At 28.9% G+C, this 127,848-nt stretch overlaps 2 protein-coding genes and 2 long non-coding RNA genes across 7 annotated transcripts; 3 read left to right on the top strand and 1 right to left on the bottom strand.

Moving 5' to 3' along the window:
* The first annotated feature begins 9,793 nt into the window (after positions 1 to 9,793).
* On the top strand, positions 9,794 to 11,424 carry LOC136080928 (uncharacterized). 3 transcript variants are annotated; one of them, XR_010638732.1, is made up of 4 exons: positions 9,794 to 10,103; positions 10,201 to 10,645; positions 10,797 to 11,017; positions 11,158 to 11,424. It is a non-coding gene; the product is annotated as an uncharacterized LOC136080928 (long non-coding RNA). The 3 variants fall into 3 exon arrangements; XR_010638734.1 differs by having other exon boundaries at positions 10,818 to 11,017; XR_010638733.1 differs by having other exon boundaries at positions 10,536 to 10,645.
* A 606-nt stretch (positions 11,425 to 12,030) lies between these two features.
* On the top strand, positions 12,031 to 71,998 carry LOC100200754 (mevalonate kinase). 2 transcript variants are annotated; one of them, XM_065799065.1, is made up of 10 exons: positions 12,059 to 12,142; positions 13,556 to 13,668; positions 13,978 to 14,131; positions 29,835 to 29,973; positions 38,938 to 39,170; positions 42,673 to 42,718; positions 42,875 to 42,965; positions 54,387 to 54,471; positions 65,403 to 65,431; positions 71,629 to 71,998. In XM_065799065.1, exons 2-10 carry the CDS (start codon positions 13,630 to 13,632, stop codon positions 71,884 to 71,886), a joined length of 1,074 nt encoding a protein of 357 aa, XP_065655137.1. In that variant the 5' UTR covers positions 12,059 to 12,142; positions 13,556 to 13,629; the 3' UTR covers positions 71,887 to 71,998. The 2 variants fall into 2 exon arrangements, with proteins under 2 accessions (XP_065655136.1, XP_065655137.1); XM_065799064.1 differs by lacking the exon at positions 13,556 to 13,668 and having other exon boundaries at positions 12,031 to 12,142.
* On the bottom strand, positions 71,949 to 74,123 carry LOC101237726 (uncharacterized). The gene is made up of 2 exons (XR_010638944.1): positions 73,767 to 74,123; positions 71,949 to 72,113 (listed from the first exon to the last, which is right to left on the bottom strand). It is a non-coding gene; the product is annotated as an uncharacterized LOC101237726 (long non-coding RNA).
* A 28,513-nt stretch (positions 74,124 to 102,636) lies between these two features.
* LOC101237619 (very-long-chain (3R)-3-hydroxyacyl-CoA dehydratase 2) lies at positions 102,637 to 105,433 on the top strand. Its single transcript, XM_065799066.1, has 2 exons — positions 102,637 to 102,728; positions 104,578 to 105,433. The coding sequence occupies exon 2, from the start codon at positions 104,580 to 104,582 to the stop codon at positions 105,288 to 105,290; it is 711 nt and encodes a 236-aa protein (XP_065655138.1). The 5' UTR covers positions 102,637 to 102,728; positions 104,578 to 104,579; the 3' UTR covers positions 105,291 to 105,433.
* The last annotated feature ends 22,415 nt before the right edge of the window (positions 105,434 to 127,848 follow it).

Genomic DNA, 127,848 nt, shown 5'->3' on the forward strand with positions numbered 1-127,848 from the left:
ATTTCTCACTTTTTCAGTCGCCCCGCCAGGTCACATATAAACCAATTTATGCTTCGCACTTACGACAGTTTGCGCTTATGCCAATAATACCAAACTCATTCGGCGCACTTATGCCGATTTACACTTAGGCAAGTTTTTACAACTGTTTTGCACTTATATCAGTTAGCACTAACACCAATTTGCACTCATGGTAATATTTGAAAAATCTTTTGGCGCACATATGCCAGTTTTTGCAACTGCTTTGCACTTGTGTAAGTTTGCGCTTATGCAAGTTCGCACTTAAGCTAATGTTTGCTAATTCTATCACTTATTAATTTCGCACTTATGCTAATGTTTGCAAAAATTTGTATCCCACCCTCACCCACATAAAAAAAAAATTGTGGTTTTAAATACAATAATATGTGTGATACGTTTTTGTTGTTTTAAATGCGATAATATTTTTAATTTTTTAAGCTGTTTTTAGTTAGCTAATGAATACATTTTAATGCGTTTAAATTTTAATGATTATTATTTTATATTATTTTAAAAGCCATTACTTGAATGCACATACAAAAAGTAAGAAATACAAAAAACTTTTATTTTTAGGCAAAAAAAAATTTTTTAATTTGGAATTTTTGCTTTAACAATGTATTGGCGTGATGTATTGGCGTGATGTATGGCGTGATGTTTTGGGGTGATGTATTGGCGTGATGTATTGCGTGATGTTTTGGCGTGATGTATTGGCGAGGAGCTGTGGATAATGAAAAATAGAGCAATTTTCTTAAGTTATAAGTCATAAGTTTTAGTCTTTGTAATTTTATTTTAAGTTTTACAGAATAATAATCAATGGCTACAAAACTATCTGATATGGCCGTAGTCGCAGTCTAGTTACATACAACGACTGACTTGAATAGAGATAGGGGAATGGGAGTGTACTTTTTGGCACTCCTATAGTTCGATATAAATTTGTATAGATTAACAGTGACTAAAGGCAGGGGCGGGTTTTGTCACTCGCCTGGGAGGGGGCTAAAAAGGCGTGAAAAAAAAAAAAGTCCGCATATTTTCATGTATAGGTAACTTTCTTTTTTCATTTTTTGTGCTTTAGTGTAATAATCAAGTTCATATACGTATAATTACGTATAATAGTCAATAGGGTGGCCCTAAAAATAACTTTTTTGAAAAAAATCTGCTCCCACCCCTTAAATGTGTTCTATATATTACGAAAACACTAGGTTTAAATTTTTTTTGAAAAAAACATATTTATAGAGGTCCCCCAAGACCCTTTAATATTTAACGGGTCCCTAATATTTTCAAAAAAAAAGTTTCTCAAAAATAGGTCAACCTGGTACTCAAATGAAGCGCAATTATATAAAAATTTCAAAAATAATATTCATTTTGAAAAATAAATTTTAAATTTAAACTTATTTATCACAATTATCAAGAAAAATTCACTTATTTCATTTTTTGCTAAAAAACAAGATTTTTACGTAGTAAAACCTAAAATAACTATATTATTTCAAAATGAATGTTATTTTTGAAATTTTTATATAATTTCACTTCATTTGAGTACCAGGTTGACCTATTTTCGAGAAACTTTTTTTTTTTAAATATTAGGGACCCGTTAAATATTAAAGGGTTTTGGGGGACCTCTAAAAATATTTTTTATTCAAAAAAAATTTAAACCTAGTGTTTTCGTATTATATAGAACACATTTAAGGGGTGGGAGCAGATTTTTTTCAAAAAAGTTGTTTTTAGGGCCACCCTAATAGTCAATTTCATTCGTCAGTATAATAGTCCAATTCTGTATTATAGTCAATTTACAAAAGAATATTTCTGAAAAAAGTCCCAAAGAAGGGACTTTTTTCAGAAAATTTCCCCTCCCCTAAAACCCGACACTGACTAAAGGGACGAATAATCTCAAAAGATATTTAGTTTATTGATAAATATATTATTTAAGTAACTTCTTTAGCAATAAGTTAGTGTTGCGGTGTAGGTTGTATTGGCATTATAATATTTTTTGCTATATAGCATAACAAGCATTATGACGCGTATTAACTATTATTGTTGTTTAAATAATTATTACATTATTATTTTTATTTGATAATTATATGATTTATTTTTTCATCGGTGATATATGGGCGATATCTTTGACTGAGAAAGCCATAGGCATATTTTGAAACCCTACACAGACTCAGAATAGGCAGAAATACGCGCAATCTGATTCGCTGATTTTAAAAGAGAGGCTTTTGCGCATATGTTTGACTCAAAACAAATGTCAAAAAACGTAATGAATAATAAAAGTGAATTTGAGTAATTTCATAAAAAACCAAATAGTAATAGCAAAAAAAATTATGATTTTTCTATCCAATTTTGTGCAATATAGTACAAATACTTATACAAACCCTCACAACTCAAACATCCGTGATTTTCAGAATTTTTCCTTAAAAATAAAGATTTAAAAAAATTAGTTTGTTTTTATAATTCTAAGATATAAAAAAGACAACCATTGTAACAAACTATAAACCAGATGGTAAAACTTGACTATGCTGTGATTCTCATACGATAGATTTTTTATAACAGTTTTAAAATTTACCTACTAATATCAATATACTATTATTAACTTGGTATAATTTTTTTTCAAATTAAGTTCCCATTTATCTAATCATTTAGGAAGAAAAGTATTTTGAAAAAATAGCCTAATTTCTTTTTAGAACTTTACGTTTATTACTCCCATATATAAATTATATACAACACTAAAAAAGTTTAAGAATATTGCTTATTGGTTGTTATAGCTAGCTCAGATGATTTGTAACACTCTTAAATTAAAAGCAATTGTAAGCAAGAGCAAATTTAGATATCCTTTGGTAATGTATAGTAATAAAAGATCGCAAAGCATTGTAGCATAATAAGCTATTAGAAAAAATCTATAACCTGATGTCCACAAGTATGTTTTGATATAGTAAACTGATTACCAATAGCAATAAATCTCAACTTAACACACCTTTATGAAAAACTAAGTGTAAAAAGGTAGAAACAAGAAAGATTGCAAACACGCAAGTTCATGTTGTTGTTTATTTCAATTTCAAAAGTCAATACATGTTTGTTGATATATAGCTTTTAACCTTAACAAAATACTCGTTATTGTATTCTATAATTAATATAAAATGTGTTTCCTTCAATAGCAACTGATGGTAAATAATATTAAATAAAGCAGCAAACTTTGATAAATTTTATATATTTATAATGCTAATAATTTATTTTACATTATATACTCCAGAAGAAAAAGAAAATATGTCTGCTCTAAAAAAATTAGAAAAAAAATCTTATATAAAATGTACTTCATATTTACAAATTTTATTCATAGTTTTATTATGTAATTTTTAATATAACCAATAAAGACAAGTGTTCCTTTTTTTAAATTTCTGTGAATATCTCTTGTTTATTAATATAAAAACAGAGATGCGTTATGTCTAATATTGATGAAATATTAATAACTTTTTTGAAAACTTGCTTCTTCAAATGTAAAATCTAATTTTGATGAAGTTATTATTATTACAAAAATTGCCATAATTCATCTTTATTTGGTTAAATTTTTTGACTTTAATACTCAGTAAAATTTTAATGTTCAGTGAAAAAACAAATATCACTTTTTTTGTTAAATTTTCCAATAGATTATTATCCAATTTATTATTCAAATTATTTCCATTAGATTAATATCCAATTTTCATCCTATATAATATATATAAAGAAAAATATTGATGTACGCTTTATCAGCTTTCTCAAAATTTAGGTTGAACAGTAACTTCTTCAGGGTTCGTAGATTTATATGAAACATGTAAGCTAGTTTGGCAAAACATCTGTAAAAATTTTCTTTTTCCAAAATTTTAAATGTTAAACTGTTTATAATTAACAAGTTGGTATAAACATGCAGTAACGAGCTTAGAACAACCTCTACCTGAGCTTAAAATTTATACTTTTCATATTTTAAGTACTTTACCAGTAGTCTGGTGCAATTGCATATAAACTTTGTATCGAGCATGCTTTATAGAACACGGGCATTATATTTCATGAGAAACACATTTAGAAATCTTGCAAAATTGCACACATGCAAATTCAAGTGAAATATTTCAAGAGTTTATACATACAAAACACATTTTATAATAGCAAAAATATTCATAGCATGACAACTTATTTTGTTCTTTTTTTTGATAATTTTCTTTTCTTTTTTTTTTACTCTTTTTTCATTAAAACGATTGATTTTAACCACTTAGTTTAGTTTTTTAAATCTTTTTTTTTTTTCAATTACTGCAATACAAAAAATGCCACAACCATTTGCCATAATCCACTTTTATTTATGCCATAGTCCACTTTTATTTGGTTAACTTATTTGACTTCAATACTTTTTCTTGCTTTTAATGTCAGTGTTTATATGAAACTGTACCAAAAATTACTGTTCTGTAGACAAACATAAATATCACTTCTTTTGTTAAATTTTCAAATATTTTATAACTTAATGCAGCCTGCCAAAATTTTTACAAATTTAAAAAAAGTTTTTAATGGTTTAACACGATGTTTTATTAAAGCTACGTAATGAAAAAATATATCAGCCTCCTCCAAACTATGGTTAAACAAAGCATGAAAACAAAATCTCCTCAGAGCTCATATATTGACATTGAACATTTAAGCTAGTTTTCAATTAGTACAAATTTTCTTTTTTAAAAAACTCTAATTTTCAACTCTTTATAATAAACATGTAAATCAGTTTATAAATAAAGTTCTTTACCAGTAGTCACGTAAATTTGCATAAAAACTTTGTATGCTAAAGTGCTTCACTATTAGTCTCGTACAACATACTTATATAAACTATGTATTTGAGAATGCTTTAAGGCCAAGGGCATATTTTAAGAGAAACGCATTTGTAGATTTTTCAAATTTACTTCAACACATTTTTTTTTTTTCGTTTCTTAAAATTAACAATAGATAAAATCTTCATCACCAAGATAAACTTTATTGAAATTTTTACGAGTGAAAATTCTCTTGTACAAATAGATTTTGATACATTTTAAATACTCTGAAGAGTACTAAAATAAAATGAATTTCCTGTGTTAATAGTAACACATGACTTGTATTGATAAACTTAGTATATCATTACTTTGAAATTTATTTCAAAAATCTGTTTGTTTTGATTTTAATTATATTTTTCAACAAAATCGAAAATGCCTCTCTTTCAAAATCAGCGAATCAGATTGCTCATTTTCCTGCCTATTCTGAGTCTGTATAGGGTTTCAAAATATGCAAGCCGTGGAAGCAGCAAAGTTTACATTAATCAACTCAAATTTTTGTCAATTTAAAAAGTCATCTAAGACTAAGGGTTAACATCTAACATCAACTAATGGTTTATGATTTAGGCTTAGCCCTCTTATAATTATTAGTTTTTGAAAAAAATTTTTTTTAAAAAAAGTCACAAAATCACCAACCTCTCCCTTCAAGATATAAACGATATAAATTCGCATTCGGTTATTTTGGTTTGTTTTGCCGTTTTTGTGCGCTAAATTTTAAACCAACAATTTTTATAAAAAATAATTATTACTTTCGAAATATTTATATATTTTTACTTTGTTTGATAATATCAGGGACCTATTTAATGTTTAAGGGTCTTATAATTTCATGGACCCACTTAATGCTCAAGAGTCTTAAGACTCTTAATATCTAGTTGTAAAAAAAGATGTGTACAGTTAATATATTGTTTATACTAAAATAACAACTATTCATTTAATTGCATAGTTGTACAAATTACAAAGTACAAATAACTATGCATTTGAATGCATAGTTTCACTAACAGACACTGTTACAAATATTTGTAACAGTGTCTATTTGTACATTTTTGTACATTTGTGAACCATCCTACTTGGATGATTCCAAGTAGGAATCCTAGTGGCACTTTAAAGTATAATCTTTTCAAACTGTAACAGCTTTTCACAGTTTTGTTTATAATTGTTGTGGAGGTGTTGAAAATGTTTTGGTTTTTTGCATTCACAACTTCTTGTGGTAAATGCTTCTATTTGCCTACTGTTCTGTTTATAAAAAATTATGTCAACCATTTGTTTATTTGCTTTGTTGCCTACATATTTTTTTAATCTTTCCTTTAAAACCCCTCTTACAATAAAGATTTCTATAAATATAGGAGGTTTGTACCAATTGATTAACTAATTACATCTAAGTTATTTATGAACCTGTATAGTTGCACTATATCACCCCTAGATCTAGATCTTCTATTTTTCAATGTTAAAAGATTGATTTTATTTCATTTATTTTATTTTATTTTAATTTCTTTTATTCAATATGGTTACCAATTTTATGCTATTTAAAATTATTAAATATATTATATTACTTTATTACTTTTTTTAAATATCACTTATACTAAAAATATATATATAAATATCTATATGTATATATATAAATGTATATATATATATATATATATATATAAATGTATATATATATATATATATATATATATATATATATATATATATATATATATATATATATATATATATATATATATATATATATATATATATATATATATATATATATATATATATATATATATATATATTATATATATATATATATATTAAGTTGGTTCTAAAAACAACTTTTTTTGAAAATGACTGCTGGCACCCCCTGAATATGTTGTATATAATTAAAAAAAATGCTAGATTTAAGAAATTTTTGAATAAAAAATATTTTAAGGGGTTGCTACCGACCCTCGAACATTATATAGGTCCCTAATATTATTAAAAAAAAAGTTTTTCAAAATTATGTCATGTTGGGTCTCAAATGAAGGGAAATCATATACAAATTTCAAAAATAATATTCATTTTATAAAAAACATATATAAAAAAAAATTATAATCTAAAAATCTTGTTAAATTCCCTATTTTTCACTTTTTAAATAACGTTAAAAAACGTAGCTTTTTGTTTACTAAAATCTAAAATAAAAATTTAATTATAAAATGATTAATGTTATGGAAGATCACTAATGTTATGGAAGTGGACAGCCCACTTTGAAACATCTGAGTGATTTCTATTCTTTTGAATTAGTGTAGCCTTAGCTAGTCTTTTTAGTTCAGGTATTTTACCACTATTAAACCATAATTTAAATAAGAACAGAATTGAGTTAGACAATGACTTGGACCAGTTTGGCTTGATTTGTTTGTTTAGCTCTCTTAATTTTTTAACCACTTCACAATTTGAAAATATTTTTAGTGTTGTCATCACATTTGATATTGGTTTGTAAGGGAAATTCTGGAAACTCGTTTAGATTTTCTTTGCAAAAAGACTCCTGAAACTTTTGATTAGACGTTTTTGCATCTTTTTTTATTTTCAATTAAATTGCCCTCATCCAAGAGTGTTTTGATACTAATTTTCGTATTTCATTTTTTGTTGATGTAAGAATAAATCATCATTGGGTTCGATTTTTCATTTTCTACCAATTTTTTTTTCATGCTCAAATACAGCTCATTTCACCTACATCTTTCTTTTTTGTTTTCAGGTATTGTTAGTTTTTTGATAAATATGTTTTTTAAGTAACTTTTATAGTTACTTAAATAATATATTTATAAAAAATTAACAATCAGGTCATTAACAAAGTCTTATACTCCACCTCTCATACATGGATCTTATCTGACCTCTCCCAAGTATAATTTAGAACTATTTACTAAAAAAATTTTCTCTAATTCATCTCTTGAATCTATAGATCATGTTTGAAACCGCTTACTTTTAATTTGAACCAAAGTTTTTTGTTATTTTTGATTAGCTCTATTAGTTGTTTGTTGAACCAGTATGACTGTGCTTGCATGAAATTTGAATTTTGTTTTTTTATAAACTTTTCACATCCAATGTTGCATGTTTCGATGAAGTTTTCATAGTTTGTTTCAATATTAAGATCATTGTTGAGTTTATTTTTCCACTCAATATTTTTTTCTAGTCAATAATTCAAATCATCGTAGTTCTGTAGACAAATTTTTTGGTTGAGTATTTTTTTGTCATATTGTTGTTTAACAAATTTAAGTTAAATACTAACAAAAGATTTGCTTTATTGATATGAAATAAAGGAGCTCCTATTTTTAGCTCATTGACTCCTCATATACTTCCGTGAAAACAAGGTTAAGTATATTTGTCATTTCACAATCGCTTGTTTGAAAGGTTGGTATATACACATGTTGAAAAAGAAATTCATTTTGGATAGTACTTACAAAACTTTCTAATTGTTTATCTTCTTGTAGCAAAGTATCCGCTTATGTTTGGAACTTTATGTTCTTGTATCCGCTTATGTGTGATACATTAAACCAAGTTTCAGAGTTTGCGATTATTTCATAATTGGAAATTAAGCTAACTAGTTCTTGTTTTTTAAAGATGTTGCATTACTGTAGGAAAATTTTAAATGCATTTTTTGTGTATTGTTGCTCTTGGGGTCTTTTTTTTTAGTACAAAATTTTGGTATTTTTTTAAGCTTGTAATTGACTTTTTGTGAGTATTAATTTTATTAATTTTTTGAATTGTGTTGCTCCTAGTACCATATTGAAAGAGTGATTCTTTTCTCAGATTAGCATTTAGTTTGTTTCTTGCTTTATGCAATCTTAGTCTAACTTGGCTTGTGCTGGTGTCATATCCAGGTTAATGAATACAATAATAAAAATTCTTGTTTCCTTTTAAGTTTTTTGCTGCAGATAGAACTGGAATTTTTGTTCCTGTGATGATAACTCAACAAGTATTGTCCCTTTAACATTTTGGATGTTTGCTTTTGGTTTAAATCTTTTTATGTATATAATTTTATTGGTATCAATATTTATGCCAGGAAAGATATGTTTAACTTTCTCTAAATCAGCTTCCTTTTCTTTATCAATTTTGATGGATTCTGAAACACCAGAAATAATAATATTTTTCTCCTTTTTTTTCATGAGTTCTTCTTCAACAGAAATCACATTAAGTATACTTACTTGCTGAGGTATTAACTAACTTTTTATGACAGCAGTTACAACATGACTCCATTCTATATAATATTGATTAGAATTTTGATATTGAATTAAAAATTTTTATTATTAAAAAATTGGCATTAAACTAGTTCAATATACATATTTTACAACTTTCATTCCAAGTTTCTTCTCAAAATTGTTCTATTAAAGGTGGCAAACTGTTATACAATTTAATTATTTTGCAGAATACTGAATTCCATCCAATGTTATTATTGTGTTAAGGAATATGATAGTCCTTAGATACTCTGGTGTAATGACTATGCATATCCTCATTTTTAACTCACATTTTTTTTAGTGGAGACGTTTTCTAATTAGATAACATTATGTACAAACGTAATAACTTTTACTGTAATAATTTGTTTAGTTGATACCCAATTTAGGTCATTAAGCATATCAACACTATGTGTAAACCAATTACATTTGAGGATAGATCTCATTGCTCTGTTTTGCAGCATCTGAAGGATTTGAAGATTCCCTTTATTTGTTCCTAATAAGAGAGAGGTACAATACTGATAGTGTGGTGTAATTATTGTGTTGAAAACTAGTATTTTAGTCCATTTATTAGTATATCTAGATATTCTACACAGAGAACCTGTTTTTTAAGATATTTTTTGCTATATAATAAATATGTTCCTTAAAATTCAATAGATCATATAATACCACACCTAATTATTAGGCACGCACCTAATTATTTAATTATTTTCACAGAATTCCAGTACAGATTTAATTGATTTATTAACATTTAATTTAACTTTAAGCTTATACAACTTTAGTTATAACTTAATTATTAATGAATTGATTTATAGATTTTTATAGCAAAGCAAGGTTGAACTTTGCAGAAGGCTAAACTTCTGCTCTGGAGACAAAAAAGGAAGACAGCAAAAATGATCAGCCAAAATAAAGATTTAAGAGACAAAAAATTATGTATATCTTGGTGTAGAAGATTCTTCAGATTTTAGTTATGATTTATCCTCAATTTCATACATAATACAAAAAATATTAATAAACTTTGGGATCTACCTGTAACTCCAAACTCTTTGCAGAAGTTCAATGAAGTTGAATGAACAAAATTTATTAAATGGTAAGTTTTAATTCAAGTCTGTTTGTCTGATGATTGGAAACCTTTATTCATAGCTTTAACTTTTACAATTTTTAAAGATTTTTTTCATATATTACAGTCAAAAAGTCAGAGTGTTAATGAACATTTTATTGTGCAATAATCAACATATCAAAGTTTACACCAACTTTGAAATCCATTTGAAATCAACTCTTAAGAAAGAAAACATAGTATATATATGAGTTTAAAGTTTTAACAGTTGCTGATGGTTCATTATTATTTATTATATAAAGGTTTATTTAGATTTATCTAATACACCAAGGTAATACAATATTTTTATAGATGATATTATTTTTGAAAATTTTATTATTAATATTCAGAATAAAAATTATTAAAAAAAATTATTTACAAACATTGGAAAAACATTGTTTTAGTATGAATTTTTTTGTTTTACAGTGCAGTCTGTATCTCAAACGTTAACGAAAATTGTTTTGTGTCAGTGCCAGAAATTGAATGCACACCAGCAAATTCCATAATTCATAAAAATATTATGAATCCATTAGCAAGTATTTATTTTTATTGTTAAAAATTTGCCCCTCTGTCTTTAATTTTATTTGCTTTATTAGTAATTGTTGAATTTACTTTCATAAATTCTAAATGTTGTATGTAATTTGTTGTATAGTTTCTTAAGAATATTATTAATTTTATTGTTTCGAGATAAAATTGTATCCCCTAAAGATATGCAGGTATTATTGGCACGCTTGGCAAGCATTGAAGTACAAAACACATCAAATTTCATTTTAAGCTTAATTAGAAAGAGTAACAAAGATATGCCAATTAATGATTTTCCTGACAGAGTGTCATTGCCACTAAAAGCATTAGAGAATTTGTATACTCTAGAAGAAAAGTTAAAAGACAAGAAAATACTTAAGCAAATGGTAAATATTTTTTTATGATGCTATTGGGAAGTGGTTTAAAAAAGATATTTCTTTAGTTTCAATTTTGCATTACACAATTACTTTTAATTTGATATGTTTCTTTGGTGCATAATTAAACCAACAACTAATTTTTTTTGCAGAAGCTGTGAAGTCAAATAAGCATGACTTATGCAGGCATGTGATAGAGATGGTGGAAGAAAAGATGATAGTCATAGGCACCAAATATTATTAGCTAAACACGATTCAATAACAAGTAGCTTAGCCATTATCAAAACTCCATAAATTTTATAGGAAATTTTTATATTTAAAACTCAATGTGTTAGTTTTTGGTTTATGTTTGGTGTTTGCATTATGTATATTTAATGGAGAAATTATGTAAATTAAACAAATAAATTTTTATACTTGTATCATACATTTTTGTTTTTATTTCTCTATGAATTTCAATGTAGCGATACAAATCATTAATTTGTAACAATGATCTAATGTTGCATAAAACATTAGGTTGACATACAACATTTATTGTTGAAATTTAGCATATAGCTAATTTATAGAAATATTTGCCTAATGTTTTATGCAATATTGCCCCGATGTTACATATATTGGGCCAATGTTGTATACAATCTTAGGCCAATTTTGTATACAATCTTAAGCCAACATTGGGTAAATGTTGTATACAACGTTGGGCCAATATCGGGTAAGTGTTGTATACAACATTTGGCCGATGTTGTACACAATGTTGGGCCAATGTTGTACACAATGTTGGGCCAATGCCTAACCAGTGATCAAACCTGCATTCGGCCAACATCGAATTTCAACATTGGGCCAACATCGAATTTCCAACATCGAATTTCAACATATTATTAATAATTAAGTATGTTAACAATGTTAACATACTTAATCATTAATAATAATTTAAAAAGTTATTTAAAAGGGAATATTATTTTTGAATTTAATATACTTCAAAATATTTTTGTGAATAAAAAAATAAAGAAAAATAACCACGGTAGACGTTTATCATGATTTTTACCTAAATTTATTATTTAAGTTGATATGTATAATAAAGTTATTTCAAGTGCTCCTGGAAAACTTATTTTGACTGGAGAGCATTCTGTAGTTTATGGAAAGGTAAGTCACCATTAAAGTAAATAATAACTTAAAGCTGTAAATTATTATTAAAATTAAAGTGTTCATTATGGTCTACTTCTGGATGTTATTGTTGCTGCATGGATGTACCAAATATAATATTTCTATTTGGTACATGGATGTAACAAATAGAATTTAGTAGTAGAATTTTTTTAAAAAGTCAAAATAAGGATAAAAATAATATATTCTTTTTTAAAAAAAGTAAATTTAATTGATACTGAAGATGTGACAATTGTTTCATATTAAAGACTTAAAAACTCTTTGCCATAATATTTTTTCAAAAAGCTCATAATATGCCATAGTATTTATTCAAAAAGTCATAATTGCCATAATATTTTTTCAAATATATTCAAATAATCAAAATTGTCATAATACTTTCTCAAAAAGCTTTAGTAAAAACTTGTATTAGAAAACTTGTTCTTTAAAGACTAGATATGAAATAAGTATAACTTGTTCATTTTATGTTGTCATACGTTTTTGTTATGTTATTAACAGAGTTTTTCTTTAAATGTAAAAAATATAGGTTTGCATTTTTGAATAGCTAAAATCAGTATATTTTAATTTAGAGTAAGTTAATTTCTTATATAAAGTTCAAACTAGAAACCAAGCAAACTTTTACTGGAAAGCAAGCAAACTCCTACTAGAGACCAAGCAGATTTCTACTATAGACCAAGCAAGTTTTTACTAGAGACTATGCAATTAAAAAAATTTATTTATAAGATGTAGTGATCTTTAGGGATGGAAAATCTTAAATAGGACTTCCCATCTCAGTTTTGAATAACTATTTATTCCTTTTGTTCATTAGCTTTAAAAATGCTAAGAGACTTATGAAATCAGTTGTCTTTGATTATTTTTTTAATTTAAAGTTTCAAAGTCTCTTGCTACCGTTTTACATAAGGACACCAGATCCTGACTTTTTACCTAAAATTCTCCATAAGCCTCTTAACAATTTTGGAGTTCATGGACACTAAAAAGTATTAACGGTAATTTTATGACTTTTAAAACCATAACTCTTTTTAGGACTTACAATCCCTATTTATTTTATTACATTCCAAAAACAAATTTTTTCCTGTGTATCAAGGGCCATTTTAAATGAAAAATATCTACATTTAGACAATATTGCCCATTTAGTTTTTTTTTAAATTTGTTAAGTTTTTAGTTAAATGGCACTTAACAAGAACATTAAAATATATAATTTTTTTTTGGAAGAACGTTCAAAACTTTTTTTAAATAGTCATTCAATAGTTGATTAACACACAACCTCTTTCAACACTTTTTCCTCTTGCAAAACTTTTTAATTCTATTTTTATAGAAAAAAGTTGTATGCCTAGCTTGTTTGCTTCTTTTCTATAAGTTTTATAAAGTTGTTAGTTTTCTCCCAAAATATTTTTTTAGGACTTCATTACAAAAAGTCAAAGCTACACCAAAATTTTTGAAACGCTAATATTTTTGATGAAATAATATGGACAATGAGAGATGTGAATTCAATACCAAATAACAAAATTCAAGTAAATAAAAATAAAAGCCGAGTAATAAAAAATAATATAATAAAATATGAATGATAATATAAATAATAATAAAAAAAATAATATAATAAAAATTATTATATTCTAATAGAAAACCCTCGTTGTATAATAATTGTGATACATACACACACACACATATATATATATATATATATATATAAATATATATATATATATATATATTTATATATATATATAATAACATTTATAGTATAAAGTTCTTTTGTTTATGTATTTTTTATTTTGTTTATTATATTTATTTATTTTTTAATTTGCCATTTTTATTTTAAGGAAGCATTAGCCTGCAGTTTAAATCTAAGAACTGAATGTACTATACAGACTCTTAAAGAAAATTTTGAATTATGTTTGGAAATTCCATTATTGGACTTGGCTACTAGTTTTAGCATTGAAGATATTTTGCAGCAGATCCATCAAACTGATATTGGTATAAATATAACGAGTCTTTTATTTAAATTTTAGTATTAAAAATGTAATTTTCCTTAATAATAAAAATTAATTTAACACTGAACATTTAAACTTTGCATTAAAGTTGGGAGCTTTTCTATTTATCTTGCGACCTTAATATATTTATTTTACAATCTTTTCAATTTATCTTAGATTCAAATCTTAGATTGTCTTATCTTAAAGACAATTTAGATTCTCTAGAATCTTGCACGTTTCTTAGAATACTTTAACAGTGAATAAAAATTAATTTCTTGTTAAGCATTATTTTTACTTACTGATATTTTGTTTCAATACTGAAACACAATTTTAAATGATAAAATGATGAATAAAATAAAAATTGTAGAACAATGTTAGTTATTTATTAATAAAATATAAAATGTAAATTTTTTTTTTTAAACATCTTCGCATCCAACAAGGCTGCAAGCAACCAATAATAAGAGTTGAAAGTTACTGGAAGAGAAAAGATGAAGATTGTAGAGCAAGATAACAATTGACAGACGACTTAAAGGATTGCAAATTACTTGAATTATGAAAGCAAGATGAAGAAGGCCAATTCCAAAGATCTGGCGTTCAAGGAAAAAAACTAGGCTTTTTGGAGCACTTAGGAACAGTCACAGAAAAAGAATAGGACTTGATTGAATGACAAGTAACACAAGAATGAATTTTAGTAGATGGCACAAGAGACGCTAGCTCTTAAGAGCAGTGCCCATTATAGTATTTGTAGAAAAGAGAAAGAGAAGCAACATTATGACAATGTGATAATGGTCGGAGGTTGCTTGCAAGAGCAGGTCCAACTATGTTTACAATGCGCTTTTGCACCTTGTCTAAAAGAGAAAGGGTATCATTGGAAGATCCGCCCCAGATATGGCAACAGTATTCCATTCAAGGATAGATTTGAGATTTATAGAGATGAAGAATAGAATCCGAAGTAAGAAAGTGACGAGCTCGATAAAGAGATGCAACCTAAGCAGATGCTAATTTTGCAATTAATTTGATGTATGGTTTCCAAGAAAGATCATAAGTAAGAGTTAATCCTAGAAGATAAAGGCTAGATGACTTGTCGAGTACATCACCGTTCATAAATATAGAAAGATCTAAATTATTGCGATAATGATTGGCTGAAAAAAATTGGGTTTTATCTGAATTAAAGTTCACCAGCCACTGTGAGCCCCATGCTGTAGCAGAAGTGAGATCCTTTTAAAGCTCAAATGCCCCCTCCAAGCAATCAGAGTGTGTTGGCTTCTTATCACAATAAGAATAAATGGTAGTATCATCAGCAAATAATGCCACCTTAGATGTGAGAATATCTGGAAGATTGTTAATGTAAATTAAAAAGAGTATAGGGCCAAAGATAGAACCTTGAGGAACCCCTAAAGTTACAGAATAAGAAGAAGAGTGCTGTCCACCGAGGACAACTTTTAAACTACGATGGGAAAGGAAGGATTCAATAATCTTAAAGTTGTTAACAGATATACCGTAAGAAGAAAGCTTATGGAGAAGACCAGCATGCCAAACTTTATCAAAAGCTTTAGAAATGTCAAGAGCAATAGTCTTAACCTCTCCAGTTTTATCTAATGCACACTAAAACCTATTGGTTTTTACTGTTACCAAATCAGCTGTAGAAGATCGAAATCCATATTGATGATCAGAAAATAGGTTATTAGATTCAAGATGAGAGATTAAATGTTTTTTAATTAAAGATTCAAAAACCTTGCTAATGATAGGAAGAAGACTAATTGGATGGTAGTTAAACGAATCAGATTGCTCTCCAGAATTTTTGAAAATAGGGATAACAGATACCGCTTTCCAGCAGGCTGGAAAACAAGACTCTGATAAGCACTTATTGAATAGTTTTGTAAGTATCGACAACAGCTCTGGAGAACACTTTTGCAAGACTATAACAGATATGTTGTCCTGGCTGTAGAAGCTGTAGAAGAGTCTAAGCAGGAAATCACTTTAGATACAGAAACTGGAGTGATACAAACATCAAGCAATGGATCAACTTGTTTTACGGCTATATCAGGTAGAAATCAACTAGTGGAATCAAGAGATGATATTGATAAAAAGTTCTGGTGAGGTGACAAAGTCTGAACCATACAAGAGAGGTGGAATAACATATTTTCCCTTATTATTGATACTATTAAAGATTCTCCAGAAGTCATGAGAGCCTAATTTTTGTGATGAAATACAAGATTTCATGACCTGAGAATATCAGGCTTAGGCGTTATTACTGCTGCAAACCTTTTTACAATGGTTTCTAGCAGTAATAAGCAGACATCTGTTTTCTGGAGAATTGTTTTGCTGTTAGATATGGAAGTAACGGTTTTGATTGGCAATCGCAACAGCACAATGTGAGAAAAACCATGGAGGAGAGTGAGACTTGACCTGGAATTGTTGAGAGGGAATAAAAGATTCCATGCCAGCCTGAATCCACGAAGTTATGTAAGAAGCACATCTGTCAACAGGAAGATGAAAGATTTCTACCCAAGGGCCATCACAAAGAAAATCATGGAAAGAGTCCCAGTCAACTTTAAGGTAGTTGTAAGAGGTACAATAATAGGGGGATTCAGGTGATGAAGAAGAATGAGATATTAGTTTTAGAGAGATCAAACTGTGATCAGAAGCACCTAAGGGTGAATTTGGAGAAACTGAGCACTGACTAGGATCACATCTTTTGCCTTGAGAAAGACAAAAGTTGTGGGCTTTAATGCCTGCAGAATTACTGACACTAGAGCCAATCCATTCAGTGTGAATAGCATTAAAGTCACTGACAACAACGATATAGGCTGATGGATAAAGAGAGAGGGCTTGGTCAGTATGATCAGAACTAACATTAAAAAGAGTGCAGTCTTGAGATGAAAGAGTGGGATATAGAACAAAGAGAAAGGTGATAGAGTGAAGTGGTGCTAAACGAAAGCACATGAAAGAATAGTCTGTGGATTCAAACCTAGTTTCACGACAAATGGGTGAATTCTTACGAATGTAAATGTCCAGGCCAAGCATCTGACTATTGGAGTCTTTACAAATTAAAGTTAAATAACCATCAACACTAAGATCACAAGATGAGACAGCTGAACTCAAATTAGTCTCACAAAGAGCAAATAGATCTGGTGAACTTAGCAAGAGATGAGAGTCAACAGAATAAAAGTTACGTCGAAGACCACGAATATTAGTGAATGGTATGTTTAGAAAACTGGGTAATGACAATGGTTTTTTGTGTTTTATAGTTTTTGGTACTTTATTCATTTTTAAATTTGTTAAAGAACTTGACTCAAAGCATAGATAGTACTCTGTTCACTGTTTAATACCCCTAGCAATTGCCACATTACTATTAATAAACCCTAAGCCATAACAAAGGGCTCTAAATGTGGCCTTGGCAATGCACACCAAAAGTACAAACAGGGACATCATCCATGCGCAACATGGCACTGTTAATACTTTGATATTTTACAGCTGTTGATGGAATCAGCCTCTCTGAGAGCTACCACAGAGTTCGGGAAACCTGACTACTAGCCGGCCTCATAACCATAAAACTGAGTTTTAGAGCTGTACTCTCATTAGGAGATAATAGAATGAGTTGCCTAGTCAGACAAACAGAGACACAAGCAAAACCCATGCATTAAGTCAAGAAGATCCAGCATTCAACATCTTAAACTGGAAACAATGTATTAAAAATACATCTACGCTAGCCTAATAGATGAAGAAGGGGGTGCGAGGCTGGTCAATGGATCGAATCTGTTTACCCCTCAAGTCTTTGCCTAGGAGGCCTTCTATAAGGCAGTAGCTGGATGCATTCAACATCTGCCCAAGATGAGTATTTTTATCGAGACACCATCTGTAGCCTTTAATCAACCAAGAGCCCCGAGGCAGGGGGTGTTTTAAGCTGAAGTTGTCATCTTCTAGCCTTTGCCTAAAAAAGCGTATCCTACATGGCAGCAGGACATGAAGCAGATTGTACTGGATTACTTCTTACCAGTAGAATAACCTGACCTGACATGAAGCATTAAGTTATTAGTATAGATCATAATGCCTTCCATATTAAAATTTTTATTATCATTAATCAAACTAATTTCTTTTGTGAAAATATGTTTGTAAAATGTTGTGAAATAGTTTTTTATTATTATATGTTATATATATTACAGTAAGTGATTTTCAAATTGGTTCTTGATCAAAACATTCTACTTGCCATGCGTTAAAAGTATTACAGATTAAATCAGGAAAACTCTTTATACTGGTCATTTCGTTTGTGGTGTTTTTATCGATTTATAAAAAGCTTTTGATACTGTTGACCATAGTATTTTGATTTCTAAATTAAAACTTACAATTTGTGGTATTGTAAATGGTGTTGAACTTATCGTTCAGATCAAAAACAATTTGTAAGTATGGTGGTTTTAATTGGAGTAATAAATCAGTTTTGTGTGGTGTTCCTCAAGGTTTTGTTCTAGGTCTCTTTTATTTTTAATCTATGTCAACAACCTAATCAACTATGTTCCCTTCTTGTCAGTTCATCTGTTTGCTGATTATACAAATCTCTTGCACATCAACAAATTATATCATTCTTTATGTAAAAATTTTAATTAGGATCTAAAAAGTATAGTTCACTGGTTAAATGCTAACCTAATATGTCTTAACACCAAAAAAACTCTGAGAAAAAACAATTTCTTTAAAAATTTTAAAATCAAAATTAATAATAAATGGCTATATCCTTCTAGAGTTATTAAATATCTTGGTGTGTTAATTTTTTACACCTTTACTCTATCTTGAACAAAATCAATTTGAAAAAGTTCTGAAAAACTTTTTATTCTAACTTTTAGACATTATTATCCTTACTATTAAAATACTCTTTTAATTTTCTTTTCGTCATTACTACGATTGTCATCAGTACTTTTTGTTTGTTTATTTTTTTTATTTTTTTATTATTAAAACATGCAAATTATAATTTCTACATGTTTGTTTTAATGTATGTTCTATGTGTTTTAATTTATATGTTTACAGTCCATAATTTTATGCTCATAACTACCATTATAAAATTTATTATTAATATAAATTGTGAAGAGAACTTCACAATTTATATTAGGCAGAATATTTATACTTATGATAAAATAGTATAAGTTCAAAAGAATTTTTAGTCTATAAAAGAAAGTACTTATTTTATAACCATTATTTTGTTTTTTATTTGTTACTTAGTTATTTAAAAATTTATTTTAATATATCTTATTTTTGTATGTAGGAAAATGTAAATTAAAATTTTTTTAAATTGCTCACTCAATTTCCATCATTATTCATAATTCTAGGCACTGTAATATTTTCTATATAATTTATCATTTTGTCACATCCAATTGCACTTTTTTTAACTTGCCAAACACTTTAATTATGGTTTGGTGTGCAATTACTACATTACTATAACAGTTGTGCTAATTTACACATTTTATAACATGGTGAGAGTTATTCGGAAATTGTGAAGAATAATTTATTCAATTGACTTTTTTATTCTTTTATATTCATTTATGTAGTTTTTTTGTATTTATTACTATAAAAGCGTTAAAGCCTTTATAGTAATAAATGCAATAATGCAATAAATATAAATAGATAAATAAATAATAAATATACAGTAAAATAAAGTTTTTTTGATATAAATATTGTACAGTTGTATCTTTTTCACCATATCAGTCCTGATCTTGTTGATACATATACTACTGTGATCAAATTTGACAATGGTGCCCAATAGACATTCTCCAAAAATAAGTTTAGAGGTGAACTATGAGAATAAATAATCAAAAAGGAGGCACATAAATAATTTGGTCATTTTTAGTAATTTGTTATATTTTAAAGTGATGATTATATATGACTTGGTTTCAGATTTTAAAGTGATTATTATTTTCAGAGATTCATGGTTTATAAGATCTCTGTAGCCATATCAATCCACCGAAATGTATTGTGCTTACATGTAACTAATTCATTTAGGTTGGAACAGCTTCATCATATGGAACTGCTGTCAGTATAAATATTTTTGCAAATTGATTCTCTTTTTTTCTAAATTTCAAAAATTGCTATGTAATGTTAATAAAAAATGTTTTGATTTGTCAGTTTTGTGTCAATAAGTGATAGGTAAAGACCTTAAGACTTTAACCCCAAAGGACCCAAAATTAATAAGATTTTTGTGAATATACATATATATATATATATATATATATATATATATATATATATATATATATATATATATATATATACTTTATATTTTGATTCACTCCTAACAAGGCTGCAAGCAACCACTATTTTACACTCGAGTTATAGAGCAAGAAAACGGTTGATAGAAAACTTGAAAAGTTGAAGGTTGAATGAGTCTGGAAAAAAAATCTATAAATCTAAAAATATAATATTATAATATACACTAGGATGGTTCAAAACTTAGTTTCTCCGCGCAGCGGCCTTGCTCGGTAAGGTTCGTGTTTCGGAGTTAAAGAGTTGAGAGAGGGTTGCACCACGAATAACAACTAAAAAATAAAAAAACACAAAAAAAAAAAGAAAAAAAAAAAGAGTAGCCTCCTCGACTGTAGTGGCCCCCCTCGGGCCTCAGGGAGGTGAATAATCTTAAAAAAGAAAAAAAAAGAAAAACAATATTTTTGAAAAATATCTGCAACTAGCACCTTAATGTGTTCTTTATAATAAAATAACACTGGATTTCAAAGTTTTTTGAATAAAAAGTATTTTTAAGGATACCTCAAGACTCTTGAACATTTAATGGATCCCTAGTATTATTAAATTTTTTTTTCCTAAAGTATGTCTTGTTGGGTCTCAAATGAAGTCAAAATTATATAAAAATTTCAAAAATAATCATCATTTTATAAAAAAAAATATTATTTTAGATTTTACTGCCTAGAAAATGACATTTTTTAAATAAAAATATAAAATATGTGTTTTTACAAAGTTTTTTAGTTATTATTTTTTTTATCAATGTTTTTTTATAATATAATAATTATTTTTTAAGTTTTTATATATATTTTTTTAATATTATAGACCCATTAAATGCTCAAGGCACCACTAAAAATATTTTTTATTCAAAAAACTTTGAAATCCAGTGTTATTTTATTATAAAGAACACATTAAGGTGCTAGTTGCAGATATTTTTCAAAAATATTGTTTTTTTTTTTTGTTTTTTTTTTCTAAATCCAGTGTTATTTTATCATATAAAATACATTAAGTTAAGAGCTGCAGATATTTTTCAAAAAAAATTTTTTTGAACCACCCTAATACACATAATAGTTTTAAATTTATAATAAACAAATATTTTCAGGCTAACTTTCTGCTCTGACTGATTCATAAACTACTGTCTGTGATTTGTTTCATTAAGATCAGAACTGGGTATTTTTTATATGATACTACCACTAGAAAGAATGCCATCCAAGGTTAAGGAGCACCTACCTTGATCAGGTCACCCTACTACAATTTATATATATATATATATATATATATATATATATATAACGGGTGATGCGGAAGTTATCGGACAAAATAAAAACGTCAATAACTTATTTATAAATAAAAAAACAAACTACTATTATATTTTTTTAAAATAAAGCGTTTATCTTTTAATAAAAATATATTATTTTTTATATGAAAAAACACCACCATCTGCAATTGATCTCAATTTTGCTCTGACGCCTTTCATATTTTTTTTTTTTTTTTTTTTTTTATAATTCACCTCCCCAAGGCCGAGAAGGCCACTACAGATGAAGAGGCTACTTGTGGTTATAACCCTCTCTCAACTCTTTAACTCCGAAACACGAACCTTGACGAACAAGGCCGCTGCGCGGAGAAACAAGTTGAGCGCGGTACTACCAGGGACGTGGCGGGAGTCGCGACTGTAAAAAGTTTAAATCAATTTCTTGTAGTTTTAGCGGGAATATGCGACTGTAAAAAGTTTAAATCAATTTCTTGTAGTTTTAGTTTAATGCGATCAATCAAAACTTGCTCTGTTGAAGCTTGCCAATCTCCCTCGTAAACCTTCTGTGCCAAATGTCCCCAAAAATTTTCAATTGGTCGTGCTTGAGGCACATTTGGGGGATTAGATTCTTTATCAACGTAATAGACATATTGGTCCACCCAATTTAGAGAATCTTTAGAATAAGAAGAACTTGCTAAATCTGGCCAAAATAAATAGTTAAATTCTCCATGATACTTGTGAATAAATGGAAGAAGTCGTTTTTCTAAACATTCATTAATATAGATTGATGAACTGATCGCTACAGCCTTGGAAATGCGAAACAATGGCTCGGACATACCACGGTCAGATATGGCTATCCACATTAATAATTTTTTTGGAAATTTCTCTTTTCCTATAAAACGAACACTTTCTGGCAATGTCTTTTTGTTGTTTGTGTAATATCCAGAATTTCCAGGCATGTTGTCCCCTGCAAAACAAAAGTATTTTTCGTCATCGATGACTAGAAGCGATTTTGTGTTATAGAGTTGGTTAACTAGTTTCCTGCTACTTTGCCTTTATTTGTTGTTCTGTAGTGTATTTTGGAGTTTTTTCATGTTTTCTATATTTAATATTCATTTTTTTTAACTGACGACCAATTGTCGATTGATTTACACCGAATTTAATACCTATTTTTCTCTGACTGACCCCTTTTCGATTGTTGACAAGTCTCGTTAATTCGGCTTTCTTTTCTCTAGTCCAGGATGTCGGACGACCAGGGTGCTTTCTATCAGAAAAGGATTGAACAGTTTCAAGTCTTTTTAGGTTATCATATATTGTACTTCGAGCAAATCCTTCCTTTTCAAAATGATTTAGGATTTTTTTTTTTATATATTAGGTTTATTTACAAAAAACATTTTTAGTCGCTTTCGAAAAGATTCTCGTTCAGCTGCATTTAACCTCATTTTAAATAATTGTGTTTCAAATAATAAATTTTATATTTTATAGAACGTTTATGCCTACGCATAAAACCACAAAAACTAATTATTATGCTCAAATAATGAAATTAGGATTTGTCCAATAACTTCCGCATCACCCGTTTTATATATATATATATATATATATATATATATATATATATATATATATATATATATATATATATATATATATATATATATATATATATATATATATATATATATATATATATATATATATAAATATATATATATATATATATATATATATATATATATATATATATATATATATATCTGTAAAAACACTTATCTAATTAGATTAAAATTTACAAGCCACTCTGAACCCCAATCTGTTACAGAAGTGAGATCAGATTGAAGATCAGCTGCCTGTTCTAAGCGATCAAAAGAGGAGACTTTTTGTCAAGACAGAAGTACAAAGTTGAGTCACCAGTAAAAAGAGCTACTTTAAGGTTATTGGGAAGATCATTAATGTAGATAAGAAACAAAACAGGACCAAGAATAGAGCCTTGAGGTACCCATAATATCAAAAACTTTCCAATATACACCATATGAAGCAAGCTTATGGAGAAGGCCAGCAGGCCAAACTTTGTCGAAAGCTTTAGATATATCAAGAGCTATAGCCCTTGATATATCTAAAGCTCATATATATCTATAGCCTCATCAACTCCATCTAATGCACAATAAAATCTTTCAGTCACAGTAGTTAGCAAGTCATTAACTTACTGTCAGACAGTCTACCATATTGATTGTCTGACAGTAAATTATTTGAATCAAGATGGGTGTGAGAAATTTGTTGATCGAAAACTCAAAGACCTAGCTAATAACAGAAAGAAGACTAATAGGACAATAATTAGAGGGTTTAGAATGTTCTCCAGAGTTTTTTAAATTTGAAACAACAGATGCCATTTTTCATGAAAACAAGGCAGAGTCTAGCACTTATTAAATAGTTTAGAGAGAATCGAAAAGAGTTCTGGAGAACAATTTTGTAAGAGTATGACAGGAATGTTGTCTGGACCACAAGCCATAGAAGAGTTTAGTTGAGATATGACTTGAGCAATAGAAGCTGGAGTGATTTGAATATCAATCAATAGGTTAACCTTTTTAATTGGAATAGAAGGAAGAGAATAGCCATAAGATTCAAGAGTCAAATTTAAAGAAAAGTTCTTTGCAATTAGTTATGTCTTATCCTTGGAGGAGGTAATAAGATCAGTCCCATGAATGAGAGATGGAATGTTAGAGCTACCCTTGTTAATGGTGCTGTTGAGGATTTTCCAAAAGTTTTTGGTGCCTAACTTCTGAGATCAGATGCGAGAATTAGTGAACTGAGTATAATGGAGCTAAGCATCAGACTGCATCTTTTTACACTGATTTCTTGCTATAATAAATAACCGTTTGTTCTTAAGAGAGATGTTCTTTTGAAAAAGATGAAAAAATGATTACAATTAGATTTAGCAGCATCAAAAGAAGATAAAAACCATAAAGTAGAATGAGGCTTGATTTGGAACCGCCAAGAAGGAATAAAAGCTTCCTTTCCTGCCTCGACCCAAGTTATGTAGGAGGCGCATTTTCTTTGTGATCAGCCCAAGGACTGTCACAAAGAAAATCATGAAAAGAAACCCAGTCAGCTTTAGGGTAGTAGTAAGTAGTACAATGATAGTCTGAGGAAGAGGTAGGAGATGAAAGATTTATAGAGATCATTGCATGGTCAGAGCCACTTAAGGGAGAAAAAGAAAAAGGTGAAAAAGATTGAAATAATGGTCTTTTCATAATTCAACTTTGAAGAGCATTTAACAAGGACTTTTACATCGCATCAATAAAAAAATTTTAAAAAAAGAAAAAGGAGAAACTGAACACAAGCTAGGGTCAGAGATACAAATCAAGAAGTGAAGGTAAATGAGGGTTTTCATGAAAATGAGTCACAAAGTTGACTATCTGAGTAAGAGATTGAGAAATGCAGAAGTTATGGGCTTAGTGCCAGCAGTGTCAGTGGAGTGAGAACTAAGCCATTCAGTGTGATGAACATTAAAGTCACCAATAACAAAAATATTAGCAGAGGGGTAAAAAGAAAGGACATGGTCAATTTTATCAGAAATTACATCTAAAAGAGTGCAGTTTTGGGGAAAAGGAGAATGTTAAAGAACGATGAGAAAGGTAATAGAATGAAGAGGTGCTAACCAGCATTTAATTTAGCAGGGATACAAGCATTGGCAATATTTTTTTTTAAACTTATGGTTTCATTTTTTTCTATGCTTTTACATTGAGCACAACATTAACTCATAACATTAAACAACAACATAACATTAACTCAATCAGCATAATACATGACTGAAATTGAAAATGTCTGATTTAAAGGAAACTCATTCCTAGATGAAAATAAATCAAACTTTTTTCAAAATACAATGTGTAATATAAAGATTTGATTTTAATGCAAATACGTCAGTTACTTCAGAATAAAGGTTAAAAGAAGTAACAACAGAAATAAGATTTGAAGCTGAAATATGACACATTAATCTTCTGTATTTTGTATATATTGAATGATTATCTGGAATGAGCCAAGAATATAGCAAGAAAGTGCCAAGAATGGCAAAAGCAACACTGTTATCAACATATATTTTATATCAAGTCCATAAGTGGATTGTATAATAAATTTTAAATTCTGCCACAACAGGACTCCCACTCACTGTGCAGTCACAAATCTTCAACTTGGTAATACTATTTAGGAACTCTTTGTATGATTTATACATAAGTTTAAAGGTAATAATACTATTTGAAATCATTGAAGCATCTCTTTTAGCAAAGATAGAAGATCCAGATTCCCTTCGTGTAGGAATTGATGACATGAAACTTTTTGGTATATATACAAAGTCAGTGATGTTCCAGGTTTTAGTGACTTTCTGTTATCGTTATGAAGAATCATTTTTGGAAGAAAATGCTTTTCACAAGTAAACAGACACTTATTTTCTATTTGAGTCTTCAAATTTATATCTTTAATATGATCTTTAAGAGTAATTTTACCTCCAAGAAGTATTAAAACTATCATTAGATGCAGGAACTTTAAATATTGAAACTCCCTTATCCTAGAAGTACTGCATCCATAAATAGAACAAGCATTTAAAGTATTAGATGAAGAAGTTGCAATTAAAACAAGTAGTTCATAGACAAATGAAATAAATTTTGTACAGACGGCAGACTGGACACTAAAAAAATGTAAGCAAAGAATTGATCAATGGAATACCGCAAGTTGGCCACAAATTATACTAGTTATTTCTTATTGTAGACTATAGTATTTTTTTTCTTTACTTATTGTAGACTATAGTATTTCTTTTCTTTACTTATTGTAGACTATAGTATTTCTTTTCTTTACTTATTGTAGACTATAGTATTTCTTTTCTTTTTTTATTGTAGACTATAGTATTTCTTTTCTTTACTTATTGTAGACTATAGTATTTCTTTTCTTTACTTATTGTAGACTATAGTATTTCTTTTCTTTACTTATTGTAGACTATAGTATTTCTTTTCTTTACTTATTGTAGACTATAGTATTTCTTTTCTTTACTTATTGTAGACTATAGTATTTCTTTTCTTTACTTATTGTAGACTATAGTATTTCTTTTCTTTACTTATTGTAGACTATAGTATTTCTTTTCTTTACTTATTGTAGACTATAGTATTTCTTTTCTTTACTTATTGTAGACTATAGTATTTCTTTTCTTTACTTATTGTAGACTATAGTATTTCTTTTCTTTACTTATTGTAGACTATAGTATTTCTTTTCTTTACTTATTGTAGACTATAGTATTTCTTTTCTTTACTTATTGTAGACTATAGTATTTCTTTTCTTTACTTATTGTAGACTATAGTATTTCTTTTCTTTACTTATTGTAGACTATAGTATTTCTTTTCTTTACTTATTGTAGACTATAGTATTTCTTTTCTTTACTTATTGTAGACTATAGTATTTCTTAGTTACTTTAATATTTTTTTTGAAATTTGAACACAAAGAACATCATGGTCTTGTAATCTTTTAAAAAGGTCATGGTCATCTTTAAAAAACAGAACATTTTATGGTTAATATTTTGTTTAGAAATTTCTCTGAAATATATAACAACTGAATTTTATGTTTATTGTTGTTAAATTCTTTGTATTTCATTATATATTAAAAACTGATAGTTCTTTGCAAAATCTGCCAGTATAATACATTTATTGTAACCTAAGCTGTTTTTAAACTTTTTCAAATTAAGTTTGGGATTTAGCAATTTATGAATGTGAAATAATTTGGTTAATGCTTTATTTTTAAAAATATCTCTATTCTATTTATCTCATTAATACACTATACATTAATTGATGATTCATTGATTTTAAATTGTCTATTTTTATGAGTAGACTCTTAAAAAGAGACAATTTTTTTCTTATATTAAATAATTTGTTTTTTAGTTAAAATGTTTCCATGTTAAACTGTTGCAATTATTATTTGTATTTATATTTTTTAAGATAACGTAATAGTAAAATGTAAAAAACGCAAAAATAGATCAAAACGTAAAAAAAGGTAATAAAGGAAAAAAAAAAAAAAATAGGGTTACTTTAACATGTTGGTAACATTTACATGTGTTAGATTAAATGTTTTTACCTATCACCTGTTTTACCAGATGTTTTATTTTACCAGATGCTGAAGCCAGATACCGAATGAACAAATAAAACTTTTTTAATCCACATAATAATAAGCATAAAAAACAACACAACATAGCAGGCACGAATTAAACTAATTTCTTTTTTTTTTTTGTTGCTGAAAAACTTTAGTTAAAAGATAAGTAAAACCATACTATAATATCATTTTACGTGTGTTTTTATGATATTGTTTCTAAATACTAAGCATTTAAGATTTTTTTGTAGGATTTTTTTTAAATGTCTATTTTGGTTTTGTGGTAACATTGATAGGAATGGTCAAGTCACCCCATTGATCAAGAATCAAGCAAAAGTTGGTGGAATGCTTGTATTAAATAAATGTTGATTCCCTTTCTTGCAATCCACAATTACATGAAATGGAATCAAACAAAACAATCTAGATCTTCCTATATTTATGAGCGTCAATGTACTTGATGAGTCGTCTACCCTTCATCTTCTAGGATAAACTTTTACTTCCAATCATACTTGGAAACCATATATCAAATTGATTCCAAAGTTAGCATCTGTTAAGGTTGCATCTCTTCATCGTACTAGACACTTTCTTGCTCTGGATTTAATTCTTTATCTCTATAAATCTCAAGTCTGTCCTTGTATAGAGTACTGTTGCCATATCTGGGGCAGATTTTCCAATGATACCCTTTCTCTTTTAAACAAGGTGCAAATGCGCATTGTAAACATAATTGGACCTGCTTTTGCAGCCAATCTCCAACCATTAGCACATCGTTGTAATGTTGCTTCTCTTTCTCTTTTCTATAAATACTATACTGGGCACTGCTCTAAAAAGCTAGTGTCTCTTGTGCTATCTACTAAAATTCATTCTTGTGTTACTTGTCATTCAATTAAGTCTTATCTTTTTAACGTAACTGTTCCTAAGTGCTCTAAGAAATTTTATTTGTCTAGTTTTTTTCCTTGAACATGAGTTTTTTGGAATTCACTTTCTTCATCTTGTTTTCCTGATTCATATTATTTGCAATCTTTTAAGTTATCTGTTAATTGTTATATTGCTCTATGAACTTCATCTTTTCTCTTCCAGTAGCTTCCAACTCTAATAGTGGTTGCTTGAAGCCTTGTTGGAAGTGAAGATGTTGAAAAAAAAAATAGTAATAATAAAAAAAAAATCCCTAAATTAAAAGAGTTAATCTTTAAAAAAAAAATGTATCAAGATATTAAGTGTCAACAGATCTAAAAACCGACACTTGCTTAAAGTTAAAATCCACACCTAATACTGGTAAGAACAAAACATCAGAAATTGAAGATATAAAAAATTATCTAGTTGTTTCAGAAGTTAAAACAAACACATTTATTGCATAAGACATACTGCTGTAAATGTTATCCCATAGGGATAACATTGACAATTGAACGCCATCAACAAAATTAATTATCTATCTATAATATTAGATGACTAATCAAATTCTTCATCAGTTTATGGCAGCAATATTATTGGTAAACATGTAGAAATATTGCATACCAAAATTAGTTTGTCACAGCTAAAAAAAATTCTTTTCAAAAGATGTGTCACTTTACCTTATAGCATAAGTTTTAAGTTTGAAATTTTTTTATCTTCATAACCAGTTTGAATTTTTAGGACAATTATAATTTATTAAATCAGTTTATATTAAATCAATTTATTGCCAATCTCTTTTCCCTAATTCCGAGGGCTGTTAAATTTTTTAAGGTTAAAAAATCAGCAAATTCTGAGGCTTACAGTTGCATATCCTGGATGTTTTTACAGTGAGTTGCCCATACTGAAGCTTTCATGTTCTTTAAACTTTTATAATCCCTTTAACGTGTATGAAAACTAGCTAATTCAAAAGTAGCAACACCAGCTAATTTGACATGAAATGACCCATTAGTACTTTGCCCAGTAGCATGTTACTAACAACAACAGCATGTTACTAACAACAATAGCATGTTATTAGCAAAATAAAATCTCTAGCTATATTTCAATGTTTTAGGCAAAAGGTAAATGTTTTGGAAGGGGTAGTGTTACTTATACAATCAAGTAAATTCTATTGAAATTAACTTTTTTAAGGAAACAAGATGTTATTAGATAATTTGTTTTCTTGTTATAGATCCAGAGGAACTTTTTTCTTCTTCTCTGGTTTTCTTTTCTAAATACATGGCTATGTTTGATGTTAAAGTAAAGCAAACTGCTGTGCATGTTCTTTTGTTCCTTTTTTCTGGAATTGCTCTTCAACATATGAAAGAAAAGTAAGATTTAATTTTATATTAAACCTTTTTTTTAATTTGTTCTTCAACATATGAAGAATAAAATTTCATTTTATAATAAATTAATATTTTTCTGAAAATTTATTTTATTATCACTGTTAATTCAGCTATTATAAAGTTAATGGTGTTACAAAGATATTGCTTTTAGAAGATATTTTTTGCAATTTTGACCTAAATTTACAACAGCAAAAATCAGTAAATAAAAAATATTGTAAATTTTTTTTTTAATATTTATTTTCTCTATTCACCCACAAAGTTGATATTTTATGTAATGATTTAAAAGTTGATTTTTTATGTTGTGATTTGTGGCCAACATAATAAAACTAAATTTTGAGGAAAGTTCTCATTGATAAATATTTTTTGATAAAATATCTTTCTTAAGATATGATAGTTTTGATAAATTTAAAATAAACTTTAATAATGATTTACTATAATTTTATTTAAAAAACTTGAATAAAATATTTTCTCAAATTCTTGAAAAATGAAGAGTTTTTTACTAGATATATTGAATATTTATATATAAATATGTGTGAAATAGCAATTTGTCAGGTTTTTATTTGATGACTTAAGTTTTGAGTTAGGAAAGACGATGTCTTACCAATCCTTGAGCTAGGACAGACTGTGTGTGACATATCTATGTATTACTATGATCTGCAAATTTTACAGTAAATGCTTACAACAATACCCAAAAATACCTTTTGGAGATATGAGCACATACATTTAGAAAAGTAACAAGGCAAAATATCAAAAACTTCCAATTTTGCAAGATTTTAATGAGAAACATGTTTTCAAGTCAGCATCTCAGGCTGTTAAATTTTTAAGTAATTTTGGAATCAGTTTCCTGTGATGTATTTGTAAGACCAAGTCCGGAATGTAGTGTCGCATACTGTGTGTTAATAAGACCAAGAATTATATAAAAAAATAGTCTTCCATAAATTTCAATCTTAAAGAAATAATCTGTCAAGTGTTCTGGTTCAAGCATAGCATCATTAGTTGGTTTTTTAAAGTTTTTCTAATAAACAATATCTGCGTTTTCTGCTACAGTTTTATGGTTCAAAGTAACTTTTGACTGTGACAAGAATTTGGAGAGTTTCTTTCCTTTAACTGCTAATTTAGGTGCAAAATATGGCTCAATCAGACTGAACCTTGTTGGCTTGCTTAAAATAGATTATAATGTCCTTATTTGGTGTTAGAAAGACCAGTATTGAGTTAAACACTGGTTGTAACTTGGTTTTTGAGAGTATTTGCCAAAGAAATTGTGCTTTTACTGTCCTAGGCACAATTTGTAAATAAAGTGACTCTTCGAATCACTTTATTTACAAACTGAGTTATTTTTAACTTGTAGTGTTTGTAATAAAAACTTGTTTAAAGTCTTGGGACTTATCAATGAAAATCTGTTACCTTTTGTTAACAAAAGTTGTTTGCCACTAGTGACTTGGCTGAATCTTATGGTACTATGAGGTGATCCTTTTTTATTATGAATTGTTTAAAACCAATCTGATAAGCATGTATTATTTTTTTATTTGTATTTTACCAGATTCTTTTAATTATGTTTTTTTTTTTCTAAACTTACAAATCATTTATAGTTCAGACTACTTTGACTAGGCTTACTATGACATGAATCAAAATTAAGCTGCTCAGACAATAATACTTTTGTGTCCTCTGGATCCAGATCTTCTTTTGATAGAATTCATAAACTCAATTTATGATTTTATTATTAAAACTCAATTACTTTTTTTCATTTTTAAAAATCGAAATAAGTTTTAATAGCACTTTCAATACTAAATTTTCTAAGTTCTCTTTTACATTTTTACAAACATAAAATTTTATGTTAATGTTTTTTTTTTTTTTTTTTTTTTAAACATCTTCGCTTCCAACAAGGCTGCAAGCAGCCACTAATTAAAGTTGGAAGTTACTGAAAGAGAAAAGATAAAGATTGCAGAGCAAGATAATGATTGACAGACAACTTAAAAGTTTGCAAATTATATGAATCAGGAAAGCAACATGAAGGAAGCGAATTCCAAAGAACTGATGTTCGAGGAAAAAAACTAGACAAATAAGCGTTTTTGGAGCACTTAGGAACAGTCACAGAAAAAGAATGAGACTTAATTGAATGATGAGTAACACAAGAATGAATTTTAGTAGATGGCACAAGAGATGCTAGCTCTTTAGAGCAGTGCCCATTATAGTATTTGTAGAAAAGAGAAAGAGAAGCAACATTACGACGATGTGATAATGGTTGAAGGTTGGCTGCAAGAGCAGGTCCAACTATATTTACAATGCGTTTTTGCACCTTATCTAAAAGAGAAAGGGCATCATTAGAAGATCTGCCCCAGATATGGCAACAGTATTCCATACAAGGCCGGATTTGAGATTTATAGAGATAGAGAATAGAATCCGAAGTAAGAAAGTGACGAGCTCGATAAAGAGATGCAACTTTAGCAGATGCTAATTTTGCAACTGGTTTGATATATGGTTTCCAAGAAAGATTGGAAGTAAGAGTTATTCCTAGAAGATGAATAGTAGGTGACACATCGAGTACATCACCGTTCATAAATATAGGAAGATCTAAATTATTGCGATAACAATTGGCTAAAAAAAATTGAGTTTTATCTGAATTAAAGTTCACCAGCCACTGTGAGCCCCATGCTGTAGCAGAAGTGAGATCCTTTTCGAGCTCAAATGCCCCTCCAAGCAATCAGAGGGTGTTGGTTTCTTATCACGACAAGAATAAATGGTAGTATCATCAGCAAACAATGCCACCTTAGATGTGAGAATATTTGGAAGATCGTTAATGTAAATTAAAAAGAGTATAGGGCCAAGGATAGAACCTTGAGGAACCCCTGAAGTTACAGAATAATAAGAAGAGTGTTATCCATCGAGGATAACTTTTATGCTACGATTGGAAAGGAAGGATTCAATGATCTTAAAGATGTTGCCGGATACACCATAAGAAGAAAGCTTATGGAGAAGACCAGCATGCCAAACTTCATTAAAAGCTTTTGAAATGTCAAGATCTATGGCCTTAACCTCTCCACCTTCATCTAATGTACGATAAAACCTGTCAGTTATTACTGTTAGCAAATCAGCTGTAGAGCGAGAAGATCGAAATCCATATTGATGGTCAGAAAGTAAGTTATTAGATTCAAGATGAGAAGTTAAGTGTTTGTTAATTAAAGATTCAAAAACCTTGCTTATGATAGGAAGAAGACTTATGTGACGGTAGTTAGACGAATCAGATCGCTCTCCAGAATTTTTGAAGATAGGGATAACAGATGCCGCTTTCCAGCAGGCTGGAAAACAAGACTCTGATAAGCACTTGTTGAATAGTTTTGAGAGTATAGACGACAGCTCCGGAGAACACTTCTGCAAGACAATAACAGGTATGTTGTCCGGGCCACAAGCTGTAGAAGAGTCTAGGCAGGAAATCACTTTAGATGCAGATGCTGGAGTGATATGAACGTCAAGCAATGGATCAACCTGTTTGTTGGCAATATCAGGTAGAACGTAACTAGTGGAATCAAGAGATGATATTGATGAAAAGTTTTTAGCAAACAATTCAGCTTTGTCTTTAAGTGAGGTGACAAAGTCTGAACCATACAAGAGAGGTGGAATTATAGATTTGCCCTTATTATTAATATTATTAAAGATTCTCCAGAAGTCACGAGAGCCTAATTTTTGAGAGAAGATACAAGATTTCATGACCTGAGAATAGCGGGTTTTGGCATTAAACAAAACCTTTTTACAATTGTTTCTAGCAGTAATAAACAGACGTCTGTTTTCTGGAGAATTGTTTTGCTGATAAATATGGAAGTAACGGTTTTGGTTGGCAATCGCAGCAGCACAGTGTGAGGAAAACCATGGAGGAAAGTGAGACTTGACCTGGAATTGTCGAGAAGGAATAAAAGATTCCATTCCAGCCTGAATCCACGAAGTTATGTAAGAAGCACATTTGTCGACAGGAAGACGAAAGATTTCTACCCAAGGGCCATCACGAAGAAAATCACGGAAAGAGTCCCAGTCAGCTTTAAGGTAGATGTAAGAGGTACGGTGATAGGGAGATTCAGGTGATAAAGAAGAATGAGATATTAGTTTTAGAGAGATCAAACTGTGATCAGAAGAACCTAAAGGTGAATGTGGAGAAACTAAGCACTGACGAGGATCAGAAACAAGACATAAGTCGAGTAGAGTAGGTAGATGATTCGGGTTGTCAGGAAAGCGAGTTGGAAAGTTGACTATTTGAGTTAGGGATTGAGAAAGCCAAAAGTTGTGGGCTTTAATGCCTGCAGAGTCACTCACACTAGAGCCAAGCCATTCAGAGTGGTGAACATTAAAGTCACTGACAACAACTATTTTAGCTGATTGATAAAGAGAGAGGGCTTAGTCAATGTGATCAAAAATAACGTCAAAAAGAGTGCAGTCTTGAGATGAAGGAGAGCGATATAGAACAAAGAGAAAGGCAATAGAGTGAAGTGGTGCTAAACGAAAACACATAATAGAATAGTTTGTGGATTCAAACCTAGTTTCACGACAAATGGGTGAATTCTTACGAATGTAAATGCTGAGGCCAAGCATGTGACTATTGGAGTCTTTACGAATTAGAGGAAGATAACCATTAACGCTAAGATCACAAGATGAGACAGCCGAACTCAAATTAGTCTCACAAAGAGCAAGTAGGTCTGGTGAACTTTGCAAGAGATAAGACTCAACAGAAGAAAAGTTACTTCGAAGACCACGAATATTAGTGAATGATAGGTTTAGAGAACTCGGTGATGATGATGGTTTTTTTGTGTTTTATAGTTTTTGGTACTTTATTCATTTTTAAATTAGATTGAAGAACTTAACTCAAAGCATAGATAGTACTCAGAACACCGTTTAATAGCCCAAGCAATTGCCTCACTACTACTAATAAACCCTAAGCCATAACAAAGGGCTCCAAATGTGGTCTCCGCAATGCACACCAAAAGTACAAACAGGGACACCATCCATGCGCAACATGGCACTGTTAATACTTTGATATTTTTCAGCTGTTGATGGAATCAGCCTCTCTAAGAGCTACCACAGAGTTCGGGAAACCTGACTACCAGCCGGCCTCAGAACCATAAAACTGAGTTTTAGAGCTGTACCCTCATTAGGAGATAATCGAATGAGTTGCCTAGTCATAAAAACAGAGACACAAGCAAAAGCCATGCATTAAGTCAAGAAGATCCAGCATTCAACATCCTAAACTGGAAACAATGTATTAAAAATACATCTGCGCCAGTCTAATAGATGAAGAAGGGGTGCGAGACTGGTCAACAGATAAAATCTGTTTACCCCTTAAGTCTTTGCCTAGGAGGCCTTCTACAAGACAGTAGCCTGGTGCATTTAACATCTGCCCAAGATGAGTATTTTTATCGAGACACCATCTGTAGCCTTTACTCAACCAAGAGCCCCAAGGCAGGGGTGTTTTAAATCGGAGTTGGCATCTCCTAGCCTTTGCCTAAAAAGGCGTATCCTACAAGGCAGCAGGACATGAAGCAGATTGTACTGGGTTACATGTTACCAGTAGCAGGATAACCTGATCTGACAAAATGTGTGAAATGAATATTAAATTTAATTTAACTATTATTCAATTTAATTTAACAATGGTTTTTATAATAATATTAGAAATAGAATAATTCTTTTTGAAAAAATTTTGATATTTTTATTAAGAATTTAGAGTCTTGTTACTCTACCGATAGTATATATTCATACCTTCAAAAGGGATTTTGTAAGAATTAGCTTTAGCATTAACCCTAAAATTTATCATCTTTTCTTAGAACTTAAGAAATTTTAAATTTTTGTTTATTTTTTTCTATAAAAGCATGATATAAGTCAACATTTTAAATGTTAATGTGATTTTATCTTTTACAATAGTAAATTAGATTTGCTCAAAGCTGACTAGCTCTGCTGCAATAAATATATACACCCTGCTACTGGTAACTTGTAATCCAGTACTATCTGCCTCATGTCCTGCTACCTTGTAGGATTTCCTTTACTTTTTCATAAACTCTGGCTTAAAATACCACTGCCTTGGGCTCTTGGTTAAGTAAAAGCTAGAGATGACTCAATAGAACTTCTCACTTTGGACAGATGTTAACTGCATCCAGCTACTGTCTTGTAGAAGGCCTCCTTGGCAAAGACTTTAGGAGTAAGCAGAATATTTCTGTTGACCAGCCTTGCTCTCCATCTTTAACTATTAGACTAGATGTACACCTGTGTTACATTGTTTCCTGCATTATATGATGAATGCTGGATCTTGACTCTACTCTTAGATTTTTGCTTGTAGGTCTTTGATAGCTATACAATAACTTCCTGTTTTCTTCTGTTATGTACTAATGATTGTACTCAGTTTAATGGTTCTGAGGTTGCCTGATCTTAAGGTTTCTCAAACTCTGTTGTAGCTTTAAAAGACACTGATTTCATCAACAGCTATAGAATATCAAAGTATTAACAGTGCCATGTTATGCATGGATGGTGTCCTTATTAGTATTTTTGACGTGCGTTGTGAAGGTCGCATAAGAATCCCTTACTTATGACTTTGGATTAATTAACAGGACTGAAGCAACTTATTGCATATTCAAGGTGTCATACTCTATCTATGATAGATTATGGCATGCCTATTACCCAAAAAAATTATAAGCATAAAAAACTATTACCACTATCTAACTGTTTCAATCTGTCTTTTACAAATACTCGTGATCTTTGCAATTGGTAAGATTTAACTGATGGAAGTAACTTTACTTTTTCAAACTACTCACTCTTTGTGTGACTAATTTGAATTTTTTCTTTTTTAGATCTCGGTGACTATTATTATTTGATTTGCAAAGTAAATAGTAAGATTCTTGGCTCTACATACACATCAATTCATCTATTTTTTGAGAAGTCAGGTTTTAATCCTCTGACCTTTTTTTTTTGTACTTCTGCTTTGCGCCTTTTCACTCAATCATCTTTCTCCTTCTCAAGAGTGCATTCTTTTATATGTAATTTGTCTTTTATATAAATTTTATTTATATTGATGATCTTCCTGACAATCTCACATTTAAACTGGCTCTATTTGCTTATGTGGTACCATTCACTACTGACCTCTCATGGAAATCATGTATACAATTAATTGCAAAATTAGCATCTGCTAAGATAACTTCTCTTTATCATGCTTAGCATTTTTTTACTCCTGATTCTTATTTGTCCCTGTATGGAATACTGTTGTCATATTTGGGATGGCTTTTCTAATGATGCTCTTTCTCTTCTAGACAAGGTCCTAAAATGCATTGTAAATTTATTTGACCCGCTCTACCTGCTTAAGTTACTCTTTTTATTATTTATGGTTACATTTTGTTCAAACCGTAGCTAAAAATTAAAATGAATGACTCAAATTTCTTTCAAAAAAATGCGCATTAACTGTTTAAAACACTTAACTAAACTCTCTAATATTTCGAGATTTTTTTCATAACAATTATCAAAGTTGATTTTTTTCTTGCTGATAAGATTATAATGTTGAATTCTTAACTTTTTAACTTTTTTAACTTTATTTTTTCACAACAATTATCAAAGTTGATTTTCTTCTTGCTGATAATATTATAATGTTAAATTCTTAACTTGCACTTATGTAAACAGTTAGGTTTTTTTTTTATTATTAAAAAAAAAATCTTCCTTCTTTTTTTAATATATTTTTATTTTATTTTGTTTGCAACTCTTTTGACCCTCAACTCCAATATACTTAATGATAAAAACTTGTTTATGGAAAGTTTATACTTATGTTTTTTTTTTAATGTTTTTTTTAATTTTATTATTATGGGTTTTTTTGTTAAGTAAACAAGAGACTGTAATTTAAAGTTTTCTGAAAATTTAAATTTGCTAGTATTTTATAAACTGATGCAGAAGGATTTTAAACTACACTTGATATTTTATCTAAAGAAAAAAATAGACTTTTGCATAAAAAGATAAGTATTTTTTGCCTAAAATATAATCCAATAGATAGAAATTTGTAAAATAAGTTCTTTATTTATTATAAAAATTTTGTTTTGTTTTGCTGAAACTTTTTTTTAATTTTTTGTTGTTTTGGACATTTTATTCAACCCAAGTTGTATTTTATTCCACCCAAGTTTTATTTTATTCAACCCATGTTGAATTTTATTCAACCCAAGTTGAATTTTGTTCAACCCAAGTTGAATTTTATATAACCCAAGTTGAATTTTATTCAACCCAAGTTGAATTTTATTCAACCCAAGTTAAATTTTATTCAACCCAAGTTGAATTTTATTCAACCCAAGTTGAATTTTATTCAACCCAAGTTGAATTTTATTCAACCCAAGTTGAATTTTATTCAACCCAAGTTGAATTTTATTCAACCCAAGTTGAATTTTATTCAACCCAAGTTGAATTTTATTCAACCCAAGTTGAATTTTATTTAACCCAAGTTGAATTTTATTTAACCTAAGTTAAATTTTATTCAACTTATGTTGAATTTTATTCAAATTTTGGTTTTGGTAAAACTTGTTTCACTAAAACCGAAGTTTGGTCACTGATGATCTCTAATGATCCCTACTTTTCATGATCTGCTCTAATCTTTGTTTTAAAACTTTATGTAGAATTCTTTTTATACCACAATACCAGTATACCACAATCATGCAGTAATAGTGGAGCACTTGCTCTGCCAGTAGACCAATAGCAATGTTAAAAATCCATACCCCACTATGTTCCTGGTTGAACCACACTCAACTTGTTTCTCTGCACAACAGCCTTAATTGTCAAGGTTCATGTTTTGGAATTATGAACATGAAATGTAATAACAATAAATGATTAAAAAAAAAGTTTGTTTTTAAAAACCTCTTAAATCTTTTGTATGGTGAAACATAATAAAAGTTGTTTAGAAAATCAACAAATTAAATGGTTGAATCTCTCTGTTTTTTATTTTGTGTTTAGTAAAGTTGGGATGAATGTTTTTATAACATCAACATTGCCTATTGGCTGTGGCTTGGGTTCGTCAGCTGCTTTAGCAGTTGCAGTTGCTTCATCTTTATTAGTATATTGCAATCTCATTAGTGAAAATGATTGGGTAGAAAAAGATTATATGTTGATCAATAAGTGGGCATATTTATGTGAGAAGATAGTTCATGGTAATCCATCTGGTATTGATAATGCAGTTAGCATCTTTGGTGAGCTCGATTTTAATTTTTTTGTTGTTGCAATTTTTCAAGTATTTCTAAATATACTTATTCAATTGTTTATGAGATATAAATACTATCTTCAAAATCTACAATAAAAGAAATGCTAAAGAAATGCTAAATGAAGGTGTACTGTTTTTTTTACAATTAACCGTATTTAATAGCCTTTTTCTGGCTTATGCCCTTTTATTGCCCCATATTAGCATGGTGGCATGGTGTCACTTGGGTAGATATTTTTATATTAATTTTTTGTAAAATTGAATATCGTAAAATAAATATATTTTCAACAATTCGAGTTAAATCCCAAAAAAAAGTTTATTTGAAAATTATATATATATATATATATATATATATATATATATATATATATATATATATATATATATATATATATATATTAAAATAAACATCTTATTTGGATTTATATATATTTCATAGCCTACTTAAATTACACAGCCTGATTTGTTGCATTTTCCATAGAAAATTAAGAGGCCAGTTTTTTTTACGGCTCAAGTATAAAAACTTAATTTTTGTTATGGTTAAGAGTTTTGCACTATAAATATTTTATTCTTATTTTATTAAAATAGTTTAATAGTAGTTAGATTTTCTTTGAGTACTTACATTATTTTGTGCTAAATTTTTTGTTAACTAATTGCCTGTTTCAGTTTATTCCAATAACACAGGATACTGAAATAGGCTTTCAGATAGCTATATCAACACATACCAGCATGCTACTAAAATAACTTTACATGTTGCTAAAACTACCCACAACTCTCCATTGAAAATTATTTTAAAGGTTTGTAATTTTCTATTTATTATAATTGCAATTATTAGGTATAAAACATGGCTTTTTCTTTGAAATATTTACTCTGCAAAATAATCTTTTGCAATGTAAATACTCTGTTATGCTGCATGTTTCAAACATGCAATAATTAAAATGCAACAAATTAGGTCATTACTTACAGCAGGGCAAGAAATATCAGACATACCAACTGTTTTGGAAATAATATTATGCATACCAACTGTTTTGGAAGCAACATCAGACATACCAACTGTTTTGGAAGCAACATCAGACATACCAACTGTTTTAGAAGCAACATCAGACATACCAACTGTTTTGGAGTCAATAGCTGTTAATAAATTCCTTAATTTTTACTTTTCTAATAAATGCTATCATTTTTCTTTACCTAAACAGTTTCACAGCGGTGAAAATTACAAGTTAGAAAACTATAATATATTAGAAAAATCATTGACAAAAATTTGGTATTAAGCGATTATCTGCTTCTTTTGGGTAAGATGAATTTGCAAAAAGCAGCCCAATATCAAAGTGGAAAACAATTTGGTGAAGATTGAAAAAATAATTTTTATAAAGAAGTTGTTTTTATGATTGTAGGGCTTCAAAAAATTAATCTTATGTTTTGAAATCCTGACCTAAAGTTTACATAACAGGTTTATGTTTGAAAAAAGAAAATGATGAGTGTATTATCTCAATGCACCAATCTGAATTTAAGATAAGAGCTGTTGTTACTGATAACCATTTTACTAATGTTAATGCATTTTTATAGTTTCATAAAGTGTATACTGGAGATGGAAAATTATTAATTTATTATCCAGTTTAGAAAAGGAGTGTTTAAAACAAACTTATTATTTGATAAACTCCGTTTTATAAAAAATGTAAGAAACAACTTGTTAAACGCAAAAAAATGTTTTTTACTTCTTTTTATTTGATTTGAAGTTACTGTTGGTTGCATTGCAGGAAATATATTTCTTAAAGTTTATTAAAAGATCAATTATGAAATAGGCAAGAAAAAGCAAGAAAATATATTATCAAGTCACATATCTTGGAAACAACAAACAAGTTGTCGAGATTGACAATATTTGACGAAACAACTGCAGCTGTAATATAGAGTTATTTTCCTGAAAGAAATAATGCAGCACAATTTTTATCATTGTTGTATAAGTTATTTATCATACTTAATTCAAATCAGAAACTCGGTTCATCCAATCAAACTCAGCAATGCTGCTTTGAAAGGTGATAACAAACCCACACTTTATAGAGAAATTAAAATCAAAATAAAATTTGATAAATACTTTACATTAACCAAACAAACTTCTTGTGCTCTAATTACAACATTACAAGCAATTGTATCTCTTATGAATAATTTACTTGAAGAAGGCCTTACATTTGTTCATAGTTCCAATTTACAAAGTGATCCTTTAGAGATTACAAAGTAGATCCTTTAGAATATTAGTAACTATAGTTAAATGACCAGTAGTAGACTTTTTGTCTTTTAGTAATATGCATTAGTAAAAAGATTTTGACAGTTTCTCCCAGAAAGTATTTATCAGAATTTTGATAATCCTTAAAAAATATTATCCAAGATATTGCTTAGTTGTCTGCATAAATACTAATGTAAGCTTTCTGAAGGTAGCACAGATATATATACTAAAGCAAGTAATGTTGGTAAAAATTAAAAAAAGATTTCGATGTTAAACTTATGATCAATAAACATTATTTTTTACAGAGAAGAACCTATATATCCAATTCAACTTCTGTCTAATTTTATTTTTCATCTTTTTAGTATTTTATATGTTATTTCTCTTATTCTAATAAAACATTGCAGTCATTATTTTTCAATTAAAAATTTGCAGAACAAATTTTAAAGATTTGTTACAGCAGTGTCGATTTTACTAATGAAAAACACCAAAAGTGAGTAATCAAATATAGATCTTGTATTGTTAATAATATTTTTTATAATAATTTGCAAAAAGAAAATATAAATATTCCTAGTATAAAGGTATTTCTTCTTTTAATTTCAATAATAATAAATACAAAATTACAAACTTTTAAAATTATTTCCAATGAAAAGTTATGGGTAGTCAGTAAGGTTATTTTCAGTTGATATATAGTATCTGAAAACCTATTTCAGTAGCATGTTGATATATAGTATCTGAAAACTTATTACAGTATTCTATGTTATTGGAATAAACTGAAGCAGGCAATCAGTTAACAAAAAATCCAACACAAAATAATGTAAGTACTCAGAAAGTCTAAATATTATTAAACCATTTTAATAAAATAAGAATAAAATAATTATAGCCCAAACAAGACTCTTAACCATAACAAAAAATAACTTTTTATACTTGAGCCGTAAAAATCATGTAATTTAAGTAGGCCATGATATATTTATATATATCTCTGTATATGTATGTATGTATATGTATATATATATATATATATATATATATATATATATATATATATATATATATATATATATATATATATATATATATATATATATATATATATATATATATATCTGTATATGTATGTATATATATATATATATATATATATATATATACATATATATGTATATATATATATATATATATATATATATATATATATATATATATATATATATATATATATATATATATATATATATATATATATATGTTAATAATGATATAGCTTTTAATACAGGTGACTGCATTAGTTTTAAATCTGGTGAAATTAATAGAATTCATTGGTAAGTTTGAAATTCTTTAACATGTATATATATATTTTTTAAATCTTCTATTTTTTTAAGTATCTGAATACATAATTTATTGAGGTCGTTGTGTTTGGCACTATAACATACTATTGACTATATCCTTATTTAAAAACTAATTATGTCTGTTTATAGCGGAATTGACATGAAAGTCCTTATTATTAATACTGGTGTTTCACGAAATACAAAAGACATTGTGACTTCAGTGCGTGAGAAAAGTGAGAAGGTAAGTTAATTTATTAGTTAGATAAATGAGACCAGAAACATATTTGTTGTTTATATATATATATATATATATATATATATATATATATATATATATATATATATATATATATATATATATATAACGACAGTTGTTGTTTTATATATATATAGTATTATATGTAAAAATCTTTTTTATATATATAATTTTATATACACAAATCTTTTGTCTAAATTGATTGATAAAAGATTTACTCCTTCAATTTATAATTGACTCAGCATCTTTTATTTTAAATAACAATAATTTCACATTCGATAAAATTATTTCACCAAACAACTGGTACAGCCATGGGTACAGATTTCGCACCAGGTTATGCTTGTCTCATTATCAGGTTTCTAGAAGAGACAGCTTTTTCCAATAATCCTACCTCAGTATTTTTCTAACTGTGAAGTAGAGAATTTTTTATTTTAGATATGTTGATGATGGTTTTATAATCTGGCCATCAGAAAATTTGAAATTTCTCTTACAAAATAAAAGGACTCAATTAATTTTACAACCGATTTTGGCAAGGAGTTTTCTAAAAATGATAACACCTACAGTGTAATTAACTTTTTAGACATGACAATTATTCTTGAAAGTTGCAAAAAATTCAAACAGACATTATAAAGAAACTAACACTCTTGACTACTTAAGCTATAACAGTCATCATCCAGTTCACATCAAAAAGAATATTCCTTTTAATTTAGCTAAAAGAATAATTGTTTTTACATCTAATTACAAAATTAAAGAATTTCGTCCAACAAAACTAAAATCATTGTTGAAAGATTGTGAATATCCTGATAGAATTATAGATAAAGCATTTCATAATGCAAAACTACAAGGATCAAAAAAAGTCTAAAGAAATATTTACTTTAGTGACAACATTCTATAGCAATTCTATCTCAATTGTCAACCTTTAATCTCAGAAGCTAACCTTTTACTCAAAGTATCTCTTAATAAAAGAGTCAAAAATATTTTTTCTAATATTTATCCAATATTAGCTTTTAACAACCTACTAACTTACTAAGAAGACTTACTTCTTCAAAAGTTGAAGCAACTAAAAAGAAGATTGGCATATTTAAATGCAAAGACATTCGGTGTAAAATATGTAAACTCTACCTTCAAGAAGTAGATGAGTTTGAAACATCTAATGGTACTATTTGGAAAATAAAAAGTCACATCACATGCAACAGCAAAAATATAATTTATTACCTTATATGTTTGGCATGCAAAAAACAAACCACATATACTGGTTAAACTAACAATTTAAGATTACGAATATGGTCTATCAACTGATAGATTTGACAACCATGTTTATACCTGTCAATGTTCCCACCAAAGTGTAATTGAACCTTTTTTCCAACTTTATGTCTTCCTTGAGCTTAACAATGAAAGTTTTTTGTTATCATATGAAAAGCATTTGCACAAACAAAAGCATGATACTTTTAATTGATACTTCCTGTGTATTATTAGAATTCACGGTGCATAGGAACATACTCTAAGACCTTGCAACACATCTCCAGAAATTTTTTTTATGATTATCATTAGAAAACATTTCCACATTCAAAAAATGTAAACAACAACTTTTATTTAGTGGGGACCTGGGGAGAAATCACATATTTTTGGGAATTTAGTTATTCAAGATAGGTAACTAAGAGGCATAGGGCATACTCAAACTTCTAGTATGTTGATACTGGTGTCAAATGAAGATGAGTTGCAAAATATTTTGGTAATTGGAACTGAACCAACCCCGTCCCGACCCCTAGCTGCCCCCTTCCTAGAACTACGTCTCCTTTAATCGTAAAATTTTTTTTTTGTTCTATCATAAACTAGATTAAAATTTGAAATCGACAGATTTCAAATTTCATCAAAAAATCTTTTTTTCGTTTAAGATTTATAACCATGCAAAGCTTAAATTACTCCCTGAAATAACTTTAAATGGTCTCAACTTTTAAATGAAAAATTTTTTTTTGATGTAATTTAAAATTTGTCGATGAATTTTGATCTAGTTTTATATATAACAAGCAAAAAATTGAAAAAGGGGGGATTCGGGGGATTGTTCTGAACACCACAAAATCATGTCCATGCCCCTGAGTTTAGATTTTCAGAAATGTTTGTGATAGATTTATTAATTTTTTTTTAAAGTTTTTAAAAATGTTTGTCTAACATTGAAATTTACAGACGGATAAGTAATTTTCATTACTTTCTATTTATATTTTTATTGAAATAAAAACAAAGCAAAGTAACCTTTAATTATTAACAATTAGTAAAAGCTAGCAGTTGCTAATTGTTAACAGTTATATAGCCATTATATTGACATTTGATTGATATGACCGATATATCATGCCAATGTTATCAATCCATATCAGAAGTTTTTATTTAAAGCATTCATTTAAAATGCCTAAACATACATAAGAACATAGTGATTTTGTTAAAAAATTTTGCATTTGCTGCTTCAGGAAAGGCAAGGATTTAAGACCAATCAATAATGCTGAAACAACTTATTTAAATCTAAATAAAAAGAAAAATGACTACTCAAACCTTATCAAAACTATATTCTGGAAAGGTTATTCAGTGGATAACCCTGACTTTCCTACCTTTTAAAATTTAAAAATTAATGCAACGGGTCTCAAAGCAGTGAGTTCTGAGCGGCGACAACTTGTAAAAAACTTACTTCGACAGCAATTTAATATTGCTGATATTGCTAAATGTACTAAAACTTCCAGAAAATTTGTTTACAATATTGCTGATAAAATTAAATTGAATTTAACAATGAAAAATCAAGCAGGTCAAGGGTGTTGTAAATGCACTAATTCTACAGAAGACTGATATATAGTGACACTTGCTAAAAAAAATTGTACTGATTCAAGTAGAAAAATTGCTATGGAGTTGAATGCTGCAAAAGAAAAAACCATTAGTACAAGAACAGTTCGTCGTCGTTTGTTAGAAAAAGGGTTGAAAAGTTACACACAGAAACAACGTTGTTATCAAAATAAGGCTCAGAAAAAGGAGACACTCACTTGGTGTAAAAAAAGTGTTGATTGAACTCAAAATCAATGGCATCATGTAATTTTAGTGACGAATCACATTTTGAAGTCATAAATAGAAAAAACCGTAAGTTTGTACGTTGTCTTCCTAATGAAAAAGATTTACCATTTAATTTTACAACAAGAGCACAAGGCGGTGGTGGAACTATTTCTGTATAGCGATGTTTTTCTGCAAATGGAATAGGTTTATTGAAGTTTTACAAAGGTTGTTTGAATGCTTCTTGTTATTTAGAACTTATTGCTGAATTACCTGACTATATGGACACTCTTTTTGATTCTGAAGCTGAAGATTGTTATTTTATGCAAGACAAGATCATATTAAATCAAATTCTAATGTTTTTTTTATCTAAAATTAGTACTATGTGCTATAATTTTGACCAGCTTATTTTTCTGTATTATTTCTAAGTGAACTTTAAAACATGTTAACTTTAAATGTATTTTCAATTTTCATTCATTTTTGTAAAAAATAAAACGCTATTCTTCAGATAAAAAAAATAATTATAACTTTTCATTCAACCCTCTATTAAATTTTTATCATTCAGTTTTTATTTTACATTTGTGCTATAAATTTGACCAGTACTTTATATATAAAAAGTAAAAGATAGTCAAACCAGTAAATGTAGCCTTCTTGGCCTTGGGGAGGTGAATTACAAAAAAAAAAAAAAAAAAAAAATATGTTCATTTCTGCGATGAATAATGAACAAAATTTTTAATTTTATGTGCTTATTTTAAATGACTAATGTAAACACATTTCAAAAGTACAGTATACAGTTTAGAGCTGTTAAGTCAGGTGATCATGAAAGCCAATTGATTTCAGAATTTTGTGAAATTATTCTTTTTCCAAAGGTTTGTCTTAAGAGTTTCATTGTTGGGCGAGGTGTATGGATAGTAGCACCATATTACTGTCACCATATCTGGTGTGTTCTTGACTGCAGGACAGATAAAACTCTCTAGCATTTCTTTATACCTTTCACCATTAGTTAGTGTGTTTTCTGCATCATCTTTGAAGAAATAAGGTCTAAGAACTTTTTCCACGTGTACACCACACAAAATCATTACTTTTATATGTTGTAGACAACGTTGGTGGACTATTCTTAGATTTTCTGTATCCCAAAATTGCATATTTTGTTTTATAACCATTAAGGTGGAAGTGGGTCTTGTCGCCCATAATAAGGTTGTTAATGGACTCAGGTTCCTGCCTTGACATTTCTTGGAAATAGATAGCATACATTAATATGCCCAATAATCAGCTGACACCAGTTTCTGCACTACCTGTATCTTATACAGAATAAGTTTCAGAATCCTTTGAATCCTCTGGAGTAAAGGCTGAGGTATTCCAAGCTGTTGAGACTGCCTTCAAATTAACACTCAAGGCACTGCAATGTTTTCCTGAACACTATGAATATTGTCCTCTCAGAGCATAGCCTCCCAGCATGTCATTAATCACTCACAGATCTGTAAATTTGAAACCCCAGGACTAAGTTATCTATCATTTGTTTACATGTTGGTTTTCTAAATCCAAAAGTTGGGATATATTAAAACAGGCAAACATGAATTTTGTAAAATGAGACTTTGAAATAACTGGAAACTTTAAAATGCATTATGCTGAAAGTTAAAATGATTAGGGTCATTCTATAAATGTGTTTTTCTAATCCAATTTCTTAACACTATTATTATAATTTTAATGATAAAAATGTAAAACTATTTAATTAGCCCCAGTCTCCCATGTATCATTAAATACAATGCAACTTTATTATTAGTAGCAAACATTGTATTAGATGTATAGTTTTCAAGCTATTAGTTGATATTGTTGATGTTGAACATATTTTTGTGTATATTTTTGTATTTTTTTTTTTTTTTTTTATTATCTTCACTCCTAAGAAGGCTTCAAGCAACTACTATTAGAGTTGGAAGTTACTGGAAGAGAAAAGATAAAGTTAAAAGTGCAATATAACAATTAGCAGGCAACTTAAAAGATTGCAAATTATATGAATCAGGATAATAAGATGAAGGAAGCGAATTCCAAAGAACTGATGTTTGAAGAAAAAAATTAGGTGAATAAGAATTTTTGGAGCACTTAGGAACAGTCACAGTAAAAGAATGAGACTTTATTGAATGATGAGTAACATGAGAATAAATTTTAGTAGATGGCACAAAAGATGCTAGCTCTTTAGAGCAGTGCTCATTATTGTATTTATAGAAAAGAGAAAGAGAAGCAACATTACAACGATGTGATAATGGTTAAAGGTTGGTTGCGAGAGCAGGTCCAACTATGTTTGCTATACGTTTTTGCATCTTGTCTAAAAGAGAAAGGGCGTCATTGGAAGATCCGCCACAGATATGGCAACAGTACTCCATACAAGGACGGATTTGATATTTATAAAGATAAAGACCAGAATCCTGAGTAAAAAAGTGGCAAGCATGATAAAGAGATGTAACCTTAGCAGATGCTAACTTTGCAATGAATTTGATATATGGTTTCCAAGAAAGATTAGAAGTAAGAGTTAATTCTAAAAGATGAAGGGTAGATGACTCATCGAGTACATTACTATTCATAAATATAGGAAGATCTAGATTATTGGATAACGATTAGCTGAAAAAAATTTTTATCTTCGTAAAAGTCCACCAGAGAGCCACTGAGAGTCCCATGCTGTAGCAGAAGTGAGATCCTTTTGTATGTAAATTAAAAAGAGTATAGGGGCAAGGATAGAACCTTGAGTAACCCCTGAAGTGACCGGATATGAAGAAGAGTGCTGTCCATTGAGGACAACTTTTATACTATGATTGCCAAGGAAGGATTCAAAAATTTTAAAGATGTTACCTGATACATCATAAGAAGAGAGCTTATGGAGAAGACCAGCATGCCAAACTTTAAAAATGTTGGAGCCTTAGCCTCTCCACATCTATCTAATGCACGATAAAACCTATCAGTTATTACTCTTAACAAATCAGCAATAGAACCAGAAGATTGAAATCCATATTGATGATCAGAAAGTATGTTATTAGATTCATGATGAGAGGTTAAGTGTTTGTTAATTCAAGACTCAAAAACCTTGCTTATAATAGGTAGAAGACTAATCGGATGGTAGTTAGACAAGTCAGATTGCTCTCCAGAATTTTTAAAAAATTGCAACAGCACAATGAGAGGAAAACCATGGAGAAGAGTGAGGTTTGACTTGGAATCATCAAGTTGCAACAAAAAATTCCGTACCAGCCTTAATCCAAAAAGTTTCGCTAGAAGCACATTTGTCGGTAGGAATACAAAAGATTTCTACTCAAGAGCCGTCACAAAGAAAATCACGGAAAGAGTCCCAGTCAGCTAAAATGTAGTTATAGAAGAATGGTTTATTAGCTTTAGAGAGATCAAACCGTTATCAGAAGCACCTAAGGGTGAATGTGAAGAAACTGAGCACTGAGTAGGATCAGAAACAAGACATAAGTCGAGTAGAGAAGGTAAATGATTCGGGTTCTCTGGAAAGGAAAGTTGACTATTTGTGTTAGAGATTGAGAAAAGCAAAAGTTGTGGGTCTTAACGCCTCCAGAGTCACTGACACTAGAACCAAGCCATTCATTGTGATGAGCATTAAAGTCACCAACAACAATGATATTGGCTGAATGATGAAGAGAAAAGCCTTGGTCAGTTTGATCAGAAATAACATTGAAAAGAGTGCAGTCGTAAGATGAAGGAGGGGGATATCAGCATTCGAAATAGTGGCTGATCAACGATCTGTGATTGTCTACTTTTGGAAAAAATGATATTTGGACCTCCCAAAATCAATTCTGGACGATTAAAGCAAAATAAAATTGCTTTTGTTTAATATTTTTAGAAAATAAGTTTTAGAACTCAAATTATATAAAAAGTATAAAAGTAATCTTAAAATAGATGCGGGAAAAAAGCAACAGAAAATTATTTATTTTAAAAGGAAATCAGGGTCTGAAACACCTGTTAAGAATAAAGTAAAAGTTTATGAAAGAAAGTACAATTACAAACAGCTAATAAGTGGAAAGTTTAATAGGGTATTGTTGCGGTTCTAAAAATAGATTTGATAAATTTTTAGCAAAGTTTTCTGGGATCAAAATGCAGACAAACAAAACAAAATACATAGAAACTTAATACTAATTCTGAAGAAAATTTGTACAAAAGTGCAATAAAAAAATGTTATTAGGTTATATTGTCAGCAGATTCTTGCTACGTTTAAGCTGGTGTGTTTGAAAAAAATAGGAATAACTAAAGATTTGATGTAAAACTTGGAAAAAAGGATGAAAAAAAGGAAGAAAAATAAAGCTTTCGAAATTATATATTCAAACAAAAAGCTAACATCTTGTAGATTTTGTCTTGTCAAAAGAATGAAAATAATATTAACATAGATGCAAATAGTATGTATAATCATTAGAAGAAATTTGTAAACTCTTTATTAGTTCTGATATATATATTTTTTTGTTATTCACCTCCTCAAGGCCGAGAAGGCCACTACAGATGAGGAGGCTACTTGTGGTTATAACACTCTCTCAACTCTATAACTCCGAAACACGAACCTTGACGAACAAGGTCGCTGAGCAGAGAAACAAGTTGAGCGCGGTACTACCAGGGACGTGGTGGGGATCAAACTCGGAACCTCTCGCTTATGAAGCAAGCGCTTTACCACTACACCACTACCGCATATATAAATACAGAATGCAGCATTGTTGATTTTAATACTGGAAATAGCCATGATTTTATTGTTGATTTTTTGTATCATTTAGTCCTTTATTATATAAACATGAAAAATTTAATTTTATCACTTTAATGGATATTAATTTTCTACTTTTATGACTTTCTTGGACCAGCAAATTATCAACTTTCATATTTTATCTGTAAAAAAGCATAAGCATGTATCAAATTTTATATCAGTGTAGCATTAGTGATGTGGCTTTATTTAAGAAGTGTGGAATTATTGAGTTTATTAACTTTAAAGATTGTTTTCTTGTCTTTAAAAACTTGCGATCAAAAAAAAAATTTTAAAAAGTATGAGTTTATTTTGAACGATTCAATTAATATATTTATTTAGATTCGAATTAAAATAAACAATTCAATCAAAAAGTTCAGATTATTTGATTGAGTAATGCTTTATTTATTGGCACTAGCATATTAATTAGTTTATGTTACTTTATAATTGGTTTTAACAATACTTGCTTGAATATATTTGTAAAATTCAAATTTTATTTTTACAAATTTAGTTGTTTATATATATATATATATATATATATATATATATATATATATATATATATATATGTATATAAATTTTTTTTTCGCTAATTGCAATTTGTTCACTTTTTTTTCTATGTGTATATAAAGATTCCTTTGTGAAATCCTTATACAAGTACTAATACAAAAAAAAAGTAAATTTAGAAAAATTAAAAATCGTTTTAAACAAGTTTTTCAAGTTGAAATTTAAGCTTTTTTCAAAACTATGGAATAAAGCTTATTCATAAAAATTTCATAAATATGTACTTATTTTATTTGGTCGCAACTTTTAAAAAGAAATTTATATACTTATTAACTAAAAATATATTTAATATTTTTGTTTTAAAAAAAACCACTTTAACAGTCAATGTGTAGAGAGCTGGTTAATATTTTTTTGACCTTGTCAAATTCTTTTTGTTTAAGGGTTTACTCTCAGGTGCTTAATACGAAGGAGGGGTAGTTAGTTAACTTTTGAAAAATATACCCACTCTGAGCATATTAATATCCATTAAATTCATTTGTTTATTAAATTTTACTTGTTGCCAAAAAAAACTACTGATAAAAATAAAAGTTTGGTTTGGTGTGCTTTAAAATGTCAAATTTAAAATCAAAGTGAAAACTTTCATTGTAATCAGCTCTTAAAAATTCACAAACACTAACAAACAAGAATTCAAAAAGGTATTGAGAGTTTGTGTTGAAAACTGAATAACTTTGATTTTTGTTGTTATACATTTTTAAGTTGTTTGTCTCCATTTCCATGCCAGAATCCTTAGTTTTAATTTATTCAATAATGCCTGACCAAAGTCAAACGGTTTAAATTATAAATTGTTGCAAAATTTTTATACAAATTTGATAAAGATGTTGATTAATTTAAAGGTGTTTAAAATTATTATCAGGTGGACACCTAAAAAACTGATCAATTTTAAATTGAGATTTTTCTAAAACCACAAATGCATTATATTTTATTTATTTTTTTAATTAAACATTACTTTCTTATCTTTACTTGTATTGATAAACTTTTGTTTACAAATCAATGGTTTGCAAAATGTTTCGGAAACAAATTGAGGTGCGTAAAATAGTTGTGAATTTTTTTTTCAAAAATTTATTGACTTCATATCACTTGTTTGCTAAGCGTACAAACGTCCCAAAATCTACAGTCATAGATATTATAAATAAGTTTAAGACTACTCAAAGCTTTAAAGGAAAACCTGGAAGTGGAAGAAAGAAAACTTTCTATAAATCCAAAAAGGTTAAGTCGATTCTCAGTTTAATAGCATAATATCCGAACCAGTCACAGCAAAATCTAGCCTGAAAGTTTGAGGCTACATGTTCTTATATCAAAAAAGTTCTTTAAAATGCTGGAATTAACGCATTTCATAAGAAAATTACACCTAAGAGAAGCTTAAATGGTAAAATTAAAGAAATTTGACGCGCAAAGAAGTTGGTTAAAATAATGGCGGATATAAGTATGTGCATAATTGAAGATGACAAAATATATTGCAAATTTTTTACATTTTCATCAGTTTTACTATGAGAAGAAAGATAAACCTGTTAATGATCACTTTAAATATATTCTACAAAAAAAATTTGCATACAAATTTCTTGTGTGGCAAGCAATTTGTAGCTGTGGTATGCAGTTTTTTTGTTTGTCACTAAGAAGACCTTGACTGCTGATCTTTACATCAAAGAATGCCTTCAAAAAAGAGTTTTGCCATTTATGAAAAATACAAATACCGATGTCTCTTGACCAGATCCAGAGTTATTAACAAGGCCTAAAATACTAAAGCCAAGGCCACATATTACAAGGCCAAGGCCAAGACCAAGGCCAAAAGTTACAAGGACAAGGCCAAGGCTGCATTTTACAAGGCCAAAGCCAAGAAAATGAGTTTCAAGGCCAACGTCTACTCAAAAATTTTTAAGATGAAAGACTTAAATTTTTGCCTTAAGTTAATGAAGTAATTGCATAGAATAAAGAATGATTTATTACATAATTATTTATGAAAAATAAAGAATGAAAATTTTTAATTTTTAAATTTATGTGTTTTTTTATGAAGGCTAAGGCTAAAACAATCAAAATCAAGGCCAAAAGTTTCAAGGTCAAGACCTTAATTTTTGGCCTTAAGGCAAGGCCAAGGCCAAGGACTAACAACTCTGGCTAGATATTGCTTTTTCTCACCATTCTGAAAAAGCTCTACAGTGATGCTAAGATAATAATGTGAAAATTATTCTTAGTGATGGAATCCTCCAAATCCAAGTCCTGAAGAGCACAAGATGAAAGATTTTTGGGCAATAGTTGAAGGAGTTCAACTTCAACAGGTGGAGTAACAAAAAAAAAGATTTTAAAAAAAAAGTGGATTAATGCCACCAATAAGGTGGGAAATAAAATGCAAAATGATGGCATCAACCCGTTATATAGTTTGACATCTTGCCAAACAGCCCATAAAGCCCCTTAAAATTAGGTTGAAACCCTAATTGATGTAAACACATTTAATATAAAAAAATTGAAATAAAAGGGATTTATGGTTTTAGAGAAATCTTAATTTAATGTTGACTGGATTTTTCTGTGTCCACCCGATACTCTTTAACAGATGTTGAAAATGATGGGTTTGAGAGAAATTGAAATAAAGGGTATTTTTGCCAACAGCTCAGTAATTATATTTGAGCAGTCTTAAAAAAAGATCAAACACAAAATCTTCATCACTTCTTCATCAAATCTTCGTCATTTTAAAGACATAATGAAAAACTTCTTAGACATTTGGTCCAAGTTATCATTTTATATGTTGTCATTTATTAATGTTATTGCATTAATAAATAATAATATACAAAATATTTACCAAGTAATTAATTAATTAACACAGTACGCACTTGAACTTTGAGATAATACTGTTATTTTTAACCACTCACACAACATCTTTTTTGTTTTGTTCGTATGTTTATATAAGGATTGTAAATTGCTGAATAACCTATGTATTTTATAACAGGCGATTGGTTTATTTAATTAAATTAGTGCACCCAGAGTTTTAGTTTTAAATATTTTAGTTAAATTTAAGTTGTAAATCAAAATTTTTTATTTTACAAATCAAACATTAAAAAGAAATTTTTTTCTTTTGATTGTTCATACATTTTTAGTTTCCTATGGTATACCATAGTTTATTTGAAACAATGGATAAAGTTTCCACTACCTTCAGAAATTTGCTAACAGTTAATGCAGATGGTAAGTTTATACTTCATTACTATCTATGTACACATTTTGACACAAGTTTTATTTAAAAAAAAGGTGCAGTATTTTCATTAAATTACTGCTATTTACTTTATATAAGTAATCATATAAACTGGAACTGTTTGATATTTGTACAAAAATTCATGAAAGGTTACCTGTTAGTACTGATTTGTAATTGAAGTAATTTTAAAAAGTAAAACATTTTCAGTAAGTAATTTGCAAGTAATTTTAATTTTGTCTTTAATTAATTAATCTTGAAAGTAATTAAATTAAAATTGCCTATTGCTTTATTTACAAATTAGTATATGATTTGATTTCAATTGTTTAGTTTTAGTTTGAAGTTTTTATTTTCATTTTTTGAAATTATTTTAATAGTGCATGTACCTATATATATAAATATATATGACCTAGTATATTAGGGTGTCCTAAAAAACAATATTTAAAAAAAATATATGCCTCCACCCCCTTAATTTGTTCTATGTGATAAAAAGGAACTGGTTTTAAAAAATTTTTTGAATAAAAAATGATTTTAGAGGTTCCTCAACTATTGCGTAAAATTTCTATGAAAAATCTATGAAAAAACCATGGAATTTCCATGCTTATTTGGAACACGTTTCCATGGAAAAACCATGGATTTTCCGAAGAAAAATTATTGGTTTTCCATGAAAAATCTATGGCTTTTTAAGGAAACGTGTTCCAAATACACATGAAAAATCCATGGGTTTTCCATGGTAAAATAGCGTGTTTTCTTTTCAAGTTTTTTGACATCTAATGTTATTTCAATTGTAATATAAACCATAAAACACAAATTTCATCACGCAACTTGCTAATATTATTGAGTTCTTTTAGTCTATGGGATCACCTTTGCGGAATAAAATCAATAAACAAAATAAAATTAAAATCTTGTTGAGTCCGACAAATTTTTGAAAAATAATAGCACAATATTTAATGCATGCATATGTATAAGCATACTAAAAATAAATAAATAAATAAACTACAAGTCACATTATAAGTGATATACAAACAGTGCAATTGAAATAGATTAAGAAAACAATTTTTACAGAAAATATAACAATTTACATGTTTAATATTTTATTTAAATTATTTGATATAAATAGTATATATAAATTTGATAATTAGTAACTTCAAGCTTCAAATTAAAAAGAATCATCAGTATAATATATTCAATCCAAAAAAATATTAAGGCCATTTATAAGTGCGATTGTACTGCCAGCTGTAGCAGAAACCATTTAGTCATTGGACATGCACATTGCAGAACCAGGTAGTTGTCAAACAAATTACCATTCACATTTTGATATTCATTATTATTTTCACCATTGTAAGTATAATTGTCCATTTCACCAATCTAGACAATACATTATAAAATTAATATATACATGCTAATTAATTTTCTTTATTTACTAAACTATTTATACTTATAATTATAATTTACTTTATAATTACGCATCAACACACAACTTTTTAAATGTTCTATATAAATGTTGCAAAATGTTGGGTAACATTTATATAGAAAAAAGTAGCAATGAATAACATTTACATAGAAAAGGGAAAAATGAATATATCATTATTTATAAATAATATTTATAAGATTATTACCTCTTTTTTGCCAGAGCTACCTGCATAGTGTACACCATCATTTATAGTTCCAGTCAAGCCTTCCTGCTTATTATGTAGTAATTTAAATAATATGGTAAAATTAAAATCAAACGATGCACAAACTAATACATATATAAATGTTACCTGCATGTTAGTAACATTTATATAGAACAAGGCAGCAACAAATATATTATTACTTATAAATCGTAATTTAAAAAAAGCTTACTTTTTCTTTGTCCAATTTATCTGAAAGATGTAAAATATTATTTCTGTCGCCAGTCAAACATGCCTGTTGATAATGCAGTAATTTAAATAAAATAATAAAGTTAAAATAAATGGACTTATGCACACACTATTAAACTCAAAAATTTATTGTGTTTTTACTTTACTATTTAAAACATAATAAATATAATAAATATGTAATTTATTAAGTATAGTAATGCAAAAACATAATAGATATAAAAGTGTGTGCATAAATTAATTTAGTTTTACTTTAGACGTGCACTTTACATTGATTTAATATAAATAAATAAAAATAATTATAATATAATAAATAATAGTGTATCATTGATAAACATTGGTTTTATTTGCTTACATTTAAATGTGAAGTAAAATCTTACACATCAATTAACTTCCCCTAATGATATTTTTAAAACATTAATTTAATTTTTTCGTCTTCACTTAGTTGTTCTTGGAACATCATTACAAGTTTCTTAGAACATCATTACAAGTTGAATCCCAAAAATTATGCTTATGTCTTTTCTGGTTAATATGAACTTAATTCACTATTTTAATTAGACAGCTTATGAACTATTTAAAAAAATATTAAATGCATATAAAAACTGACAATTTCTGGCTTGGCCAGGAAGGCATGCAATTTCTTATATTTTTATTTATTTTTATTTTTACTAACGTAAATATAAAAAATATATACATTATTCACATTTTTATAAAAAATTAAAATCAGTGATTTGTTACTTTATTTAAATGCGTTTCAATAATATAAAAACATAAGTAAAAATCAATGTTATTTAATTAAATGGCTTTTAAAAAAGTTTTTTTTTTCTTCTCAACAAAGTCTTTCTACTTTTTTGAGTGAATAAGCTTTAATGACTCTTATATAAAGTTTATTTAAGAGACCATCGCTGTTTAAATTTGTCGCTCATAAAGTTTAAACTTTTTTTTATTTTACTTATAAAAAAAATCTTATATAATTAATATTAATATAATATAGATAAAAATTTATACAACTTTTGATGATACTTCAATTAAAATCATTAGCTACTTTATTTAAAAGCCTTTTGCTAATAAAAAAACGTTAGTAAAGATAAACATGTCTAAGTTATTTATTTTCAGCATAATTAAAAACCAATTTTCTCAGCCCATATATATTTTCTTCCTTCTGTTTAATCCTGTTGTTGTGTTTTAAAGTAGATGTATTTACCAAAAGACATCTGAAATAGCCGTTTTGGTCTTGTTTTTAAATGCTGGTCTTGTATATAAGCTCTTTCTTCTATTTGGACTTATGCTTCTTTAGGACATATGCAAATAATGTGTTCCATTTTGCATTTTTCTTTTTTGCATTTTACACAAACATTGCTACATGACACAATTTCCAATGAGCAGCAACAAGTAGGTATGTCAAAAAGTTTATTTAGTTTAGAATTTAGGTTTTGTTTGATATTGGTTTTTGCCTGTTTATGGTTTATTTTTTGTACAGTTGCAAATAGATTTTTAACTTTTGTTTCAATAGACTTAAAGGCAATTGTGGATTGACAACAGGTTTTGAAACACACTTAACAATTACCCTAAAGTTTAGTGTAATGTCAGAACAATCTAGGAAGTAATAAAATTGAATCTATTGTCTGTATTTGCTTGTATCCATTGTAGTTAAATCGCAAGGGCAACCTCCATAATTCTCGTCACTTTTGGATTACATAAGGCACCTTTTTTTTCTTTTTGACATTTCTTATTTTCAAAAAGCAAATATTTTGTTCATATTATTATTAGGAGACACATAAGGTACTTGCAATAAATTAATAACTTATTAACATATATAACATTATAACACTTTATTAAAGTACTAAACTTTTTAAATTTTGAAAAAATAATAACTTACTTGTTGTTAATATTATTTTACAATTAGTTGAATGTGCTAATTGTTGATTTTAATCTATTTTAACTTCATTATATCATCCTACAAAAGTAACATTTTTAAAATATAAACCAGTTAAACATGTAAATCTAGTTGAATAGACTCGGGCAAATTAAAAAGTACATTTTAAGAAATATTTATTAGCCATTTATAAAATTGATTTCTTGGCGTTTTAAATGTTAAGTTAAAAACAGTAAAGAGACTTGGCTAAAGACTACAAAACTACAAAGTTAAATATTATTTACAAACAAAATACAATACATGCGTGCTTTAAAAAACAAAGAAAAATTTCATGGAACTGCAAAAAGTAGTTTACAAAATATGCAAATCCACTCCATCACATCTCCATCAAAATATGCAAATCCACTAACTCCATCACATCTCCATCAAAATATGCAAATCCACTCCATCACATCTCCATCAAAATATGCAAATCCACTAACTCCATCACATCTCCATCAAAATATGCAAATCCACTAACTCCATCACATCTCCATCAAAATATGCAAACCCACTAACTCCATCATATCTCCATCAAAAACTCCATCATAGTTTTGCAATAAAATATTCAGTTAAAACACTTAAGTTTGCTGTTTTCGTGAAATATAAAAAATGTACTTTTAGTATATATAGAAGTATATATACTTTTCAACAAACAAGAGTTTCGTATTATTTTGATACAACAAACATTATTTTGATACAACAAACGATATTAATACATTAAACAATTTAATACATTTAATACAGCGATATTAATACAACAAACGATTTAATACATCAAATGATATATAAATGAGATATAATAAAACTACATTTTTTTTACAACTATAAGTTTCATGCTAAATGCAATCATGAAAGTATAATTCTGTGCAAGAGAAATGCGTTAGAAAAATCTAATCTTTTGGCTTAAGGTTATCCAGCAAAAATTTGTTCTGATGACGACACTTTGAAATTAGTTCACTTTTTTTGTTTAATAATTCTTTGGGATTTTTATACAATAAAATTATTAGTTTTTTATATAAGAATTTATGCGCCAGTGGTGTAGTGTTAGAGCGCTCACCTCTCAAGGAAGAAGTTCCAAGTTCAATCCCCACCATGTCCTTGGTAGTAACGCGCTCAACTTGTTTCTCTGCGCATCAGCCTTGTTTGTCAAGGTTCATGTTTCGGAGTTATAGAGTTGAGAGAAGGTTGTAAACACACAAAAAAAGTAGCCTCCTCAACTGTAGTGACCTTCTCAGCCTTGGGGTGGTGAATAATTTATAATAAAAAAAAATGAAAGAATTTTCTAGGTATTTTTAGGCATTTTCTAGTTATCTTGAACGTAGTTATAGTTATGTTGTTTTAGTTATGTTTTTGTAGTTATGTTGTTGTAGTTATGTTGTTGTAGTTATGTTGTTGTAGTTATGTTGTTGTAGTTATGTTGTTTTAGTTATGTTGTTGTAGTTATGTTGTTGTAGTTATGTTGTTGTAGTTATGTTGTTGTAGTTGTTGTAATTATGTTGTTGTTATGGTTAAATAGTTTAGGAAGCGGATTTGATTTTTGAAAGTGTTGTTGATTAGTTATAAGAAAGTTTTGCTTATATTTTTCAGAACTCTTTTATTGGGTGGGGGAGTTTAATATAAGGGGTGAATGGGAAATTTTTCATGCTACAATATAAGTATTTTTTATAGAAAATTAAAGTTTATAAATCCAAGCTAATTTTTCTTACAAGACACAGTAAAATTCTAGTGTGGCTTGCAATCTAACGTTTGTTTTCTAACAGCTGTTTTATCATAATTTTAATAGGATTTAATATACTGTTATAAGTTTTATAGTTTGGTAAGAAATAAATCAAAAGCTCATTTTCGAAAAATGGGGATTTACTAGGGCAACAATTTTTAAAGCCTGTTTACACTGAAAGGTATTTTTTCATGAAATTATTATTTTCTAATTTTTAAGGCTGATTTTCTCTGAATTTTTTAGTTTTGAGATGTAAAGTTTTTGTTGATAAAAAGTAAAAATTAATAAAAAGGGGGAAGGGGGTCTTAATAAATTTAGGGTGAGTGGGAAATTTTTTCAAAAATGAATAAATGTCCCTTCCCCTTCCTTTATTAGGGATTGGATAAGGTGGGTTAAACCAGATTATATTTCTTGTTCTTTTTTGTTTGAGGGCTACTTTGGGATTGTTTTTAGGGTTGTATTTAAAGCTAAGATCTTTGAAGCTATTTCTTTTTAGGACTTTGTGGTATTCTGCCAAATTGACAATGATAATGAATTTAATATATACAGACTTCAAGCTTGCAAACCTCGGTTCTATCAAAGCAACCCCTTGTGACGTCAAAGCAGTCATTGGTTGACTTTTTTTCCAAGTTTCATTGTTGAAAAATATCAAGGACTTTCTGCAATAGTTGATTGTTCTTTTTTCTTCTTCTATTATTGTTATTATTATTATTATTAGTATTATTATTATTAATTGTTCTGATTTCTTGTATTAACAGAGGGCATGGAAAATTAGATAGGCGTACTATAAGCAATCATCAAAAACAAAAAACTTAAAAACACAACCACGCATTCAAAATACCTATGGGATACAAAGGGTAAGTTTAAAACAATACCTAATTTAACATGGTTTATCATAAAAAGTGCCCCACAACAAATTGATGCAAATAGGTGAATTGATGCGTAATTATACCCAAAGCCAAGCATGTGACTTTGAGATAAATATGGAGACTTTGAAAATCAAAAGATAATAGCCATCAACACTGAGAGCAAAAGATTGTAGAGCAAGATAACGATTGACAAATGACTTGAAAGATTGCAAATTATATGAATCAGGAAAGCAAAATGAAGGAAGTGAATTCCAAAGAACTGATGGAGCACTTAGGAACAGTCACAGAAAAAGGATGAGACTTAATTAAATGACGAGTAACACAAGAATGAATTTCAGTAGATGGCACAAGAGATGCTAGCTCTTTAGAGCAGTGCCCATTATAATATTTGTAGAAAAGAGAAAGAGAAGCAACATTACGACGATATAACAATGGCTGGAGGTTGGCTTCAAGTGCAGGTCAAACTATGTTTACAATATATTTTTGCACCTTATCTAAAAGAGAAATGGCATCATTAGAAGATCCGCCCCAGATAAGGCAACAGTATTCCACACAAGGCCAGTCTTGAGATTTATAGAGATAGATAACAGAATCTGGAGTAAGAAAGTGTTGAGCTCGATAAAGATTGGCAGATGCTAATTTTGCAATGGATTTCATATACGGTTTCCCAAACAATGGATCAACCTGATAATATTGATGAAAAGTTTTTAGCAAGCAATTCAGCTTTGTCTTTAGGTGAGGTGACAAAGTCTGAACCATACAAGAGAGGTGGAATAACAGATTTTCCCTTATTATTGATACTATTAAAGATTCTCCAGAAGTCATGAGAGCCTAATTTTTGTAATGAAATTTGAGGTTTCATGACCTGAGAATAGCGGGCTTTGGCTTTATTACTGCTTGAAACTTTTTTACAATGGTTTCTTGCAGTAATAAACAGACATCAGCTTTCTGGAGAATTGTTTTGCTGATAGATATGGAAGTATCAGTTTTGACTGGAAATTGTAGCAGCACAATATGAGGAAAACCATGTTGAAGAGTAAGGCTTGACCTGATATCATCAAGAGGGAATTAAAGATTCCATGCCAGCTTGAATCCACGAAGTTATGTAAGAAGCACATTTATCAGCAGGAAGGCAAGAGGTTTATGCCCAAGGGCCATCACAAAGAAAATCACAGAAAGAGTCCCAGTCAGCTTTAAGGTAGTTGTAAGAAGTACGATGATATGGGATTCAGAATATGAAGAAGAATCATATAATATTTTTAGAGAGATCAAACCGTGTTCAGAAATGCCTAAGGGTGAATGTGGAGAAACTGAGCACTGACTAGGATCAGAAACAAGACATAAGTCGAGTAGAGAAGGTAAATGGTTCAGGTTGTCTGGAAAGCGAGTTGGAAAGTTGACTCAAATGTTAGGGATTAAGAAAGGCAAAAGTTGTGAGTTTTAATGGCTGCAGAGTCACTGACACTAGAGCCAAGCCATTCAGTGTGATGGGCATTAAAGTTACCAACGACAACAATATTGGCTGATGGATAAAGAGAGAGGACTTGGTCAATTTGATCAGAAGTAACATTAAAAAGAGTGCAGTCTTAAGGTGAAGGAGAGCAATGTAGAACAAAGAGAAAGGCGATAGAGTGAAGTGGTGCTAAACGAAAGCACATAAAAGAATAGGCTGTGGATTCAAAACTAGTTTCCCAACAAATGGGTGAGTTCTTCCAAATGTTAATGCTCAGGCCAAGGATGTGACTATTGGAGTCTTTACGAATCAAAGGAAGATAACCATCAACACTAAGATCACAAGATAAGACAACCAAACTCAAATTATTCTCGCAAAGAGCAAGTAGTTCTGGTGAGCTTAGCAAGAGATGAGACTCAACAGAAGAAAAGTTACTTTAAAGACCACAAATATTAGTGAATGATAGGTTTAGAGAACTAGGTGATGATGATGGTTTTTTGTGTTTTATAGTTTTTGGTATTTTATTTATTTTTAAATTTGTTAAAGAACTTGACTCAAAGCACAGATAGTACTCAGTACACTGTTTAATAGCCCAAGCAATTGCCTCATTCTTAATAATAAACCCTAAGCCATAACAAAGGGTTCTAAATGTGTAGTCTTTTGTTATGGCTTAGGGTTTATTATTAGGAATAACCTCGACAATGCACACCAAAAGTACAAACAGGACACCATCCATGTGCAATATGGCACTGTTAATACTTTGATATTTTACAGCTGTTGATGGAATCAGCCTCTCTGAGAGCTACCACAGCTTTAGAGCTGTACCCTCAATAGGAGATAATAGAATGAGTTGCCTAGTCATAAAAACAGAGACACAAGCAAAACCCATGCATTGAGTCAAGAAGATCCAGCATTCAACATCCTAAACTGGAAACAATGTATTAAAACTACATCTACGCCAGCCTTATAGATGAAGAAGGGGTGCAAGTCTGGTCAACAGGTAGAGTCTGTTTACCCTTTAAGCTTTACCTAGGAGACCTTCTTCAAGACAGTAGCCGGATTAACATCTACCCAAGATGAGTGTTTTATCGAGACACCATCTCTAGCTTTTACTCAACTAAGAGCCCTAAGGCAGAGGGTGTTTTAAGTCGGAGATGGTTTCTCCTAGCCTTTGCTTACAAAAAGCGTATCCTACAAGGCAGCAGGGCCTGAAACAGATTGTACTGTTGTACTGGTATCATGTACTGGGTTACATGTTACCAGTAGCAGGATAACTTGATATTAAATTAGGTTAGAAGAATCTGTTTACTTTAACTATTCCAGTTTTACTGTTAGTATTTTTTTCCTCACACATCAATCATTTGGATCTTTACTTGTCGTATCGTTGTGTTCATGTTTTCCTAACTCATACAATATACAGTTTTGTAATTCTTCTGCTTTTTTTCTCTTTAACAATATCAATGTTTTTTGGTAAATTGTAACTTAATTAGTGGTTGTTTGCAGTCTGTTGGGAGTAAATTAGTTTAAAAAAAAGTTAAAATAGATGAGGCTTCAAAACTGGTTGAATAAATAAAGATAAAAAAACTTTTGGTAAAGATAGTGACAAAAACTTGTTTAATAAGTTGTTAAACTGGCTTTTTGCGTTGTTTTAAACAAAATATAAACCTGCTTTTTGGGGTTGTTTTAAACAAAATATAAACCAGCTTTTTAGGATTGTTTTAAGCAAAATATAATATTTTTTTTAAATAAACAGGGTAAGTTCCAAGTGTGCAAAAAAAGTGCACATATTTATGCAATTTTTTTTGCTTTAAGAGCAATATGAAATTATTTATTACAGCAAAATGAATTATTTTTCTACCATTTCTAAAAAAAAAACTTAATACTAAGTATAGAAATAGAGGTAGATGTGGAATAAACTCACCTAGACCAGTATTTTATGGGTCTGGACAGCTAATATATAATAAGTAATAATAATTGTGGCAATAATATTAAGGTAATAGTAACAGTAACAAGGACAATATTAAGTAATGATAATAATAATAATAATAATAATAACAATACAATAGTAATAGTAGTAATTATAATGTTAGTATTATCAAGTGTGAGGATTACAAAGGAATAAAGAGGATAAGGATTAAAGAGGATTAGGATTAGATTAGAAAAAGAATTATAGAGAATAATAGTAATAATAATATAAAAAAGAAATTAAAAAAGAAATAGCAATAAAACTAAAATTTATAGAATGATATTAATAAAGTATTTATAGACAATAATATATAGATAATATATAATAAAAATATTAATAAATAGAGTTTAATAGACAAAATTAAAATAATAGATAATTAGTAATAGTGGGATAAAACATTTAAGAAGAACACTTATCTAATAAAAAATTAAATAGACTGCTATGAATTTAAAAAATGTAGGGAGAGATTTTACTTGAGAGGGAAGACTATTTCATGTGCATATGCTCTGATGTTTAATAGATTTGTGACCATATTAAACAGTTGTTTTAAATTTTTAGCTGATTGAAAATGGTAACAAGTATTTTTTTACAAGTGAAAATTTTAGAAATGGAAGAGGTAGGGTTTTATTTAGTTGTTTCTAGACAGACAAACAATTTAGGTGTTAAATTAGAACCTTTTATTTAATAATTTTTGATATGTAATAGAGGTTGTTGGTTTTGTCAAGTTGGTTGTTAGTGTCAGAGTTAAAATGCTGGAATCAGTTATTTTTTTAGAGTTTTATAATTAGATAACTTTAAAAGATTTGAGACTGGGTTTGTCCCCATATTTAACAAGCATGTCTAAGATAAGATTCAAGAGCAACATGATATTTGTTAAGGAGTGTTTCTAGATTGATATAATGTCAAATTTTGGCCAACTTACCCTCGGCTTAGTTTCAGTACTAGATCTTAAAGATGGGATGCAAAACTTAAATTCAATTCAATTTTGATACCAAAATATTTGAGACAATTTACAGGATTTATTTTTTGACATCTTAATACAGCTATTAATAAACAATACAATTAACACTTTCACAACTAACAACTATACACACATTAACTCTTTTGATAATTTTAGTAAAATTTTGAAATTTTCATTTATTTAGAAGAAAAAAACAGAAGCAGTTATTTTGAGGTTATTTTTTTATTATTTTTTTCTACATATTTTTATATTCTTTGTAGTTTCTTCTTTTTTCGTTCTTTCTTATGTTTAGCCACTTTTATTTAAAGTGGCATGCAACTGAAAATAAGAAATTTTTTAGGTTAGAAAATTTTTTGAAAACAATCAGTTGTAAGATTTTTAGGTATTTTGATTCTAAATTTGTTATTGTGCCTTTTTGTTTGCTAATACCCTAATATTTTTTTGTTTGCTAATACCCTAATATTTTTTTGTTTGCTAATACCCTAATATTTTTTTGTTTGCTAATACCCTAATATTTTTTGTTTGCAAATACCCTAATATTTTTTTGTTTGCTAATACCCTAATATTTTTTTGTTTGCTAATACCCTAATATTTTTTTGTTTGCTAATACCCTAATATTTTTTTGTTTGCTAATACCCTAATATTTTTTTGTTTGCAAATACCCTAATATTTTTTTGTTTGCTAATACCCTAATATTTTTTTGTTTGCTAATACCTTAATATTTTTTTGTTTGCTAATACCCTAATATTTTTTTGTTTGCTAATACCCTAATATTTTTTTGTTTGCTAATACCCTAATATTTTTTTGTTTGCTAATACCCTAATATTTTTTTGTTTGTTAATACCCTAATATTTTTTTGTTTGCTAATACCCTAATATTTTTTTGTTTGCTAATACCCTAATATTTTTTTGTTTGCTAATACCCATAATATTTTTTTGTTTGCTAATACCCTAATATTTTTTTGTTTGCTAATACCCTAATATTTTTTTGTTTGCTAATACCCTAATATTTTTTTGTTTGCTAATACCCTAATATTTTTTTGTTTGCTAATACCCTAATATTTTTTTGTTTGCTAATACCCTAATATTTTTTTGTTTGCAAATACCCTAATATTTTTTTGTTTGCTAATACCCTAATATTTTTTTGTTTGCTAATACCCTAATATTTTTTTGTTTGCAAATACCCTAATATTTTTTTGTTTGCAAATACCCTAATATTTTTTTGTTTGCAAATACCCTAATATTTTTTTGTTTGCTAATACCCTAATATTTTTTTGTTTGCAAATACCCTAATATTTTTTTGTTTGCTAATACCTTAATATTTTTTTGTTTGCTAATACCCTAATATTTTTTTGTTTGCTAATACCCTAATATTTTTTTGTTTGCTAATACCTTAATATTTTTTTGTTTGCTAATACCCTAATATTTTTTTGTTTGCTAATACCCTAATATTTTTTTGTTTGCTAATACCCTAATATTTTTTTGTTTGCTTATACCCTAATATTTTTTTGTTTGCTAATACCCTAATATTTTTTTGTTTGCTAATACTCTAATATTTTTTTGTTTGCTAATACCCTAATATTTTTTTGTTTGCTAATACCCTAATATTTTTTTGTTTTCTAATACCCAATATTTTTTTGTTTGCTAATACCCTAATATTTTTCAATGGGCTTTTAGTAGGTGAAAATGAGAAAAAACTTTAGTTTTCTAATCTCTAAAACTTATTTAGTTTTAGTTTCTATATATGTTAAGAGAAATTTATTAATATTTCATTTATATTAAATCCTTTAGTTATGAAGACTGTGCATTTGAATAGTGAAATTTGAAAAAAAAAAGTTCTAATTATGTATAAGTAATTTCAGTGAGATCAATGTTGTGTGATATTTCAATAAAAATCAATTCAATCAACATAAATTAGTACATTAAAGTATTTAGAGATTAGAAAAATAATTTTTTTGCATAAATTTATTATAGCAGTATACCAATAATACTTACTGTTATCTAAGTAATACTTTGAAGATCTCAGATTTAAAAAAAAAAATCTTTAAGAAAATATTTTTACTGCACTATAAGTAATGATTGACACACATTGACTCGTATCTAATATTTACTTGAGCTATATGATGTTTAGATTGAGTTTCTGTTAATTTCTTGTTCCCCTAACCCCACACTGATTTTACATCTTTTAATTTGGTCGCTATGGTACCTATTTTTGAATAGCAACAACCTATTTTTACATTAACATTATTTGAACAGTTTTTATTTGCGTTATGTACACTAGGGTGGAGTGAAAATAACTTTTTTTAGAAACTCAGTTATTTTATCTGATTTTTATATTTTATTTTATTAAAAAATTAAAAAAGAGACTAAGATGAGTAAAATTGGATAAGAATCACCCCCGATTTTTGGCCGAATTAGACATTGACTCTAGCATTTCTACATTATGGTTTAAATGTTGAAAGTCAAGAATTTTAAGATCTAACAATATATATATATATATATATATATATATATATATATATATATATATATATATATATATATATATATATATATATATATATATATATATATATATATATATATATATATATATATACCTGCAAGCAGTACTATTTGGGTGCAATGTCAGAAAAAAGTAGCGAAACAAAAACGAGGTGTAAAAACTAATAAGACTATAAGAATTTGATTTTGTATTTTTTGTATTATTCGGAATTTTTTTATTCTTATTCGGAAATATATATAATGTGCAAAACACTTTTTATCGCTAAAATTCACTTTTAAGCGATCTAAGCACATCCTTTTTTTTTTAAACAAGAATCTGATGACCTAATGAAAGCCATAACGATCTGCCTCGCACAAGAATCAAATAAGAGAACAATAGATATAGAGTTAAAAGAACAGGCTACTAAAACTTCAAAATATTACTACAATATTTTAGAACGGGTAGTAGTAACAATAAAATTTTTATCTGAAAGAGGTTTGCCACTATGAGTTTATGACAAAAAGTGGGTCTCTCCACATAATGGAAATTTTATGGCAAAAGTATTTCAGTTTTTAAATAATGCAGGTCTTCCTATTAAAAACATCCGCGGGCAATCATACGATAACACGTCAATTGTGTGTGGATTTACACCGTACAGGTTTACGAGCCCAAATAAAGAGAATAAGAGCATTAGCGGGTTTTTCCCCTTGTGCTACGTGTTCTTTAAATTTGGTTGGAGTAGAGGCAGTGTGCGTTGTAATGGAAATAACAGAATACTTCAGAACTATTCAATACATTTGCACATATTTCTCTGCATCCCCATACCATTAGAAAATTTTGGGTGAAAGTGCATCACTGGTATTTTCACTAAAAAATTTAAGCCCCACTAGATGATCTTCTCATTTGGAGTCAGTTTATGCGGTTAAAGTTAGCTATCAAAAAATACTCAATACACTTAAGTATATATTTGATTTATATATTTAAGTATATATTTGTAATTATATTCCACTTAAGTATATATTTGATGGAAGTTCTGAAAAAGCTGAATGTTAATAAGAGTCCAGAAGTCAAAGAAAATTTTAGTGATATGCATAAAAGAAAAATATATTCGGATGGAGAAAAAAGAAGAATTTTTACTAGAAGGGATAAGTTTCGTATAGAGGTATTTAATGTTTTGTTGGCTAAACTAGGGGCTGAACTTGAAAAAAGAAGTGTTGTATATATGGATATTGGAGATAAATTCAAGTTTTCGATGAACTGAGCAAAAGAGGTTTAGTTATTGAACTTAAATCAATGGAGTCCGTTATGTCATTATATAAAAATGATACTGGAGAAGAACTATTTAATGAGTGCAGTCAATTTCAGCATTATTTAGATATGGTATGCTTTAAACAAAATGATTGTATCACTGCTTTAGAAATGTTGACACTAATTTTTGTTAAAAACTTTATTGATATATTTCGGAATCTTCATACAATTCTTAAGGTTTACATAACAATACCTATAACGAGCTGCAAAGTAGAACTGTCTTTTTCAAAACTGTTTTTTTAAAAAAAAAGTAGATCAAAAAGGCGGATGAAAGGTCAGATAACCTCTTAATTCTGTCAATTGAATATGATATTATGAGATCCATTTCCTATGATGAAGCAGTTCGCAAATATGTATAATTTAATAAGAACATTTGTTTGTTGTTATATAATATAATAATAGTTATAATATAGTCTTTACGTAAGTGTTTTTTTTTTAGTTTTAATAGAAATTGATTTTTAGGTCTGTTGTTTCATTTGATCACAAAAACATCAGGGTAAATCGGATATTAAGAAAATTCAGCTTTTGGGGTGCTCGGGTAGGGTACCAAAAATTTGATCAGCCTAGAGCCCCAAAAAATGTATATATGTATATATATGTATATATATACACAGTGGCAGATCGCAATTTATTTATATATATATATATATATATATATATATATATATATATATATATATATATATATATATATATATATATATATATATATATATATATATATATATATATATATATATATATATATATATATATAGCCCACAAACTTATAAAGTTTTAAGTAATTCTTTACCAAGTTGCACCACATTGAAATGTTTCTAATAAGAGCTTATGGCGATATGCAAATTTGATTCTCACAAAAGTTGTTTACTTTACTAAAACTTTGTGTTAATAACATGAATCAACATGATCGTAATTGCAGTTTAGTATTGGATGAGATGGCACTTAAACGACACTTAGATTATGATAAAAGTGTGGATGTTGATTTTGGAATAAAGAACAAGAAACCACTGAATCAGGCTCTAGTTTTTGTTAACCGAGGTATTGCTACTTAATGGAAGGTATTGCTACTTAATGGAAACAACCAATTGCATATATTTTCAGTAATTCAACTGTTTCAACAGTTAATCTTGCTAAGTTTATTCAAGAAGCTATATCAAGAGTTCAGGGCTGTGGAGTGTTCGGTGTATTGTGCGTAATCAAGAATCGATATTAAAATCCTTGGTTTTTGTTATTTTTTAATTTAAGCTTTAATTAAAATCCTTTTTCAAATGATTTTTATCTTTTGAACAACATGCGTCTTTCAAAAATAGAATTTGATCCCCCTCATCTAACTAAAAGTGTTCGCAATAATCTTATGCGACATAACATTGATATTAATGAAAATATAGTTTCATGGCATCACTTACAAATGCTGTATGAGATAGACAAATGCAATCCTATCTGTCTGGCACCAGTATTGACTGACAAACATCTTGATTCTAAAGCATTTCTAAAAATGAGAGTTAATCTAGCCACGCAAGTATTAAGTCATCAGGTTGCCACACCATTGTCTTTGTGTGTCACTGCTAATATATTATTGTCAACAGTAAGAGCAACTCCTCAATTTGTTGAAAAAATGGTTTTTTTTTTTGATTTGTTAAATTCAAGAAAGCTTCGTGGTGATAAACCTGCTCTTTGTGTTATAACAACTAATGGAAATAACAATATTGTTGAGAGAACTTCAAACTTGAACCCAAGATAGCTAGTCATTAGGGGTTAAATGTTACAGTTAACAGTATACTGGAATTGTGACAAGAGCTTCTCTTGGAAGAATTTCTTTGTGTTTGCACATTTCGTTTCAATAAAGATTGTTTAGAAAGTTTTTTTGGAACTATACGGAGCAAAGGAGGGTAGAATGACAGAACCACTTTTTTTTTAAAAGGAGAAAAACAAAAAATTTTAAATTAACTGATTTCAACATTGTGGCGCAATTTAGATTTGTTTTTATATGTTAAAAATGTTTAAAAAAAAACGTATCCTCTCCCCACTTAAAACCTCGCGCTAGTCCTACTTTTAAAGTATATGCATCAACATCTCCAGCAATGATGGCTGAACTACAAATGAAAGACGTACACCTACTCTTAATAGAGAAATAGATGACATCATGTTTTCCTAACTTGTATATACTCTACAAAATTGACTTGACTCTCTTTTACAATTGTTTATGGCGAGAGAAGTTTCGATAGACTAAAGTTTATCAAAAAAAATCTGTAATCAACAATGACAAAAATGTTTTTTTAGATTGACGTTAATTTTTAATTGAATGTGAGCTTGTTGAGAGTATTGACTTTGAAAGCGGGCAATAATATTAAATGTTTCTTTTTTTTTAACAATAGTTATTAACCATAGTAAACTTAACAAACTCAAACTTAAGATTGTTTAGCATCTTAGATTTACTTAATAGTTATGATACGCATAATAAATTAGTTGAAAATCACTTTTTTTTTCATTTTTTTATTTTTTTTTATTTTACAGTGTTTCTAATAAAGACTCAATAGAAATGCATGATAATGATTTCATGATGATGATTATGATTTCATGAAAATGTAATTAAACTTTGTTTTTTGTATTTTTAGCATTTAATTGATATCAATCAACATTTATTGGAAGCGATTGGTGTCTCTCACCCTTTAGTTAATAAAGTTATTACTATATGCAAAAAACATGGATTGCACCCTAAAATTACCGGAGCAGGTGGCGGTGGCTGCGTTTATTCGTTAGTGACTGATATTCCGCAATCCACTTTAGACTTAATAATTAATGATATAAAAGAATTTGATTGGTGGGTGACGAAATTAGGAGGAGATGGTGTTAAGCTTATACATGCTAACTAATTTTTTAATTTTTATGTTTTATAAATTTTATATTTTACTATCCACGTTACTCGAAACAAAAATGACAAACAGAACATTTATTCTATCTAAAAATATACATGTTAAAAAACTATATTATTCTTTTTTATTTAACACTTGCTCCATAATCCATCTTTTTGACTTTCCGTACATTCCATGATATCCGCAGCAACCCACTAGACATAGAGGCTCGCAGCCTTTACCAACACCTATAAAAAGGAGCATTAAAAAAAGAAAAATTGTTCTTTGTTACTATACTCTATAAGTTGCAACCAGATGGATATTTAGGTGGGTAAATGCCTCCGAAAGTTAGGGTTTTTTTTGGATAGACGAGTTGTATATTTTTATTTTTTGTACTATTCCCATAAGTTGAATAATTATAGTAGGTTTTTTCAAACACTGAAATTCTAAATGCCCCACTGGTTGCTACTAAAAGATTGCGATATTGAATATTGTGCAATATTAAAATATCTTTAGAATTGTTTAAAAGCAAAGTATTATCTTACCGTATATCAAATAAGTCGTTACGGTGAAATTTTATCAGTGAAATTTTTTTTTTCCAGAAATAATCCTTTTTTAAGTAAACGGATTTTTTTAATAAACAATTTTTAAAATAACAAAAAGTATTTTTTTAAAATCATTTGGATTTAAAAAAAAGAATTTTAAAAAAAATTTTAACATCTTTGTAGTTCTTAAAAAACTAAAAGCGTTTTTTTGTTTTTTCTTGAAAAATAACACTTTTTAAAAAAAAGATTTTAAAAAAAAAAAAGAAAAGGAAAAACGGAAAAAAATTACTTTAAAAAATAAAAAAAGATAAGTTAAAAATAGAGTAAAATAACAAAAATATTAAAAGATACAAACGAACTAAAAGATTGAAAAAACATAAAACAAGAAAATGAATAAAAAAGTAAACGAACAAATAGATTTGGATAAAGTAAAACAAAAATAATCAATTAAAAGCAAAGTAACAACTTAAAAGAAAAGAAGTTCGAAAAAATAACAAAAAGAACTTTAAACGAAAATTATTCACAAATTTTCTATGCTTTTCTGTATACGGCAAGAGTAACAAATATATTTTATTTTGTAGAAGTTTTTGTATTTGCCTTTTCGTTATGTAATTTTTGTTTTCGTTTTGTAGTTTTTGTGCTTGCCTTTTCATTTGCGTAAAGTTTGTTATTATTTGCCCAGTTGTTGCTAATGATTTTTATTATTGTTATTAATTGAGTGTTTTCATATTTTTTTGTCTTTTTTTTTTTTTTATTATACCTTAATCATCATTTTTTTATAATTAATTTAATTTACACTTGCTTTCATTTATTAATATTACTGTTTAATTTTTTTGTTTGTTTGTTTATTTTATTTAGGTGTCACTCCAATGACTAGTTTTTAACTATATGAGTGACACCTAACCTAATTTTGTAAAATTATAAAAATTTGTAATTTTTCAATTTTTGGTTAAATAAATGGATATATATATTAAATTTTATTGTTTTTAAAACCTGCTTTTAAGTTAAAGTTTCATGATTTTTAGACTAGTATATGAGCCCCTGAGGTGCATAGTGGTATAGGTCACTCATATCTAGTTTTGAGATACAGAGACATTTAGTAGACATCATATCATAAATCATCAAACTGTTTTAGAGGAATTAAATAAAAATAGCATCATTATAGATACCATTAGACTTATACCACTCTGCTATGTAATAGAATAAACAAAATGCTAACCATTGGTGGCAATAACTCAAAATATTGACTTATACCACTATGCATCTCATGGGCTCATATACAATTGTATAATACGACAGTAAAATTAGGTTTTATATACTCTTAAGCTAGTAATATTACATTCACAAAATACTTACATTCGTTTTGACAAGGCGCTGGTTCTCCTGGTGGTCCTGGTGGACCTTGGATCCCTGGCGGACCTGGTGGTCCTTGTTGAGATTGCACATGTGTGCAAACAAGTAGAATTATTCCTGTGAAACAAACTATCTTCATTGCTTTTGTTTTTTTGTGTTTAGTAGATATTAGTGCGTAAAATATTATAACAACTCCGGTTAATTTTAGTTTTTAGATTGAATTCATTAAATCGATATTAAAACTTGCAAACTTCTCTTTCTCTTCTGTTACTAAACTACATTAACAAAGATGAATTTTTTTGTTTTTTTTTTACTTATTCATACCAAGTTATGCACACATATTAAAAGACTTTTGTGTCCGTTTTTTAAGATCAAATGATCAATTTTGAGGTTGTAAATTTAACACGGGTCAGTGCAAAAAGTAAAACGCTCATTTCCTCAATTCACACTGTACGCTTCTTAATAAACTTTTGTTCCGACGCGCTAAATTTGTTTTTTTTTGTTGTTGTTGTTTTTTCTTGTTAAGTTTTTCATTTTCCACTTTTAAGTCGTATCAATAACAAAACTTCGTCAGGGAAATCTTTTTCTATTTGAACCTCTAATGATTTATTTTATTTCTTTGTTTTAATTTGTATGTCAACTGATTGAAAAAGTTTTTTTTACCAATTCAACTTTTTGATAAAATTGATTAAACTTTATTAAAGCCGCCTAAAGATTTTTTTAGTCACTTAAAAGCAGTATATGCGCATTTCTTTTAAAATTGTTTTTACGTTATTTTATTTTGTATATAAGATCATCTTAATGTTCGAGTTAAAATAATAGAAACGTGAGTATTATAAAAATTTTTAACAAAAGTTTTCAGAAATCTGCAAATATTAATGCATTGTTTATGTTTAACAATGTTTTAAATAAGAAAAACTGTTTACGTGGGAAATGAGAAACTTTTAGATTGTAATCTGTGTTTTAACAACTTTTTGTAAAAACTGTGGCTCAGAAACACCTTGTATATCGTGTTAAGTATTTTATTGGGTATAAGTTATCGTGTTTAACGTAGCTTACGGTACGCAGTCTTGTTGCTACTAGCAGCTGTTTTGCTTAATGTGAGTAATGCTTAAAATGAGCTTAACGTGTGTTAAGCTCGAGTAGTTGAAAAATTAGCCTAATCTGTAACGTAGCATAAAGTTGACGTAAAAATTTTTTTGAGAGCATCTGACGTCCGAAAAATTGATTTCAAAATCTTCGATTTCTTCTCCGATTATTATTATTACTTTTAATTTATTATTACCGTTTATTATTATCTTTAGGGTCATCCATAAATGACGTCAGTAAATATAGGGGGGGGGGGGAGGGGAGGGAGTGCTGAAAAATTTGACACTAATTGATAATGGGGAGGGGGGTGTTGAGGCCAAAATGATGTCAATTTAAATTATTTTTTTAGTTTTAATGAGCAGATTTTAACGGTATATACATCTACTAAATGGTATAGAAGTGATGTTTTGTTTGTGGGGAAATTAATATTAAATGCGGGGAATTTGATGTTTATTTTATTACATTATTTATAACATAATATTATAAATTAATATAATAAATTTCCCAGAGACATTAAATAAATAACAACTACTAACGTAAAATAAAAATAATATCGTTTTATTAATATATTATCATTTAACTGCGAATCAAATTATGTTAGAAATATTAACTCTTTCTATATGAAATTCACAATCGTTATTCGCTCCCTAGCGGATTATAAAATGTGGTTCAAAGTAAACTCATAGATTTGTCATTTTTTGAAATAAAATTATCGTTATTTCAAATATGAAACTCTAATTGCTCTCTAGTTGATTGTAAAACGTGATGCAATGCCAACACATAAAGTCTATTGAAAATTCGAAACGCTAATTTTTCTCTAGCGGGTTGAAAAAACTCTTTTAAAAAGCTTACGCTAACGATGAGCCAAATCATTGTTCTAATTGTAATGTAAACAATACTAATAAATCAGTATTAAAATATGGATAAAACCGCATTACTTAACTTACTGATGGTCTCGTATGGAAATGCTCATCCCGATAAAAAAAAGGCAAATATCCAAAAAGAAGTCCATAGTATATGGAATTCATTAAAAGAAGAGAAACTGGTGCATAAGGATCTTGAATCAAGAGTAATGTATTTAATCAATTTATTTATTGAAAAGGCAATGAAGTTTAAGAGCAAGCAATTATCATTTTGGGCCAATACTCCAAAACAGTCTGCCCCCACGTATACTCCACTTGAATTTGACAAGAATTCCTCACAGTTTGTTGAGCCCACCAATGAGCTATCTGTTATTGATGATCAACAAAGTGCATTAAATTTGAGTTTGTTGACCACGAAAAATCAAAAAAATGCAAGAACAGTGGTTCAAGACCGACTCAATTCTGAGATTGCAGCTTTAAATTGTAAAGTTGCTGGACTGAAGACTAGAAAGAGAAGTGGATTCATTGCTGAAACTGAAGAGGATGATTTGAAAAAGAAAAAGAAGAAACTAGCTCATCTTTGTAAAGAACTGGCCAAAAAAAAGTATGATCAAGCTCAACAGAAGAAAACTAAAGAACTGAAAAAAGCTAGAATGGAGGAAATCTGCTTGGAGCATCCAGAAGTCAAAGAAAAACTAAAAATTAGAAAGAAACCTGGTCGATCGTCATTAGAAGTAGATCAACCTCTTCTTTTAAAGGCAATTATGGATATTGCTCTCCATGGTTAGTTCGCTGATGAAAGACGTCGGTCAGAGGTTCTTCGGGTAATGATAGCTTAGCTATGTTTGTTAATATTTTATTTGTTAGAACTTTACTCTTATTTAGTATTTGCACTATTGTAAATATCCATGAAATGTTAACAACTAATTTCAAGATTTGATTTGAATATAATTTACGAAATAAATCCCGTTTTCTGCAAAAAAAGTTAATTATATCCAAATATATTTCTTTATTATTTAGAGCATTAAAACTCTCGACGAATTGACATCCGAGATGAAAAAAATTGGATTTGCAATCAGCAAGAGCGCCCTCTATACTCGTCTACTTCCAAGAAGTTACGGAACATTAGAAGGCAAAAGGCACGTCAAAACAGTCCCTGTTAGATCAGTCCTCAGAATGAATCTCATTTAAAACATGTTGACGGACTCTTTTGCAGTTCAACTATAAAATATGTGAAAAATGTTTGTTCTATTTTAGGCCCAGATAAAGTGCGTTTCATTAGCTAAGACGACAAGGCTAGAGTGCCAATTGGAATCACAGCAGCCAAAAACAGGCGCCGTTTTTGATGCATTTGGAGTACCGGGTAACTCTCCCGGACCACGACCGGGTCGTGGCTGCTAAACACAAGCTTATACCATCTGTATACGCTGGAATTACGATCAAAAAAGATGGTCTCGGAAAAACAGATTCTGTTACTTATTCTGGACCTACCTACATGCTGTTCGATCAGGAAAACACGCATCCTCGACAGCCTTGGCTCATGGATTAGACTTTCAGCGGCTCTTGGATATCAAAGAATTCGACTCTATTATCAGAGATCCTCAAACTAATATGGTTAAGCCTATCGTTGTGTTTAGCGGTAATGGAGGACCCGACGAAAATCCCATATATCAGAAAGTAATTGAAATCGGGATTCACCATTTCTTGAAGAATAACCTTGACGCTTTTATTACAAGATCAACGTTGGATTACCGATCATCTTCGTACAAGTTAATATTTTACTCAAATTGTGAACTGTGAAAATCGTTCTTGTTGTCGGACTATTAGAAGCTCTTATTTTACTCTGATTATAGCAAGATTTCTTCCGCCACCTGTCCCTGTCAACCAAACGAGAGACGGGCTCAAAGCAGTAGATGTCTCAGAAGGAGAAAAATAATTTTTTCCATCATCCATTTTTATGCTCATCGCATCAAACATTGAAAGTATTCTTCCTCGTACTGCCAAAGGATTTTCAATTTTGCTGTTCGGAAACTACTGAATGGTTAGATAAAAATGAAGTTGACGCAACGAACTTAATTGTACCTCAAGAATACGATATCCTTTTAGAGCACGGAGAGCATTCACTACCTATTATTTCAATTGATGATCACTTCAACAATCCATAGGAAGATTATATTAAAGATATATAATACTATTTGCTTAGTTAATTATTTAATGAGATATCGACTATTATATAATATAATTTGATAAAATCTACTATTATATAAATGTATAATTTAGTCAGAAAAAAAATCAACGGTTAAGCATTTTTATTGTTTTTTAAGGGAGGGGGGGGGGAGTACACAAAAACTGACATCATATATATCGGGGGGTTGGCCAAAAATTAACAGAGTTTGACAAAGGGGGGATGGGGAGTCGAAAAATTGAGAAAAAACACTGACATCATTTATGGATGACCCCTTTATAAATACAATCAAAACTTCGATTGCGGTGAAAACTGGTACATTTTAAATTTGTCTCATCTTTAACACCTGTAGTTACATGGCATCAGTACCGCCGAGAGCTTTTATAACCCCCTGGGCATAGCAGTAATTAGGCGTCCATATATTATGCATATTTTTAGAAGAAATTAAAATTAAAAGTATGTACAGTTATAAAAGTTAATGTATATTTATTTCTAAAACTATTTTACATGCATTTTTTCATGCATCCAGATTAAATAATACTTATGCAACACAGTTATCATTCTTTGATTAGGATAAATTGACTAGGATTTAATTAGATAGATTCTTCAAAATTAATATTGAAAGTACTATTTTATTTCTTTTTTACAAACAAAAATTATCATTATTATTATCTCATCTTACGACAGAGATGAATCCAATTTATTTCCAACATTTGTTCTAAAGTCCAGTTGGCACGTGACGTAAAAAAGGCTTCTTTTAAACGTTCTAAACATCTTTTGATCATTCAAATGACCTCTTTTTTAGGTTTCTTGTCCACTAGGAGTGGAACCTAAAATCAGTTTTTAAATCATTTTAGTGTACGTAAATGTTGTTTACCTGATAAAACAGATGCTGATATAGTAATAAAATTTGAATTAAAATGCACGTATATTGGAAGATAGGCAATATAATATTTAAGTACGTTTGGTTAAAAAAGCTTAAATTGTTTCCAGAAGTGTAAAACAAACACTTATAATGCAAAATATTCCAAGTTTAGTGCTCATTATAGCTCCAGAAGTTGCGCTTAATGCACGTTGAAACTTGATTGTGTCCGTTATGGTCGTTGTCAGGCATGGTTTTGATATTGTTGAATAATTTTTCCGAGAATCAACTTGCACTACTATGCCCTTCTTTACCTTGAAATGCACAAGCCATGACAATGGCGACCATCGGCGATGATGGTGAAGAGTCTTACTTTGCAAGTCCATAATCAATCCTACTAGGGTATGCGACCTTTGAATCAAAAAGCTAAAGTTTATAAATTTAAGCTTTTTGATTCAATAAAATTTATTATAGAGTCGTTATAACGACTCCATAATAAGTGTTAAAATTTCAACAAAAGTTAAAAATCTTTCGTTAAAATTTTAACACTCCTTAAACCTCAACAAATAAAGTCAACGTTTCCTCTTTGCTTTGCTTTTGTTCTCGACCAACCAAAGAAAAGAGATAAATTACTTAAAACATATTTGGTAGTATAAGTTAATGGCTACGCTCATCAACAAAATAAACTAATTTTAAACCTAATCAACAAAAATGATTTTTTAAATTTATTTTTGCTAAATAAAATCTTACCATGTTATTTAAGTAGTGTTGTAATCGACTAGAAGTCGACGAGTCGAAAGTTGAAAATAGTCAACTAAGAAAAAACGAATAGTCGATTTAATCCGCTATAGATTTCTTACTAATCGACTAAAAGTCAATTTAGTCGAGTGAAAATCTCAAAATCCTTTTATCTTTTTATTCGATAGACATTTCTCTAATTCGATTGCGCAACTATTTTCGCAACATTAAAACGAGGCCTGTAAGGACAAAAGTGAAAACAAATAGCGACAAATCGCTTAAATAATTCTTATAAACCTATAATTCTTTTAAATTACTAATTTTTCTGTTCATCTATTTAAAAAAATTATTAAAAGAAAAAAAAACTTTGAATTTTTGGTAAAAAAACAATTCACAGAAGACAATAAGAAATTCACAAATGCCAAAGACATGTTAAATCATGTTAAAATTGTTGAAACTAGATTATAAGATCAACCTTGCATTCTTTGCTTTGATGCAAGTCCAGATGAACTTGTGAACTGACTCTAGGATTATACATATATATATATTTATATATATATATATATATATATATATATATATATATATATATATATACATAAATTAGTAAAAACACTTATATAATTTTCTTCAACAAGTTATTTAACTATCAGTTGGTCAAACAACTTGTTGAAGAAAATTAGACAAGTGTTTTTACTAATTTATCATTCCTCTGTTCTTTTTGAACATAAAGCACTATATATATATGTGTATATAACGGGTGATGCGGAAGTTATCGGACAAATCCTAATTTCATTATTTAAGCATAATAATTAGTTTTTGTGGTTTTATGCGTAGGTATAAACGTTCTATAAAATATAAACTTTATTATTTAAAACACAATTATTTAAAATGAGGTTAAATGCAGCTGAACGAGAATCTTTTCGAAAGCAACTAAAAATGTTTTTTGTAAATAAACCTAATTTAAAAAAAAAAAAAATCTTAAATCATTTTGAAAAGGAAGGATTTGCTCAAAGTATATGATAACCTAAAAAGACTTGAAACTGTTCAATCGTTTTCTGATAGAAAGCACCCTGGTCGTCCGACATCCTGGACTAGAGAAAAGAAAGCCGAATTAACGAGACTTGTCAACAATCGAAAAGGGGTCAGTCAGAGAAAAATAGGTATTAAATTCGGTGTAAATCAATCGACAATTGGTCATCAGTTAAAAATAATGAATATTAAATATAGAAAATGTGAAAAGACTCCAAAATACACTATAGAACAACAAATAAAGGCAAAGAAAAGAAGCAGAAAACTAGTTAACCAACTCTATAACACAAAATCGCTTTTAGTCATCGATGACGAAAAATACTTTTGTTTTGCAGGGGACAACATGCCTGGAAATTCTTGATACTACACAAACAACAAAAAGACTTGCCCAGAAAGTGATCGTTTTATAGGAAAAGAGAAAATTCCAAGAAAATTATTAATGTGGATAGCCATATTTGTGGTATGTCCGAGCCATTGTTTCGCACTTCCAAGGTTGTAGCGATCAATTCATCAATCTATATTAATGAATGTTTAGAAAAACGACTTCTTCCATTTATTCACGAGTGTCATGGAGAATTTAACTATTTATTTTGGCCAGATTTAGCAAGTTCTCATTATTATAAAGATTCTCTAAATTGGATGGACCAATATGTCTATTACGTTGATAAAGAATCCAATCCCCCAAATGTGCCTCAAGCACGACCAATTGAAAATTTTTGGGGACATTTGGCACAGAAGGTTTACGAGGGAGATTGGCAAGCTTCAACAGAGCAAGTTTTGATTAATCGCATTAAACTAAAACTACAAGAAATTGATTTAAACTTTTTACAGTCGCATATAAAAGGCGTCAGAGCAAAATTGAGATCAATTGCAGATGGTGGTTTTTTTTCATATAAAAAATAATATGTTTTTATTAAAAGATAAATGCTTTATTTAAAAAAAAAATAAAAGTAGTTTGTTTTTTTATTTATAAATAAGTTATTGACGTTTTTATTTTGTCCGATAACTTCCGCATCACCCGTTATATATATATATATATATATATATATATATATATATATATATATATATATATATATATATATATATATATATATATATATATATATATATATATGTATATATATGTATATATATATATATATATATATATATATATATATATATATATATATAATTTACCAGGGAACTATTTCTTAAGAAGAATCAGTCATTTGGCTATTACGGACAAGTCCAAATGGCAATGAATTTATTTGCACTGACTCAATGTTTGTTTATAATTTACACTTATAATGGAATTGTTATTGTAAACGTTAATTTTGATAAATGTTACTTTTTAGATGTTGTAGATAAGTTGAAGTATTTTTATAAAAAATATATTTTATCTTAATAATAAATAGTAAATTTCGTATATTTTTTACAGTTTTTTGCATGAATTCATTAAGCTGCTACTGGTTGACTTTCTATAACTTCTATAACTATAACTTCTTTGTGAAATGATTTCTTCCATTTAAAAAAAGCTATAATAATAAGTGTTTTAAAAAAGGCGAAAGCAAATCAGATATTTAAAAATAAATAAATAAAAAGCAAATCAGATATTTAAAAATCTCTATCAGTCATTACGCCTCTTTCAAATATTACGACATGTTAAGTTTTAGGTGATTTAAATTAGACCAAAATAGCATTACACTGAATTTAAGGTATATCAAAATTGACCATATAATAAGATCTAGACACAGATGTTGGTGTCTTAAAGAACCAGGATGTAAAATTTAAATAAAAATTTAAAAAAAAAGTTTAAGCCATGTTAATAACATAAATAGTTGGTCAATTGATTTCATGTTTCATCTATAACCAGATATGTAAAATATAAATATTTAAACAAATCTTTTGGTAACTTTTCCTCAGAATGATGTTTAGGATAACATTACTTCATACTTTCATGTTCATTTCTAGGATTTAAATATTCAAATAAAATGCCAAAAATTCTTTTCTCATGCCAGTGAGCAAGTTGAAACTTTTATTATCTTTTTTGTAGGTAAATTTTTCAATTGGTTGTTGAATATTTTTAAACTTTTAAATTCTTCAAGCAAGCCACATTAACTTTCATAGACTACTACTAATCTTTTTTAAATGAAAAATATTTATAAAGTATGTTGTTGCTTAACTTTGTCATGAACTCTGGTCCTGAACTTTTACATGGAGATTTTCAAGGTAATTTTTCTTGCATTGTCTTAAACGAATACAAGCTTTGAGCTTGGATTCTTTTTTTTTTTTAACTTTTTACTGCAACCTGAACTAATTTTTATTTTTAAGGCCTAAAGTGAAAATCATACACGCACTTTTGTATGTTTTATTATTTCAAAATTATCTGCACCTCCTTTGCGTCCATATTAAAATATTTTGTCTTTTCTATAATGCTATTATAAAATGAATTTCCACACAATGATAATACTTACCTCCTCCACCTTTTTTCAATATTGGTCTGATAATGTTTTAGTTGGAATAAGACATTTTTATTTAGTACGACTTTAGTTTATTTACATTTATGTCTTTATTGACCTCTTTTTAAAACCGAGAAATCAGTTGCGCAATCGAATTAGAGAAATGTCTATTTAACTTTGCAATCTTTAACTTTTGTTTGTTAGTTTAAAAACATGTCTAGAAATGTCACGGATAGTGGTTTTGCCAAATACCGAATATTCGGCTAGACGCTCGGCCAAAGCACCAAATATTTGGCAGCCGAATATTCAGTGACACTTTCCTATTTTGTGGGTTCCGACCTGGTTTATTGAAGTGTATATAGTGGGTATACTGGCAAAAAACGTTAAGCCAAAGATTGGCAGTTTATACTTGATGCAGTATTGTAAAATTTATAACACTCTACAAACTGGCAAAATACAAGTCGAATGAAACATCTTTAAAGATGTTTATATGTATTATTATGACCAGAAAAGAGCTTTTCTCTGATTATAAAATTGCCTTTATCTATTATTAAATGCTCTTAAAAAAAGCGGATTTAAAAATTTTGAGCTTAAATTTGAAACAAAAGTTGCAAAAAAGCGAAATAGAAATAGAAATATAATTTGGTTCAACCCAACGTACAGCAAAAATGTTTCAACAAACATTGGAAAAGCGTTTTTAAAATTAGTTGACAAACATTTCCCTCCCTCTAATAAATTGCACAAAATTTTTAACAGAAACACTATTAAAGAAAGCTATAGCTGTACAAAAAGTATTAAAAGAATTATAAAAGGCCATAATTTTGCATTGATTAATAAAAATGAATTTCTCAAAGAAAAAAATACTGAAAATTGTAACTGCAAGCAAAAACTTGACTGCCCTATGAATGGCAAATGCTTATCAAAAAATATTATTTACAAATGCATTGTTTCCTCGCAAAACAACGCTGATAAACATTATATTGGTTTAACCGAGGGCAAATGGAAAAAACTTTATGCCAATCACAAACAATCTTTTAAACATAAAAATACTCAAAAGAAATTATGCTGTCTAAATATATTTGGCAACTAAGAGAAAAAAATATTAATTTTAAATTAAACTGGTTTATTCTAAAAACTGCGCCTGCCTATAACAACATTTCCAAAAAATGTATACTATGTTTACAAGAAAAATTTGAAATTATTACTCATTTAGATTAAGAAAGTTTACTGAATAAAAAATCAGAATTAATTTCTAAATGCAGACATGAAAATAAGTTCCTTTTAAAAAATTATAAAAACAAATGACCAGTCCAAATTTATCCTAATTCTAATGAATTCTTTTCATGATTTTTTAATTATCTAATGTAGTTGATGCAACTTCCTGGTTGCAAAATACTACAGTTATTGCATAACTAATTATAACAATTCCCAACTTCTTGTGAAATATTTTTTCTATAATTTGAAATTTTTTTTATGTTTAGACATTCTTCCTGATGAACCTACTGATGGTGAAACACAGTGTTGAAGTAATCAAAAATTAGATAAGTGTTATTACTAATTTATATATATATATATATATATATATATATATATATATATATATATATATATATATATATATATATATATATATATATATATATATATATATATATATATATATATATATATATATATTTATATGTATTTTTTATATATATTTATATAAAGCATAAGATGGAAAAAATAAGAAAAGAAAATCTTTTTAAAAATATTTAAAATAACTACTTTTTTACAAATTTTTTAAATTTTTATTTAAAGTTAAGAAATTCAATAGCATAAAAATACTTTTTCAAAATTTTTCTTTATGTTTAAAAAATAGTCATACATTACTGGTGATGGTGTCCAATAATTTCTCCACAACTGTTATTGTCATTTTCTTGCTTATGGTTGACTATGGCTTTAGCTATTCTTGTACTAAAATTATTAATCTTGCTTGTTTTACGCAAATGAAAAACCATTAGCCGATACCCCAAATATATTTTGATTTGCCGGAATTGTGGGCAATTTGGTGGTTAAAGCTTTTTTGGTACAAAATTAACCTTTCTCAATTTATACCACTTCAAAGCTTTTTTAACTTAGTGGCACAGAGCAACAAGTCAGGCCAAAACAAAGTAGGTCTAGTGTGAGATTAAATGAGAGGCAAAAGTCGCTTTTGAAGGCAATCTTGAATATAAATTTCTGGTGTCAAAGTTTGTAACGTCACAAAAGCTCTTCTCTTTTCTCCACAACTACAAATTGCTTGCCATAAGAGCAATTTTTTACCATTTTCGTTCGCAAGTTTGTATTTATACTTGTTGCTTACACTGCCATGAAAAATTGAAGTAATATTTGTCACTAGGAAGTGGATTAAAGTCACATTTTATGATTTATTAAAAGCTAAATTGGTAGCTTATACTATAAAATGGATATTAAAAAAATATCATTGTTCGAAAGAAATCTTACAAAACGGGAAATACAGATGAAACACAAATATCAACAAATGTTGCTCGCGATATTTTTCATGAAATGTTTTCAAAACAGCAGAAAGATATCTTTAAGCTTATCAGTGGTAACCTAAAAATATCTATCGATAAAATAAACAAGCTAATTTGCGACTCATTAAAAAAAGAAAACGAAAAGGTAAACACTAAACTTAAAGAAATTAACTAAAGAGTAAGAATCCTAGAAAAGGCAAATAAAGATATCGAAGAAAGCCTAACAGTTTCTCAAGACATCCAAGAAAAAAAAGTAACGAATTAAATATTAGGAACGTTGATATTGAGAAGGCTCACAGAGTTGGAAGCAAAAGGTCCTCAATATTTAATTTGGTACGAGCTTGATTTAAGATCACTTATGAGCAGGAACGGATCCAGACTATCTAGAAAGAGGGTGTATAATCGTTTTGACTCGGTGTATCCATTAGGGAAAAAACGAGGGGGTGGGGTTTATTTGGTTGAACCAAACTATCTAATTAAGTATAGCTATTTTCAGATTTTTTAGTTAATTTTTACAGAATATTAGTCTTTCACTGTCTTTTTTTATTTATTTACATTTTCACATCTACATATTAGTTACAATTTTTTCAAATCTACGTATTAGTTACAATTTTTACACATCGTAATATAAGCAAAATATACTTCCGTTACAAAATATTATATTTAATCAAGTACTGCTTAAATACATTTAACATAAAAAAATAACACTCAGTTAAAAAAGAAGAAACAATTGAAAAAAATAAATTTAGGAAGCATTAGCTGAATATGTTATGAAGGACTTGTTAAGATTATATTGTCTTAGGGAACTCGTAGAATACTGAATAAGTCTTATCATCGAGAACCTTATGGTATTACGCATGATACACATAAACATTGTGATTCTTATGCACAAATATTTTAAATATTATTGTGATAAAATTTTGTTTTGTTTTTTCTAGTTGTATTATGATTTGTGCGAGTGTATTTTATTTTTTTTATTTATTTATTTTTTGAAATGTTTTTTAGATATATATATAAATCCGACTTTCTGACGTTGTAGATCGTTTTTAGTTCAAACTTTGATTTATCATGTGAACTAGAACAATTCTATGTCATTATCTATTATTAAGAACAAGATTTTTTAGTTTTGACTTTAAAGAAAATATATTATCAGGAAGTGTAATTAAGGTCTATTTCGGAATTAATTTGTTATATAAATAGGGGCTGCGATAAGAGATAGAGAATTGAGAGTTTTTTTTTTCGGGGTACGATAAAGTTACCAGTTACTCTAGAGTTAAACTTGTTGGTAATTGAATGAAAGAAGTTTTCTGTGAGTCGTGAAGGTACTTATCCCATTTTATATTTTAGCATAAATAGTATATTAGCATAGATATTGTTTTGGTAAATGTTTAGCGCTTTCATTTCTTTTAATAGAGGTTTAAAATGTGTATGATATATTATTCTAGAAACATATTTCTGCCGTCGAGAAAGAGACATTAATTTTGTCTTGCTTCCCCAAGTAATGTTAGCTATGTAAGATGACTATGTATAAACAAAAAGTAAATAATTTTTTAAGTTTTTTTGTGATAAAAATGGTCTAACTCTGTGAAGTAAACCAAGATTTTCAGATATTTGAGTGTTGATGACCTTTATTTGGGCTGTCTATGAAACATTTTTGTCTATAACCAGTCCAAGAAATTTAATTGTTTGGGTTCTTTCAATATTGTTGAAATTAATACCAATTGAACCATGTTTTAAGTTGCTTAAGGTTGACTTTGTCAAAATGTTCATTGATAGAAAAAGATGAATAAAGCAGATTTGTATCATCTGCAAGTATTATGCAACCAAGATTTGTAGTGGCTTTAGGAAGGTCATTAATGTATATAAGGAACTACTAAGGGGCAAGAATTGATCCCTGTGGAACACTACATTTTATTTTTAATAGCTTTGAATTAGAAATATTGTCGATTATGACACGTTTTCTATTTTTTAAATAACTGGTCAACCATTTAATAGTTTTGTTTTTTGTAACATATTTTTCCATTTTTTCAATCAGAATTTTATGATTCACCGTATTGAAAGCTTTTGTAAGGTCAATAAAGACTTCCAATACAAACTGCCTTTTATCAAAAGATGAGCTGATGTTATTTATGTGGTCTATGATTGCATGTTCCGTTGAACAACTCGTTAGAAAAACGTACTGGTATTCACTTAAAATTTTGTTTTCTGTTAGATATTTATAGTCTATTGTAGATTATTCGTTCAAGAAGCTTGGAGAATACTGAAAGATTTGAGATAGGTCTGTAATTGGTTAGTGATGCTGTGTCTCCAGTTTTAAATATTGGTAAAATTTTTGCTATATTTAATTTTTCCGGCACAACTTCTGTTCGAACTGATGAGTTAAAAATATTAAAAAGAGGATCTTTTATAAAGGGTAAGATATCTATCACTACATTGCTGGAAATATCGTCAATGCCTGGAGCTTTGTTTTTTTTTAGTGATTTTTTTGCTTCTTCAAACTTCCCTAACTTAAGATCATTTTCAGGATGTAAGCTAGTATGGTCAGTAAAATAATCTTAATTTATTAAATAGTCTTAATTTATAGTCTTAATTTATGTAACTATGGAATAACGTTATATATCTTTTCTTTTTTTTTCTTCCTAAATTTCATTTAGGTGCCCCAAGAAGTCCTTTCGGCACAGAGGATGAGCATTTAATTAGAAGTTCATGCCTCCTTCCTAACCAATGTCACAAAGCTTGCCCAGAGGTTGGGTTTGAACCACGGATTCTTTATTTCTGAGGCAAGTTTGCTACCACTGCGCCACGGCTGCTATCCACTGCATCACGGCTGCTATGCTATCAATATCCCATCAGTCCGATTTTTTTTTGCACAACAAAAACTTATTAAAATTCTTTATCACATTTAAACAGCCTGCCTAATTTACTTCCATTTTGAAACAATTTTTGAATTAAATATATAAATTCAAAAAAAATTTTTTTAAAAATATTTATTGCCCCCACTATGGATCCGCTTTAAATTATGGGAATCGCAAAGTTGTTCTCTGAAAATTTCGTAGAATATTTATGAAAGCTTTCATTAAAGTAAAATTTAAATGTTACTGGAGACAACCCACATTTTGCTTTAAACATAAATAAACTTGGTAAATGTTAATCTTTAAAGCTGACCTAAGCGAGGTTTGCAATGTGCATTCATGTTTACCTCAAATTTTACACTGCAAGCTTGTTTTTGTTTGCCATAATATTTTTTGAATTAGTGTGATTAGTGCTACCTCAGGCAATGTTACAGTATAAAAAATAGCTGTATATAAACAAAAAATAGATCTTTTCTAAAGATTCATTGTTAAGAAACGATTTTGTTCGATATGACATGGAAATACTTTTTGAGATCTTACTGTCGATATAATTAATATGGAATTTCCATGACAATTTTTCATACAAAAGCACTCCTTGAAAGTTTATAATTAATTCTATTTTAATCATTATGTTATTGATTAAAAGATTGGGTAATTTAGGAGAAATATTATTGGGTTTACAAGGTTTATGGAATAGGAAATATATTTATAATTGATTTATATATTAATGATCATCAATACTACATAGTAAAAGATTTTAGCTGCTCGCTAATATCATATGCCAACGATATCAAGCTATAAGTTTCATTTAAAGATGCCGATAACAGTCACGATCTTACCATTTATAAAGTTTTAAATTTTATATGAAAATATTCTAGCGTTCAAAAATTATGACCTTACAAAGTTTGAACCTCCCTCAATTTGAGGAGGTTACAAATTTTAGATGGTCATAAATCGTGAACCCTTAGAGATGAAATATGACACTATGATACTATGAAAATGATACTATCAAACTTAATGACGATGATACTATGAAACTTAAAATTTATAAGTCTAGTTAAGAATAGTACAAAAAATATTTTATCAACTTGTTGCTCTCACGTTTGGGCAGGAGGGTGCAAAAATTTTGGAGTTTTTTTGTTTCCAGGCTCTAATCATCGCAATTTTTTTCAAAGCATCCTTATTTCACATAAGCATAAAAATATAAATGTTTGGAGTTTGCTTTATGTCTGGATTTTAGCTATCCTAAAGACAAAAAAAATGCTGGATCCTCCCCTGAGTGTTTTACTCATAGAATAGCACCTACTTCATTTTGTAAAGATATAAATTACAACTATCAATTAGGAGATCCTAATTTAACCTGGTCTACAAACCCAAGAAATCTTGGCATGACCATGGATTCTTACTTAAATTACAATAATCATATTGCAAATATTTTAGAATATTGCTTTCCGGTTTGGTTGCCAAACCGCACTGAATTAAACAAAACAGTGGAAAGAGTGCAGAGACGTTTTACCAAGAGAATAGCTAACCTAAACAACTTTTCATATTTTAATAGACTTAGAATTCTTGGTTTGGAACTATTTAAAATTCGTCGCCTAAACAAGGCATAGTTACATGTTACAAAATTCTGAACAACTTAGTTTGCCTAATTAAATCCAGTTTCTTTTTAATAAATAACTATATTTACACTCGAGGTCACTAATTCAAATTACGCAAACTAAAGTGTAAACTCAATATCTTTAAATAACTTGCCGTCTGATGTCTTTAATGCCAAAAATATCAAGAGCTTCAAAATTAACTCTATCAACTTTAAAATATACAGTTCCGGCTAACTAACTTTTGTTTTATAACTGTTGTATTATATATAATAATTATGTACGTATATATTTTTTTTGCAAATTATCTGGCACATTAGTTTACTAGCAGTAAAATGTGGCTGTAGGGCACGTTGTCAGGGCCCTTTATATTTTATGGACCTGCGTGTCCTTTAAAACATGTACCACTTGTTCAAATAAATTTTAATCTAATCTAATATAATCTAGTGGTGTAAGTGTAGAAACAATGTTTTTTTACTTTAGTTAAGTAGGTTAACATTTGCCGCAAACTTCATGGAATCTGAACAAACGGCTTCCAGGAGAATATAAATATCTACCAATAGTTTTATCTACAACATAGTAATAATTGGAAAGCATATAAATACTTTATTTTTTTTATATATTTGTTTTTAATTCGATATATTATTTAACAATTTGCATAATGTTGGTACACTTAGTTTATATATTAGATTTAGTAGATTTATTCAAGAAGATTAGGTAATGCCTATATATCTGTGTAAATTATTTTTAGAGATTAAATATTTATCTTAGAATTGAAGTCAGTTTTGGAATTTAAAACAAACATTGGACCTGGGGCTAATTAAGGGCCCCAGTAATTCAGCCTTTATATAGGCTTCTTAAACTTTTAAGACTTGTAAAAACCAATTAGGAATATAAAAGACTTTAAAGAATAAACATGACATGTTGATTATTGTTCTAAAAATGCACTACAAATATACATTACGTAATGCATAAAAGAAAACTTAACAATAGTTTGAAACTTTTATAGACAATAAAATAAAAATAAAAATCATGCAATTGATTTATTTTAAACTCAATAACTATCAGGGTTCAGAAATTTCTGAGAAATGGCTACTTTGAGAGAAGCCGTTTATACACTTTTTTTCGATTTTGATTTAACACCTGTTCCATAAAATTTGAGACTGGCTTTAAACTTGAATAAACAAGATTTTTTTTGGTATGTTCTTAGAATTAAATATGCAGAATAGGGAAATAAAAATAAATTTATCACAAGACTCTATATCCTCGAATTTGATCAAGTCTGGTATCGGTACCTTGTACCAGCTTTTGTACAGCATTTAGGTCAAGTCTACTGGCACAATAAGAAATCCGACGCTCAATGTTTGATATATTATTTGTAGACCATCCATTCTTGTACACATCCCGCTTAAGCATTGCCCAAAAATCCTCTTTAGCACGAGCCTCTGGTAAGTTTGCTGGATTGTCTTTTTTTTGAACAAATTGTATCTTCTGGGTTTTTAACCATTTTGCTAGCGAACTAGCATAGTGAGATGTTGCTAAATCGGGCCAAAAGATATACTTGGTGTTTCGATAATATTTATTAATAAAAGGTTGCAAGCGCTTTTGTAAACACTCTTTTAAATAGATCTTTTGGTTTACCGCTTGGCCAGAAGGAACAATGTAAATAGATGTGACCCCTCGAGGGGAGAAAATTACTTGTATGCCATCCATACAAGTAATTTTTTCATTTGAATAGTATGCATTATTACCAGCCAGTGTGCTATTCGACAAAGTAAAGTATGACTTATTGTCAATAATAAATTCATGGTTGCGATATTTCGAATAAAGTCGACCACATTTTCGGCGACCTCAAAGTCTCTGTTCAGGAGTTCTGCTTGGTCTTTTTTTTCTTTTATAACAAAGAATAGGCTTTTTAAAGCATTTTAAGATTCGTCAGATGGTGCTTCTGCTACAACCAAGTCTTCTAGAAGCCTTTGAAAGTGACACACCTCTTCGATTGTTAAACATTTTCCTTAATTTAATGCGGTTGTTTTGTGTATTAAGAGTAGGCCTTCTTCCACTTCCAGCTTTGCCACCCAATGGTTTATTTTGATCGTAACTGTTCATATATCTATAAATTGTAGCTTTTGAGTAGCCCTCCATCTTGAAATGGTTCCAAACCACGTGTTTTTCATCTTCATGTTTTTTTTTATAAAAATTATACATACGACTTTTTAGGGCTTGTTGATTTGGCATTTTAAATTGTTATCTAAACAAAAAATAATCAGAGAATTTATATGCTAATTGAAAGAGGAAAGATAGAGTTTTATTTGATACCAAATACTATATACTTTATCAAGCTTTCTAATTAAATATCGCTAATTCAAGTTAGTCTCAAATTTTATGGAACAGGTGTTATTTTCTCTAACTTTTTTTTTTATTCCTTTTCTTCATTTTATTTCTTGATCATCTTGTTGAGTTTAAAAAAAATCCCTCAGACAGTGTGAGGTGTTTTAACAATCCTCTTGGGATTTTTTCTGCTTATTATGACATTTTTTGAAACTTTTAAGTAGTAAACGACCGCGGTTAATATTTGACCGGGGGCGGGGCCGGGTTTAATAAAATATAGTCGGGGCCGGGTTTGTGACATAAATAATTATATTTTAAAGCATATTTTTTTAATTCAAAATATAATGTTATATTTTGTATATATATGCATATATAAACATTATGATCAGCATGATCATCATAATCATCATTACCATCATGATCATGATTATGATCATCATTATTATCATCATCAGCATCGTCGTCGTCATCATCAGGCTTTCCTCTTTTATGCTGTTTCTCTAATATAAACAATCTAGAGCATTTTCTTTCTTTAACTAAACTTTATTTATACAATATATAAGGCAATCTCTTCAAGTTTTCTTATTTCTACCACTTCTATTTTCTCCTGAAACTTCTACCTCTCTACATGTTGATACCTAAATCACTTTAATCTTCTCTAGCAAACATATTTTGGAAGCTTTTATTTTTGAAGCTTTTATTTTTTCAGGAATAAAATTTTGGAAGCTTCTATTCCTACTCTTTAATATTAAGTCAAGCCTCATTCTACTCCGCATTTTTTACCATCTTGAGCAGTTGCTTTATTAAACAGTAATCTTTTTTTTTAATCTTTTTTACAAAAACATCTCTCTTATAAACAAATGTCTTTTTACTATTCCAAGAAGTTAATGGAAAAAAGTCCTGTCTGATGATAAGCTCTATTATTCTTAGTTTACTAAATCTTGTTTCTTATCTCAAATGTTAGGATCTAGAGACTTGTGGTAAGTCTTCATCAGTGTCATTAACTAAAGTAAGTCTAATATTTAATCTCTAATTCATGGGTCTGACTTTTTACTTCCCCCCAAAATAAGGAGTTTTTTGCAAAAAAAATCTTACTCTAATTCAACTCTTGAATCTAATGGCCACACTCTCCCTGTCAGTTAAACAAATTAAGCCATTGTTAAACATTAAAATCACTATGGCTTCTAATGCTAAAGTTAATTCTCAACTAAACATTTCTACAGTTTGTGCTTCAGACAAGATTTCCATCATAGTCCTAAAAAAGTGTCAGAATTCACTTTAATTTTTGCTAAACTTTTAAAAAGTACTAAATAAGTGGTTCCAATTTTTCAAAACTATAGAAAACACATTGACCTTTCCAACTATCCTATGATTAGTCTTCACTCTGTTTTTAGTTTCTTTATATACGTTTTTAAGATTGTTAAACTATTTCTTTCTAATTATTAACGTTATTCTTGAAGGCCTACCCGCTTCTTTATTTCAAGTAAATTTAAGTATACCACAAGGTTCTATCTTTGTTCCTGTAATGTTTCGTATCTACAATAACAATCTTCAGGAAAATTTTACATCAAAAGTACCTCTTTTAGCGAAGGACTCATTTTTATACGCTTGCCTTGACAAAAATTCTTCACTTTTTGATTGCTTAGAACAAGCGCCGTTTTTAATCTAATCTCTCTTCTGTAACAGCCTAAGGCTTGCAATGGCTTGTGGATTTAAAATTTTTAAGGCATCAAAACTCATTTAATTACTGCAAAATAATATTGCAATATCGTTGGCATTCCTATATTGACGAGTAACAACCCTTTTACTTTCAGACAAAGTCTAAGAGAACATTGCAAATGTAATTAATCCTGTTTTATCAGTCAAGCTTGGGCCACTCTTCCATTGTTGTAAGGTTGCATTTCTTTCTTTTTTTCCTACAAATACTATCATGGTCAATGATCTAACAAGCAATCATTACTTTTACGATAAACCAAAACTCTATCTTACTTGGCTTCTTATTCAACAAGTTGCATCCTTTTACTGTATCTGTCCCTTCAAGCTATAAAAACTTTTATTAATTCAGTTTTTTTGTCCTTGCACATCAAAAAAGCTTTTTAACTTTTCCCCATCTTCGTGTTTTTATTTTTAATACATCCTGCAACTTTTAAATTCTTCAGTTAACCATTTTCTAGTATTTTAACCTGTCCTCTATTTTGAAGTAACTCATAACTTAATAGTAGTTGCTTGCAATCTTGCTGATAGTAAATTAGAGTTTAAAAATATATAAATATATGCCAATGTATAAGTATGTAATAAACAGTAGTTTAAATATAAAATTATAATATAAAAAGTATTATAAATTTTTTTCTAGCCCCGGCTATCAATCCCTGCTATATCTTATAATTTTGCCGGGGCCGAGTTTGCAAAAAGTCTCATTTTTAGTTGGTCACTTACTGCTTTTAAGTAGTTTTTATATGGAGAATACTGCCAATTCTCGTAAAATGTATTTAATAAAGTGGATGGTTCATTAGAAATATTGTTTAAACTGGGTGATGCTGTAGGGGTTGAATTTGATGCAGAATGCACAAAGTCATTATACTCAGTACGAATTAACTCTCTAGGAATTAGATTATCAGATGTTGTAGTTGTTGGGATAATAGACATAGACCGTACCAGTTTGAAACCAACGATGTTCTTTTGGATATCATTACACCTAGAGTAAAATTGTTGAAAGCTTGTATTTTTATAGTAGTTGTAGTTTTTATTGTAGCTGCGCGTGGTGTTAAAACACAATCAAGCAATGGTTTAGGTGGGAATATATTGTTTTTATTCGAATTAGTGTACAACCACCTATAGATATTCGTTTCCTAATCTGCAGCAGTAGCATCATTCTCAACGTCATAGCTTATTTCTAATTGGCTTCGATGTGTTATCAGAACATTCTCTGGTAATAATGACTTCATTTTTTTGAGCACCTCAAGAAACTAAACATTTCAGTTGAAGAAGGCGACAAAAGGGATGAAAACAACTGCGTTGTTGTAAAATAATCAAAAAACTTTAAATAGTCAAACGCCTCTGGATTGAATGGAATAAGTCTACATTTTCTAAATCCCAACACAGCATTTTCCGGTTTACTTTTTGCTTTTTTCCAAGAAATGTCAAACACCAAAAAAACGTTTACCTCGGTCATTGCTATGTTAGAAAACTGATTGTAAAAATATTTTAAAGCTTCATATTTTAAAGTTCCAATATGTTTTGAGCGACCCATAAACTTAAACATCTAAAAGCTGCATCAAATGGCTAGCATGAGCTGGAAAACAATGCAAAATAATTCCATTGTTTCTACAAAACTCGCTGACGCTTACATTCATATGCGTTGAGTGTCCGTCTAGAAAAACAATTATGGGAAAAGTAACATCTTTTATTGATGGATAGAAGTCATTAGCCTACCATGAAAAAAAAAACAGTGGCTTGAGATCCACTTGTTAATAGATCTACTAAAAATATAGTCAGATGGATTTATATGATTGAAATTGTAACGAGATGGAAATATAACTAGAGGTTTTTGGTAATTTTCATCTCCGGATGCAGAGAACCATTATTTGTGTTTTTGTGTCAGAGGCTATGCGATAAAAAATTTTTATACCATTTGAAGTAATTATTTTTAGCCTTTTTAATGACCCTGCCAATGGAAACCCTGCTTTATTTATTTGGTGTTCTTTAAGCAAATTATTCTCGAGGTAAACCAATGCCTGATTTGAGCATGAGGTATATTTTACTGCTAGGCCACAAGCAGCGAAAGGAAATTTTCTGGTATTCTCTTTGCAAGTTCCTAATGCTTTTTAAAAAACCTGTAAATATAAAATTAAAAACAAGGTTTCAATTAAACACGTATTAAGCCAGAAGCAGATTGGGGCAGATTGAATCAAGAGGTTCAAAAATCTATTGGCCCACGTATGTTTTAATAGATAAACCATGAACCGTATGGGTATAGGTGTACCGCTGTAAACCAAACAACTGCCTATGGTCAAAAAAATAGACAGTTTTAACTTGTCAGTACCTACTACCAAGTAGTTAATACATACATATTACACATATTACCTGTAATGTAACAAATAACAATTATACATATTCGCACATGTTTTTTTAATTTTTACTGCACCACTGCCTTAAATTTCTCCAACTCGCCTGGCCATTCTCTGCATTAAGCAGATACAAAGCATTCATAAATCAACCAGATTCAAAGATTTTTTGTCATTATTTATTCATTAAATTTAAAAGAGTAGCAGTTATTTACCTGTAGATTTAAAACTTAATCAACTTATTTAAGTTATTTTAACTCTCTAGTAAGAAAGAATGCTCAAGATTTGTATCTTGATAGTTTAATAACTTTAAATAATGTTTGAAAAAGAAATATTGATTCAAAAGGGTATAGTAGTAGTTACAAGTATAAACTTTTTATTTCAAATCGTTTTACGAGTAAAAGTTCGTTTGTTCATATTTGCTTTTCTGCGTTTATTTCAATCTTTGGCATAAAGAAGGGAATGATAATCTTTAGCATTAAGAAGGGTGGAAGTGGAAGGGAGTTTTGGAGACAGTAAAAAAAAGTCTTTTAACCACAGGAAAGTTATATTTTCTTATTGAATATAATAAGGACTATTAAATCTTTATTCCTGTTGCAAGTTTTTAACAAAATTAGTCATATAAAAGTTACAGTTTTTTGATTATATAGGTCACTCACCTCACAATCAAACACTTGGTCACTCACCTCATAATCAAACACTTGGTCACTCACCTCATAATCAAACACTTGGTCACTCACCTCACAATCAAACACTTGGTCACTCACCTCACAATCAAACACTTGGTCACTCACCTCACAATCAAACACTTGGTCACTCACCTCACAATCAAACACTTGGTCACTCACCTCACAATCAAACAGGAAAAAAAAAGATCATTGTAATCGCTTTATTCCTGAACTAAACTTGATCACATTTCTTTATTCAGAGGTTGAGAGTCTCACTATTCTCCAAAAAAAACTAGGTGACTCTATCTTCCTGAAGAATTAAATATTACTAAGATGATTGACCTGTTTAAAACCCAGTATGGAAATGATAAATTGTTGTATGAATCTTATCAAAACATATTAATGTGGTGGAATAGTGTCATAAGTAAACATATAATGTAGCGAAAAGTTTTCTTTTAATTTTTATTCATGTAAAGTTAAGCAATTTACTCAATAATCGTTCAGCTTTACGTGAACAAAAACTTTAGCAAAATAGCTAAAGTTTTTATTCATGTAAAGCTGGCCAATTACTGAGTAAAAGCAAATGCTCATTTTTATTTATCCGGCCTAATAGTCTAAGATATTGCAATTTGGATATTAAAATAAAAATTTTGATTAGACATAAATATTAGTTTTTTGGTTACACTTTATTTATCTAATTTTAAAGTCTCTTTATTATCACAGGGTAGCCACAGCTCTTCTAAAATCCTCTAGAGTCCTATTTTTTCAAAAACCTCATAAAAATCCTCTATCATCCTCTAAAAAGTTAAAATTTGATCAAATCTTTACTTAACTTAAAGCATAATGGTAAAAACTCTTGGTCTGTAAAACTGGTTAACATTTAATAAGGTATTGGGTTGTAAAAAATTGCTTTTGCAAATCCATGCCATTTAATATAAAACATGGCATTATTGACTCCTTTTCAAACCCCACACGTGTGGAAACATTGGCATTTAAACATATAAAAAAAATCCTCTAAAACTCTATTTTTCTTCAAAATTTTCTTGTTTTGCCAAAAAAAATCCTCTAAAATTAGATGCAAAATCTCCTCTAAAATCTTCAAATATCCTCTTTTTCTTATGAAAATTTTATTTTAGGTTTTTTTTAATGTATGCCAGCCCCAAAACTCTTATAAGGTTGATACTATACTGTTAAAATTGTTTGATAAAATTTCTGCCTATTTTATTTATAAGCTAATTAAAAAAAAAAATAATTTAGTTTTTAATTAATATAAAATAATTTAGTTTTTAATTAATATAAAAATAATTTAGTTTTTTAATTAATATAAAAGCGAATAAAGTCGTTATACTTGGGGAAAACGGCAGGATCCAAATAAAACTTTATTTAAAAAAAGAAGTCTAAAATGAAAATTATTTCGTGTGAATTAGAAACATAGCTTTAATTGCAAAAAAATATGGCAACTTATGCAAAATACCTTAAAAATTTACACTTTTTTATAAAAATTAAAAGTTTATATAGAATTAAAAGTTTCATATTAAGTTATTTCAAAATAAAGAAATGTGACCCTGCCGTTTCTTCCTATGGGGTCTTGAGAGGTTCATTGACGACTTGATTACATAATTAAAATATGTTTATTAGATCAAATTTTATTACAAACATTAAATTAGTTACAAGAATTCAAGTCATGCTGATAACCACATGTTATTTTAATTTTATCGTATTGTCTAATAAATGTCATTAGCAACTTTAACATTGGTTGTTAAACTATTTTGGTTGTTAAACTAAATTGGTTGTTAAATTAACCACAAAATGCAAATAAGAACGTCGTTAAGTAAAATTTTAAGTAAAAAAATGCACGAAATTGAATCATATAGAATTAAATTTCTGGCAGATTGCATGAAATATGAAACCTTTAATAATTCGTGCAGAATTTTTTATATAAAAAAAAAAAAAAAAATTTGTAAATTTTTAAAATTCTTTAGTTTACTTATTTAAACATATTTGGTAAAATTGGGTGGTGACCAGGGACGTGGTGGCCCAGTACGAGGGTACGAGGACTTGTACTGGGCCCTTATCTGGCTCAGGAAACTGGGCCCCCAATCCTCAAACAGAAAAAATTTATTTCAGTACTATAAGTTTCTATCAGGGCATTTTTTACAACATTTAATTTAACTTGCTTTCACGTCGGTTTGTTTGTTTGTTTGGTGTCCGCTCAAAACAAATACTAGGTCAGCGGTAATAATAAAAGAAATACGCTAAACTTTAGTTTAGCGTAAATAAAAGAAATCATTATGAAAAGTAATTAAAAGAAGCAAAAAACAACAAACTTTGTTTAGCGTAAATAAATAAAACCGATGATCAATAATAATAATAAAAAACGTTGTTGACCTAAAATTGATAGATTTTATACTGTAAAAAAGTAAGTAACGTTTTAATACTTTACTTATAAATAGTAATTAAAAATAATATTTAATGTTTCTAAAGTAAATAAATAAAAAAAATATCTTATAAACGTAGAAATATAAAGAAGAAAGCTAATTATAAAAAAGAATCTGGAAACTGAATATGATCGATTGTCTTGCTCGAGAAAGAGAACGGAAATTTCGAGCTAGAGCAAATGAATCAGCTGAACAACGAACATCTAGGCTTAAAAAAAGAAGAGAACGATATGTATGGCGGCTGAAACAAAAGAAGGTAGAGGCAGATGTATTGTTAAACTAAAAGAATACCGAAAACAACCATTTTAGTGAGGAACGATTAAACAATGTCTCCTCTTTATCTGAAATTACCCATCCCATCAATATAAAAAAAGAGAAAATTGTTATTGAGAAGTTCAAAACAATAAATATATAAAATCCATGAATTCATTTGCTTTACATTGATAAATATGCAGCGGCGAACCAATAAAGATTATTTAGCGGCGGACCAATAAAGATTATTCAGTGGCTCTACCAATGAAGATTATTTAGAAGTAACCAGATAACATTGTAAATGTCACTGAAAATGATCCAGCAAAATTTCTAGAGCTGAAAAATGCAAAGACGATTGATAAAAAGCAATTTAATGTATTAGGGCCAAATCAGCCAACAAAATATTCAAGGTTATCTAAGTATCACACTGAATCAGTTAAAATTAATGACATTGAAGTTGTGCAGAAAAATTTATGGCTAACTTACTCTCTACTATTGCTTCTTTATGCTTTGGATCAAGAGAGGACAGAAATTTTTTACGTGATGGGTTTGATAATTGGTCAAACTTACGTCACATCATAACAAACCATTGCACCCAGAAAAACGATTGAAATGCTGCTGAAGCTATGGTCCATGCATTATCAGACTCCACAATTGATAAAATATTAATTATTGAAACCACGAGACATCTGAACAAGAAACGTAAAGAAGCGGAGAAACTACATCAATACCTAATACGAGTTATTGATGCTATTCGGTATTTGATCGTAGAGAGTATTTCTTTATGTGGAAATGAGGAATCCAATTTTTACAATGACTCTGAAAAAAGTGAAATCTTTCAATGTGGCGCGGTTAAATTTCTAAAGTTGTTAAATTTACTCAGTCAGTATGATGAGGTGCTGAATGAAAAACTTTCAAATGTTCACAGTACTCAAAAATAATCTGCTGGAAGGGTTGCTAGAATTTCGCCTCTTTCTAATATACACAAAACAAGCTAATTCATACTATGACACAGATAGTCAAGAAGGGTATTTCAGAAGAGGTAAATAACTCAGTATTCTTTTCAACATCAGCTGATGGCAACAATGATATTACACTATACGAGCAAACTTCTATTGTATTACGTTATGTTACGCTTGCTGTAGAAGAGGCCGTTTTAAAGGAACATCTGATTTCAATGGTTGAAACTGGAACAACAACTGGTGAAGGAAAAAGTGAAAAAATCAAAGATGAAATCAAATCAGTTAACGTAGATATTTAAAACTGTATAGGTATGTCTTTTGATGGTGCAAGCAATATGCAAGGAATAAACAAAGGAGTTGTAACACATTTGAAGCAGTGTTCTTCCATGGCAACAAATATTTATTGTGAATCTCATGGAAAAGAAATAATATTTTTGAGAAGTGCAAATCTCTTTTTGAGGATATGAATCAATCTATTAAACTGGCTGCTGTCCAAAGCGTTCGTTTCAGTGCCTTACAAAATGCTACCAACCAACTGCTGACATTATACCAGGCAGTAATCGATTGCCTTGAACAAATTTCAAATGACATGGAACTTAAAATGTATATTCGAAGTGAAGCACAAGGTTTTTTATCCCGATTTCAGTCATATGAAACAATTGTGACTTTATGTCTCTTTAAAGAAATTTTTACTTTTGAGTCCCCTAAATAAAATTCTTCAAGAAAAAACACTTGATTTTTTGTTTGCTATAATGTCTGTCGATGTATCACTTGAAAAGCTTCCAGTATCAAGGGACAGTACTGACCAAAATGCTATTTTATCTACTGTTAAGGTTGCAACTGAAGCTCAGCTTCAACAGCAAATATTTGATGAGAATAGGACTGGCAGAAAGGAACGACTGCACTTCGATGAAACTGAAGTTGAGCGACTAACTCAGGCTAAAGATCGGTGGCTAGCAGAAGATCGGTGGCTGGCTAAAGATTGGTGGCTGGCAGAAGTGTTTTATACTCTAGTGGATTCAGCAACTGCAATTCTTGTTGACAAATTTTCTTTACAGGGGAAATTTTTAGAAAGCATAGACATCTTTTATTGAAGAATATCAGTGAAGATATTAGTCATAATTTTCATAACTCTAATTCACAAGAAAAAATTCAATCAGTGCTTGAAAAATTCAAAATTGGTATCAGTTTAAATGAATTCACTACTGAAATGGTTGATTTTGCGGAAATCTACAGAAAGGTTGCTGAGAAGGATAACATAACTTTGCCTTCTTTCCTCACCACTTACAATTTTATGCTGTAAACTATGTTAGATACTGTATTCCATTCTGTTGCAGTTCTATACAAGATATTTAATTCAATTCCAACAAATTTAGCATGAGAAAGTTTTCAGCAAACTGAAACTTGTCAAAACTTGTCTAGCAAATCGGTTGACATTAAAGCATGTTCTCTTGTCAGTGAAACATAAGAAAATGTGGAAATTGACCCAATTTCTACATTTTCTTTATTTATTTACTACAATTTTTTTTAGTATAAATATAATTTTCCTTGATCTGTTATTTTTCTCACGTTAAAAGTATTTCACCGGGCCCCTCTTTTGGAAATTCGTACCTGCTTTTTAGTTGCCACCACGTCTTTGGTGGTGACTCGCACTTATTTTAAAGAAGTGCTGTACTCCATTGTTGCACAGTTAAGTTTAAAAGTTGGATGTTAAAAGAATAAAGTTTTTCCATTTTATCGGAAAATCGTTGAATAGTGATTAAAAACATTTTTTTTAATCATAAATAATTGGAGTAACGACGTGACATTAACTGGATGGAAATAGATTTTATTAACTGAAACGTAAAACAACACTGTTATAAAATTAAAGGCAGTATGACCTTTTAGATATTACAAGGTTGCTTGGACGAAATTTGATCCTGGTCAAAATCGTCAATTTACCCTATCACTAATAAATACAAAAATCGGCCCACTTGGTTCAAATTTTTAACTTAGTTTGCCATAAGCGCACTAAAGGACATCTTATTATGACGATTTTTATCGTACGATATATAAGTTTTATAAAACGCCGGTTAGTAGAAAATATAAATTAATACTTTTAATTATTTATCTTTTTTTGATATATATATATATATATATATATATATATATATATATATATATATATATATATATATATATATATATATATATATATATATATATTTATATATATATATATAAAATATTTATATATATATATAATATATAGATATAGATAGATAGATAGATATAGATAGATAGATATAGATATAGATATAGATATAGATATAGATAGATAGATATAGATATAGATAGATAGATAGATAGATAGATATAGATAGATAGATATAGGTATAGATAGATAGAGAGAGAGAGTGAGAGAGAGCATATACATACATACATTCCTGCGAAGTAAACACATACATACATACATACACACATACATACATACATACATACATACATACATACATACATACATACATACATACATACATACATACATACATACATACATACATACATACATACATACATACATACATACATACATACATACATACATACATACATACATACATACATACATACATACATACATACATACATACATACATACATACATACATACATACATACATACATACATACATACATGCATGCATACATACATACATACATACATACATACATACAAACATACATACATACATAATATGTATATATATATATATATATATATATATATATATATATATATATATATATATATATATATATATATATATATATATATATATATATATATATATATATATGTATATATATATACATACATATTTTGTATTTTTGTACACATGTATGTATATGTAATGTATATGTATATATCTTCGATTTTGCTACTTGAGCCTCAACTTTTTCTACTAAAAGTGCTGTTTCTCTTCATGCTGATCCTAATTGTCTGCATCTTTATGCTTTTCATTTTTTAACCACCTTAGTGGTGGCTTGAACAACCTTCCCTGAAAAACCACCATGTATATATATATATATATATATATATATATATATATATATATATATATATATATATATATATATATATATGCATACATACATACAGGCATACATACACACATACAGTCATACATACATGCATACATACATACATACATACATACATACATACATACATACATACATACATACATACATACATACATACATACATACTTTCATACATACATACATACATACATACATACATACATACATACATACATACATACATACATACATACATACATACATACATACATACATACATACATACATAAATACATACATACATACATACTTACATACATACATACATACATGCATACATGCATACATACATACATACATACATACATACATACATACATACATACATACATACATACATGTCTAATGAAAATAATAATTCCAGAAATAAATCAAACCATGTGTTTTGCATATTCTTCAACTTCTTTTGTTGTGGTTTTGTTTCCTCCAGAAGTAATGAGATCCTCAAGAAATTTCTAAAGAAGTTTTATAAAACATAAAATAAATGAAAATAATATAAGTATTAAGATTATTAATCAATTATAGAATAAATTTATACAGTAGTTCTAATTTAAATTAAACTGATTTGGTATATCAATCTGCAACATTTTTGATAAATGACACATACATGCATACATACATACATACATACATACATACATACATACATACATACATACATACATACATACATACATACATACATACATACATATATGTATGTGCCTGTGTGTGCTTGTCTGTATTTCCATATTAAAAATCTTTACTGTTTATATAAATATGTAGACTAAAATTTGTGTAATACACTGTTATAGGAATGTCAACAAAAGATCAAAAAGAATTGTCTACTCCTGTGGATAAGGTCTACAAGAGAAAAATTTATCTTATTATTTATAACAGTATATTAGTAGTGACATGGACTTTGGTACTACTGAAAACATTGGTATACTTTAGTGAAAAAAATAGCTTTCATGGTTTATATAGTGACATCAAGTTTTGGTTGAAATTATCTCAAGCAGCAGCAATTTTGGAAATTATTCATTCACTAATTGGAATTGTACAATCTTCTGCTCTTAATACCATACCGCAAGTACTTTCACGTCTTTTTACACTCTTTATTGTTGTTGATGGAATACTGATGAAGCATGATGAAGGAAAAGATACGATTGGGTTTCCTCTGCTTCTTTTTGCATGGACAATAACAGAGATAGTTCGTTACTCTTTTTATACGAACTCTTTGATGGATATTGGAAGTACTACATTACAATGGTGTCGATATTCTTTTTTCATTGTTCTTTACCCAATTGGTGTTCTTGGGGAAGTAATCTGTGTTGTTGCTTCTCTTCCTCTGGCAAAAAAAGGAGGTTTTTATTCCATTACTCTTCCAAATTCATTGAATTTTAGCATCGATTATGTTTATACCTGTTATTTTATTTTGTTTCTTTATATACCTGCTTTTTATCATTTGTATGTGCATATGTTAACTCAACGAAAGAAGGTACTCGGTAATAAAGCTAAAAGCGAATAGGACACTTGTCATTTAAGATTTTTCTAGGTTTTGAGCTCACCAAAGTTACAATTTTGGACTCATTTTTAAAAATTTTGTAATCTCAGTTACGGTTTTCACTCATGTTATTATTCAAAAATAAAATAAAAAATGATTAAAAATAATTTAATTTGTTTTTAATTGTAAAATTACTTAATAGTGAAAATTCAATTACCTAATAATGAAAAAAATTCTCATTATTAGATAATTAAATCATCTTTATCCTTGTTGTTGTTATTATTTTTACTATTGATAATGTTTTAATTGTTATTTTTATATATATTTTGTTATATATTTATATATATAGTTCATTATATTTTATTGTTATTATTATTATTATTATTGTTATTAGTGTTATTATTATGAAAGATGGAAATTAAAATGATTGATTACTTAAGTTTTTCAAACTAAGTTATAGATATAAAACTTATAATTTGTCCAAAGTTTATTGCAGATGTCATTTGGTTATATTTAACACAAGACAAATGACATGTTACAGCTTACTGATTCTCGTCTTACAATGTGTAACAAACACAAATCAATTAACTCAACTAACTGACATTTTATACAGTCAAAATATTATATATTTTATATAGTCAAGATAACGAAAGACAAATAACATGTTGCAGCAAAAGTAATGAGTAACTAACACGAGATAAATAACTCAACCAAGTTAGTTGAGTCAAATTATTAATGTTAGTTACACATTGTCAGATGAGAGTCATTGCTCTTGTTTTTTTTCGGTTTGTTAGATAATATTGATTCAATCTACAAAGATAATAAAACTTTAAAAAGTATTTAAATAGTCAGTAGGACTTTTTGGCAAAAAGTTGTTAAAATATTTTTTTGTACTTTTTAACTAATTAGTTTAAAACATAAAATGCATCTGATGACGATCTGTACTGTAAATACGTTTTAAAATGGTAAAAAATTGTGTTTAAGCCTACTGACGTTCGGCGAGAGGAAATTAGTTTATACTTTGTTTTACCTTAATTTAAATTTTTTACCGTAATTGTAAATACATCATCAAATTCACTGAAATACGTTAGTTCAAATAATCTTGGTTTTTTAGAACTAATTTTACCAATTCGCTTTCGCAAAGTTAAATAAGTCTGCAAATTGTCTGTCAGACACCTCAAGTTAAATATACATACAAGAAACGTTAACGTGGTAGCAGGGGAAAAAAAAGGCATTTTTTGAAATTTTTGAAAATTTCAAGTTTTATTTTTGAAAACATTAGGGTATCTTTTTTCGTGGAAACTTGGTGTGATATAAAAAATCTTATGCATTCAAGCAAAATTTGCTTTTCTAGATAAGACTGTTTAGTGGTGATAGTGCTTGGCAAAAAATAGGATACTCTTCCTTGAATGGTGTTCTTACACTAATTTCAGAAGGGAAATGCATTGACACAGAAGTTTTATCTAAAAAATGTAAACAGTGTGAAATGTGGGAACTGAAAAAAGGTAATTTAGATGCATATAACAACTGGAAAGAAACTCACGTATGTTCAATAAATCAAGTTGGAAGTGCTGAATATATGGAAGTTGTTGGAATGAAAAAAATGTTTGCTTGATCGGTGATCTGTTGATAAATTCAAAAGATCACCAATCGAACAAAATCTTTTGATAAAATTTGTAAATCAGATCCATATCCAGGTCATACCATCACCAAAGGAGAATGTATTGAACATGTCCAATAAAAATATAAAGCCGATTACAAGGGTAAAAAGTTGACTGATGGTAAAAACATTGGGGAGGGAAACTAATAAAGTGATGAACAGTCTTCGAAATTATGTTGAAATGATCATACGACAAAATAGAGTCAATCTTTATGAGAGGATAAAGGCTGTTACTGCAGTTTTACACCATACAACAAATGAGCCAAATTTAGAAATCTGACATCAATTCTGACAACGTTGCTCTGATTCTTGGTATAAATACCAAAGTGATAAAATTACAGGAGCAAAAATATATAAAGAAAAATTAAAATTCGAAAAGCTGTTTCAGATAATATTGATCCAATAATTTCTCACAGAGGTCTTGGTAGTGATGAACTTTTGACAAAATGTTTACACGGTGATACACAGAATGTCAATGAGTCCTTAAGGTGGTAGTATAGTAATTAGCAAAAAAAAAAAAAAAATCACCTTTTTCAAATAAAAAAAAATTCTACAATATGTAATATAACATCAATAAGCAAAAAAAAAAAAAAAAATTAGGACAAATCTTCTTCAGCATAATTATCGCTGAAGGCCCATAAATGGGGTAAACTGTGACAGAGATTTTTCAAGAACCCTTATATATTTTTTATTGAAAATTTGGCTGGTGATATATTACATGTGGCATTGCAACATAGACTAGAAGATTTTGATATGGTCAAAAAAATCAAAAAATATTTGCATTTGTGTAAAATTTTGCAATTTTGGGGGTAATTTATGAAAAAAAATGATTAAAAATTACTGAACGAGAGAAGCAATAAAAATTATCCTAGTGTATGTTGTAGATACTAATGTAGTCAGTATGTTTGCCAAATTTCAAGTAAATCTGATAATTGGTTTTTTAAAAAATCCACGTCGCAAACCCCAAATACATGATTTTGAGAAAAACGCAATTAAAAAAAAAAGAAGAATAAAATAGTTCAAAATTCACCACTTTTATAAGTTACACCTTCCAGTTCTTCATTTTGGTCCCAAAAACCTTTTTTTATTGCTCTTAACTTTTTTCTTCTTGATTTTACTTTAGTACTACATTGTTTTTCTGCTTTAATGATTCGTTTATTGTCTTTACGTAAACAGTAATTTTGCGCATTTACACCGAATTCCATTCCAAGCTCATTAAACAATTTATTTAAGAACTGCTGCCCTTCATTAAAATTTAGTACAGCTGAGGCTACTCCTATACTTAGAGCAGTTCTTTCAATAAATATATCTTTTGGGCATCGCTTCCATATCAACTGGTTTAAAGACTCATTGGGATTCTGCGTTTTTCCATGCAAACATTTTTCAAGAAGTTTATCGGAACCAAGGTCTATAAATATTGGTTTGATGGTGTTGCAGACAGCAGCGGGAATACAAATATTTTCTTTATATGAAATTTTGCCAGTCAGTTTGTCAGACTGGAATTTGCACCAAGAATCTTTGGTACGCAAACAAAACTGATGACGCGTTTCGCCATCACAACTTTCAGAACAGTGAAAAAGTACAGCTGCAACACTCTTTTTCATTCCATATAAATTTCCAACGTTTTGCCTTATTGCCTTACCATAATAATTTTGCAATGTATTTATAACATGTTCTGTTAAGCGACCTGCTCCTCCTAACTTTTTGCCATCACATAAAGTTTCTTTATTTTGTTTTTTTAAGTTTCTTAATCTAGTACCAACACGTTTTTGAATATGCCCAATGCACTCTGCTTTTTTTATTTCAAAATCTCCATAAGGTTTTGCAGAAACGACATTAACATATGAACTGCTATCTCCATCTCCTAGAAACGTTGTATATCTCAAATTATTTTTTTTTTCAGAACGCAAAAATATTTTTATTGTACCACTTGATTCCATAGAGGAGGCTGAACCGGTATGACTGATTTTGCACTTTTTATAATGTAAGGAGTGAAAATCATTATATTCTTCATGATGTGTGTACTTTTTTAACTCCCATATAGAACACAACTTACAAGTTTTTGTTTCTATTTCGTAATCAACACACTTACCATTTTCTACAGCAACAGCTGTTACTAATCCATTGTTTGAGGTGTATCCACGTTTCTGCCATGATCCATCAAACCCACAAATAATATCTTTAGATGTTTCATTGATTGATAGTAACTCATTTGCTGCATTTGACATGCTTTTGTCAACCAAACTTTGATAGACATCCAACATTATGTGCAATGTGTCATTATAGCAGTTTTTATTCATTGGAGGGTTCATGTTCATAATTCCACAAAATGTTTCTATTGCTGAAAATCCCTTACCCATTTCACGAAATGCAATTACTGTACGAGTGTTTATGTCAAAGCGTTTTCGTCCAACACAATTAATTTTTTTATCCATTTTAGCAGATGAAAAAAAAATCGTTTCCCATTCACAATCACTGCAACAAATTTTTAGTCCAATACTTAGGCCATATTTTTTGAAGAATCAAACTGCAAATTTACTAACTTGTTACATTCTGGGCATTTAAGGACCATTATTGCTTTTTTAAGTAAACCAAAGTTCATAATAAAGTTAAAGTCTTCATTTATCTGTTGAGGTTCATTTACAACTTCTTTGTTGAACAACTTCTTGTAGGATGAGGAACATGGTATGTTTTCAACTGAAGGTATGGCTACGGTTTCATTATTTTTGCAGACATTTGTATGTCTGTTTCCATAAAACTTTCTTTTCTTATTTTGGTATACTCTTTTAGAAGATTGTTTTCTTTTCGTTCGACCCATTACACTTTTATTAAAATAAGATATTTAAAAAATTGACTGATGTATACTACACTATAGACTATTGGTGAACTTATAAAGAGCATAAAATAGCAATAAAGCGTGCTCATTCGCGTATAAATCGAGTCAATAAACAAGAAGTAACTGCTGATTAACAATTTTCATTATAAAAGTTTAGCATGAAACTGTTTTTATTGTTTATATATAACTTTGATTGCAAAAACCCGTAGCAACCTGGTAAATAAAGCGTTGCTACGGATAAAAATTGAGATTGAACAATTTAAAAGCAATTTCAGAGGTATATACTGATTTTTTTATTATAAAGCAAGATAAGATTTCGACTCTACAATAGTTATATTAGCTAAAAAATGTATTTTTGAAAAAATGAATTTTTCAATTTTAATTACTATACTACCACCTTAAACAATTTGATATGGACACGGTGCCCAAAAAAAGTATACATTGGGAATGGTGTTTTTAAAACTGCAGTTGCATCTGCTGTTATTGCATACAATGATGGTGCCCAAGGATTACTCCCAGTTTTTAAAAAACTAAACATAGAAAATGGGTATTTTACGATATAAGGCTTAAGGTGGTACATACCTCAAAAAATTCAAAATTTTCAAAATTTAAATTATCAGTTTTTCTGGTCGATTTGACATTGCTGATTCTGAAAATAAGATCAAATTTTGATTAAACATCATCTAAATTAGTCTAATTTAGCATTTGAAATGTTTATAATTTTCTAGTTCCTTAGCAACGGTTTTAGCAACCAGGGTGTTACCTGAAATTATTTTATTTCCAATCTATATTTGTGTTCATTTAGTATGGAAATTAACTTTATAGCCTATAGCTTCTTGTTTTGACTTAAAGACATATTTCCAAGCAACACAACCACTGTACTTCCATATATTTACTGGATTTATGTAATGCAAATTAGTTTAAGTTCTTCTTATTAAATAAAACCAAATTTTTTTACTTATAATGGGCTCAAATAGGAGAAAACTGAAATCAAAAGCTAGAAAAAGAAAATTTTATGGTAACAGATTCACTCAAAATCAATTAAATTCTGGTTTGTCTTAAGCTACAACAAAAGAAACAAACGAAATAAGTATATCTGCATCAGCTAAAAAAAAAAAAAATGACGAATTCAAGTATGAATTAGATACAAATTGTAGTCAAAATATTGAATGCTATGTTTTTTTTTAACACTCAAATCTTTAAAAACATTGTTGATAATGTTGGTTTTTGTCCAATATGTCTTGGAAAGTTAGATTTTAATCATAATATTAAAAAAAAAAAAGGATTATCACATCTTTTTATATTTACTTGCTGTACCTGTGAATGGAAACACGAGTTTTATACTTCAAAGAAAGTTTTAAGTTTTAACAAAAACAATGGTGAAACGGGATATGATATTAACTATCGCTCTGTTTTGGAAAAGGTCATTTACCGTCAACCGGGGTGACTTCGGACAGCGAGGTGACTTCGGACAGCGGGGTGACTTCGGACAGAGCATTACTTATTATTCTACTTCAGTTTCTTTTAGCAATGGCGCGAAACAACAAACGTTAACTAAACTTAAAAGTGTTGTGTGGAACAAGCTCTAAAGAAGATATAAAAAAAGCTATAGAAGATCACTGTAAAGGCATGAGTATTCGAAAAGCTGCTATAAGCATAAAGTCAAAAAATCAACATTGCATGATCACATTAGAAAACGCACCTTGAAGAAGGTTGGAGGCCGGACAATTATAGGCAAAGCAGATGAGGTACTCATTGCTCAAATACTAGAAGCTGTTGCTGAATTGGGCTTTCCTATCGGAAGATTAGATGTTAGAATGATGGCTTTTGATTTCCTCAAAAATCGTAATGGGTTAAACAGCTGTAATTTGCAGATACCTGGAATTGACTGGTTAAATTCATTTATGAAACGAAAAAATATTTCTTGCAGAAATGCTTCTAACATTAAACGATCAAGATCAAAGTTAGGAATAGAAATGATAAATAATCATTGTAGTTTTATCATTAATTATAAATGTATTTGAAATAGTTTAGCAATAGTTGTTTTGTTTTGTTTTTTATTTGAAATAAAAAATTTTTTAATTAAGCAGCTATTTCACATAATAATACATTTATTTTAAAATCCTTAATGTTGAAATTTTATCTTTAAAAATCCCAAACTTCAAGTGTCCGGAGTCACCCCATTTTCCGATTTTGATTTTTTGATTTTCAGATCGATTATTTATGCTAATATCATATTGGAAAGCTGAAAGCCAACATTTCTTTATGTTCTTTATAATTATAGTGATACGATCCACAAAAATATTTCCATTTTGTATTGATTTTAATGAAACAATTTAATATTTTCTTCGAAAATTGTCCGAAGTCACCCCGGTTGACGGTAGCTATCAAACGTTTAAGTTATTGTATGAACATGCCTCAACCAATGTCATTAAAATGTTACAACGTTGTAAATGAAAAACTCCACAGATCTTATGTTTTAGAGTCTGAAAAATCAATGAAAAAGGCAGCAGAAGAATTTTCAGTAAATGATAGTTCTTCTATAAAAAATGTTACTGCAAGTTTTGATGGATCATGACAGCATCGTGGTTTCAGCTCCATAAATGGAGTTGTTACTGCTATTTCAAACGGTAAGTGTATAGATGTTGAGACGTTAACAAAAAGTTGTAAACAGTGTTAATATTGGAAATCCAAAAAAGGCACTCCTGAATATGACTGTTGGAAAGCAGAACACAACTGCTCTATTAATCATAAAGGAAGTTCTTGTTCAATGGAAACTGCTGGTATGTTAAAAATCTTTCAAAGATCCATTTCTACAAGAAAACTTAAATATTTATTTTATTTGGGTGATGGCGACAGTAAATCTTTTCTTGAAGTTGTTAAAAATAACCCTTATCCTGGATTAACAATAAAGAAACAAGAGTGTGTTGGCCATGTCCAGAAAAGAATGGGAACACGTATACGTGCGATAAAAGTTTCTCTCAAAGGAAAAATTCTTTCTGATGGAAAAACAATATCAGGAAAAAATCGTCTTACTAATCAACTCATAAACACACTTCAGAACTCTTATGGTTGTGCTATTAGAGCTAATAAAGGAAACTTATATAGCATGAAATAGGTAATAGCTGCAATTATTTATCATTGTTCAGAAAATGCTTCGCCTGAAGAACGTTATAAGTATTTTCCATGGAATTCATGGTGTTAATACAAGACTGCCATTGAAATTAAAAATAATCAATATAAAAGTAAAGTCAATATTCCTGCTGCTATTGCAGATGAAATCAAAAATATTTTTAGTTATAAGGATTTAGGCAATGATACTTTACTTGAAGTTTGTCTTGTTAATGAAACACAAAACTTTAATGAAGCTTTGCATAGTTTAATATGGAAACGGTGCCCCAAAGAGGATTTTGTAGGAAATTTATTAATTGATATAGCTGTAGCATCTGCAGTGCTATGTTTCAATGAAGGTGGTTATGGTTTGTTAAGTGTTTATTATAGCTTTGGTTTGCAATCTGGTCAATTTTGTATATACGACTTACATAAATATGATAAAGGACGCATAAAAAGTTCTAAAAAAAATCAAGTGATATTGTTAAAAAACGAAGAAAAAAGCTCAGAGCAATAAAAAAGGGTTTTGATGATAAAAATATTGCTATAGAAGGTGAAATGTATGCTTTTAGAACTTTTTAGACTTTATAGTAATTGTTTAGATGTTTTTAATGAGTTTTTCTCAGATTGGCATTTTTTCAAATTTGATCCTAAATAACTTAAAATCTGTTTTGTCAAGTTTATTGAAATTTTTAGGATTTATTTTTTACATAGAAGTCTATGTTCTGAACTAAAAAAATATTTTTATTTCATTTTTTTTACTTATTTTTATATGCATTTGTGTACTTCATTTAGGGAAAAATTACCCGAATTATTGTAATTGAGCAAATTAAAGTTATATTTTGGATTTATAATTTTTTTAGTTCAGAACATGCCTTCCACCATTATTGATTAGTTTGCAAAGTTTGATGTAAATATCTTTTGCAATAAAAAGATATATTGGAACAAAAAATTTGCATAATTAGTGTATTTGCTTAATTATTTTTAAGATTAATTATTTTTTTTAATTTTTTTTTAATTTTTGTATTTGTAATTTTATTTTTGTCAAAATAAATCAAAAAGACATAACTAAGAACCAATATTTTATGATATAATTTTTTGAGGTATGTACCACCTTAAGAAAATTTGATATTCAGCGTGTCAAGCAGTTTGAAAAAAGTCAACCAGCTCAGTAAAACAAAGAAGAAAAAAACTTCTTGTAATCAGAAAAATTTTTAATGATAAAAAGGAACTTGAGCAAGGAAAGACATATGCTAGTGGAGCATTTTAGTTTGTTTTTTTGAGTTTTAATGTTTTATTTTCTTTTATTTGATTTTTTGATTAGGTTTTACCATTAAAATAAAATACCATTAAAATAAAATATTTTTAACTATTTTAATTTTTTGAAAAAAAATTAAAAAAATTAAAAATATTTTATTTTAATGGTATTTTATTTTAATGGTAAAACCTAATCAAAAAATCAAATAAAAGAAAATAAAACATTAAAACTCAAAAAGTGTTTTTCCCTGCTAACTCCTTAAGTCGTTCTTATATAACAGTTGAATGTATACATATAAGAAACATTAAGTTGTTCTAAGTTGTATTACCTAAATTACATACATTTGAAGCAGTTGTCAATTGCACATTCTCTATTAGCGTTCCATAAAATATGATTTGTCGTGTCAATGCACACTCAAACCAATATCAATGCAACCAAATTGTTAAGCAAGTAAACACAAATATGGCAAAAAATGTATGTATGCCAAAAAATCTAACTAATCAAAACGTTGTTTGTGTCAGTAAGGGGTCGTCCATAAAGTACTTACGCTTTTTTATTGAACCCCTCCTCCCCGCATTTTGCTATACGCTTTTTTGAGTACCGTCTGCCTCCCTAAAAGTACCTTCGCTTTTAACCACCAACCCAACATTTTATGATATATTTTCTTTAATTTAGTGTCTCCATACTTTTATAATTGACCAACTGCCCCCCTCCTCCTATCTCATATAAGCCATATGCAGACCCCCCATTTCTCTCCGAACGTACGTACTTAATGGACTATCCCGAACAAAGAAACTGTACCTAAAAAATTAAAAATTACGATTTTCAGTTAATTAGGCCGTAAAATTTTGTTAAGGGGTCGGCTATAAAGTACGTACGCCTAAAATTTTGAAGTTTGAACCCTTTCCCCTGTTGCCATGCGGACTTTTAATTCCTCTCTCTCTCTCTCCCATCCCCTTAAAAAGTACCGTAGATACTATGCCCTTGGTTTCGGCACAGAATATCAAATAAAAAGACATATGTCTATATATATATATATATATATATATATATATATATATATATATATATATATATATATATATATATATATATATATATTTATATATTTATATATATATATATATATATATATATATGTATATATATATATATATATATATATATATATATATATATATATATATAGATTATCTGACAAAAAGAGTGCACCCAAATAATGAGATTTTAGTTTGTGTATATAAAAGTGCTGCATTTTTTCAATTTAGAGAAATAACTATGTAACTGTTTAGAGACAAAGTTCTTCAAGTTTTATTCATCACAAAATTTATTATTTGTACACGAAAATTAATAAATTAATCAAAAGTATTAAAAAATGTTGATTTCCTTCTGGACAAAACAAGTGCAACTCGACAAAATGTTGACCAAGCTGTGTTTCGCTATCAATATTTCGTGGCGAATCCTTTGTTTTCGATCTTAGCCTTGCATCTTCGAGGCATAGATTTGATCAGGCGATCAATGAAACTTTGTGGAATCGCTGCCCAGGCCTTTTGAATTTGTTCAAACAGTTGATCCTTATTACGAACACCTTCACGATTAATTCTGCGATTGACGATCTTCCACAGGTTCTCGATAGGGTTGAGATCCGGAGGTTGAGGCGGCCAATCCATCGCCGATAAATGGTTGTCTTGAAACCACTGCTTGACTACTTTTGCAGTGTGTTTCGGATCTGTTTTGCTGAAAAACCCATTTTATTGGCATATTCCATTCAGCATGAGGTAACATAACATCTTTCAGGATGCTTTTATACATGAAATGGCCTATTATTCCATCGTTTTGATGCATTGGACCTAGACCGTTAGCAAAAAAACACCCCCAGACCATTATATTGTCTCCACCATGCTTCACGGTCTTATGGCAGTAACGTAAATCGAGGCGTTTTCCGGCCGGTCGACGTACACGGCAAATGCACTCGCTCCCAAAGATGTTGAACTTCGATTCATCACTGAACAGGACAGTTCGCCATTTCTGCACATTCCAGTCAATAAGAGATGTAGCAAACAGGAGTCTTTTCTTCTGGTTTTTTAGTGAAATCAGCGGTTTCTTTGCAGGGCGTCGAGAAAACAATCCGGCTTCAACAGCACGTCGTCTTATTGTTCGGTCCAATACAGGCAGCTCTAATTGCTTTTGTATCTCGACTGATGATATCCAGGGATCCTTCTTGACGGATCTGAAGATCATAGAATCCTCTCTAGAAGTGGTGGAACGCGGTATTCCACCTTTGTTTTCTGCTGCCAACTTCCCCGTAGAACGATATTTGGAACATAGTCTTGATACGGTCCATTTTTTCACGCGATATTTATCACAAATACTTTTTTGTGACATTCCACTTACGTATTCGCCAATAATTTTCTTTCTTAGTTTCAATCCAAGACTGTCGGTAGCCATTTTTGCACTTGAAATCATAAAATTTAAAAAAAAAAATAATCACGCTTCTCAAGGCTTACCGCGTTACATTTACCTTGTGATGATACAACAATGCTCTGTGGAACACAACATCTTGGTTGGATGTGGACTGTATTGATGTAATGAAATTTCACTTCTTGTATTGATGTTCTTTGATAAAACACTTTGATAAAACTCACTTCGATAAACTGTCTTGATAATACTGACTTCCATATACTGACTGAATTACATGTCGATTTACATTTCTCTTATATAGTAAAATGAACCTGTGTGAACCTGTTCCGGAAGATTCTAGATGCTTCTTTTCGATGCTTCTGGATGCTTCTGAATGTTTCTTGATATTTCTCGATGCTACTGGATGCTTCCAGATGCTTCTTCTGGAAACTTCTGGAAGCTTCTGCATGCTTCTGGAAATTTCTGGAAACTTCTGGATACTTCCTTTAATCATTAAAAAACTTCCGTGACGTTGACACGGACCAGACTTAAGAAAATGAAACAAACCTGTTTTGTGCGCTGCAAAATGGCACTTGTCAACGAAATTCTGCCTGTGTGCTGTCACCTGTCAGCTGATTGCTCATATATACAATGTATATATCTATATACATATATATATATATATATATATATATATATATATATATATATATATATATATATATATATATATATATATATATATATAGTATATATATATATATATATATATATATATATATATATATATATATATATATATATATATATATATATATATATATATATATATATACATTATATTACTCGGTTAGGAAGTTTCATTAAAAATTTTTAATACAACTAAATTTTTTTTTTCTTTCTTTGTCATTTTTAATATAATCTTTTTCTAATGATTTTGATAATGTAATATTATGAGAATTTTTCTAGTAACGTAAAAATTATGACTGAAGCAGGGGTGGATCCAGCAATTATTGGTCTATGAGATGAATAACTTCCAGACAAATTCCAAACATTTATATGTTATGTCAAATAAAGATGTATTGCAAGAAACTGCAATGATTGGAGTCTGGTAACAAAAAAGCCTTTTCAATAAATTTTAAGTTTTATTGTATAATATTTCAGCGTTCAAAAAACATGACCAGATAAAGTTTGAGCCCTTCAATTTGAGGGGGGTTACAAATTTTATACGGTCATAATTTTTGAACGCTAAGAAATTATACTATAAAACCTAATATTTATCGATGAATATTCGAATATTCATCGATAAATATTTAAGTTAAAAATAGTACAAAAAATATCAACTTATCAACTTTATCAACTTGTTGCTGTTACGTTTAGGCAGGTTGGGGGCTTTTAAAGCTTGCTCCATGTCTGTAAGTTGGCTCAAAGACCAAAAAATGCGATATTTACCCCTTGGCCAGAGCCAGCAGAAGACTTTGGTCTTCTTGTTTCTTCCTTGGTCTTCTTTATATTCATATTTCACAACCAATATCAATAAAATAGAACCAAGAGTTATAAACTAATTATAATACCCCTGCAAACATGCTATAGCGGGTGTAAGAATGTGCTCCGCGATGGAGATCTTAAGAAAACTATATTTGAGCTCCTGAGATGCGTAGTGGTATAAGTCACTCATATCTAGTTTTGAGAAGTCTGACTAATATCACTATGGCTGTGAACAAAAACAGCTGTTTAGTGAGGAGCATAACAAAAAACAGTTCCAGTATCATTATCGATATCATTAGACTTATACCACTCTGCCATGTATTAGAATAAACAAAATCCTAACCATTGGTGGCAATAACTCAAAATATTGAAAAAAGTGACATGGGCTCATTTATGTTAATGTAATTTTGTAAAAGATTATTATATAGAAGTAAGCGATAATAAAGTTTGTTTTACTTCATCGAATTGGCGACGAAGATAAAAAAAAAATAAATAAGAGGATTTAAATAAACATTATATTTACTATGGCGATAAAAAACCTTATTCTACCAAACTTTCTACCATTTTCATGTACGGAAGATGCAAGTAAGTTATTTTCTAGCTGGAAACGCTACATTAAACGATTCGAAACATTTCAAAACTTCGTAAATACAGTTTTCAAAATCCTAACAAAACTTTACAAGATTTGTTAACTACTGCAAAAACATTCGAGCTGATGGACAATCAAATAGAAGAACTGGATATTGAAAACATGAGATTATAAATAAGTCGTTGAAAAAAATTTGTTATCGATGCGGAACTGAATTCCCGCACACTAATCCATGTTTAGCTTTAGGGAAAACTTGCTAGTCCTGCGGGAAAATTGGACATTTTGCAACAGTCTGTAAAAGTAAGAACCAAAAAGAACAGAATACAGCAACACATCAAGAAAAATACCAAAGAAATGAACAAATCTATACGAAACCAATAAATACAATTTACAAAGATATCAATGAATCCGAAAATCCTCGTGCAAAGTTAAATCTTTAATAAATCAGTATTTATCTTGTTAGCATTTACAGAGACTTGTACTCTGTAAATGCTAACAAGATAAATACTGACGCAGTCGAAAACTTTGAGGTAACGATTAACATATACCAATAGCCGTTCTAATAGATACCGGAGCTTCGATCAATATTCTAAACTTTAAAACATTTGAAAAGATAAATAGTTTAATCAAAAGACCGCTTCGCCTATATAAATCTAAAACACAGATTATTACTTACGGGGATAAAATTCAAAACTTAAATTTGAAGGGCAAATCAATGCCGTGATAGAAAGTCAAACGAAATTCCTTCAGTCCACATTCCACGTGATTAAAACGCACCACAAAAATCTATTATCTGGAAACAATGCCAAATTTTCTCGGTTTAATACAATTGAATAAAGCTCTGGTACATACTGACGTCAATGAGAAACTTTTAAACAAACAAAAGACAATGCAAAATAATTATGGCGACAGTAAACAACAAATTTGCCATTCCATGCAGAACATTAGCAAAATAAACATTACTCTCCTTCTTAACGTTCTAAGCAATTACAACCACTTATAAACTCATACAAAAATTCTGTTTTTAGCGGGAAAATAGGAAAACTTTCTAACTGCCAAGTTAAGTTGAAAATAAATGAAAGTATACCACCAGTCACACAAAGAGAAAGGAGAATTCCTTTTGCACTTAGAGAAAAAGTTAAAGATGTAACTTACAAAGCTTGAAGCAGAAGGAATAATTGAAACTGTAACGGACAAAGCGACACCCTGGATAAGCCCAATGGTAATTGTTCCAAAAAATGACGGTAACCTAAGGATTTGCGTAGACATGTAAGCCGCTAACAAAGCTATTGGAAAAACGCGTTCCCCGACTGCAACCCAAAACGATGTTATTATAAAACTTAAAGACTCAGGAATCGAGATCAATTACTACTTTTCAATCCAAAACTCAAATTAAACGTTTCACAAGACTTTATTTTGGAGAATATTCTGCGCTGGAGAAACTACAAAACGCTTTACGAGAAGTTTTGAAAGATATAGTAGGAACTCTTAATATTGCTGACGATGTTTTAATATTCGCTTTAAATGCAAAACAACACAATTCAATATTACACAAAGTATTAGAAAAATTCAAACAGAAAGGTTTAACTCTAAACTTTGAAAAATGCTTATTTGGAAAAGAAAAAGTTAAATTTTTTGGATTTATATTTCAAAAAGAAGGAATGCAACCAGATCCTGAAAAACTTGATAATATCAAAAACATGTCTATACCAGAAAACACTAAAGCTCTTCAAAGCTTTCTCGGGCTTATGAACTATTTTAGGCGTTTCATTCTACCTTACAGTACAATTACTTATCCTTTAATAAACCTTCTTCATAGAGATTCATCATGGAACTGGAACTTTGAGTGCCAGCGTGCGTTTGATAAACTGAAAAATGCTATGACATCAGACTCATCCGTTGGGTACTTCGATCCCAACAAAGAAACTACAGTCTTCACCGATGCAAGTCCTGTAAGCATATCGGCAATCATAGTACAAAACACGCCAAATAAACAAGAATTTAAACTCATATCTTATAATTCAAAAGCGCTGTCACCTGTACACTATAGCTAAACATTCTCTTTCCCGCTAATCTACGCGGGAAAGAGAATGTTTAGCTATAGTGTACGCTTGCGAACACAACAGGACATACCTGTTTGGACACCCTTTTAAAATGTACAGCGATCACGAAGCTATTGTGAAGGTTTTAAACAACCCAAATGCTACAGTACCACTTTGCATTGAGTTTATGACTTTACGATTACAGGGATATTCTTTTGATTTACACTACGTGCAAGGAAAACATAATATATCTGATTATCCAAGTCGACACCCGGTAAACCCTTGTGACAACGAAATGCTAGAAAAATATGTCAACTTTACTGCTGAATACGCATGCTCTAAATCCCTTTCACTACTAGATATTCAAAGAGAAACCAAAGCCGATCCTATTCTACGAATACTTACAGAGTTAGGCGCCACTAATACCTGGTATAAATTAACACATCCGAATTGTCCTCCAGAAATAAGAATGTTTCAAAAAGAGTTACTTGGTTACCGTAAGATTAGCCAAGAACTTACAGTAAATCAAACATCAGACATTATCCTAAAACAAATTGAATTATAATTCCACGATCACTAGAGATTACGGTTATACAACTGGCGTATAATAGTCACATGGGACTCGAGAAAACCAAAGCACTAGTTGTACAGAAAGTTTACTTTCCTGGCCTAGACACTAAAGTAGAACAATATATAAAACAATGTGCAATTTGTCAAGCACTTAGTAAATAAAATCCATTAGTCGAACTATTAATCATACCAACACCATTTGGAAGTTTGGGACACACTTAACATAGATTACCTTGGTCCTTTACCTAACGGATTTTATTTGGTAATTCTCATAGACCAAACATCAAAATTTCCGATTGTCGATATTATAAGTAATACATCCGCTGACCTTCTTGCTGATTTTCTACGGAAAACGATCGCAGTATATGGAATACCGAAAAAAATTATAAGCGATAATGAACCACCTTTTTTACTTCATTCAAAATAAAGATGTTTTTTAACAAACTGAATATTGAACATAAACGAATCACGCCGCTTTGGACGCAAACTAACTCACAAGCCGAATCATTCATGAAACCACTGATGAAAACAAAACAAGCAGCACACATTGAACGAAGAGACTGGAAAAAGCAGTTTTACTACTTCCTGTTCTCCTACCGTACTACTCCCCATTGCACAACTTGGATACCACCATCTACACTTATGTTCAATCGCCTTACAGGTTTCACAATACCCTCATTTTAGACAAGGGTTAATTCAAATATTAATGATCAAGCCAATAGGAGACAAGAAAATGCTAAGTTATACAGAAAGAAATACCACGATTCAAAATACCACGCAAACAATCCAAATTTAAACATTGGAGATACAGTACTGATAAAACAAAAAAGGTATAACAAAACTACGGCATCGTTTGAGCTTAAACCCTACACAATTACGGCAAAGAACGGTACAATGACTACTGCCCAATCTCCCGTTGATAACTCGCAAAAAACTCGGAATGCTTCACACATGAAGAAAATACCAATGGATATACAATTAATCCGTCACCAATTAAAGAAGAGCGAGACGAGGAATACTCTCAGAACCAGTTTCACTAGAAAAGGAAATAACAACTACTATGCCGATGCAACATTATCAAGCCATTATCAAGAACCGAATCCGAAAACATATCCAAACAGAGAAAGACGTCCTATAGAATTATGGAGGAAATATTAAAACATTCCCGAACTTAGATAGTAAAGCATTTCATTTAAAGAAGAAGGGGAAGATGTAAGAATGTGCTCCGCAATGGAGATCTTAAGAAAACTATATTTATGTTAATGTAGTTTTGTAAAAGATTATTATATAGAAGTAAGCAATAATAAAGGTTGTTTTACTTCATCAAAGCGGGTTTTCAGTGGACCTATATAGGCATTTTGAGAGGAACGCTGTAGTTTTGCTAATTGGTTACTTAGTGGACCATTAGTGGCAGCCAATGACTAGCCACTACTAAATTGTCGGAAATTTATCAGCTTACCATTTATAACGCCACAAATAGTCCACTAAATAACCGATCAGCAAAACTCCAACGAACCGCTAAAAAATGCCTGTATAAGTCCACTGCAAATCCACTAAAACAATGTTTGCTAGGACATTTATGTTTTACTTCCGACATAAATAAAGTAACCAAGTATCATAACCAAAGTAATAAGATAACTAACCAGATATTTATAAATATAACATAATTTATATACACATATTATATTATGTGTACATATAATATAATTTCCAGTTATTATATACATGAAAAAATTTCAAGATGCGTATAAGTTCTAAAATTAAGGAAGTGTTTTAGTAATATTGACGTCAAGTAACTGTTGTTTAACAAGGCAATTTAAATGTAAGAAATGAGTTTCACAACTGTGGCCTTCTTTTAGATATCAAAAACTTCGATTTTTTAATGAAGTTTTTGGAATATATTAGGTTTGAATAGAATAATCTGTTTAGTATTTGTAATCAATAAGTTTAAAGTAATAATGGTATATTTTTTATACCAAATCATTTTAAGTTTAGACATAAGTTGAAGGATACTAAAGATATTTTGTAAATATTTTCAGTTCTCTCATTAATTGCTTAGTTCTAGCATACTTATTTTCAATTTTTAAATTGTATTCTAATATCGATGTTCAATATATTAGAAGATAAAAATATGTAGTTTATATAGATAAAAAAAGCAAAGCACCTAGAAAGAATCTCTGGGGATTGCCAGAAGTAATAATTTAAGGGGAAATATAGGTATTTCTGTAATATAAAACTTGTTTCCTGTTGTTTAGGTAGCAACTAAAATCATTTTTAATTTTCATTTTTTTTACCGTAATTACCAAGTTTATAGAGAATGATCCAATGGTCCTTTGCATGTTCAATTGAATAGCCTTTTTTTAAATCTAAATAGGTTATTAAAAATAGTATTGTAATTTTGGAAGTATGTAAAGAGTCTGTTGTACATTGTGCGTTCTATTACTTTTGAGAAGTATGGGAGTATAAAGATAGGTCTATAATTTGATCAAGAAGAGTTATCTCCGCTTTTGAATATTGAAACGTGCTAGTTTTAATTGGTAAGGAAAAACTTAAATTTTCTGCTGCCTTGTAAAATACCCTTTTTTTAGGCAAAGTCTAGTTAAAGCTAACTCCGACTTATTGACCCCATGTCTTGGGGCTCTTAATTTAGTTAAGTTGAGATGGCGTCTCGATAAAAGCACTTCTTGGGCAGTTTCAATAAAAACACATCTTGGGCAGACGCTAAAAGCATTTAGCTACTGTCTTATAGAAGCTGACAAATTGCATTTATCTTTCATCAGAAATTGCATAAAATACATATTTTTTTTAACTGTGTATATCTTTTTTAATTGCAATTTTAAATATATAGAAAATTTATGTTTTCCAAAAAAATATAAATTTTTGAGGATTTTTTTACCTTGAAATAAAGCAAAACAGCTTTATTATACGTATTATTATTTGCTACGCACTAAAATTTTACTAAGAACTAAAATAAAAGTTTCCACTCAAATAAGTTTTAAAATTACCTATTGAAAACCCTAGAATTCTGTTCTGTTCATTGTTTTCTTATTTAATCAATCTTGCACTTGTTTTATTGCGCCATACACATTGTTATAATATTATGTATAAGATGGATAGTCATTTACCTTTAAGTTTCTTATATAAATTTGTTTCGCTTCTATTTTAAGCAAGGTGTCGCTTAAGGTGGTATGGATATAAATAATGATCCAAGATTTAAAAAAAAAATTTTTAACGTTGGAATTTCTTCCTTTGATATGTGAATTTTTTAGCTAAATTAGAATTCAGCTCATTTTGCATTCTATGAGATAAATTGGGACGCGGTGCCGATTCAACTCAACGATCCAAATGTTGTTTCATTACAGTCAAATTTTCCAAGTAATTCAATGTGTTTCATTTTTAATATTTTTTTATGTTCTACATCAGTAGTTTTTCCAAGTATTAAAACTATTGTTGTAACAATTTATACATGGCCTGTAACTGGTGTTCTGATCTTTCGTGACTTTGCAATCGCGAACTTAAATGTGCCCAATCATTTTTATCCATTTAAACAAAGAGCAGCGGAATTTGATGAGAATAGTTTACATGCATAACAGAATGTGGAGTCCTTAGTTTTGGAATAAAATAACCACTTTCGCTTGTGTTGTTCCCCATTCGTTAATTTTCTTAAATAATAGCATTCAAAAAAACTTCTATTGTTATAATCTTTCGGAAAATTGTAATTTTTCACTTGTATTACATCATTTTGTATAATTTTCATTCTAATTTTATCACTTACATTTACAGGCCAACAGCCGAGATCATTGATAGTAATACTAGTTATATCATCTTCGTCGATATCTTGATCGTTTTGAAGCTGGAAACTTTTCACTGATTTATCTTGTTTATTTGATATTGATGATTAGTCTTTGTTTACGTTTCCCTCTGCTTCATCAACATTTTCCTTTATTATGATAATTATTATTAGTTTCTTGCACCTTTTCTGGTTTTAAAATTTTTTAACTGTCTCTTAGTTTTGCCGCAGTTTCTTCTCTTTTTCTTTTCTTTTTTAATTTATCATAGCCACACGAATACTTTCATCCAGCATCTCTTTCCCTAGAAGTCATTTTTGGAACATTCTAAAAACAATTTTGACTATTATAAAGAACAACACCATAGGATTTGGCGGGAAAAAATAATCAATAAGGGTAAAATTTACGAGAAATTTTAAAAAAATTTTTAAACGTTCAAAAAATAGAACGTTTTTTTATTTATTTATAAAAAGAGAATACTTTTAGCCAAAAATTATAAAAATAGAACATTTTTATCATAAATTATAAATTAGAACACTTTTAGAAAAATGTCAAAAAGCTTGTTTTTTAATAAAAAATATAAGATTTTCTTTTATTCTATCGTATATGAAATACACAATATGGTTTAAAAAATATATATAGTGTGCATGCGTTTTTTAAACATTGTTACTTTGTTAATAATAAACATGTTTTTCACATAAATCATAAAATTTGTTATGTCTGATTTTAAGTCCAATTTCAATGAACCTTTCATTTCAGCTTTTTGGATTCAGCCTTCGGAATCGCGGGGCCTTGTGTGACTGCACCGCTCTCCGGCCGGCTCTGTATATATATATATATATATATATATATATATATATATATATATATATATATATATATATATATATATATATATATATATATATATATATATATATATATATATACAGAGACGGTTTTACGAATAAAATGAGGGGGAAGGAGTGAATCTTTAAAAAGTATCGACTGGTTCCTTAAAAAAAGAAGGTTTTTAGAACTAAAATTCACCCGACTGAATAGTGTAAAATACCTGACTAGCCGCCTAAATTCGTAAAAAAACCGACTATAACTTGAAAATCATCATCTTTGAAGGAAGGGGGGGGGGGAGAAGCACCTCCTTCCGAACTTTTTTTTTCGTTAGCAAATAAGCTAGCGTTAAAATTGACCGTTAACATTATATTTGAAAAAAAATCCTATTTTACCTGTTAGTAAAAACGAAAAGAGAACAAGTTCGAATTTGATGTTGATGCATTGGTATTGGCCTGGACTAATCGCCATCGGCCAAAAATTGGCATCGATGCACACCTAATTTTTTAATGTAATACTAAACATTTGAAAAATAACAAATTTAATAAATATTTTTAATATTAATAATGTTTATTGCAATAACATAATATTTAGAAAATAAACAACCACATTTCAAGTTCAAAATGTTCAAAGTCGTATTTAGAAAACAGAATACGTTTTAGTTTTCAGTCTTCCAATTAAAACCCATTTAGAATTTCCCAAATTGTTAAATACAATATTTAATTCACATGTAACCCACATGAGATAACCTATATGGGTTTTGATGTTACAAAATTTCATACGATAACCACGTGAGAAAATCCATCCTACATAGAATCCCACACATCATTCACATGGAAACCATGCGGGATGCGGTTTTTTTTCACTGGGTTCCAATTCCCGTAGAAAAACGATGAGTTGAAACTGACCTTTACATGATAGTTGAGATATTCGGCATAATCTTATTTTAAGAAGGATATCTAAAATGGCAACCTCGAAGTAAATCAATTGCTTGCCAACCATTGAGATGCTCATTTAGTTTGTATCTTTATTTCAACCAAGTTTCATGCTTGTACCACCTTAAATAGAAAGCATTCATAAGATGATATCTCATCCGCAACCGCAATCGTTATATAAACCGTTGTAATTTTTAATGGTTTTTCTTATGAAGAAAAGTTGGAACAAAGTGAGGTCTTTACAAAGCTCATAACTTTTTTTCCCTCAAAATGGTTTGAGTAGAATTTGGTATGATGAATTAGGTAAGACTAGACTTTTAATGGTACCAAAAGTATTTTAATTTAAAATTTATCCTGGTCTGACACTATCTTGATTAGACAAAAAAAAAATATTGGAAATTTTTGTTTTTTGCGAGCTTGCCGGTAGGGTTTTCAAAATCCGGCTATTTATGTAGGAGAGCGCTGAACATATCTTAAATAAATGTTAGTTTTACTTCTTAAATAACTGGGTTTTGACTACCCTAATTGCCATTGCATTTTGGTACTTTTAAAATAATCAAAATAATAATAATAATAACATTAATAGTAATAATAACAATTATTGTTAATATTATTATTTTATTTTTTTTGTAAAATATAAGCTAACGCCAACGCTATTATTTATTTATTACTTTAAAAACATTTTACTAAATAATATAATAATATAAATAATTTTACTACTGATTATTTCTTTTTTATTTTTATTTTATTTTTATTATTATTATTATTATTTTTTATTTTTTTGCATTACTGATAGCAAAAAAATAAACAACTACGATTTAAAAATTTTAAAAAGTCAAAAATTTTTTAAAATTTTTGATTTTTTCCGCGTGGTCATTTAATTTATGAAAGAATATTTTGCGTAAATGCGTTAGAAGAGTTTGAAAACAGCCTTTTCTGTTGTTACCTCCGGTTATCGACTTTATCTTAATTAAGATTTCCGATCGGGATTTGCAAACTTGACGTTATGAATCATAGTCACTTTTAAACTTATACAATTTCCAGACAAGTTTCTACTTTATTATTTTCTGTTAAATT

The sequence above is a fragment of the Hydra vulgaris genome, chromosome 06, assembly GCF_038396675.1.
Source record: "Hydra vulgaris chromosome 06, alternate assembly HydraT2T_AEP".
In the NCBI taxonomy this organism is placed as follows: Eukaryota; Metazoa; Cnidaria; class Hydrozoa; order Anthoathecata; family Hydridae; genus Hydra; species Hydra vulgaris.

Coding starts and splice junctions, on each gene's coding strand:
- LOC100200754 (XM_065799064.1), top strand. CDS start 12,068: ATGTATAATAAAGTTATTTCAAGTGCTCCTGGAAAACTTATTTTGACT. Junction 29,974..38,937: donor CTTCAACATATGAAAGAAAA/GTAAGATTTAAT, acceptor TTTTGTGTTTAG/TAAAGTTGGGATGAATGTTT. Junction 54,472..65,402: donor GCTAACAGTTAATGCAGATG/GTAAGTTTATAC, acceptor TCATTTATTTAG/AAGAAAAAAACAGAAGCAGT.
- LOC101237619 (XM_065799066.1), top strand. CDS start 104,580: ATGTCAACAAAAGATCAAAAAGAATTGTCTACTCCTGTGGATAAGGTC.